Source organism: Salmo salar, chromosome 22 (genome assembly GCF_965601325.2).
Source record: "Salmo salar chromosome 22, fSalSal1, whole genome shotgun sequence".
In the NCBI taxonomy this organism is placed as follows: Eukaryota; Metazoa; Chordata; class Actinopteri; order Salmoniformes; family Salmonidae; genus Salmo; species Salmo salar.
The window spans coordinates 5,575,510-5,719,688 of NC_138312.1; the positions used below are offsets into that span (position 1 = coordinate 5,575,510).

The window sequence follows — 144,179 nt, forward strand, 5'->3', positions numbered from 1 at the left end:
GGTGGCTCTACAAGGCAGTTGGCCTAGGAACAGTGGGTTGTCATTGAAAATAAGAATGTGTTCTTAACTGACTTACCTAGTTAAATGAAGGTAAAATAAAAACAAGTAAAATAAAAGTTATGCACGCTCATGTTTGTTTGTCTATTTCTTTTTTGTTTCACAATTAAAAATATTTTGCATCTTCAAAGTGGTAGGCATGTGGTGTAAATCAAATAATACAACCCCCCCCCAAAATCTATTTTATTTCCAGGTTGTAAGGCAACAAAATAGGAAAAATGCCAAGGGGGTGAATACTTTTGCAAGCCACTGTACATGTACAAATTACCTTGACTAAACTGTACCCCAGTATATAGCCTCGTTATTGTTATTTTGTGTTACATGTTCCTTTTCTTACGTTTATTTGGTACATATTTCTTAACCAACAATGCAGTTCAAGAAGGACTTAAGGATTTGTAAGTAAGCATTTCACGGTAAGGTAATACACCTACTGTATTCAGCACATGTGACAAATAAAGTTTGATTTGATGTAAGCTTGAATGCATGATATCATACAGGCTACGATTTATTGAGATAGTAAAATATACTGCTCATCCTAGATCTGAATGAAATAATCTTATTAAATACTTTTTTATTCAAATAGCTGAATGTGCTGACAACAAAATCACACAATAATAATCAATGGAAATCCAATTTATCAACCCATGGAGGTCTGGATTTGGAGTCACACTGAAAATTAAAGTGGAAAACCACACTACAGGCTGATCCAACTTTGATGTAATGTCCTTAAAACAAGTCAAAATGAGGCTCAGTAGTGTGTGTGGCCTCCACGTGCCTGTATGACTGCCCTACAACACCTGGGCATGCTCCTGATCAGGTGGCGGATGGTCTCCTGAGGGATCTCCTCCCAGACCTGGACTAAAGCATCCGCCAACTCCTGGACAGTCTGTGGTGCAACGTGGCGTTGGTGGATGGAGTGAGACATGATGTCCCAGATGTGCTCAATTGGATTCAGGTCTGGGGAACGGGCGGGCCAGTCCATAGCATCAATGCCTTCCTCTTGCAGGAACTGCTGACACACTCCAGCCACATGAGGTCTAGCATTGTCTTGCATTAGGAGGAACCAACCGCACCAGCATATGGTCTCACAAGGGGTCTGAGGATCTCATCTCGGTACCTAATGGCAGTCAGGCTACCTCTGGCGAGCACATGGAGGGCTGTGCGGCCCCCCAAAGAAATGCCACCCCACACCATGACTGACCCACCGCCAAACCGGTCATGCTGGAGGATGTTGCAGGCAGCAGAACGTTCTCCACGGCGTCTCCAGACTCTGTCACATGTGCTCAGTGTGAACCTGCTTTCATCTGTGAAGAGCACAGGGCGCCAGTGGCGAATTTGCCAATCTTGGTGTTCTCTGGCAAATGCCAAACGTCCTGCACGGTGTTGGGCTGTAAGCACAACCCCCACCTGTGGACGTCGGGCCCTCATACCACCCTCATGGAGTCTGTTTCTGACCATTTGAGCAGACACATGCACATTTGTGGCCTGCTGGAGGTCATTTTGCAGGGCTCTGGCAGTGCTCCTCCTGCTCCTCCTTGCACAAAGGCGGAGGTAGCGGTCCTGCTGCTGGGTTGTTGTCCTCCTACGGCCTCCTCCACGTCTCCTGATGTACTGGCCTGTCTCCTGGTAGCGCCTCCATGCTCTGGACACTACGCTGACAGACGCAGCAAACCTTCTTGCCACAGCTCACATTGATGTGCCATCCTGGATGAGCTGCACTACCTGCCACTTGTGTGGGTTGTAGACTCCGTCTCATGCTACCACTAGAGTGAAAGCACCGCCAGCATTCAAAAGTGACCAAAACATCAGCCAGGAAGCATAGGAACTGAGAAGTGGTCTGTGGTCACCACCTGCAGAACCACTCCTTTATTGGGGGTGTCTTGCTAATTGCCTATAATTTCCACCTGTTGTCTATTCCATTTGCACAACAGCATGTGAAATTTATTGTCAATCAGTGTTGCTTCCTAAGTGGACAGTTTGATTTCACAGAAGTGTGATTGACTTGGAGTTACATTGTGTTGTTTAAGTGTTCCCTTTATTTTTTGAGCAGTGTAGCTTATTTTACTGACTTTTAAGGATGATTAACAGCCAGAATAGTGGCGTTGCACTGTGAAGCTTATTGTTCCATTGGAGCTGCAGTTTGTCTAATGAGTAGGCTTGGGTTGTGATTAATTCATACTATAATTCATAAACTATCACACCTGTGTATACAGTGCATTTGGAAAGTATTCAGACCCCTTGACTTTTTCCACATTTTGTTACGTACAGCATTATTCTGAAACGGATTAAATAAATAAAAAATTCTCAATCTACAGACAATACCCCATAATGACAAAGTGAAAACAGATTTTTAGAAATGTTTGCTAATGTATAAAAAAAACAAATACTTTAAGTAAATAAGTATTCCCTTTGCTATGTGACTCGAATTTGAGCTCACGTGCATCCTGTTTCCATTGGTCATCATTAAGAGGTTTCTACAACTTGATTGGAGTCCACCTGTGGTAAATTCAATTGATTGGACATGATTTGGAATGTCACAGCAAAAACCAAGCTATGAGGTCGAAGGAATTGTCCGTATAGGTCTGAGACAGGATTGTGTCAAGGCACAGATCTGGGGAAGGCTACCAAAACATTTCTGCAGCGTTGAAGGGGACCAAGAACACAGTGGCGTCCATCATTCTTAAATGGAAGACGTTTGGAACCACCAAGACACTTCCTAGAGCTGGCTGCCCAGCCAAACTGAGCAATCGGGGGAGAAGGGCCTTGGTCAGGGAGGTGACCAACAACCTGATGGTCACTCTGACAGAGCTCTAGAGTTCTTCTGTGGAGATGGGAGAACCTTCCAGAAGGACAGCCATCTTTGCAGCACTCCACCAATCAGGCCTTTATGGTAGAGTGGCCAGATGAAAGCCACTCAACAATAAAAGGCACATGACAGCCCGCTTGGAATTTACCAAAATGCACCAAAAGGACAAGATTCTATGGTCTGATGAAACCAAGATTGAAGTGTCTGGTCTGAATGCCAAGCGTCACGTCTCGAGGTAACCTGGCACCAGCCGTACGTTGAAGCATGGTGGCGGCAGTATCATGTTGTGGGATTTTTTTCAGCGTCAGGGACTGCGAGACCAGTCAGGGGTGAGGGAAAAATGAAAAGAGCAAAGTAAAGAGAGATTCTTGATGAAAACCTGCTCCAGAGCACTCAGGACCTCAGCCTGAGGTGTGGGCTCACCTTCCAACAGGACAATGACCCTAAGCACACAGCCAAGACAGCACAGGAGTGGCTTCGGGACAAGTCTCTGAATGTCCTTGAGTGGCCCAGCCAGAGCCCGGAATTGAACTTGATCGAACATCTCTGGAGAGACCTGAAAATAGCTGTGCAGCTATGCTCCCATTACAACCTGATAGAGCTTGAGAGGATCTGCAGAGAAGGGAGAAACTTCCCAAATACAGGTGTGCCAAGCTTGTAGCGTCATACCCAAGAAGACTCGAGGCTGTAATCGCTGCCAAAGGCAAAGTACTGAGTAAAGTACTGAGTAAAGGGTCTGAATACTTATGTATGTGATTTCAGTTTATTTAATTTTATACATTTGCAAACATTCTAGAAACCTGTTTTTTCTTGGTTATTATGGGGAATTGTGTGTCGATTGAGGGGAAACATTTGAATTCCTTCGGAATAAGGCTGTAATGTAACAAAATATGGGGTCTGAAAACTTTCCAAACGCACTGTATTATTAAATGACACTGAATGTTGAAGAAACATGGTTTTATGTACGTTGATAACTAATATTGAAAGGTGATATGATGCAATATATGTAGATTAGAAGGCCAAGGCTACTACATACTAATTTAAGATAAATACATTGGATACAAAACAAATACTGGCATGTGATGAAGGACAACATGTCCAATATAATATATATATATTCAATGAAATGAATACAGCATTGTAATATTATTGGTGTGTTTCTCTTTCGTTGTACGGGATTAGACATATGAACTGCCTTCATCAAATGCCGAGCCTCAAAACTAGAAGCATGTGGAGACATCAACACTTGTAATTTTTAGGCTTGGTCAAGTTGTTTACTGTAAGAGTAGAATAATTGAGCATCTACTTTTAACTACTAACACCAACCCAATGGTGCAACACAATAGGGGATGGGAAAGTAGCAAGAGAAAGTTAGCTAGGTAAACAGACTGCATGCAACTAGCTAGAAAAAAAAGACTCAACAAAATGCACAAAATGCACACTTGGCTGGCTAAAAAGACTAGATTGAACATAACACAGCTGGCAGTTTTTCATCAGATGTTGCTAAAATATCTTACCTCCAAATTAATCGGGTAAGACTGTTTTCTCCTGCCAAGCCAATGCAACGGTGATAAACACAATCAGGTGCCCACTTTAGTCCCTGAAAACAAATGGGAAAAAACTATTTGCTATACAACTTGCTATAACAAGTTCACCAATTCCTAATTTAAAATCTGTCTGGGTCTTCACAATTGACACATTGCTGAATCTATGGTTAGTTAGTTTAGTTGTTAAGAGATTAACAGACGAAAAGCAGGATGAGATCGCCTACTAGCTAGCTTTTGCATCCGACATGTTAGCTATTTAGCGCAATGAGCTGAAAAACACTAGTTACTCAACATTTGAAAGTAATTTGTTGAGCATTTTAAACTAATTTGTTATAATTTGTTTAACCTAATGTTATACTTACAATTTGCTAAGTTTTTCCTTATTCTTCTGGGAAACATTATCCCAAGTTTGGACTTCTGTCCTCCATTAAGTTAAAACAATTTACATTTTCGCTGCGCCGCAAGGTGTTATGGGCTAGCCTCCCAGGCGAAGGATGCATGGGATTAGGGCATGCCAATTTTGACATCCTGCCTAAAAATTCTGCCTCAAAAGGCAGCATCCTTATTATCACCAGCTGATGTCTTATTAAACCATCAATACATGTTAAATTCACCTGCACAGCTGATCTCAATTTTAACTATTATTGGTCATCTCATTATCGCTCCGTCTCCCCTGTTACTATTCCCCAGGTCGTTGCTGTAAATGAGAACGTGTTCTCAGTCAACTTACCTGGTAAAATAACAGATAAATAAAAAATAAAATAACAAAAAAGATGCTTGCAACCTAAGTCTTTCAAGATATGCTCGACGTCTAGTTGGTATTGCATCGCAACAACTTAATCCTTTTTGAACAGACTAAGCCAAGGGCGATTTATCTATTTGACAAGCATTCCGTACAATAGAAATTAAGTACTTCCTTGTTTATCATGCATAGCAGACACTTTAAATGTTGGTGTAGCCTACTGACTTATTATTTTATTTGTTTCCTATTTATGTTATCCAAAAGTGTCTGGTATGGTCATTTCTTATGAACATCAGGGGTAAAATAACCCTGGACTGTCCATATTTGAAATGTGTAACTAAATCAATCAAACCCATATCAACTCAGTAGGACTATATGTGCGTGCTGAATGCAGTCACCCTAACCGCTAGACCACCCCAGACCACTGTTGAACTACATTTTGAGTTCATTCATAACCTTAGGATACACTAGACACTTGTTTGTGGTAGATTAGTGGAGACCTATATCCATCTGGTCTTGATTGCATTTTATTTCACCTTTATTTATCTAGACAGTGTCTTGACATTGGCCTGTGGGTAAGGTTTATGACCCCCCCATAAATACCTTTCTCCCTTCCCCCTCTCTTTCTGACCCTTCTGAAGGACTGTTGAATAGCCTTTGTTAAATATAGAAAGTCTGGGAACATCAACCAAATGGGGAAAAGGAACCATATTTTGGTAATAAAACCAGTTGGAAATATGCTTTGGAACTTATTGAGTATGGATGTCAGTTCGGTTGTCATCTGAGACATTATGACTGATGACAGGACGACATAAACTGTACCTGGGAAAGTATAAACCCTCTAGTTATCAGTCACATGGAATTGTTATGCAATTGAAATGTTTGATATTGAAATTGTTTGTTAGGAGATTAAATGTAATTTTAGCTTCCAATTGAGAGAATTGGGTTTTCATAAGGAAAGTACCCTGCTTGATCAGTGGCCCGCCCCTGTGAAGAGACAGGGGTTATAAACGATGAAACACACCCTCCTCCCCTCGCCACTATATAAGACAATGACACAATGTAACCAGTGAGTTCCACTACGTGAGGTCTGCAGCCTCTGTGTTAAAGGGACACACATGTCAAGTACAGAACTAAGCCAATCTCGGCGTGAGCTTTGGTTGTGAATGGTATGAACTTTGAACACTTATTCACTACAGAAGTGATACTTCCTAGCCGTTGAGTTAGCAGCGGCCGCTGTAGACGTGGGCTAGGATGCAGTCACCCTAATGGACGACGGATCCAGTCTAACCCAGACGAAGATACCACAACGTATCCAATTTACCACCAGAGACATTCTTCCGAGGACAGGAAGATCTCTCTTGGCCAACCCGGCCTACTATCTACGACCACTCTACCGAAGCGCAGCTCAGAGTAAATATTTATTGCATTTTCCTTTTCCAAATGGGCGGTAATTTAGAATGCATAAGATTCTGTATTTACGATAACATAGCTGTTTCTTTGTTCCTCAGTCTTCCCGCTCTTTCATTCAAGCCCAACCCCCTTTCTTTGTGTAACAAGCCACCATGTCGGCTCCGTCCACCAGGGCCGTTTTCTGTATGACATCATTTGTATTCTGTGTATATGTAATTCTGTGTGATTAGTTAGGTTTTTAGTAAATAAATAATTAAACTCAATTTTGTATTGCTGATTCAACTTGTTAACCAGGGTTCGTGAAGATAACCAAGAATTTACAACTTTCATTATGAGACAGAAATAAGGTGAGGATTAAGATGACGGCTATCGATGTAAAATATTACTAAGTCTTAAGAGTTTATTCGGAAGTGTCACGTCCTGACCAGCAGAGGGAGGAATTGTATTATATTTGGTCAGGACGTGGCAGAGGGGTATTTGTTTCATATGGTTCGGGTTTTGTGTGTTATTTAAGGGGTGTTTGATTTATGTAGTCTGGGGTTTAAGTTTTGTTCTAGTGTTGGTTTTCTATGGTTTATCTAGTTGTTTTGTTTCTTTGTTAGCCTGTGTGGCTCCCGATCAGGAACAGCTGTATGTCGTTGTTCCTGATCGGGAGTCATATATTAGGAGTGTGTTTTTCACCTGGGGTTTGTGGGTTGTTGATTTTGCACTGCTGTATGTAAGTACATAGCCTGTAAAACTGTCGGTTTGTCGTTTTCCGTGTTCATTTTATTCTAATTAAATAGAAAGATGAGCATTCATATCCCGTCTGCGTTTTGGTCACCCATTCACCACGACAGCCGTTACAGGAAGATAACGGCTCTATAAACATTCTTCCGTGGTGTCCCGACTTTCTAGTTAATTACATTTACATGATTAGCTTAATCAAGTAATATTAATTGCAGAGAAAGGATTTTATAGAATAGCATGTCATATCACTTAATCCGGCATAGCCAAAGACACGACAACAGTTAAGAAAAAAATTCTTATTTTCAATGACGGCCTGCACCCGCCAAACTCGGGCGACGCTGGACCAATTGTGCACCGTCCTATGGGACTCCCAATCATGGCCGGTTGTGATACAGCCTTGATGCATCAGGAAAATTCTCTGTGGCAAAATAGTGATCGAGTTAAGATCCAACATCTGTATCAGTATCGACACATGCCTCAACAACCCACTTAGCAATCATTCTCTCTGCGTGGTGTTTTGGGAAACACCGTTGTGTTGGAAAGATGCATCGCTAAAACACTCAGAAGCCCAAGTTCCATTGCTAACATGAAACTGGGCACAGTATAATAAAATTGGGGATTAAACGCACAGGACAACAACTGTCCATCACTGGCAAATCCATAGTCCAAACACATTATTGCAAAACAATGAAAACATCCAAGCTTATGCACAGTAGTTTTCCCACTAACTTTCTGTACCAGTTCAGTTTTATATGCTCGTCTTGTTTCTGTAGACATAGCGATGTATGTTGAATTGTCTCACAATAACCTCACTCTTACAACCATGTTCCCCCTTATATAGACTTTAAGAGGTGAGTGGGGCTCTATGTTCAGAGAATGTCTTGTCCAGATCACTGAGCTCTTATTTGACCCTGGGTTCACAGTTGACTTGAGCTGTCTGCCTAAACACCAGGGTGCCAGGAGTTTAAATTAGACTTTCTCCTAGAGGTCACGGTGTCAGGAGCACAGACCTACTGGTTTTTCACACCATGCATGGCTACCATACGGCATGAAGTAAACAAAATGTACTCCAACAGTTACAAAACTAGGCCAAAATTACTGTTATTGTTGTCACTGGTAAGTTGTTGTTACAGTATTAGCATTGGTCATTTGGAAAAGCACCAACTGTGCCTAGAGTTAAATAGTTTTATCAAACTTTATTTAGTAATCTCAATAAATTTGAATTTATTGTATTCAACACAAAAGGCGCAAGATCATCCCAGTCCTGGCATGTGTCCCTCCTGTGCCTTCCCAGCGGTTCCTATTTCAAAGGGGGGTGGGGTCTACACTTGCACTGTCATTGCCTGTATTTTAATACCTGCATGAGCCTCCACTCCTTCATTCCATGACAGAATACCAGTTGAGACGAGGCTAAAACCTCACAGGAACACTCATTCCTCCCAGCTTGGTGACTTAGGAGAATCTTGGATACCTTTGCTTTTACTTGGACTTTTTGTGAGTCACAGCAGGCATTTTGTGTGTTTTAAAGTTGCATTTACAGCAGTAGCTTACCTGTTCCATTCCAACGGCCAAGGTTCCGTCCTACCCAGCGTAATTCCCAGGAGAGTGAGCGAATCCCCGGGTTGGTACAGGTGAGTGGGGTCCATGGAATTCGTTATCTGCAGCGATGCTGAAAATGTAATGGAGAAAGTATGTTTTTTTTTCAGTATTCACTGACTGCATATCTATAGACCAGTGTCAGTGTGTTTTGTTTTGCTACTCTATAGGCAAATAAATATTTTGGTCAACCAGGCAACATGACCCAGTAAGGAAATGCCTGTCTGATCCTTCATTAGCGGCGCTATGGGATTGTTGTTTCTGATGTTACCATCATAGGGTATAATAAGAGTTGCCAATATGCGGTCTATCCCTGAGGTGTAGCTAATTTATATACACCTATACTGCTCAGTCATATCAAAGCTATGTATGCACTACTGTGCAGTCACGGTAGTCTACACTTGAAAAGAAAAAATGCTTTTTAGTAAAACTATCACAAATATATTTACAACTTATATTGTTAGTATTAGTGTTAGGCTAGTACATTACTGTAGTAGAAATTGCAGCAGCTGGTAGCCTATTGGTTTGTGCTGGACTAGATCATGATGATGGTTATCTTTAAAGAGTTCCTTGGGATAGGATGGAATTAGTCAAATCTATATTTGCCAATCTGTGCTTATTAGGCTAATGGTTTGATGAAATGCTATTATTAAATTGCAGTTTAAAAAGTATACCATAAACAAAACGTGGCTTATACTATCATTTAGTACAATTCATTATTTAGAAACTATCAAACAGGATAATAACCAACAAATCCACATCTCCCAATTAAATTGTGTATAATGAGAATTGTGGTTAGTTTAAAAAACAAAGAATGTTTCTATGCAACCTGGTTATCAATGCAACATTGTGTATTGTAGAGTCAGTATGTTGAGGGTTCTAACTGCCTGTATGTGTGGGTGCACAGTGACTGCCTGGAGAAGAAGAGGCAGGAGAAACTGCTAACAGTAGCAAAGTCCACATCTGCTTCCAATCGAGATGGAACAAGAAGCTGCTGTGTCTTAATCTGAATATGTGCTCAAGCTGTCACTCAACTCCCTTCCAGCCACAGAGCCAGCCACAACTGTCTCTTCTCTTCACTCCCACTGAATGTGTAGCTCCCTCTCCCTCCCTCCCTCTCCCACCTCTTTCTACCCTCTTGTAGAATTTACTTAACTTGATGTGCACCAGATTCATTCATGTAGAAATGAATTGACCAAATTTTGTTTGCTCAAAGAGTTTGTCTTTTTTTTGGGGGGGGGGGGGGGGGTAGAACTCGTTAGAATAATACCGAGCATGTTTTGCAACCGTACCTTAACAACTGCTGGCTTAGGAACTGGCAGAGAAGCTCATCGGTGAGAAAGAATCCCCACAGGAAAAATACTGTAGTTGCATTACTATATTTATATACTATACACTGTGGTGTTTTTGCACAAAAACACTACAGTGAATACTGTGGTATTTACTGTTGTGTTTTTGGTGATATAACTGTAGTATTTACTGTAGTGTTTTTGCAGACATTAGTGTTTAAAGTTTTTTATTTACATTGAATTTTTTTATGATCCTTTTTTTAATGATCTTTTTTGGGCTTTCTCCTTCAAGAAACCGACCGGACAAATAGTAAAAGAGCAAATTTTCCATAACCTGTAAGTAGGTAGGACTGGGGACTGAATGGCTATGTTCAGCTCTTTTCTTTAACCTGTAGGGAACAAAATATATAGTCACAAATTGGGATGTGAGGGAGGGGAATGGGCATATGCAAATTGTGTAGTATAGCATTCTACAGTATACTACAACATTCTATAGTTAGCACTACACAATCAAGGGATAATACAATGTGTAGTATAGTATTCTACAGTATATTTCAATATTCTATAGTAAGCACTACATGATTGAGGGATACTACAGTGAGTAGTATAGTATTCTACAGTATGCTACAAAATTCTATAGTAAGCTCTGCACACGATCGAGGGATAGAACAGTGTGTAATATAGTATACTACAAAATTCTATAGTACGTACTACACATGATCGAGAGATACTAAAGAGTATAGCCTACTACAGTTTACTACATAATACTATAGAATGCTATAGTAAGCACTATAGTCTTTTTTTTTGTAAACAGTGTTATGTGGGGCAGATGAAAGCATAAAGATCCCTACTGAAATCTTCACTATACCATCCATTGTTAACTGGAAATAAAAGTTTTGAATAAAGAATTGTTTCATTTAGTAGCTAGGACAAACAACTCAGAGCTAGAACTGACACAATTAATTAATTAGGGGGGTACTTGAGTTTAAACATGATTACCTGAATACATTTTGTCTATCTGACATAGTAATTTATAATTATTATTTCTCAATTTCAATAGGTGACTCCAGGATGATGGCCTTCTAGGCAGAGTTGCAAAGAAAAAGCCATCTCTCAGACTGGCCAATAAAAATAAAATATTAAGATGGGACACAGACACTGGACAGAGGAACTCTGCCTGAAGGCCAGCATCCCGGAGTCACCTCTTCATTGTTGACGTTGAGACTGGTGTTATGCGGGTACTATTTCATGAAGCTGCCAGTTGAGGACTTGTGAAGCGTAAGCTTATCAAACTAGACACTAATGTACTTGTCCTTTTGCTCAGTTGTAATGTACTTGTCTTCTTGGGCCTCCCACTCCTCTTTCTGTTCTGGTAAGATTCAGTTTGCGCTGTTCTGTGAAGGGAGTAGTACACAGCGTTGTACAAGATCTTCAGTTTCTTGGCAATTTCTCGCATGGAATTGCCGTCATTTCTCAGAGCAAGAATGGACTGACGAGTTTCAGAAGAAAGTTCTTTGTTTCTGACCATTTTGAGCCTGTAATCGAACCCACAAATGCTGATGTTCCAGATACTCAACTAGTCTAAAGAAGGCCAGTTTTATTGCTTCTTTATTTAGCACAACAGTTTTCAGCTGTGCTAACATAATTGCAAAAGGGTTTTCTAATGATCAATTAGCCTTTTAAAATGATAAACTTGGATTAGCTAACACAACATGCCATTGGAACACAGGAGTGATGGTTGCTGAAAATAGGCCTCTGTACGCTTATGTAGATATTCCATAAAAAAATCTGCCATTTCCAGCTACAATAGTCATTTACAACATTAACAATGTCTAGACTGTATTTCTGATCAATTTTATGTTATTTTAAATAGGCAAAAAATTCGCTTTTTTTTCAAAAACAAAGGCATTTCTAAGTGACCACAAACCTTTGAACAGTAGTGTGTGTATATATATATATATATATATATATATATATATATATATATATTTTTTTTTTATATATATATTTTTTTTAAATGTGAATCACATTTTTATCAATAGGCCATAATTGATTTTGGCCCAATAGGCCTGGCATATTGCCACGTTCAAGGAGCTTTACGTTTTGATTGGCTTATTTTGCCTAAAAACCTTTAGGCCTACCTATAAAAAAAACTGCATCTCTGCCCAGCCTGGCAAGAGTGACCAAAGGGATGTTAAGCATCCCCAGTGGCTCTGCAAGTGTGGAGAGGATATTCTCCGTTGCTGGCCTGCTCTCCAGTCACCATAGCATGAGCCTGAAGCCACAGACTGGCCAAACTCGTGTTTTTAAAAATGAATTCAAAGGCACTAATAAGTCATTTTTGTGTTGAATTTGTATTGAATTCTAAGTACGTCACAGCCTATATGTGCAATTTATAGACTATAATGATTTAATACAACGAAATGTTGTATAAATGCTGAGCACTTTCCAAAAGGATTTCCAACAGCAGAACTCCGCTCACATGCTATGGTAGTGGGGCACACTGAAGCTTCTTTGTACCTGCACACAGACACATGCACAGGGTTACGGCAGGCGGCTTCTAAAACACACGTCTAGAGTTACTTCTGCACTGGGTCTGGGAGGAGAACAAGTGAGACTGATCAAGATCACAATGCATAAGGCTTTCTCTGAGCAGGATCTGGGCTCTTTGCGAGGTCCTGATCTATCTTTGTCATCACACTTAGTTCTGTTTGTATCCCTCTTTTCTGCTTTCCATCACTCTCTTGTTATCTATGAAATTAGTCTGTGGGATTTCACATACGTCTTCATATCAGAGGGATTCCTGGCTCATGTCAATTGGCATCCGTTTAATGGTTCACTAAAACTTTGCTGCCAAGTAGGCATAGCACACTCCACAGTTGTTTTTTGATGTGGTATCTGCTTACTCTCTCTGAGGAAGTTGCTTCCATTGGGCATTCACAAATTGACCAAAATGAGGCCAATGAATGACAACAACCACTTTTTCAAGGTACAACTATCTAAGTGATAACAATAAACCTCACCAGGACCCCTCTCTCAGGACCCAAGAAAATAAGTGCTTTTTGTAAATGTCCATTTCGCATAAACATGTCCCAGTAATTTGTTATTTTCCAGCGATTACTCCTGTGCTGCGTTTGAACCCCTTGCATGCGGTGATGTGAAGGATTAGTCCTGTGTGCAGCTGTCTGTTAGGATAAGACTGACTCCTGTATACCTCCGCCATCTGTTTGGAGTCAAGAGTTTTTACGGCAGAGCTGGGCAGGAATGTGCTGGTGGTAAGGTACCCATGGATGTCTCTGACATGTTTTGTTCTGTATTCTGTCATTGCAGTGCAGTGTGAAGCCTGCCTAAACCCAGACCAGCTCTGACAAGTCCAGCTCCCAGCCCAGCACCCTGAACATGAGACAGCTGTGTGTCTGTGTGTCTGTCCTGCTAGTCTTGGCCACCCTGGCTGTGGCTAGGCCAAAAGCAGGTTAGCCAATTCCAACTGTGAAGTAATAAAATTACCATGAATGCATTGTAATTCGGCACACATTCAATTGCTTCTTACCTCATAATTTTTGGTTAGATTCAATTAGAATGAGATCCGGCATTGCAAGGAAGTTAATGCAATTCATACAAAATTACTGTTTACTTGTATCCTTATGCCGTAGATAATTTCATATTCATGCAGCTTGTGATGAATTTGCAGCTGATTTTCAACTCAATTCCAATCCAGCACTGGAGCAGAAGTGCAAGTCCGGCCCAGTGGACCTGGTGTTCATTATTGACAGCTCTCGCAGTGTGCGACCCCACGAGTTTGAGACCATGCGCAAGTTCATGATCGACATCATCCACACACTGGACGTGGGATCGAACTCTACCCGGGTGGGCCTGGTGCAGTACTCCAGCCAGGTCCACAACCTCTTATCATATCATATTCTCAATTTATCTGTGTTTTTACACCTTAGCGAAGAACTACGCTTGGAAAGGGAAGATAGTTCTTGGCATGTATTTCTTATCTTGTCTTCCATTTCCAATCGTAGTTATTGTAGCTCCACAAAGTCTAGAGAACTATCACTAAAGGCTAAAAGCTTTTGCGATGCACATGATTTTTTCCTAGGGTTTAACTAAACAATTTTTTCCACTGTTAAAGACTCAGTTGTACCTAAATAAAGATAGTTAGACATGTAAACCCTGCAGATGAAGAGGTGACTGATGCTTTGTATGCTTCTATGACTCTAGGTCCAGAACGAATTCTCTCTCAAGACCCACGCAAAGCTGCAGGGCATGGTGAAAGGCATCAATGAGATCATCCCCTTGGCACAGGGCACAATGACGGGCCTGGCCATCAAGTACGTAATGAACCATGCCTTCACGGCAGCTGAGGGTGACAGACCCAAGGTGCCCAACGTAGCTGTCATTGTAACGGACGGACGGCCCCAGGACCGTGTGGCAGAAGTGGCGGCCGAGGCTCGGGACAAGGGCATCGAGATCTACACAGTAGGCGTGGCCCGGGCGGATATGACCTCACTGCGCGCCATGGCATCGCCGCCCTTCGAGGATCATGTCTTCCTGGTGGAGTCCTTTGACCTGATCCACCAGTTTGGCCTGCAGTTCCAGGACAAGCTCTGCGGTGGGTTGAGTTGATATGTAATATTATTGAATTATCATCAAACGTGTGTTCAGCGATATGTGCGATGTAAGCAATTATCAAGATACCACTCAGTTTCAATCATATTGAGAAAATCACACTTTACAGTTGCTGAAGTGTCAAGGTCACCAGTGTTCACAAAGGTAAGTATTTGTACCTGAGACTTTTAAAGCTTGTAAAATGTTTATCCGTTAATGTATCCTCAAACTCAACTCATTTTCAGCTCTCGCTATAAGTTACATCCTTGGCAGCACAATATCAAGCATTGAATTCTAATTCATTCTAATTCTAGCTTTTGGGAACTTGATCATCTTTCAAAACAGTATGAGCAAATCCTTGATATTTCCTAATGTCAATGATATGAGAGTGAAAGGTAGATTTTTTGCTCACCTGCTGGGGTTCCAGGGATGGATCTATGCCTGGAGTCTGACCATGGCTGCGAGCACCTCTGTGAGAGTTCCCCTGGCTCTTTCCACTGCCTGTGTCAGCCAGGATACACTCTCAACAAGGATGCCAAGACCTGCACAGGTAGGCTGTCCATTGGGCTAGACATGAGACAACTTAATACTTTTTTTAAATGAATGAACGATATATAATGTCAGTCAAGTGCATGCATAACTGTAGTGTATTTAATTTCATCACATCACTTGAATTTAACAGTAACTGGGCCTGGTTCTTGTATATGCCAATGGGAAATTTGTAAGAAAGGTTTAATTGTGAGCATGTAGCCATGTATCTATTCAATTTGCATTGTGGAAGTTCAGCTTTATGTCGTCTCAAATGGAAATGATCTTCACATTTCTATCACAGAATCTGTAACGATTCAGATTGAATAGAGCCCTAGGTCAAGTTAGGATTCAGCAGTTACTGATTTACCATCAACAGTGATTTTTGTCTCTTTGTATGATACAGCCATAGACCTGTGTGCTGAAGGGAAGCATGACTGTGATCAGATCTGTATCCCCTCCCCTGGAGACTTCACCTGCGGCTGCAACATTGGCTACACCCTCAACAACGACAAGAAGACATGCACAAGTTAGTGAGGCCATCATCAGGCCAAACAATACAATGCACTAAAAGCAACATAATCCATCCAAACCCATAGACCAGTGGTCACCAACCTTTTCTGAGTCAAGAACACTTTGATGAAACATTAACCAATTAAAAACAGTTATGTAGCAATGAGGTTGTGCAATAGGCCCAATACAGTATCACTGCATATTGGCTATGCTTGAATTACCCTGCCAATTTTGTTATTCTCAGACCATTTAGAAATTATATTCAAACATTTTAGGTATATACCTAAATCATATGATCACACAGGTAATAGATCATTTGTTTTATTACTTCTGAGGCACAGCTGAGTGAGCATAATAATTAATTTATAGGAACACATTGCTATACTCATTTATTGCAGCTGCAGTGCTGGTTTTAGCTATAGCCCAAAATTCTGAAAAATCAGAATGTCATTATTTATTTTTTGATTTATTATTATTACTCGTTGTTTTTTCACAAAAGTAGTGCACTGGGCCTTTAATAGTCCTGTATTAGCGGACTAATATAGCATCTGCAGTAATATATACTAATATAGCATCGGCAAAAATATTTTCCCAGCATTGAGAAACACTGAATTTGGACTTACTGCTATTAGCCCGTAGAAACGCATTGAATAACAGCTTCTTACATGGATAAACATACAGTCCCCCCAAAAGTCTAAAAGAAGTTTGTTCTGAAGTGTCATGAAACTTTTTTGTTGTTGTATATATTTAACCTCTTATTTTAGGCTCTAAACTATCTCCATATATATGCTTCCATATATTTTTTTAACTGGTACCCGGCTACCGGGGCTTGTGGGCATCCTAGAGCAAAACAACCAACATGTAAGTGTTCGTGAGAGACTCACCTTTCCACCATATTAGTGTGTAGCCCAAACGGTTCGGACGCTACAGACACTTTCGTGAGAAGACTGATTTTCGGGATGTCTCGTGGTCTGACAAACACTGCTCTAGCTCTGACACCTTTCACCGCAGATGCGGATGCAGTGGATTGAGATGCAGCCCATGCAAAATATCAGATACTGTATCTCTAGCTAAAATTGACAGATTTTTATGATGCTAATTAGATTTCCACGGGGACATCGACTCTAGGGAATTTTAAACATTAACTTACTCATAAAAACAGCAGCTCTTTGCTGTTGTTCATTGTGACTCTCTCTAGTCAACTTCGTTCGATGCTACTTTTTACAGTCTATGGCTCAAGGAAACTGTGCAGACACAGTGATCTGAGCTTTGATTGGCCAGCGGTAGGCCTATAAGTGCACTTGATTTGCTCTCAGGGCCTGCCGGGTAGGCGGAGTTCTACCTTCAGACACATGAAATGGTTAAAAACGGGAACACTTTGCCATTCCCGTGCTAGGGTTGCTGAATCAAGTGCACCTTGCTATAAGACTCTAAATTGAGCTCAGATGCATCCTGTTTCCATTGATCATCTGTGAGATGCTTCTACAACTTGATTGGAGTCCACCTGTGGTAAATTGAATTGATTGTTCATGATTTGGAAAGTCACACATCTGTCTATATGTGACCAACCGGTTCAAATCTGTCTTATGTAGAAAAAATATTTCTATATTTGATAAAATGGTATACCATACAACATTTGAGGAACAACGGGAAAGTGATTTTGCTTTGAAAATTGATAAACTTGTAAGCTCACTTTTGAGAAAAATGGACTTTGAATGTTTTGGTACTACTACTGGAGAACCCTCCTTTGTCGACACCCATTCAGCATCGTTGTCATGTCCTGACCAGCAGAGGGTGTTGTTGTGTAGTTTTGGTCAGGACGTGGCAGAGTATGTCTGTGTATGTGTGTTCTGGGTGTTGTATTTCTATGTGGGTCTGTGTGGCTCCCGATCAGGGACAGCTGGTGATCGTTGTTCCTGATTGGGAGTCATATATTTAGGAGTATGTTTGTCACTTGGGTTTGTGGGTGGTTGTGCTAACACTGCTAGTCTTTTTTGTTTGTAGTAAGCCTGTCGTGAGTTTCGTGTTTATTGTTTTCCTGTGTATACTTTGCTTTAATTTATTGTTCTTTACATTAAAAGATGAGTATCCACATTCCGCCTGCAGTTTGGTCCATTCAACACGGCTTCAACAATTATGACAATCGTTCACACCCTCTTAAGCTTTAGCCACACCGATCTCTTTAAATCAAATCAAAACAAATTATATTTGTCACATGTGTCGAATACAACAAGTGTTGTGATCTTACAGTGAAATGCTTACTTACAAGCCCTTAACCAAAAGTAAAACATGTATTAATTAAATAAATATAAAATATAAGAAAAATAACAAATTATTGAGTAACAATAAAATAATAGTAGCGAGACTATATAAATGGGGTACCGGTACTGAGTCAATGTGCGGGGGCACCGGTTAGTTAAGGTAATATGTACTTGAAGGTAGAGGTAAAGTGACTATGCATGGATAATAAACAGAGAGTAGCAGCAGCGTAAAAATGGGGGTGGTCCTGGAAGCCATTTGATTAGCTGTTCGGGTGTCACGAGCGTCGTAGTAAATGGACCAAGGCACAGCGGGTCGAGTACTCATCTTAACTTTATTAGTGAACACTTAAATAAACAAAACAAGAAACGAATGAACTAACAGTCTTGCAGGCTAAATACAGCAGTACTAAGAACAACCTCCCACAATACCCATAGCAAATACACTCCTAATTATAGGACCTTCAATCAGAGGCAACGATAACCAGCTGCCTCCAATTGAAGGCCCCAATCCCAATACATTAAACATAGAAATAAACACCCTAGAACCGACATAGAAATATACAATAGAACTTAACCAAAACCCCCGGAATACATAAATCAAACGCCCCTCTACATAAACACACACTCAAAACCATATAAAACAAATACCCCCAGACGTGACATCGGGAGTCTTATGGCTTGGGGGTAGAAGCTTTTAAGAAGCCTTTTGGACCTAGACTTGGCGCTCCGGTACCTCTTGCCGTGCGGTAGCAGAGAGAACAGTCTATGACTAGGGTGGCTGGAACCTTCGGCAAGTTTTTGGTATAGAGGTCCTGAATGGCAGGAAGTTTGGCCCCAGTGATGTACTATCCTCTGTAGTGCTTTGCAGTTGTGGCAGAGTAGTTGCAATACCAGGCGGTGATGGAACCAGTCAGGATGCTCTTGATGTTGCAGATGTAGAACTTTTTGAGGATCTGAGGACTGTTGTGGAATCTTTAATCAAAGGGAAGAGAGACTGCATATTCTTTCAAACAACACTTTATTATGAGATTTGTACAAATGGAAAATCAACTACCCACTCAGCAGTGCATAGTTGAAAAGATCAACGAACAGTGCCGGTTCAACGCTTTTATAGAGAAAATACATACAACCCCTTTCTGTATACGTTGCAGTCAGCAGATAGTGTGTAAAAGGTAATTCGTTGTCTGTCTAAACTTAAGATAGACGGTTGAGCCCTCGGGCTATTAAACTTGTGCTAACTGCATTCACAACAACAAACACTATATTGTACTCCTTTCTGCAAGGTTCCATACATGTGACTTTCTGTAGATAGTAAACCCATGGGATTTCACATGCTGCGGTTGCACCCAAATGTCTCTTAGCTGTAAGCCCAGTCTTATGACTAAGTCACACCAATACAAGTTTGTATCAGGTTAGAAAAAACACTAGCATATAACAAGAGACTATTCTTTAAGCAGTAAAACACAGGATAGCATGACTAATTATGTAATTTTCCACGACAGGACCCATGCCAAATCTTTTCAGTCTCCTGAGGGGGAATAGGCATTGTCGTACCCTCTTCACGACTGTCTTGGTGTGTTTGGACCATGATAGTTTGTTGGTGATGTGGACACCAAGGAAATTAAAGCTATCAACCTGCTCCACTACAGCCCTGTCGATGAGAATGGGGACGGGCTCGGTCCTCCTTTTCCTGTAGTCCACAATCATCTCCTTTGTCTTGATCACATTGAGGGAGAGTATGTTATCCTGGCACCACACTGCCAGGTCTATGACCTCCTCCCTATAGGCTGTCTCATCGATGTCGGTGATCGGGCCTACCACTGTTGTGTCATCGGCAAACTTAATGATGGTGTTGGAGTCGTGCTTGGCCATGCAGTCATGTGTGAACAGGGAGTACAGGAGGGGATTGAGCACACACATCTGAGGGGCCCCAGTGTTGAGGATCAGCATGGCAGATGTGTTGTTACCTACCCTTACCACCTGTGGGTGGCCCGTCAGGAAGTCCAGGATCCAGTTGTAGAGGGAGGTGTTTAGTCCCAGGGTCCTTAGCTTAGACATGAGCTTTGAGGGCTTTATGGTGTTGAACGCTGAGCTGTACTCAATGAATAGCATTATCGCGTAGGTGATCCTTTTGTCCAGATGGGAAAGTGTAGTGTGGCATGCAATAGAGATTGCATCATCTGTGGATCTTTTGGGGCGGTATGCCAATTGGAGTGGGTCTAGGGTTTATGGGATAATGGTGTTGATGTGAACCATGACCAGCCTTTCATAGCACTACATGGCTTGAAACATGGTATTGGTATTACAGACTCAGTCAGGGACAGGTTGAAAATGTCAATGAAGACACTTGCCAGTTGGTCAGCGCATGCTTAGAGTACACGTCCTAGTAATCCATCTGGCCCTACAGTGTTGTGAATGTTTACCTGTTTAAAGGTCTTACTCACATCGGCTACGGAGAGAGTGATCACACAGTCGTCCGGAACAGTTGATGCTCTCATGCATGCTTCAGTGTTGTTTGCCTCGAAGCGAGCGTATAAGTTATTTAGCTCGTCTGGTAGGCTCGTGTCACTGGGCAGTTCCCTTTGTGCTTCCTTTGTGTTCCCTCTGTGCTTCCCTTTGTAGTCTGTAACAGTTTGCAAGCCCTGCCACATCCGACGAGCTTCGTAGCTGGTGTAGCACTATTCAATCTTAGTCCTGTGTTGAAGCTTTACCTGTTTGATGGTTCGTCAGAGGGCATAACGGGATTTCTTATAAGCGTCCGGGTTAGAGTCCCGCTCCTTGAAAGCAGCAGCTCTGCCCTTTAGTTCAGTGCAGATGTTGCCTGTCATCCATGGCTTCTGGTTGGGTATGTACTTATTGTCACTGTGGGGATGACGTCGTCAATGCATTTATTGATGAAGCCAGTGACTGATGTGGTGTACTCCTCAATGCCATCGGAAGAATCCCGGAACATATTCCAGTCTGTGCTAGCAAAACAGTCCTGTAGCTTAGCATCTGTGTCATCTGACCACTTCCTTTTGAGCAAGTCACTGTTACTTCCTGCTTTAGTTTTTGCTTGTAAGCAGGAATCAGGAGGATAGAGTTATGGTCAGATTTTCCAAATGGAGGGTGAGGGAGAGCTTGTTCTACGTCTCTGTGTGTGGAGTAAAGGTGGTCTAGAGTTGTTTTTTTCTCTGGTTGCACATTTAACATGCTGGTAGAAATTAGGTAAAACGGATTTAAGTTTCCCTGCATTAACATCCCTGGCCACAAGGAGCTCCGCCTCTGGATGAGCATTTTCTTGTTTGCTTATGGCCTTATACAGCTCATTGAGTGCTGTCTTAGTGCCAGCATCGGTTTGTGGTGGTAAATAGACAACTCTGAAAAACATAGATGAAAACTCTCTTAGTAAATAGTGTAGTCTACAGCTTATCATGCCACTGATCCCGAGGGGTGTAGCGGTCTAAGGCACTGCATCTCAGTGCTAGAGGTGTCACTACAGACACTGGTTCGATTCCAGGCTGTATCACAACCGGCCGTGATTGGGAGTCCCATAGATTGGCACACTATTGGCCCAGCATCATCTGGGTTAGGGTTTGGCCGTCATTGTAAATAAGAATTTGTTCTTCACTGACTTGCCTAGTTAAATAAAGGTTAAATAAATAAAATAAAAAATATAATGAGATACTTTACCTCAGACGAGCAAAACCTTAAGACTTCCTTAATATTCGATTTTATGCAGCAGCTGTTATTTACAAATAGACTCAGACCTCCACTTCTTGTCTTACCGGAGGCAGCTGTTCTATCATTCCGAAAAAAAACCTCAGACAGCTGTATGTTATCCATGTCGGCTTCAGCCACAACTTTGTGAAACTTAAGATATTACAGTTTTTAATGTCCCATTTGTTGGAATGTCTTGATCAGAGCTCATCCATTTAGTTATCAATTGATTGCACGTTGGCTAATAGGACTGATGGTAGAGGGGGATTACTCACTCGCCATCAGATCTTTACAAGGCACCCCAACCTATGTCCCCGATATCTCGGTCTCTTCTTCATGCGAATGACGGGGATTTGGGCCTTGTCCGGTGTCTGAAGTAAATCCTTCGCATCTGACTCGTTAAATAAAAAATATTTGTCTAGTACGAGGTGAGTAATCGCTGTCCAGAAGCTCTTTTGGTCATAAGAGACGGTGGCAAAAACATTATGTACAAAATAAGTTACAAATAACGTGAAAAAACACACCCAATAGCACCATTTTTTTTTTTAACGGAAGCCATCTCCTCCGGCGCCATCATCAAGGGTAGATGCAAGCGTTCTGTACAACAACAGCAGTCAAGCACCCAAACGACCTTGCTAGCTACTTTCAATCAAAAATGAGGGAACAGCTCACTGAACATTACTCGCCCTAGCAGAGCTGGTTAGGTTATTATGTTATCCAGAGTGTTGGTGATTCCAACTGTGCTGTCAGATTGTCCGCTGACCTCACAACGGCAGTCAAGCACCCAAGCTAACTGGCTAACATTGGCTAGCTTGCTAGTTACTTCCAGACACAAATGAGAGAACACCCCACTCTGACCATTTTACTCTCCCTAGCAGAGCTGGTTAGGCTTTTTCATGTTATCTAGAATGTTGGTGACTGTAACTGTGCTGCTGGCAACAATGTAATTACGATTTTTTGCCAACGTTTACTGACCCCGGCCATATTCAGCGGGTTTTGAGCATTCGTAAATTCATTAGTTATTCTGCACTCTGGCACACTCAGACGAGAGTATTTTGTTAAGACGTGTAGCTAGCTAACAATGAGCCAAAATCCCAACTCATGACGTTACTACCCTGCATGAATCTGTAGGTAGCTAACCAACGAGGTTCAATGTTAGCTAGCTAACATTAGGCTATTACTAGACAAGCAAATGGCTCTGAGATACAAATAATAAGATCATACACGTAACGTTAGCTAGCGAGCCAGCCAGCCAACATTAGCTAGCTAACAGTACACTAACTTGAAATGAAACCCCTTTCTATCAAAATTAAAAACGTGTTATATCTGAAACTATTGCTAGATAAACTATCTTACCCGTATACATCATGGATGGAGGCATCTCCTGTAGGATACCATGGTTGCCCTTAGTTTGCAGATGTAATCCAGAGACAGTTGTTTTCTACATCTCCTTAGCTATCAAACTTGAATTCCAATGATTTCAAAACTCAGTCCTCCAGAAATTGTGGAGCATACACGTAACATTAGCTTGCGAGCCAGTCAGATAACATTAGCTAGCTAACAGTAGACTTTAACTTGACATTAGGCTCATGCAGTTTTACTATGCGATACATTTAAAGAAAGCTGTGTTAGACAGGATTACCTAGACATACTGACCAGCTGAAATAGACAGAAGCGTGCTATATGGCAGAACAATCCAAATTCAAGTTTGTTATTAAGGCACATGAAAGTTCACATATTCGAGAAGGCATTTCTGCCAAACAAAACACATTTTTTTACGCCTAGTTTCCTGAAACGGGTCACATATAAGGTCCCACAGTTGACAGTGCATGTCAAAGCAAAAAGCAAGGCATGAGGTCAAAGGAATTGTCCGTAGAGCTCCGAGACAGGATTGTGTCGAGGCACAGATCTGGGGAAGGGTACCAAAACATCTCTGCAGCATTAAAGGTGCCCAAGGACACAATGGCCTCCATCATTCTTAAATGGATGAAGTTTAGAGCCACCAAGACTCTTCCTAGAGCTAGCCCGGCCAAACTGATCAATCGGGGGAGAAGGGCCTTGGTCAGGTAGGTGACCAAGAACCCGATGGTCACTCTGTCAGAGATCTTCTGTGGAGATGGGAGAACCTTCCAGAAGGACAACCATCAATCAATGAAATGTACTTATAAAGCCCTTTTTATATCAGCCGAGGTCACAAAGTGCTGTACAGAAACCCAGCCTAAAACCCCAAACAGCAAGCAATGCAGATGTAGAAGCACGGTGGATAGGAAAAAATCCCTAGAAAGGACGGAACCTAGGAAGAAACCTAGAGAGGAACCAGGCTCTGAGGGGTAGCCAGTCCTCTTCTGGCTGTGCCGGGTGGAGATTATAAAAGAACATGGCCAAGATGTTCAAATGTTCATAGATGACCAGCAGGGTCAAATAATAATAATCACAGTGGTTGTAGAGGGTGCAACAGGTCAGCACCTCGGGAGTAAATGTCAATTGTTATTTCATAGCTGATAATTCAGAGTTAGAGACAGCAGGGGCGGTAGAGAGAGAGTCCAAAACAGCAGGTCCGGGACAAGGTAGTACATCCAGTGAACAGGTCAGGGTTCCATAGCCGCAGGTAGAACAGTTGAAACTGGAGCAGCAGCATGAATAGGTGGACTGGGGACAGCAAGGAGTCATCAGGCCAGGTAGTCCTGAGGCATGGTCCTGGGGCTCAGGTCCTTCGTGAGAAGAGAGAGAAAGAGAGAGAGAAGAGAGAGAGAGAAGGAAAAAAGAGAGAGAATTAGAGGGAGCATACTTAAATTCACACAGGACATCAGATAAGACAGGAGAAATACTCCAGATAACAGACTGACCCTAGCCTCCCAACACAAACTATTGCAGCATAAATACTGAAGGCTAAGACAGGAGGGGTCGGGAGACATTGTGACCCTGTCTGACAATACCCCGGACAGGGCCGAACAGGCAGTATATAACCCCACCCACTTTGCCAAAGCACAGCTCCCACACCACTAGTGGGATATCTTCAACCACCAACCTACTACCCTGAGACAAGGCCGAGTATAGCCCACAAAGATCTCCCCCATGGCGCGAACCCAGAGGGGGGCACCAACCTGGACAAGATGATCACGTCAGTGACGCATCCCTCCTAGGGCCAGCATGGAAGTGCACCAGTAAGCCAGTGACCCAGCCCCCCAGTAATAGGGTTAGAGGCAGAGAATCCCAGAGGAGAGAGGGGAACCGGACAGGCAGAGACAGCAAGGGCGGTTCGTCGCTCCAGTGCCTTTCCGTTCACCTTCACACCCCTTGGCAAGACTACACTCAATCATATGACCTACTGAAGAGATGAGTCTTTAACCTCTCTGGGCTAGGCGGGACGAATTCGTCCCACCTATGCAACAGCCAGTTGAATCCCGTGGAGCAAATTTTCAAATACCTTAGAAATGCTATTACTTCAATTTCTCAAACATATGACTATTTTACAGCATTTTAAAGACAAGACTCTCGTTAATCTAACCACACTGTCCGATTTCAAAAAGGCTTTACAACGAAAGCAAAACATTAGATTATGTCAGCAGAGTACCCAGCCAGAAATAATCAGACACCCATTTTTCAAGCTAGCATATAATGTCACAAAAACCCAGAAGACAGCTAAATGCAGCACTAACCTTTGATGATCTTCATCAGATGACACACCTAGGACATTATGTTATACAATACATGCATGTTTTGTTCAATCAAGTTCATATTTATATTTCAAAAACCAGCTTTTTACATTAGCATGTGACGTTCAGAACTAGCATACCCCCCGCAAACTTCCGGGGAATTTACTAACAATTTACTAAATTACTCACAATAAACGTTCACAAAAAACATAACAATTATTTTAAGAATTATAGATACAGAACTCCTTTGTGCAATCGAGGTGTCCGATTTTAAAATAGCTTTTCGGTGAAAGCACATTTTGCAATATTCTCAGTAGATAGCCCAGCCATCACGGCTAGCCATTTAGACACCCACCAAGTTTAGCCCTGACCAAAGTCAGATTTACTATTACAAAAGTTTGATTACCTTTGTTGTCTTCGTCAGAATGCACTCCCAGGACTGCTACTTCAATAACAAATGATGGTTTGGTCCAAAATAATCCATCGTTATATCCAAATAGCGGCGTTTTGTTCGTGCGTTCCAGACACTATCCGAAATGGTAAATCAGGGTCACGAGCATGGCGCAATTCGTGACAAGAAATTTCTAAATATTCCATTACCGTACTTCGAAGCATGTCAACCGCTGTTTAAAATCCATTTTTATGCCATTTTTCTCGTAAAAAAGCGATAATATTCCGACCGGGAATCTCCGTTTAGGTAAACAGAGGAAAGAAAACAAAGCATTCGGTCGACGCGGGCACGCGCCTGAGTCTCACAGTACTGTAACCAGCCACTACCCAAACGCGCTACTTTTTTTCAGCCAGAGCCTGCAAAGCCACGATTCAGCTTTTTGCCGCCTTCTGAGAGCCCATGTGAGCCGTAGGAAGTGTCACGTAACAGCAGAGATCCTTTGTAATGGATAGAGATGGCAAAGAAGGCCAAGAAATGGTCAGACATGGTACTTCCTGTACAGAATCTTCTCAGGTTTTGACCTGCCATTTGAGTTCTGTTATACTCACAGACACCATTCAAACAGTTTTAGAAACTTTGGAGTGTTTTCTATCCAAAGCCAATAATTATATGCATATTCTAGTTACTGGGCAGATTAAGTCGGGTACGTTTTTTATCCAGCCTGTGAAAATACTGCCCCCTAGCCATAACAGGTTAAAGTTAAAACATTTTTGGGTTCTAGTCAAGATTCTATCAGCCGTGTTTAGCACTAACCGAAGTTTATTTAGTGCTTTATCCAGGTAGCCGGAAAGTAGAGCTTTGCAGTAGTCTAATCTAGAAGTGACAAAAGCATGGATACATTTTTCTGCATAATTTTTAGACAGAAAGTTTCAGAGTTTTGCAATGTTACAGAGTCGGAAAAAAGCTGTCCTTGAAATATTATTGATATGTTCGTCAAAAGAGATCAGGGTCCAGAGTAACGCCGAGGTCCCTCAGTTTTATTTGAGATGACTGTACAACCGTCAACATTATTTGTCAGATCCAACAGAAGATCTCTTTGTTTCTTGGGACCTAGAACTAGCATCTCTGTTTTGTCCGAGTTTAAAAGTAAAAAATGTGCCGCCATCCACTTCCTTATGTCTGAAACATAGGCTTCCAGGGAGGGCAATTTTGGGGATTAACCATGTTTCATCGAAAGTCACAGCTGTGTATCGTCCGCATAGCAGTGAAAGTTAAAATTATGTTTCCGAATAACATCACCAACAGGTAAAATAGTGTAAACAATAGTGGTCGTAAAACGGAACCTTGAGGAACATTTGATTTGTCAGAAGACAAACCATCCACAGAGACAAACTGATATCTTTCCGACAGATAACATCTAAACCAGGCCAGAACTTATCTGCGTAGACCAATTTGGGTTTCCAATCTCTCCAAAAGAATGTGGCCTCCAGAAGAAAGCGGCACTAAGGTCTAGGAGCACTAAGGTCTATGCAGCTTGAAGATTTAGAGGCCAAGACTATTTTCATCAATGTGTCAAGAGATGTAATGTTAAAAAACTTGAGTCTCTCCCTTGATCCTAGGTCCTGGCAGAGATGTGCAGACTCAGGACAACTGAGCTTTGGAGGAATACGCAGATTTAAAGAGCAGTCCGTAATTTTCTTTCTAATGATCATGATCTTTTCGTCAAAGAAGTTCAGGAATGTATCACTGCTGAAGTGAAAGCCATGCTCTCTTGGGGAATGCTGCTTTTTAGTTAGCGTTGCGACAGTATAAAAAAATATATTTTTGATTGTTCTTATTCTCCTCAATGAAGTTGGAAAAATAGGATGATCAAACAGCAGTGAGGGCTCTTCAATACTGCACAGTACTGTCTTTCCAAGCTAGTCGGAAGACTTCCAGTTTGGTGGAGCGTCATTTCTGTTCCAATTTTCTGGAAGCTTGCTTCAGGGCACGGGTATTTTCTGTATACCAGGGAACAAGTTTCTTATGACAAATGTTTTTCGGGGTGCGACTGCATCTAGGGTATTGCGGAAGGTTAAATTGAGTTCCTCAGTTAGGTGGTTCTCTCGGGATATGTGGGACGCGTCCCACCTCGACAACAGCCAGTGATATTGCAGGGCGCCAAATTCAAACAACAGAAATCTCATAATTTAAATTCCTCAAACATACAAGTATTATACACCATTTTAAAGATAAACTTCTTGTTAATCCAACCACAGTGTCCGATTTCAAAAAGGCTTTACGGCAAAAGCAAACCATGCTATTATCTGAGGACAGCACCCCATCAAACAAACACAGATAATCAGAATTCAACCCACCAGGCACAACACAAAAGTCTGAAATAACATATAATGCATGCCTTACCTTTGAAGATCTTCTTCTGTTGGCACTCCAATATGTCCCATAAACATCACAAATGGTCCTTTTGTTTGATTAATTCCGTCGTTATATATCCAAAATGTCCATTTATTTGCCGTGTTTGATCCAGAAAAACACCGGTTCCAACTCGCGCCACATGACTACAAAATATCTCATAATTTACCTGTAATCTTTGTCCAAACATTCCAAACAACTTTCCTAAAACATCTTTAGGTATTTTTTTAACGTAAATAATCGATAAAATTTAAGACGGGATAAACAGCGTTCAATACCGGAGGAAAACGATGTGGAGCGTGCTTTCTGGTCATGCGCCTCTATCAAACAGTACACTTCCCTCGAGCGTCATTCTGAACAGCCGTACTTCTTCATTACACAAAGTAAAAACATCAACCAATTTCTAAAGACTGTTGACATCCAGTGTAAGCGATAGGAACTGCAAGCAACTGCCTTAGAAATCTAGGTTTCCAAAGAAATCTATTGAAATAAGAGTGACCTCAACAACAACAAAAAACCCTGCTTGGTTTGTCCTCTGGGTTTCGCCTGCCAAATAAGTTCTGTTATACTCACAGACATAATTCAAACAGTTTTAGAAATTTCAGAGTGTTTTCTATCCACATCTACCAATTATATGAATATCCTAGCTTCTGGGCCTGAGAAACAGGCAGTTTAATTTGGGCATGCTTTTCATCTGGACGTGAAAATACTGCCCCCTATCCCAAAGAAGTTTTAACTGATTTTTGTACTCTGATGTCCTTGGGTAGGTGGAGGGAGTCTGGAAGGGCATTTAGGAATCGTTGGCTTTTCCGAGAATTTATAGCAGGCTTTTGATGATGCTTGGTTGGGGTCTGAGCAGACTATTTGTTGCGATTGCAGACGTAATAAAATGGTGGTCCGATAGTCCAAGACAAAACTAGGTCCAGAGTATGACTGTGACAGTGAGTAGGTCCGGTTGGACAAAACCCTCTGAGTCGATGATGGCTCTGAAAGCCTTTTGGAGTGGGTCTGTGGACTTTTTCATGTGAATATTAATGTCACTAAAATATTATCTGCCATGACTACAAGATCCGATAGGAATTCAGGGAACTCAGTGAGGAATGCTGTATTCGGCCCAGGAGGCCTGTAAACAGTAGCTATAAAAAGTGATTGAGTAGGCTGCATAGATTTCATGACTAGAAGCTCAAAAGATGGAAACGTAGTCATTTTGCTATTGTAAATGTTAGCAACACCTCCGCCTTTGTGTGATGCCCAGGGGATATGGTCGCTAGCGTAACCAGGAGGAGAGGCCTCATGTAACACAGTAAATTCATCAGGTTTAAGCCATGTTTCAGTCAGGCCAATCACATCAAGATTATGATCAGTGATTAGTTAATTGACTATAACTGCCTTGGAAGTGAGGGATCTAACATTAAGTAGCCCTATTTTGAGATGTGAGATATCACAATCTTTTTCAATAATGACAAGAATGGAGGAGGTCTTTATTCCACTGAGATTGCTAAGGCGAACACCGCCATGTTTAGTTTTGCCCAACCTAGATCGAGGCACAGACACGGTCTCAATGGGGCCTGCTGCCTGGCCTGCACCCTATCTCATTGTGGAGCTAAGGGAGTTTGAGCCCTGTCTATGTTCGTAGATAAGATGAGAGCACCCCTCCAGCTAAGATGGAGGACGTCACTCCTCAGCAGGCCAGGTTTGGTCCTGTTTGTGGATGAGTCCCAGAAAGAGTGCCAATTATCTGCAAATTCTATCTTTTGGGAGGGGCAGAAAACAGTTTTCAACCAGCGATTGAGTTGTGATACTTTGCTGTAGAGCTCATCACTCCCCCTAACTGGGAGGGGGCCAGAGACAATTACTCGATCCCCACACATCTTTCTAGCTTATTTACACGCTGAAGCTATGTTGTGCTTGGTGACGTCTGACTGTTTCATCCTAACATCGTTGGTGCCGAATTGGATAACAGTATCCCTATACTCTCTACACTCGCCAGTTTTAGCCTTAGCCAGCACCATCTTCAGATTGGCCTTATCATCGGTAGCCCTGCCCCCTGGTAAACAGTGTATGATCGCTGAATGATTCTTTTTAAGTCTAATACTACGGGTAATGGAGTCGCCAGTGACTAGGGTGTTCAATTTGTCAGAGCTAATGATGGGAGGCTTCGGCGTCTCAGACCCCGTAACGGGTGGAGGAGAGACCAGAGAAGACCCGGACTCTGACTCCAACTCGTTGCTTAATGGGGAGAACCGGTTGAAAGTTTCTGTCGGCTGAATGAGTGACACCGGTTGAGCATTCCTACAGAATTTCCTTCCAGAAGCCATGAGAAAATTTTCCGGCTGCGGGGACTGTGCGAGGGATTTATACTTCTATCTGTACTTATTGGTGGCACAGACGCTGTTTCATCCTTTCCGACACTTAATAAATTACCCTTACGTCTGAAGCTGGGCTTGCAGCTCGGCAATCCTCGCCATAAGGCGATCGTTCTCCTGTATATTTTGAGTACAGCGACTACAATTAGAAGGCTTAATGTTACTACTTAGCTTCGGCTGGTGGAGGTCGTGTACAACCATGTCCAGATAAAGTGTCCAGGGTGAAAACGTTAGCAGGAACGTTAGCATCAAACCTTACAGCAGCACGAAAACAAGTCTAAGTTGCGACTGGAAATTACGTTCAATGCTTACCAGCACTCCACCAATCAGGCCTTTATGATAGAGTGGCCAGAGGGAAGCCACTCCTCAGTAAAAGGCACATGACAGCCTGCTTGGAGTTTGCCAAAAGGCACCTAAAGGACTCTCAGACCATGAGAGACAAGATTCTCTGGTTTGATGAATCCAAGATTGAACTCTTTGGCCTGAATGCCAAGTATCACATCTGGAGGAAACCTGGCACCATCCCTACGGTGAAGCATGGTGGTGGCAGCATCATGCTGTGGGGATGTTTTTCAGCGCCAGGGACTGGGAGACTAGTCAGGATCGACGAAAAGATGAACGGAGCAAAGTACAGAGAGATCCTTGATGAAAAGCTGCTCCAGAGCACTCAGGACCTCAGACTGGGCCGAAGGATCACCTTCCAACTTCCAGCACACAGCCAAGGCAATGCAGGAGTGGCTTTGGGACATGTCTCTGAATGTCCTTTAATGGCCCAGCCAAAGCCCGGTCTTGAACCCAGAGAGACCTGAAAATAGCTGTGCAGTGACACTCCCCATCCAACCTGACAGAGCTTTAGAGGATCTGCAGAGAATAATTGGACAGAACTACCCAAATACAGTGGTACCAAACTTGCAGCAAGAATATTTGAGGCTGTAATCGCTGCCAAAGATGTTTCAACAAAGTACTGAGTAAAGGGTTTGAATACTTCTGTAAATGTAATATTTAAGTTTTTATAGATTTGCAAGAAATGTAAAAGAATTACGCATATCTGTGATAAGCTGATTTGTTAGATTTGTCTTAATGACCCCTTTGAAATCTCATATTTCTGCATGAAAACAACGGTGAGGAAATATTTTTTTTAAACTGTAAAATCCACTGTAAGTATACTGTACTTTCACTCAAAAACATTATTCATTAATTTCCTCACCCTTGTTTTCATGCAGACATATGATAATCCAAAGGGATCATTAAGATAGAGCTTACAAAGCAGTCTAACATAGATATGGATATTTCTCATAAGCTTGCCAAGCAAGTCCCATAATATAAACCTTAAAGTAATATTTCCTATCGACTTAAGGGTCCCGCTTTAAATGACGTGCAGCTTATGAAGCCTTCATAAAGCCTTCATTAGCACTACATCAATGTGTGACAAATACAATCAAGAGCATTATTGAATTACTATTTAATATTATGCATTATAACTTAATTTCTATAAGCATGTAATTTTTTTGCATTTTCCTTCCTTCAGTGATCGACTACTGTTCGTTTGGGAATCACAGCTGTCAGCATGAATGTGTGGATGTACTCAATGGCTATTTCTGCCGCTGTGCTGAGGGATACATGCTCCAGGAGGATGGAAAGACCTGCCAGAGTAAGTTTCTACACACTTTAAAGGGCCATTGCAGCTGTTTTTATCTCAATATCAAATCATTTCTGTGTAACAATTAAGTACAGTACCTTACTGTGATTATTTTTAACAATTTTAATTTAAAACAAACAGCAAAGAGCAATTTCTCAAGTAAGAATTTTGCTAGGACTGTCTGGGAGTGGTCTGAGTGGGGAAAGGAAAACTGAAAACTAGCTGTTATTGGCAGAGGTTTGGAACTCTCTTATTTATCTATTAGCTAATTTATTGCCAGGTGACGTCAACAGGCAGGCCAAACCTCTATCCAACCAAAACAGGCTGAAATTTCAGGCGGTCTCACACTAAAAGGGCATTATCATTAATTTCACAGTATTATTCCAACCTCATATTGTGGAAATACATATAAATCACATTTTTGACTGCACTGGGCCTTTAAGAGAATTGAATCTTTATAAAGCCAGGAGCACGCTTAAGCTATTGAACCCAAATATTGAAGTCTATGTGAGATTAATTGACAATTTATTTTTTATATGAGTCTACACATAGGCATTTGGGTGTACAACTGTTTTATTTTACATGGGGGGGAAAATACTCTAATTTGGATGTTCGTAAAAAAGTGGTGACCATTATCTGTGTGTACTGTTACAGGTAGTCCATACGTGCCATATGTTCTGAACCAACATTAGATTAATAAACACTAGCTTAATAAGCGGTATGACCTACAGTAGTTACTCCTCTCTGCTATCCAGTTCACTTTCAATGAGTTTTCTAACTTAATAAAATACACTGGACTCAACTGGATATGGTCACTTGCCTAGTAATACTCAAGAAAGTCTCAAGATCAAACTGCTCTTTGACAGATAGGTCCCATGAACTGAAACCTTATATTTTCCCCAGGCCACATCCATGGATGACTATACCGCCGAATGTAATATCAAAGCATTTATTCATTTATTACGTCATCATACATCTGCCAAAAAAGTATATTGGTTATTTCTCCAATTGATACATCACATGCACGCATGCATACGATTATCTCCTGGTAATGCCTACTTGCCATATCAATATTTTTGTACTGTTTTGTTATTTATATGTGCCAGACGTGTCTACAATTTCAGTGGTTTGCGAAAGTATGCACCACCCCTTGTCATTTTTCCTATTTTGTTGCCTTACAACCTGGAATTAAAATAGATTTTGGGGGGGGTTGTATCATTTGATTTACACAACATGCAACCACTTTGAAAATGCGAAATATTTTTTATTGTAAAACAAACAAGAAATAAGACAAAAAAACTGAAAACTTCAGCGTGCAATACTTTGTATACCTTTTGCAGCAATTACAGCTGCAAGTCTCTTGGGGTATGTCTCAATAAGCTTGGCACATCAGGCCACTGGGATCATTGCCCATTCTTCAAGGCAAAACTGCTCCAGCTCCTTCAAGTTGAATGGGTTCCGCTGGTGTACAGCAATCTTTAACCTGTTGGGGCTACAGGTTAGCAATGAACCACGAGTCGGGATTGCTAACAAGGCTGGAAATTCAAAACATCAAAAATCAAATAATTTCAATTTCTCAAACAATCAACTATTTTACACAATTTAAAAGATAAACATCTCCTTAATCTAACCACATTGTTCGATTTTCAAAGAGGCTTTACGGCAAAAGCATAAAGTTAGATTATGTTAGGACAGTACATAGCCACAAAAGTACAAACATCCATTTTCAATTCAAGGTCAGGCGTCACCAAAAGCAGAAACCAGCTAGAATTATGCACTAACCTTTGTCAATCTCCATCAGATGACACTCCTAGGACATTATGTTATACAATACATGCATTTTTTGTTCCATCAAGTTCATATTTATATCCAAAAACAGCATTTTACAGTAGCGTGAAATTCCGATTTTTTTTCTTCTCTGAAATGCTTCCGGTGAACATAACAAAATTACTATTCGAAAACATTGGTAAATTATAATATTGTCATTCAAAGAATAATATATTATCATCTCGTAATTGCTACCGAATGGCCAGATCTCAAAATAACTTTACTGGGAAATCACATTTTGCAATAAACGGGGTGCTATGCTAAGAACAATAAGCTATGCTATACAGTTAGCATCATCTAATATCGATAATAACATTGTAAATATCCCCTTACCTTTGATTATCTCCATCAGAAGGCACTGCCAGGAATCCCAGGTCCGGAACAAATGTGGTTTCTTTTGACAAAGTTCATAATTTATGTCCAAATAACACCAAGTAGTTAGCGTTCATTATGCTCCCACAAAACGTGGTGGGGGGGGGTGTAAAATCACGCCGAAAAGCTAAAAAAACCTAGTAAATAATCTATTTACGTTCGTTCAAACATGTCAAATGTTGTTTAGCATTAATCTTTTGGTCCATTTTTAACGTTAAACATCAGTAATATTTTCACACAACCTATCCTATGTCTAGATAAACAATAATGACAAACTCACGCTTCTCAGATTTATGCGCAGGCGCAAAGAAATGAAGTGACGACATGTCAACTTCCTTGCATTCTAATTTGCTCTCTGTTTATCATAGACGCTTCAAACAACTTTATAAAGATCGTTGACATCTAGTGGAAGCCGTAGGTGTTGCGAAACGAATCCTTTCTCACTATGGTATCTATAAAACAATGACACTAAATAGTACAGTCACAAAATTCACATTTTTTTTTGATCTATTTTTCACAGGTTTTTGCCTGCAATATGAGTTTTGTTATACTTACAGACACCATTCAAACTGTTTTAGAAAATTCAGAGTGTTTTCTATCCGAATGTGTTAATAATATGCATATCCTAGCTTCTGAGTTGGTGTAGGATGCAGTTAAAAATTGGCACATATTTTTTTCAAAATTTCTCAATACTGCCCCCGAGCCCCAACAGGTTTTAAGTCATACCACAGATTCTCAATTGGATTGAGGTCTGGGCTTTGACTAGGCTATTCCCAGACATTTAAATGTTTCCCCTAAACCACTCAAATGTTGCTTTAGCAGTATGCTTAGGGTCATTGCCCTGCTGGAAGGTTAACTTCCATCCCAGTCTCAAATCTCTGGAAGACTGAAACAGGTTTCCCTCAAGAATATCCCTGTATTTAGCGCCAGCCATCATGCCTTCAATTCTGACCAGTTTCCCAGTCCCTGCCGATGGTATTCTCGGGGTGATGAGAGGTGTTGGGTTTGTGCCAGACATAATGTTTTCCTTAATGGCCAAAAAGCTCAATTTTAGTCTCATCTGACCAGAGTTCCTTCTTCCATATTTTTGGGGAGTCTCCCACATGCCTTTTGGCGAACACCAAACATGTTTGCTTATTTTATTCTTTAACCTCTCTAGGGGAGGTGGGACGAAATCGTCACACACTATTCAACAGCCAGTGAAAAATCAGAGCGCCAAATTTAAAACCACAAAATGTCATAATTCAAAGTTCTCAAACATAGGACTGACTATTTTGCACCATTTTATAGATACACTTCTCCTGAATCGAACCACGTTGTCCGATTTCCAAAAGGCTTTACAGCGAAAGCAAAACATTAGATTCTGTTAGGAGAGTACATAGACACAAATAATCACACAGCCATTTTCCAAGCAAGCATATATGCCACATAAACCCAAACCACAGCTAAATGCAGCACTAACCTTTGATGATCTTCATCAGATGACACTCCTAGGACATTATGTTATACAATACATGCATGTTTTGTTCCATCAAGTTCATATTTATATCAAAAAACAGCTTTTTACATTAGCATGTGATCTTCAGAACTAGCATACCCACCAAAAACTTCCGGTGAATTTACTAAATTACTCATGATAAACGTTGACAAAATACATAACAATTATTTTAAGAATTATAGATACAGAACTTCTTTATGCAATCGCTATGTCCGATTTTAAAATAGCTTTTCGGCGAAAGCACATTTTGCAATATTCTGAGTACATAGCTCGGCCAGCACGGCTAGCTATTTTGACATCCGCCAACTTCGTGGTCACCTAAACTCAGAATTACTATTAGGAACATTGGATTACCTTTGCTGTTCTTCGTCAGAATGCACTCCCAGGACTTCTACTTCAACAACAAATGTTGTTTTGGTTCCAAATAATCCATAGTTATGTCCAAATACCTCCGTTTTGTTCATGCGTTCAGGTCACTATCCGAAGGGTAACGCGCGAGCGCATTTCGTGACAAAAAAATTCAAAATATTCCATTACCGTACTTAGAAGCATGTCAAACGCTGTTTAAAATCAATTTTTATGCTATTTTTCTCGTAAAATAGCGATAATATTCCAACCGGGCAACGTTGTATTCATTCAAAGACTGAAAGAAAAAAAATTGAGAAGTCTCGTGAACGCGCATCTCCAGTCTCACTGTCCCCAGGCTGACCACTTACAAACTCTGCTCCTATACTTTGCCCAAAGACAGCAGACACCCCATTCCACTTTCTGGCGGCTTTAGAGAGCCAATGGAAGCCTTAGAAAGTGTCACGTTACAGCACAGATGCTGTAATTTTGATAGAGATGCAACAGAAGGACAACAAATTGTCAGACAGGGCACTTCCTGCATGGAATCTTCTCAGGTTTTGGCCTGTCATATGAGTTCTGTTATACTCACAGACACCATTCAAACAGTTTTAGAAACTTTAGTGTTTTCTATCCAAATCTACTAATTATATGCATATTCTAGTTTCTGGGCAGGAGTAGTAACCAGATTAAATCGGGTACGTTTTTTATCCGGCCGTGAAAATACTGCCCCCTATCCCAAAAAAGTTAAGCAATGGCTTTTTTAGCCACTCTTCTGTAAAACCCAGCTCTGTGGAGTGTATGGCTTAAAGTGGGCCTATGGACAGATACTCCAATCTCCGCTGTGCTGCTTTGCAGCTCCTTCATGGTTATCTTTGGTCTCTTTTATTGCCTCTATGATTAATGCCCTCCTTGCCTGGTCCCTGAGTTTTGGTGGGCGGCCCTCTTTGGCAGGTTTGTTGTGATGCAATATTCTTTCCATTTTTTAATAATGGATTTAATGGTGCTCCGTGGGATGTTCAAAATTTCGGATATTTTTTTATTACCCAACCCTGATCTGTACTTCTCCACAACTTTGTCCCTGACCTGTTTGGAGAGCTAGTTGGTCTTCATGGTGCCCCTTGCATAGTGGTGTTGCAGACTCTGGAGGCTCTCAGAACAGGGGTATATATACTGAGATGGTGACAGATCATGTGACACTTAGATTGCACACAGGTGGACTTTATTTAACTAATTACATGACTTCTGAAGGTAATTCGTTTCACCAGATCTTATTTAGGGGCTTCATAGCAAAGGGGGTAAATACATTTTTACGCACCACTTTTCCGATTTGTTATTATTTAGAATTTTTTCAAACAAGTTATTTTTTTCATTTCACTTCACCAATTTGGACTATTTTGTGTATGTCAATTACATGAAATCCAAATCAAATTAATTTAAACCACAGGTTGTAATGCAACAAAATAGGAAAAACGCCAAGGGGGATGTCACGGATGTTGAATGGAGGAGTGGACCAAAGTGCAGCGTGTGTGTCGTTCCACATTTTATTTACTCTGTGAAACTATGCAATACACAAATAAACTGAACTGACACAACAACAAACCGTGATAGTGGAGAAACATACACTGACTCAAAATTAATCTCCCACAAACCCAGATGGAAAAAAAACCCTACTTAAGTATGATCTCCAATTAGAGACAACGAGGACCAGCTGCCTCTAATTGGAGATCATCCCAAACAAACCAACATAGAAATACCAAAACTAGAACCTAACAACATAGAAATACAAGACCTAGAAAAACACCCCCTGTCACGCCCTGACCTACTCTTCCATAGAAAATAACATCTTACTATGGTCAGGACGTGACAGGGGATGAATACTTTTGCATCATTGGTATTACCAGGTCGCAGTTGTAAATGAGAACTTGTGCTCAACTAGCCTACCTGGTTAAATAAAGGTGAAATAAAATAAAATACAAATAAAAAATACAATAACTCAAACGGAAAACAGTCAGAAAGTACATTAGACTGACTGCCGGAAGATTTTTCTCAGCTCACCCTCAAATCCGCATAACGTTCAAGATGGTTAGGATGATCTGCCATTAGTAGTAAGCTGGACTGCCAGTTTGAAGTAAATGGGTATCACTTCACCTAAGGTGCACACTCGGAATAAATTAATATTAGTTATAAGCATGTATGAGTTCATACTGTTTTACAGTCAACACATGATATCTCCTGTCTTTGGCAATTTTTCAACATGACTCAAAAGATTTTACCTCAGGATCATTATGGAATGATAAGACATTTTAAGACTGTCATAACTCCTTAAATAACTGCATGATAATGCATAATGTGTGTGTACCTTAGTGAACTGTATTCTGTACATGAAACCACATCCATGCAGTAATCAGTTTCTCTGTTTTTTATGAAACACAGTGATGGACCTGTGTGGTGAGGGGAAGCATGACTGTGAGCAGATCTGTATCGCCTCGCCAGGCGTCTTCACCTGCAACTGCAACGCTGGCTACATTCTCAACAATGACAAGAAGACCTGCACAAGTTAGTGAGGCCAAACCGTACAATGTATTTAGCTGGAAGCAGATTTATCCAACAGAATATTTAAGGTGGCTGCTTGTTAAGGTTTGCGGTGATCATCACGAGCACAACAAATCTACATACTGTTCCATATTGATCAAGCCCGAGACCCGCCTTTAAAATATGAATAGTGGAAATCTGTGCTAAAATGTCAATCAATCAAAATGATTGGTAGCGATTAACTTTGACTATATATCCATAACACATTCATTACACATCTATAAGTGTTTAATGAACATGTTATAACATGTCCCAACCACATTATTAAAGATTAATTAAATAAATCCATAGCATATCTATAGCGCATTCATGTCATGCTATGCAAGAGTTCATATTTAGGCATCTTAATAGATGCAGCATTACAATGATAGAGTTATTATCATTATGGCTGTTCTGAAAAGTGTGCTTCTGCCATACCATTGTTATCATATATGCCAAAAGGCCAAATCTCATTTTGAAAATGTTGAAAATTAAGCTTACTTATACAACGGGTGTTTTGGAATTCCCATTGTTAGACCTAATGTTATAGTCTAGGGCAGCAGGTAGCCTAGCGGTTAGAGTGTTGGGCCAGTAGCCAAAAGGTTGCTGGTTTGAATACCCGAGCCGTCAAGGTGAAAAATCTGTTGCGGTGTTGCCAATTTAGCAAGTTTGTCACTATATTTAGCGAGTTTTCAGACCCCTCCAGAGACCTTTATGGGTAAAAGATTCTAGCGACAAATTCAAAATGCCATCTAGTGACTTCTGGGACAAATCAAGGAGCCAATAGCAGATCTCACTGAAAAATAGTTGGCAACACTGATCTATTGATGAGTCCTTGAGCAAGGCACTTAACCCTAATTTGCTCCAGTGGCACCGTACTACTATGGCTGACCCTGTAAGACAACACATTTCACTAGACCTATCTGGTGTATGTGATAATAAAACATCTGTTTATCCTGCCCATGATACACTAAATGCCATCCACATGGCGAGTACATTCAGAAAAAGTGCCACCATTTACGTTGTTACCAAGCAACGCACTACTCCTACTACTACTTTTACAGACCCACTGCCCAGCCATGCAATTTATAAACTTAATCACCACTGTAAAAAGCATCTAGGCATTATAATTTGCAACATCAATATTGACATTCGATCTCCACTGTGTCCAATAATAATGAACGGAACGAGACCAATGATTTATAAACAATATACACTAGATGACTGATAGGGGGCACTGTGTCCCATAGTAGGGAGTCGGAACGAGACCAATGATTTATAAACTATATACACTATATGACTGGTAGGGGGCGCTGTGTTGAAGCCACAGTGTCTCCATCTTGGCATCCCCTTACCATTTTACATTTTTTGGGGGAAGCTTTAGAAATGCATTTATTAATGTCTACATTAGTTTTTGCCATATGAGGGCGATTCGTGCAAGTTGGTGGGCCGGGGGTCTGCACCTCAAAGCCTCTACCTACATGTTGCTTATGAGTGCATTGCACACTACTTTTGGATTATAATTCGATTTTAAGGCTCGTATGATTGTCCTTTTTAATTATAAACTTCAACCAGTAAAATGGCTCTTTGGCTAGGTTTTTTGATATAGCCTATGTCAATGAGCGTTAGCATTCCAACTAACAACTGCTGCATCCCAGATAGTTATTTTGCAAAGAGCACAACCAAATATAATCTTAGAGACTGTTCAAGCAATTTATAAGTAATAAAAATGTAAATCTAGACTATGTTGAATGGGCGCAGATGGCGATGGTTTTCTTACTGCAGCCAAGAGTCGCGTGTATCTGTGTGTGACGTCAGTGTGTCGTGTACTGGAAAAGGTTCTATTAACTTCTATGGGCTAGGTGGGACGCGAGCGTCCCACCTGCGGGACACAGCCAGTGAAATATCAGGGCGGCAAATTCAAAAACAACAATGTCATAATTCAACTTTCTCAAACATACAACTATTTTACACCAAACTTCTCGTTAATCTAACCACATTGTCCGATTTCAAAAAGACTTTACAGCGAAAGCAAAACATTAGATTATGTTACGAGAGTACATAGACAAAAATAATCACACAGCCATTTTCAAAGCAAGGATATCGGCTATGAAAAAGCCAACTGACACTTACTCTTGTGTTACTGACTTGTTGCACCCTCAACAACTACTATGATTATTATTATTTGACCATGCTGGTCATTTATGAACATTTGAACATCTAGGCCATGTGCTGTTATAATCTCCACCCGGCACAGCCAGACGAGGACTCACCAACCCTCATAGCCTGGTTCCTCTCTAGGTTTCTTCCTAGGTTTTGGCCTTTCTAGGGAGTTTTTCCTAGCCACGGTGCTTCTACACCTGCATTGCTTGCTGTTTGGGGTTTTAGGCTGGTTTTCTGTACAGCACTTTGAGATATCAGCTGATGTAAGAAGGGCTATATAAATACATTTGATTGATTGATTGATTGATTGATTGATGTGTCAATAAAACCCAAAACACAGCTAAATGAAGCACTAACCTTTGACGTATCTTCATCAGATGACACTTCTAGGACATTATGTTACACAATACATGTATGTTTTGTTCGATAAAGTTCATATTTATATCCAAAAACAGCATTGTACATTGGCGCGTGATGTTCAGGAAATGTATTCCCACCAAAACGGCCGGTGAATGTGCACATCAATTTACAAAAATACTCATCATAAACGTTGACAAAATATATAACAATTATTTTAAGAATTATAGATAGACTACCCCTGGATGCAACTGCTGTGTCAGATTTTAAAATAGCTTTACGGAGAAAGCACATTTTTCAATATTCTGAGTACATAGCTCAGCCATCACGGTGAGCTATTCAGACACCCGCCAAGTTCGGAGCAACCTAAACTCAGAATTAGTATTACAAATATTCTCTTACCTTTGCTGATCTTCGTCAGAATGCACTCCCAGGACTGCTACTTCCACAAGAAATGTTGTTTTTGTTCGAAATAATCCATATTTATGTACAAATACCTCCGTTTTGTTCGTGCGTACAGATCACTTATCCAAAGGCATAACGCGCGAGCGCGGAACGAGAGACAAAAAGTCAAATGTTCCATTACCGTACTTAGAAGCATGTCAAACGCTGTTTAAAATCAATTTTTATGGTATTTTTAACGTAAAACTGTGATAATATTCCAACCGGACAATAGCATATTCATTCAAGAAGAAAAAGAAGGAACGGCGTGCTCGCGTGACTGCGCATATCCAATCCCTTTGTTGCCAGGCAGACCACTCAGTAACTGAGCTCCTATTATCTGCCCCAGTGACAGGAAAATGCTCAAACCACTTTCTGAAGGCTTTAGACAGCCAATGGAAGCCTTAGGAAGTGCAACGTCACCCCACAGACACTGTAGCTTCGATAGAGAACCAAAAGAAGAACTATAATTCTCAGACTTTCCACTTCCTGCATGGATTTTTCTCAGGTTTTTGCCTGCCATATGAGTTCTGTTATACTCACAGACACCATTCAAACAGTTTTAGAAACTTCAGAGTGTTTTCTATCCAAATCTACTAATAATATGCATATTCTAGTTTCTGGGCCAGAGTAGTAACCTGTTTAAATTGTGTATGTTTTTCATCCGGCCGTGAAAATACTGCCCCCTAGCCCAGACAGGTTAATATATTTCATTAACCATTTTTTATAATGTGGTTGGGATCTGTTGTAACACGTACAGGAAAGCTTACGGTTGTGTAATGAATGTGTTATGGATATATAGTCAAAGTAAATCGCTAGGGAGATCAAAATGTACACAATAGTTAACTGGAGGAAAATGTGGGAGGGTCATGCTTTTTCAATTTCAGTCAAGGGGAGGTTTTAGTATTTTTTTTATTTAGTCCAGGGGAGGGTTATGTAATTTGTAATCGATTAAATGTTATATTGCTCAGGGTTTGAGAATTAGTTGCTTATCATGGTATCTCATGGGTGTCCGATGATGGCCCTCATCCCTGATTTTCTGCTGGGTGTGCAATATCAAGTTCGCCTAGTGTGGTCTCAATAAAATGATCCATAACTTATACTATAGGCTATAGGCCTAGGCTATATGAAGAGCATGCTCGTAGAAGCACAGGGCAAAGTTGTATTTTTAAGAAAATGTACTTCAGTCCCAAGCTTTTTGCGCTGCTCGGATGGTGTATATGAGTGGCGGTTGGTGCCGTTTAAAATGAGGGAGGACAATTATTTATTTTTTATGAGCATGGCCTTATTTCTATTACAGCATACTGGATTTGACTGTCATTCATATTCCATTCACCCAGCTCAATTTAACATCGATAGGTTTACTACATGATACTAACATGTTCCTTATACCCAGCATGAGGTTACTACAACCTAGCCTATGAATGAAAGTTTACAACATAGGTGCACAGGTCCAACGAAATTTGAGTAATCAAGGTGACAGACATTGACACATTCAATACTGCCTTGCACAATCTTGTCTGCAGCTAGCTGATCTAGGGTGTAATCATAAGTCTAACACTTGCAAACAAGAGTTTCTATTGTTTATCCCCGTTTCGTTCAGTTTGCTTCTGTTTAATACATTATTTTCAACAAAATTGACGGAATGAATACACCCTTGATCACACACAAACACAGTTCACTGTCATAACAGCCACATACAAACTGCATGATCCCTTTGATTATTCTATGCTTCCTTCTCGCATCTAGGCGCTCTTCTCTTTTCACCTTTTCCCCTCGCTTGTGGACTTCAGTGCACAACACATCAGCTGTCTGTGACCAGGCGAAAAAACCTTTCCAACAAACCTTCATATCGTAACCGCTAAACTGCTACACACAGCCTACATCATCACCATATTAGCTAACGCTATTAGAACTAACGCGTTAGTAAACCCACTACAATCATGCAGTAAGTACAGTGCACAGTTAGCAAGCAGTTTAGCAGTTACACTGGTGGGTCCCAGTAGCAATAAATTAATAAAACTAAAAGCTTACCTTGACTTGGAAGAGTTCCAGTGTTGGATAGCCATAACCAGATAGGTAACATAGCGTACCTCTCTGTTTGAGCCGGGTGTTTGAGTAGGCTAGGCTAGCTAGCTGCATTCGCTAACTAAGTAAGTGAACGTGAAAAGATAATAGAAATATAGCTAGGTCTCTCTCTTGCTTTTCCTTCATTTTTTTGTTCAAAACTGTTAAACTATTGTCTTTCTCTTTCTTTAAGTCAACTACTCACCACATTTTATGCACAACAGTGCTAGCTAGCTGTAGCTTATGCTTTCAGTACTAGATTCATTCTCTGACCCTTAAATTGGGTGGACAACATGTCAGCCTACATCATCACCGTATTAGCTAACGCCAAGTCAACATAGCTATTAGAACTTATGCATTAGTAAACCCACTACAATCATGCAGAAAGTACAGTGCACAGTTAGCAAGCAGTTTAGCAGTTACACTGGTGGATCCCAGTAGAAATAAATTAATAAAACTAAAAGCTTACCTTGACTTGGAAGAGTTCCAGTGTTGGATAGCCATAACCAGATAGGTAACATAGCGTACCTCTCTGTTTGAGCCGGGTGTTTGAGTAGGCTAAGCTAGCAAGCTGCATTCACTAAGTGAACGTGAAAAAAAATAGAAATATAGCTAGGTCTCTCTCTTGCTTTTCCTTCATTTTTTGGTTCAAAACTGTTAAACTATTGTCTTTCTCTCTCTTTAAGTCAACTACTCACCACATTTTATGCACAGCAGTGCTAGCTAGCTGTAGCTTATGCTTTCAGTACTACATTCATTCTCTGACCCTTAAATTGGGTGGACAACATGTCAGTTCATGCTGCAGAAACTCTGATAGGTTGGAGGATGTCCTCCAGAAGTTGTCATAATTTATGTGCAAGTCTATGGAAGGGTGTGAGAATCATGAGCCTCCTAGGTTTTGTATTGAAGTCAATGTTTATTTATTTCACCTTTATTTAACCAGGTCGGCAAGTTGAGAACAAGTTCTCATTTACAATTGCATCTATATACAATGTGAGCAAATGAGGTGAGATAAGGGAGGTAAAGGCAAAAAAGGCCATGGTGGCAAAGTAAATACAATATAGCAAGTAAAACACTGGAATGGTAGATTTGCAGTGGAAGAAAGTGCAAAGTAGAAATAGAAATAATGGGGTGCAAAGGAGCAAAATAAATAAATAAATTGTACCCAGACGAGGATGGAAACTAGTTGTTCTCCGGCTACACTATGGTGCTACCCTACAGAGTGGTGTTCAGGCTACTGTAGACCATTGAAAAACAGTGTGTTTTTGTCAATTATTTGGTGATGTGAATATATTTAGTATAGTTTTATCTAAAAAGGATAATATTTCACAATTTTTTTCTTCTGAAATTCAGGATGGTCCTCCCCTTCCTCCTCTGAGGAGCCTCCACTTGTGTACAGTGCATTCGGAAAGTATTCAGACCTTTTTCCACATTTTGTTATGGTACAGCCTTATTCTAAAATTGATTAAATATATTTTTTTACTCATCAATCTACACACAATACCCCATAATGACGAAGCAAAAACAGTTTTTATTGAGTTATTGAATACAAAAAACAAACATAACTTATTTACATAAGTATTCAGACCCTTTGCTATGAGACTCTAAATTGAGCTCAGATGTAACATGTTTACATTGATCTTCCTTGGTAAATTCAATTGATTGGACATGCTTTGGAAAGGCACACACCTGTCTATATAAAGGTCCCACAGTTGATAGTGCATGTTAGGGAAAAAACCAAGCCATGAGGTCGAAGGAATTGTGTCGAGGCACAGATCTGGGGAAGGGTACCAAAAATATTCTGCAGCATTGAAGGTCACCAAGAACCCAGTGGCCTCCATCATTCTTAAATGGAAGAAGTTTGGAACCACCAAGACTCTTCCTAGAGTTGGCCACCCAGCCAAACTGAGCAATCAGGGTCACTCTAACAGAGCTCCAGAGTGCCTCTGTGGAGATAGGAGAACCTTCCAGATGGACAACCATCTCTTTAGCACTCCACCAATCAGGCTATTATGGTAGAGTGGCCAGACGGAAGCCACTCCTTAGTGAAAGGCACATGACAGCCCGCTTGGAGTTTGCCAAAAGGCACCTAAAGGACTCTCAGGCCATGAGAAACAAGATTCTCGGGTCTGATGAAACCAAGATTGAACTCTTTGGCCTGAATGCCAAGCTTCACCTCGGGAGGAAACCTGGCACCATCCCTATGGTGAAGCATGGTGGTGGCAGCATCATGCTGTGGGGATGTTTTACAGCAACAGGGACTGGGAGACTAGTCAGTATCGAGGGAAAGATGAACGGAGTAAAGTACAGAGAGATCCTTGATGAAAACCTGCTCCAGAGCGCTCAGGACCTCAAACTGGGGTGAAGGTTCACCTTCCAACAGGACAGCGACCCTAAGCACACAGGCAAGACAACGCAGGAGTGGCTTCGGGACAAGTCTCTGAATGTCCTTGAGTGGCCCAGCCAGAGCCTGGACTTGAACCCGATCTAACATCTCTGGAGACCTGAAAATAGCTGTGCAGCAACACTCCCCATCCAACCTGACAGAGCTTGAGAGGATCTGCAGAGAATAATTTGAGAAACTAGCCAAATACAGGTGTGTCAAGCTTGTAGCGTCATACCCAAGAAGACTCGAGGCCGTAATTGTTGCCAAAGGTACTTCAACAAAGTACTGAGTAAAAGGTCTGAATACTAATGTATATGTGATATTTCAGTTTATTGTATTTTTTTACAAATGTGCCAAAATTACTCAAAACCTGTTTTTGCTTTGTCATTATGGGGTATTGTGTGTAGATTCATGAGTAAAAAAACAATTCAATCCATTTTAGAATAAGGCTGTAATGTAACAAAATGTGGAAAAGGTCAATGGATCTGAATACTTTCCCGAATGCACTTTATAAAAAACAAGCCTACAATGCTTTAGGCCTACACACCGCAATGGATAGGTGTTCCAAATCATGAGCCCTACCTGTAGGTTTTCATTCCAACCCTAATCTAACACACCTGATTCTAATAATTACCTATTTTCTAAGATGGATCGGGTTAGTTACAACTGGGGTTAGAATTAAACTTTACAGTACGGTAGCACTCCCTGAACAGGGTTGGTTGCCCTGTAATGATAGGCTATTCAATAGGCTACATCTGTCGATACAAATATTTATTGAGGAAATTATACGTAAATTACTTAATTTACGTATTTTTTTGCACTCCCTCGCCTAAAAATATAGCACACCACTGCATGTAAGATCTGTGGTATGTCTGTAGCAGTGGTGTCTGTATGCTGCATGTGTTCCCCGCTGACTTCATCCATCTGAACAGATGCCAAAATGCAACCATCCCGTGCTCATTACAAACACAATAAAAGACCTTGAATGACAGCACCACTCTGTTCACCCGAAACCTTTGTGCTGCTATTTTGATTTGCCAATCTGCGCTGATCATGTTTTAGCCTTCTCCATTTACAATGTGTCATATGGGGAAGCCCAGGGGAGTCAGAGGTGAAACTCACAATAAAATAAGACAGCAGGAGATCGTTTTGCGGTGCTCAAACAAAAGTTGTTCTTTAATTAAGGTTGGAGGAACAGGGAGGGGAGAAATACAACTGAAAGGCCTCTTAGGTCATGGGTGGGTCACTCGGTGTCCGGCCTGGCGGCTCCTCGGACCGCCCAAGTGACTGCACCTCTACTTATACTAATTTGGGGTAACGAAGGACAGGTGGACCAATTCCAGGTGCCAATTGGTTGCAGCACCTGGACTGAGTAGTATTGGTGTTGAATCATCAGCCCTAGTTGGTGCCTGTAGAGCTGTCCATGGTGCTGACTCACCTTGGCCTCTCTAGCCCTCTGGAGCTGACCAAGGTCTTGCTCCTTCCTCTGTAGCTCCCTGCTGGCCCCCGGGTTGCCACACTTGGATTAGCCTAAACTGTAATTAAACTGGACTGGATTATTTTATCGCACCAGCATTGCAATCCAATGTATGTACGATTTATGCAATAAACTGAGATGTATTGCGGCGCTGTAAAAAAAAAAAAATGTTTCCCCTGCGCTACAGACGGCTAATAAAGTAAAGGGCTAGTGCACTACTTTTGTGAGAAAAATAAAATAATTGAATGTTTTTTTAATTTAAAAAAAAATATTCCGATTTTCAGGGGGTGCTGCAGCACCCTCAGCACCCCTACTTTCCGCAGCTATGCCTACTGATGTCCTGAAAACATGAGGTATTTTTTGGGGGGAGGATCCCCGTTACCTGCTGCACTCTTCCTGGGATCCAAAGCTAGCTACTGATATAATTGATTTTAATACAAATTATATGGACCTGATTATATAAAACAATATATAACAACACTTTAGTCTGCAATGCTTTACGCTGGAAACAAGCTTTAAAATTCCGGGGAAAGATTCAAATTCAAAATTCATCCTCCTATTGCAACATCTGCCTATATGCCCACACATCTTGTCTCAAGAACATTTTCTATTTTTAATACCTCAAAAAACAAGCTAGGCATACCTAATTTCAAACTAGGCCATTTTCAATGTCAGTTTCATTTGAATATGCATTTAGATCTTCATGAATAACTGTTTTGCTGGCTCTCTGAAGACATGAGCCACTGGAGAGCAGAGTGGTCAGTCCTTACAGTAAAGGGCAGGCCACCCATGTAGTACTTGAAGTTGATGGAAGCCACAACAGCCAGGAGATCCTGCCGGGTGACACAGTAGCGGCGCTCATGTTTGTCAAATGTTTTGCTGAAGTACGCCCCCACTCTCTCCCCCTCTGGCCCCACCTCTGCCAGCACCCCACCCATGCCCACATTGTTTGCGTCTGTGTCCAGGATAAAGGGCAAGGTGAGGTCAGGGGGGTCGACCACGGGGGCCTCGATCAGTGCACGTTTGAGGGTGTTGAAGGCCTCCTCACACTCCACTGTCCAAGTGAAGGCCTTGTCCTTCGGCAGCAGGCAGTTCAGGGGAGAAGCAACGCTTGAGAAGCCCCGTATCAAACCTCCTCTAGCATGAGGCCAGGCCCAGGAAGCTCTTCAGCTGATGCTGGTCGGTGGGGGTGGGCCAGTCTCAGACAGCCCCCACCTTGTCCTCCATGGTGCTCATACCCTCCTTCCCCACTCGTTGGCCCAAGAGGGACACCTCTCTCCTCATGAAGTGGCACTTCTCAGGGTGGAGCTTCAGTCCTGCGGCAGCCAAGCGCTCCAGCACACGTCGTAGCGCCACCAGGGCTGACTGGAAAGAGCTGCCATGGGCCAGGATGTCATCGAGGTATACCAGACACTGCTGTCGGGGGAAGCCATCCAGCACCCTGTCCATCAAACGCTCAAAAGTAGCTGGACTGTTGCACAGGCCGATGCACAGGACCTTGAACTGCCAGTGTCCTCGGTTAGTGGAGAATGCAGTTTTGGCTCTGGCCTCTGGGGAGAGGCGCACCTGCCAGTAGCCACTGCAGAGGTCTAGTGAGGAGAACCAGGAGGACCCCCTAACCAGGTCCAGCGACTCATCGATACGTGGTATGGGGTATGAGTCCTTCCTGGTTATCTCATTCAGCCACCTGTAGTCTGCACAGAACCTCATCTTGCCCACATTCTTAGGAACCATGGTGACTGGCACCGCCCAGGGGCTGTCTGAGGGCTCGATGAAGTCTGACCGCTGCATCTCCAACACAGCCTTGTCTGCCGCCTCCTGGCGTGCCAACGGGATACAGCGGGGACACATCTTGATGGGTCGAGCATCACCTGTGTCGATCTCATGCTGCACCAGATGAGTCTGACCCACGTCTTCCTTACTCAGCGCAAAGCTGTCTCTGAATTCAAACAGCAACTGCTACAACCATTCCTGCTGCTCGAGGTCAAGACCAACACAGTTCCTCCCCCATATCTCCTTCACTGCAGACAGTGTCCTCTCCTCTCCCATCTGGGGTAGCTGGGCTGTGGGGGCGCGGCCCAGGCTCACGGAGGGATGTGTCGTGGAGGTAGCGGGGGAATGTAACACACAGCCGTAGGTGACAGAGGGGCTGGGGAAAAGTCACAGACAGATGTGGGGGAGGGGGGCAGCCATGAGTCTCTGCTGCTTCAACTGTTGGAGTAAAGGGTAAATTGGGTTGAGTGAATGTGACATTAGGGGGGGCCACGGTGACTGCCAGCCCTCCCTGGAAGCTCAGTGTTCCCCCATTTAGGTCTAACTGGCCGCCTGTGCTCCTAACAAAGTTCAACCCCAGGATACAAGGGTCCTGCACAGCTGCACCCACACAAGATGATGCACAGACCTGCCCCCTACTGTCAGAGTCATTATTCCCTTCCCTTTCATGGGTGCCAGCTCCCCTGTGACTGTGTGGAGCTGCACAGTTGTGGGCTCACACTGAGTCCAACCTGGCACAATATCCGGCCTCACCAGGGTTACTGTGGACTCAGTGTCCACCAGGGCAGAGCAGGGCACCCCCTCCACAGTGACAGGGACATGACAAAAGTCCCCAACACAGGTCCAGCCCACCCCAACAACAGGCTCCATCAGCTTGCCCTCGTCTGCTTCTGGGGTAAGTTGAGCCTTGCTTTCCGTCTGTGCCGGTGGGCTCCTACTGAAGATGATAGTGGTTGGGCAAGAAAGCCAGGGGTCCGCACTACCCGGTCTATGCGGACCCCGAGCCGTTTCCCTGAGCTCTGGGGGACATGGGGCAATCCCGGCGCAGATGGCCTGACTGGCTACACCCCCAGCAGACCCTGGGACCAGGGTGTGTGTTTCGTGTCGCCTGTAGCGACACAGCACAAATGAGTTCAGTCATTTCAGCCACCCATGCAGGCTTTTCCGTCTCTGGGCTGCTCTGCCCCACAGCTCGCACAGTGGGTCTGTCTCCCTGCACCCCCACCAAAGCCCCAGCTGAAGCCCCAGCCCACACCAGCTCCCTCTCCAAAGCCATCTCCAAGGCTATCTGCAATGACTCAGGATGAGCCAGCTGGGTCTGTATGCTCAGCTCCATAGGAGAGAGCGCCTGTATGAACTGGTCCCGTGCTAGCTCGCTCTGCACGGAGGGAGGCATGTGAGCATATGCCCGCTGAGAGAGGCTCTCAATGTCATTAGCTAGCATCCGTAGTGGCTCTCCAGGCTGCCTGCGTCTATTACTCAGTTCGGAGCGCAGCAGCCCGGGCTGTACACACTGTCCAAAGCGCCTCCTCAGTGTTCCCACTACAGCCCCATAATCACATCTGTCCTCGGGGCTAATCAATATCAAACAGGCCAGAGCATCATCTGTGAGGCACAAAGCCAACTGCAGTGCCCTATCTTCATTCGACCACCCCCCAAAATGAGCTAACAGTTCAAACTGTTCATGAAAAGCTTCCCAATCCTGAAGCACAGTCGATGAAGCACTCATGCCCGCTTCAGCCGCCATCATTCTAATATGCTCCCTCAAGCGGCCTCTGGGCTCCGACGCCCTGGCGATCTCCTCAGCCAGATCCTCCGACATCCATGCACACGCACCTCCTTGGCCATAATCGTCCCCTACCTCCACCTTCACTTTCGGATTCCCTCGAAGCATTTCCAACCGCCGTTCTCACCTTCGTTAGCTAGCCACAGAAGTCAGCAAGCTAGCTGGCTAACTTATATCAACGTTTTTACTTCTGACACCAATGTAATGACCTGACTAGATCATAATGGAACAATTGTCCAGAAAGAGGTTTGAGTTTACGAATTTACGGTTGATTAACCCAACACCACACAGGCTACTGTTTGGCCGTAGCCCACACCAAATAAATGAAGGATACCCTATAAAACAACCGTGACCTTCTCTTGTGAAGGCCATACGTAAGAGAGAGAACAATGGCTAAACCTGGTCTCAACTTCCAATGCTCCATCCCCCTGCCCAACCCGCCTTCACGCCACTCCGCCAACCACCAGGATGCCCAGCATCAGAACATTCCAGGCATTCCAGTGATTGGCAGATAGCAGGTTGATTGGCATGTCGGACCCCGCGAACACTGGGTACTGGTAAGTACAACACAACCAACTAATAGCCTAACACATTACACACAGCTGTCTGTGCGGGTCGCTACAGTATTAAGGATCCCCATTAGCACTCTTCCTGGGGTCCAACAACATTAAGGCAGTTATAAACAATACAAATTATTACATGACATTACATTTCACAACACATTGTGTTCCCTCACGCCTTTACCACATATCTACAATACAAAATGCATGTGTATGTGTGTGTAGAGTAAATGTGTTAGTATGTGTATGCGTGTATCTGTGCCTGGGCGTGTCTCTTCACAGTCCCCGTTGTTCCATAAGGTGTATTTATATCATTTTTTAAAATCTGATTCTACTGCTTGCATAATTTACCTGATGTGGAATAGAGTTCCATGTAGTCATGGCTCTATGCAGTACTGTGTGCCTCCCATAGTCTGTTATGGATTGTGAAGAGTCTTCTGGTGGCATGTCTTGTGGGGTATGCATGGGTGTCTAAGCTGTGTGCTAGTAAGGCTAGGCGTCCCACTAGCGGGGCACCTGTCAACAACATCCGGTGAAATTGGAGGGCGCGCAGTTCAAATAAATAATCGTAATATTAAACATTTATGAACATTTATGAACAAGTATCTTATATAATTTAAAAGCTTAAATTCTTGTTCATCTAACTGCATTGTCCGATTTACAATAGGCTTTACAGCGAAAGCATACCATGCGATTGTTTGAGGATGGTGTCCCACATCAACCAATTTTTCAACCAGCACAGGCTTCATAAAATCCCAAATAGTGATTAAATAAATCACTTACTTTTGAAAATCTTCCTCTGTTTGCAATCCCAAGGGTCCCAGCTACAACATGAATGGTTGTTTTGTTAGATAAAATCCTTCTTTATATCCCAAAAAGTCTGTTTAGTTGGCGCCATCAATAGAAATCTAAAATTAGCTGATTTTCAACTGGGACTCTTTGTACAAAAACTCAAAATTCTTGCTTATTTTTGAAGAAACAAACCTGAAACAATCAACAAAGACTGTTGACATCTAGTGGAAGCCATGGGAATTGCAATCTGGGAGCTGGAATTGCATAGAACCCATAGCTTTCCATTATAAGAGCATGGGAGCTCAAAACAAAATAATTACGGTTGGTTTTCCTTTGGATTCTTCCCTGCCAAATCAATTGTGTTATAGTCTACATTATGTAAACATTTCTACAAACTTCAAAGTGTTTTCTATCCAATGCTACCAATTATATGCATATCCTGGCTTCTGGGCAGTTTCCTTTGGGCACGTCAGTCAGGCGGAAATTCAGGAAAATAGACCCTAGCCCTAAGAACAGACAGCTTGGTGCATTTATGTCAATTCTTCTCACAAATGCAAGTAGAGATGAAGTTACTCTCTCCTCGAGCTTGAGCCAGGAGAGATTGACATGTATATTATTGTTACTGCTCCGTGTACGTTTAAGGGACAGCTGTGCCCTCTTTTGTGCCACCTGACCACACGACTGGACAGTAGTCTAGGTGCAACAAAACTAGGGCCTGTAGGACCTGCCTTGTTAATAGTGTTGTTAAGTCAGAGCATCGCTTTATTATGGACAGACTTCTCCCCACCTTAGCTACTGTTGTATCAACATGTTTTGACCATGACAGTTTACAATCCAGGTTAACTCCAAGCAGTTTAGTCACCTCAACTTGCTCAATGTCCACAACATTAACATGAGGTTAATGGTTTAGACTTTGTTAAGTTTTGCAGCGATTTCACTCGCTGTAGTGTAGGAAGCATTGGAGTCAACATGGGCCAGCATCTCTGTGGAACCCTTTTGACATCTTGTAGAGTAAATGCCCCAACGAATTGAGGCTGTTCTGAAGGCAAAAGGGGTGCAACTCAATATTAGGAAGGTGTTCCTAATGTTTTGTACACTCAGTGTATATTCGGATCTGCGTATAAATGTATAATATGTTACGAATTTTCAAAACGTATGATATGTTACGAATTCTAGCTAGGTGGCTAACGTTAGCTATCTCGCTAACTTTAGCTAGGCTAGGGGTTATGGGTTAAGGTTAGGAATTATTAAGGTTAGGGGTAGGGCTGTGGCGGTTACAAAATGTATTCCGAAAGTGACTGTCAAGCAAATGACTGCCGGTCTCACGGTAATTGACTGTAATTAACATAAACACATTTAGCATCTCCTGGCTTCCACACAGCCTACACGCCACTGATGCAGACCTTTGGAACTACATTTTAAAAAGTCTAACAAATCCATGTAATATAGTCTACACCATCACAATAAATCCATTATTTATTTTAGACAGGTCTAAATAAACATGATATGAAGAAAATGTAGTCTATTTCAGAAGAACAGAACTGAGTTGTCCTTATGTTAGGTCTGGATCTGGCTATGCCAAAAGGCTGTGGGCTACATTAGTTAATTTAGCAGACAAGATTTGCTTAGAATTCCGTGGCATTATTTTATATTATTTTAAATTATGAAGAATACAATTGAACAAATCTGAATAAAAGAGAAAGGATATTTTCTCCAAACGATTTGAGGGAGTGCGCACATGCGGTTATTCTGTGTTGACCGGTTAACAAAGAAATAGTTACTCCTATATGCTTAATTTAGAGTTATTAATGTAATTTATGTTTTGATTTTTAATAAATTGTAAGGCTGCATTATGCGACTCTAATGATGATTTGAAAAAAGTGTCTTGAAAGTCATGAGTTCTTGCTTAGTTTTTTGCGCAGGCTGTACACACTTCTTCAGTCACTCATTCACAAATTGACAAGCACTTGATAATGGCCTGAATTTCACGGCGGCATCCCCTTTGTGTGGCCATAATGCACCCTTTTGCGGCCAGTGGCCATTGTGCCCTTGGCCCGGAGTGCTGCGTTCTACTCTTCTCCCTGCATATGTAGGAACTCCTTCAAGACTGTTGGAAAAGCCTTCCTCATGAAGCTGGTTGAGAGAATGCCAACATTCTGCAAGATGTCATCAAGGCAAAGGGTGGCTACTTTGAAGAATATAAAACATAAAATATATTCTGATTTGGTTACTACATCATTCCATATGTGTTATTTCATAGTTTTGATGTCTTCACTATTATTCTATAATGTAGAAAATAGTACAAATAAAGTAAAACCCTGGAATGAGTAGGTGTGTCCCAACTTTTGACTGGTACTGTATCTTAAGCCATCACTTTAGATACGGTGTACCTTTTAGTTAGAATTTTGTCAACAGACTCACTAGAATATATCAAGAGAACGGGATCAGAATATTAGGGATCAATGGAAGAAATCCATCGAAATATATGCATTCTCGTCTCCGTTTCAATTGGTAGATCTAAAAATACTCTGATCTTGTAAATGATTTAGAGTTAGACAAATATTTATGAATCATACTGATGAATAAAATACAGTGGTTTGATTCATCCTGAAAGTTGCAATATTCAGTTCTACATCCAATGGTAATGTTGGAAGATTAGTGTACATATAATTATAATATAGAGAATAGTGTACAATACAGGCTATACCGTTGTCTATTGTCTGCACTAACCATCGGGTTCAAACTGTTACGGCTTGGTCTGCGCTCTGCTCCATAATGATTTAATAAGCCTACATGTCATTTTTTAAAAATATTATCAACTGTTACTAATGATCCTACCAAGATGATCATACCAAGATGGCGTAGCAGTCAGACGTGTGTTTGTCATTGTCTTATCCCGTGTCTTATCCCGTGTACACAGTTTTTTATTTTCATATATATTTTAATCTCACTTTCATTCCACGAACTAAATATACTTTCCTGCAACCCGCCTCACCCAATGTGGTACGGATCTGCTATTTTTATTCTTTATAACTGGAACCTCCATCAGGAGCTAACTAGCTACTAGCTTTCAGTCTTTGTTAGCCACGGTTAGCGGTCTTCACCTTTAGCTTGGACACCAGCCAGCTTTAGCTCGGACAATACCTGCTAGTCTGCACAGCGTGATGTCAACCCAGAGCATATCAGACTGCTTCTCTCTACCACATCACTGGATTCCTGCCTCAAGCTCTGGACCATTACACCAGATCATCGCAGCTAGCTAGCTGCAATCGAGTGGCTACTGTTAGCTAACGCCTCTGTCCCGAAGCAAGCACCAGTTAGCCTTGAGCTAGCCTCGAGCTATGCCCATATACCAGCTAACTTCTTGGGCTACAATGCCTCTTTTGCCAATTGGCCTGGACCCTTTATAGTTGACATGGAGCCCCGCCGATCCATCACAACTGGTCTGCAGGCGTAATCGTCAGATGTGGTTACAACAGGCTTTTCCGTTGCGAGCTCGCCGAAAACCCATCTGCTAGCCCCGGCCCGCTAGCTTTCTGAATGCCGGTGCCTCCCGCTCGCCTAGCATAGTAGCGACTACCGAACGGCTCTCTGACTCATCTATTGCTGCTCATTGGACACTATGATCACTCGGCTACACAGCTGATGCCTGCTGGACAATGCACTAACGCGGTACCTCTTTTTGTTTATCTGTCAGTCCCAGCCTCGAACTCAGGTCCTGTGCATATCTAACTGACCCTCTGCCCATTCATTGCCATTTTCCAGTTGTTGTCTAAGCTCTCCCAATCAACAGCCATGATTGCTTATGCCTCTTTCTAGTGTCAATATGCCTTGTCTACTGCTGTCTCGGTTAGTACTTATTGTTTTATTTCACTGTAGAGCCCCCAGTCTCGCTCAATATGCCTTAGATAGCTCTTTTGTCCCACCCCCCACACATGCGGAGACCTCACCTGGCTTAACTGGTGCCTCCAGAGATGCAAATCTCTCTCATCGTCACTCAATGCCTAGGTTGACCTCCACTGTACACACTTCCTACCATACATTATGCCCTGAATCTATTCTACCACGCCCAGAAATCTGCTCCTTTTATTCTCTGTTCCCAGCGCACTAGACAACCAGTTCTTATAGCCATTAGCCGTACCCTTATCCTACTCCTCCTCTGTTCCTCTGGTGATTTAGAGGATAGCCCCCAGTACCACACCTATTCCCCAGGTGCTCTCATTTGTTGACTTCTGTAACCGTAAAGGCCTTGGTTTCATGCATGTTAACATCAGAAGCCTCCTTTGTTTTTTTCACTGCTTTAGCACACTCCACCAACCCTGATGTCCTAGCAGTGTTTGAATCCTGGCTTAGGAAAATAATTCTGAAATTTCCATCCCCAACTACAACATTTTCCATCAAGATAGAACTGCCAAAGGGGGCGGAGTGTCACTTCCTGACCATAGAGAGCTCGTATTTTTCTATGGTAGAGTAGGTCAGGGCATGACTGGGGGGTTTTGTCTAGTTTATTTATTTCTATGTTTGGTTCTAGTTTATTTTTCTATGTTGGGGTTTTTGTCTAGTTTACATTTTCTATGTTGTGTTCTAGGTTCTTTTTTCTATGTTGGGTTTTTGTCTAGTTTACATTTTCTATGTTGTTTTCTAGGTTGGGGTTTTTGTATGATTACCAATTAGAGGCAGCTGATCATCGTTGTCTCTAATTGGGGATCATATTTAAGTTGCTGTTTTTCCCACTAGTGTTTGTGGGAGATTATATTGAGTTTATGCATGTACCACCTCTTCGTCACGGTTTGTTGTTTTTATTTATAGTTTGTCTGTCTTGCATAGTTTCATATAGAAATGAAGATGTGGAATGATACACACGCTGCGCCTTGGTCTCTTTCATACGACATCCGTGACACGGAGTTGCAATCTTCTGCAGAGATAGCCTGCAGAGTTCTGTCATACTATCCAGGTCTGTGCCCAAACTGTTCGAGCTTCTACTTTTAAAAATCGACCTTTCTAGAAATAAGTCTCTCACTGTTGTCGCTTGTTATAGACCCCCCTCAGCCCCCAGCTGTGCCCTGGACACCATATGTGAATTGATTGCCCTCCATTTATCTTCAGAGTTCGTACTGTTATGTGACCTAAACTGGGATATGCTTAACACCCCGGCCGTCCTACAATCTAAGATAGATGCCCTCAATCTCGTAGGAATTATCAAGGAACCTATCAGGTACAACCCTAAATCCGTAAACAAGTGCACCTTCATAGATATCATTCTGACCAACTTGCCTTTTAAATACACCTCTGCTGTCTTCAACCTTCAACCTTCAACCAGGATCTCAGCGACCACTGCCTCATTGCCTGCGTCCGTAATGGGTCCGCGGTCAAACGACCACCCCTCATCACTGTCAAACGCTCCCTAAAAAACTTCAATGAGCAGGCCTTTCTAATCGACCTGGCCCGGGTATCCTGGAAGGATATTGACCTCATTCTAATAGTATTTTGTCAACGTTTATCATGAGTCATTTAGTAAATTCACCGGAAGTTTTCGGTGGGTATGCTAGTTCTGAAGATCACATGCTAATGTAAAAAGCTGTTTTTGATATAAATATGAACTTGATTGAACAAAACATGCATGTATTGTATAATATAATGTCCTAGGACTGTCATCTGATGAAGATCATCAAAGGTTAGTGCTGCATTTAGCTGTGGTTTGGGTTTATGTGACATATATGCTTGCTTGGAAAATGGCTGTGTGATTATTTGTGTCTATGTACTCTCCTAACATAGTCTAATGTTTTGCTTTCGCTGTAAAGCCTTTTTGAAATCGGACAATGTGGTTTGTTGGATCACACTTTGCCTGTAACATCCGACCTTACAACCACGGGTGACCCTACCAGTAGCTTAAGCTCCAGACGGCAACTCAGGATCTCGCTGACAAGAAGACCTGCACAAGTTTGTGAGGCCATCATCAAGCTAAACAATATAATGCATTTAGCTAGTGGCAGATTTACCCAACATCGTATTTGAGCCAGCTGCTGGGTGAGATTTTTGTTGTGATCATTACAAGTGGAACAAATCTCCATTTTGCTCTATATTAATCAATTTTGAGCTCCATCTTTGAAATTGGAATACTGGAAATCCATGCTTCAAAACAACAACAACAACGTTTTTATGTAGAAATTTTTCTGCCATTTCCTGGTTGCTAAAATTTGAATATTTTGCCTAATTTCAGATTGTGACAAAACAAGCAATGTATGTAGAGAATCATTGTACCATCTAAACCCCTGTGAAATATATTTTTAATATAACCCAAAATATTGTATTTTCAGCTGTTTGAGACTGGTGTACAAAACTGAATGTAAAAGATGTAAAAAACTAAACTTAAGAAGGGGAAGCATAGAAATAGCACACATAGAACATTTACCGGTTCTTAGACTTGCTTTCAATGAGAATGACAGAGCTATAACTCACATTTGCCCAAAAAGTTATATATTGCAGCTTTAAAGGAAGATAAATATATTTTTTGCCCCATCCTTATTACTTCTACACAACAGGATTTTATTCAAATCTCTCAGCAGAACTGAGTTCAAATAGTATGATTTCTTTCAAATACTTTTGATTGTCTGATTCAGCCTACCTGGAATGATGGATTGTACTTTTTGGACTATATCATTGCTTCCATTGCGCCGGCCAAGCTCAATCAAAAGCAACTCAAGTTACCATTATAGACATCACTGTAGGTTGAGAATGATTGTCCTCCTGTTGCTTCCTGTTTGTGGGTCTTCCGATAGCTGAAGAGGATAATCCAAGAGATGCAGATTCTGCTGCAGTGTGGCCAAGGGTATGTGATGGTGGTGGATGATTGTTAGGCCTTCTTGGAGGTAAACCTCTCCTTACATTGTCACTTGTCTTCTGCGGTGTGGCAGAGATGTTGTAAAGTGTAACTCACTTGTTGACTGTCTTCCTCCATGTGGTTCTGTCCTATGCATTGTCCTCCTAATTAGTGGTGTTGATGGGGCACTTTTTCAGGTTGGTACTTGTAGTGTTTCTTCTGTCCACCAAATTGCTTTGCGTTTAGCTGGGAGTACAGGACCTATACTGGTGAGCTGGTGATGGTAGTGGTGATGCTTTAAAAAAACACTAGAGTTAATACTTCATGTCATTTTGAATATTGAATAGCTTCCTGTGTGTTTATGTTAGGCTAATCGTTTCTTTCAGTGGCTGCAGCTCAAGCAGTTTTCCATCGATATAAAGCTTGTGCCTATTCCATAACATGGAGCTTGTGAAGCTGTGTTTTTCTACACATGACAGGATCTGAACAAGACAATCATCACGAAATTGTCTGTTAAACCCGAACCGTTTGAGCTAGCAACTCATCACTCTCACTCTCACGACATTGTTGTTTGTTTTGCTCTACAACATCCACAAGCTTTACGGCAGTTGTCTGAACTTTCTGATTCCTACGACCTAATTTCGGAAACTGACTGTCCAGACAGAACTGTTTGAGCAACAACAACATCTCAGGAACAATTAGCACTCACTTGTTTTGCTCTACGACGCACACAACCTTCAGGGGAGTCGTCATTAGGTAACCCAGTACCGGACATTTTATAAATGTGTTATTCACATGTCTATGGGCTATAACAGTAAAGGCCAATATTTTATGAAATAATTTTAAATAAATATTTTTTTTGTATACCTACAGGGGTCCTAAAATTCCAAATCAAATAGCTAAATGATCCATCCTATGACCATCTTAAAACAATTCCATATGTTAGCTTAGTAGATATTGCGAACCAAGGGCTTAGACTTACAAGGGTTTAATGTTTGCCTCCTTCAGGACACAGGCGTTGGTGCGCCTGTCTTCCCAGCTGATCCTCATGATTTGCAGAGGAATCTTTGGTGGTGCTTACTGTACGTGGTCTTGGTTTCCCCATACAGTAGGGTTGGAAGAACTACAGCTTTGTAGATGAGGACTTAAGTTGTGACCTGAATATCACCATAATCAAACACTAATTTCCCCAGTCTGGCAAATGCTCCACTGACACATCTTAGGCAGTGGTGTATTTCCACTTCTATTTTAGCTTTAGAGGAGAGAAAGCTGCCAAGGTATTGAAAGTGATCCACATTTACGGGGGTGATATTGTCAATATATATTGTTGTGTCCTGTGTTGTCTTGTCTGGTATTGCCAACACATGTTGTCTTGTCAGGTCGGGCTTGGTGTCTTTTTTATGTTTAGTGCCAGACCTAGGACTGTGTACGCCTTTGCAAAGGCATCCAGGATTCCCAGTATGTGTTCTTCCAAGTGGGCTGTACATTGGTTAGGAGAATAACTCCATTTGAGTTTGTATTGCTGACACCTTCGTTTCTAATCATGCCTCTTCAAATGTTGTGGTCCTGGCTGACCCTGGCAATACAATCCCCAAGAAGAATGATCTTCCTTAGGAATACTTGAGAGTCAAAGTTGGTATAGAAGGTCTCAAACAATAGAAGTATTTGAGGCGGCTGCTGCGTGAGATTTGTGGTGAACATTGCGAACTCAACAAATCTACATACTATCCTGTATTTATCAAGCTTAAAATACATATTTTCTGGCCTTATTGCTTGCACACAACAGGATTTTGTTGATGTTTTTTATCAAATAGTATGTATTTTCTTTGTAATATTTGTAGCGTTTGATTGAGCCTGCCAGGAGTGCCAGTTTGCACATTTGGGACTATGTCATTGGTTGAAGTGCTCCAAGCAAGCTCAATCAAAAGCAACTAAAGTATTCCTAACAATACAAATTCTATTTGAACCCAGGTCTGTGCTGTTGGTCACAATCAAATAACATTAAGTTGCCTTTAAGACACGTACTTAATCTTTAACTACCTTGGTAACCAGATGCAATTACTGGCTAGTTTTGCTACCAGCTTATCCGAACAATAGTTAGCATTTAGCAAATATTTTTCTACACCAGAAAAGGACAACTTCTAAATGTTATGTAGCAGAAACAGCCAAATATTTTTTTTAAATCAGATTTTAGTGACCTCAATGTAAGCCTCTTAGAAATTTGATAAATGTGCACTTTGTTAGTATCAGCTTTTTTGAATGGTTGCCAATAACAGTGTCATTGTGCTATCCCCCATCGTGTTCCATTGATCCCGGACATAACCTATGACACTACACACTTCTCATCCACAGTCCCTCAGTTTGTCAGTCTCTCCATGTGTGTTTGTCCTCCACAGATCTTGACCTGTGTAACACAGTGGTGCATGGCTGTGAGCACCAGTGTGTCAGCACACCAGGATCCTACTACTGCATCTGCCCTGAGGCACAGCTACTGGCGGAGGATGGCAAAGGCTGCGGAAGTAAGTATACTTCACACACCCACTGAATACAATAATGAATACCCTCTACAACTACTGTGGTTCACCAGGATGCAATGGCTCTACAACTACTACTATTCAGTTGTCCCTCTGTAGTATCTACAATATCATATCTAATGTGCTCTAGGACTAGGACTGGAATTACATAACCTACAAATAAAACCTCTTCCTAAATAAAATATTTAGCCATGTAAGTAATTGAGAAAGCTTTACAATAAGGACCTGTTAAAATGCATAATAACTGCACATTCCACAGTGTATTATTTTTGTTCGGTAGGTTACAGGTACATTATCCATTACCCATAGGCTACCACTCAAAAGTTTAAGTAATAATAGATTCAGTATAAACAGGAAAATAAAATAAAGAAGTTGGCCTCTACCCCCAACCTTTCATCTCGTTCTCCCAACTCTGCCCAGCCAACATGTCACCATTCCAGATAATGTATTTAGAAATCCCATCATTGGGTGGTTGGTAGTTGGGTTTCCCAAGGGACTCCATAGTCCAGCATAGATGACCTAAATTGTAAATACAGAAAAAATGATTTGATTGGTAATGTGTATGGAATGTTCTCAAACCATTGCTGTCCATGATATCAGCAAGGGTATGAATTCCACATTTGGACTATTGGGGGATGCAAAATACTGCTTTCCAGATCACAAGGCATTATTGTCAAATAGTGGAGCATAGCATTCCATTTTGCACCAATAGAAATTGTGTTAGCATTAATAGGACCAAAGTGTAGTTTACATTGTTAAAGGGATATATCAGTGACGACCACCTCTTCCATGTCTCTCTATACTCAGCTAGGGGGCAGAAGAATCATCTCTAAACCAAATTAGGATTGGGCGAAATGCTGCCTGGAAATACAATTTAAAGTTTGGTACGAATAGTCCTCCTACGTCTTTCCCTCTTTGTAAGTTTGTTAATTTTTACAGGGAAAAACATAAAAAAGCCTTTTCTTCATCAAGAGGTAACACTGCCAAAGGAGCTGTTGTCTCTGATGAATCCAACAGTGTTTTATGAAAGTCCAACAATCCATGCATGGTAAATGCAACAAGGGCATGTTACTGTATGAAAAGTGCCCTGATTCGCCCCGTGTCCCACCCAGCCTGCAGATCAGCCAACATTGACCTGGTCCTCCTCATCGACGGCTCCAAGAGTGTGCGTCCCCAGAACTTTGAGCTGGTCAAGCAGTTTGTCAACCAGGTGGTGGACTCCCTGGACGTGTCGGCGCACGGGACACGAGTGGGCCTAGTGCAGTACTCCAGTCGCGTGCGAACCGAGTTCTCCCTCAACATGTACCAGACGGCGGTTGACATCAAGAAGGCGGTGATGAATGTGGAGTACATGGAGAAGGGCACCATGACGGGCCTGGCTCTCAAGCATATGGTAGAGAACAGCTTCTCAGAGGCCGAGGGTGCCCGCAAGAATGTCCCTCGTGTGGGCCTGGTCTTCACTGACGGCCGCTCTCAAGACGACATCACCGAGTGGGCCAAGAAAGCCAAAGAAGCAGGTACTGTAGGTGACACACGGGCTGTAATTTATTTGCCTAATATATTATAAAGCTTCTGCAGTAATGTTTCCATAAGACCAAGAACATTAAGACCAAGAACATTAAGATATGAAATATGAAAGCCAACTACTTAAAGACAACAAATCATGTCCAAATCGACTGCCATTCACTACTTTGGTGTGTGGCTAGATGTTTCAAAAAAACAGTGCTTGCAATCAAATACAATTCAGGACTTCATCCACCACTTCAGTGAGATACTGCATTGTCCTGTGTGCCAGGTATCACTATGTATGCTGTTGGCGTTGGGAAGGCTGTGGAGGATGAGCTGCGCGAGATTGCCTCGGAGCCACACGACAAGCACTTCTTTTATACCACTGACTTCACTTTCATCAACCAAATAGCAGAGAACCTCAAGCTCAACATCTGTGCAGGTATTCTATTCTATGATCAAAGCAAATCACAACATAATCAGAACTTGTTATTTTAGAGCACCATCTAGAGTCAGGCAAAGATAATAGAGAGGATGAGGTTAAATACTTTTTACACAATAGACACCTCCTTACATTTCTTAATTTGGAGAGCTGATGAAAGTGATAGAATAAAATATAAATATGTTTTTTTCACAATGCGTGTGTATGTGGTCCCCTGTGGCTCAGTTGGTAGAGCATGCCGCTTGCAACGCCAGGTTTGTGGGTTCGATTCCCATTGGGTAGCAGGAAGGGGGAAAGAAGTATGAAAATTAATGCACTCATTGTAAGTCGCACTGGATAAGAGTGTCTGCTAAATGATGTAAATGTGTGTTTTCAGAGGAGAGCCAGGGAGAGATTGAGGTAAAAAACCCATGTGCCTGTGAGAGTCTGGTTGAGTTCCAGCAAGCCACAATGACCACTCTGGAGCAGCTGACAACAAAACATATCCTTTTATATACAGTTCCTGTTCATTTAAGGTGAACATTGTAGCTTGTCTTTTACCTGTTGTAGCATGATGATTTATATACACACTCGCAGCTGAGACAAAACTAACACACACCCAAATATTGTTCATTTATACAAGTCATGGTGCCTGTTCCTCTAGTCTATTTATTTTTATTTTGCACTTGCCACAATCTTCCCCCCACCATGTGTGGTGTGGTCCACACATGTTTGTTTTTGTCTCCACAAGCCAGAAAATTGGCTTGAACATAAAATCAACCAGTGTTTGCTGTCTCTGGTTAAATTATTATTTAGCTCTCTGGACAATATTAAACATGATTGGACATCAAAGGACATAATGAATACTCAAAACAGTCATCAATATATACTTTAATGTCCAGTTTCTTGGACACAGATTAAGCTTAGTACTTGACTAAAATGTTCTTTCAATGGAGATTCTTCATTAAGCATGCTTTTTATTCCAGGACTAGGCTTAAACTGTGTCCGGGAATCCGGCCCAAAATGAAAAGAAAGATTTGGTTAAACTCATCTGCATACATTTGTGTTGGATTCTGATCACTTTCATAAACGGTAAAAGGTAACATTCATGAAAAAACATGTTGTATCAGTTCTGAGTCAGTAAAGCATGACCATGTCTGTTCTGGTCTACATGGTAAACTATCACTTTTAACTTAAGCGTAACATACCTAATATTTCATTGGCCCCCAATTCATCACTGTGTAAAGTGGATCATTGTTTACTCAAAGGCTCTAGAAACAGATTTGTCCAAAGGACAACGTTTCAAAGACCAATTGTTTATTTTTCTTGTAAATGCTTAGGGATTAGAGGTGATGAGGAGTTACAATGGCACTTCTGTTGCAGTGGAATTCCACGTCAGTCTCCATCATGCTATTGTACTGGGTAGCACATAAGGATCTTTTGATTGACTGTGCACATGGCTACTTTTCATTGGGAGGACATCTTTTTTGTGCAGCGCCCATTATGACATTTGTGCGAGTAGATTAGATTTACTGATGGCCATTGATCCAGATATTTCAGATACTGCCTTGTTATTTTGTCCTAACATTTTACTGTTTTGTGACAACAATTACTATAACAAAATACTTTATGTAGTTTATATAAATGTGTTTTAAAACCATACAGTTGATACAGTGCCTTCGGAAAGAATTCGGCCCCTTGACTTTTTCCACATTTTGTTACGTTACAGCTTTATTCTAAAATAGATTACATTTTTTTTTAAATCATCTACACACAATACCCCATAATGACAAAGCGAAAACAGGTTTTTAGAAAATGTTGTATCGTATTTACATAAGTATTCAGACCCTTTGCTATGAGACTCAAAATTGAGCTCAAGTGCATCCTGTTTCCACTGATCATCCTTGAGATGTTTCTATAACTTCATTGGAGTCCACTTGTGGTAAATTTGATTGATTGTACATGATTTGGAAAGGCACACACCTGTCTATATAAGGTCCCACAGTTGACATTGTATATCAGAGCAAAAATCAAGCCATGAGGTTGAAGGAATTGTCCATAGAGCTTTGAGACAGTATTGTGTCCAGGCACAGATCTGGGGAAGGGTACGAAAACATTTCTGCAGCTTTGAATGTCCCCAAGATCACTGTGGCCTCCATCATTCTTAAATGGAATAAGTTTGGAACCACCACCACAAGAATCTTCCTAGAGTTGGCCGCATGGCCAAACGGAGCAATCAGGAGCGAAAGGTCTTGATCAGGGAGGTGACCAAGAACCCGATGGTCACTCTGACAGAGTTCTAGAGTTCCTCTGTGGAGATGGAAGAAACATCCAGAAGGACAACCATCTCTGCAGTACTCCACCAATCAGGCCTTTATGGTAGAGCGACCAGGCAAAAGCCACTCCTCAGTAAAATGTACATGACAGCCCACTTGGAGTTTTCCAAAAGGCACCTAAAGACTCTCAGACCATGAGAAATAAGATTCTCTGGTCTGATGAAACCAAGATTGAACTCTTTGGCCTGAATGCCAAGCGTCACGTCTGGAGGAAACTTGGCACCATCCTTACGGTGAAGCATGGTGGTGGCAGCATGATGCTGTGGGGATGTTTTTCAGTGGCAGGGACTGGGAGACTAGTCAGGATTGAGGCAAAGATGAACGGAGCAAAATACAGAGAGATCCTTGATGCTGCTCCAGAGCACTCAGGATCTCAGACAAGTGGGCAAAGGTTCCCCTTCCAACAGGACAACTACCCTAAGTACACAGCCAGGACAACGCAGGAGTGGCTTCGGGGCAAGTCTCTGAATGTTGTTGAGTGGCCCAGCCAGAGCCCGGACTTGAACCTGATCTAACATCTCTGGAGAGACCTGAAAATAGCTGTGCAGCAATGCTCCCCATCCAAGCTGACAGAGCTGAGAGGATCTGCAGAGAAGAATGGGAGAAACTCCGCAAATACAGGTGTTTCAAGCTTGTAACGTCATACCCAAGAAGACTCGAGGCTATAATCACTGCCAAAGGCGCTTCAACAAAGTACTGAGTAAAGGGTCTGAATACTTATGTGATATTTCAGATTTTTTCATATTTATAAATTAGCAAAAACGTATAAACTGTTTTTGCTTTGTCATTATGGTGTATTGTGTGTAGATTGAGTCGAAAAAATCAACAACAATTGAATCAATTTTAGAATAAGTTTGTAACCTAATAAGTCAAGTGGAATAAGTCAAGTGGTCTGAATATTTTCCAAAGGCACTGTACCTTAGGTACTTAATATATATGCATTTAAGTGATATACTGTTGGCCCAAATACGTCAGTGTCTGTAACTCAAGTTTTTGCACAGATCTTCCCATCAACATCAATGTATGATTTATGCCAAAGTCCAAGTTTAGTGCACACATTTCAAGTTAGGATTCGGACCAAAATTAATCCCATGAAAAAAGCCATATGATTCTTCTACTACAATATCATTCAATTCAGCTCAACTTCATTCGTACAGCCCATTTGACCATAAAATGGAATGATGTGTTTATTTCCTTAACCCTTTTCTACTGGCGGGGATGACTGCTCGATTGGAGGACTTGGAGAACCAGCTGCTGTCACGGAAATGAGGGGTGTCAACCATGTAACCCAAAAAAGATGTGGAGATGCATTGAGTATAGAGGACTCTTCCTGTCAATAATGTAACAGGAAAAACAAGTCCTGTCAATGTCGAATTTCCATGATGTAAATTACCCAAAACAATATTTCATGTAGAGTATCTCGTATCAGAGCATGAATGTGCACATGCACTGGAATTAAGTCATGTCAAACACATCAATAGGAACAGTTGGCACACTACTTACTGTAGACATAAGCACAGGCGACTAGAAAGTACAGCCGTTGTTTATAACTTAAATACAGTATTTTTCCATTCACACACCAGATACCAGTTTCTTTGTGCCCTATTTATACTTGATCTGTTTTATATGGTTTGTTAAATGTGATGTATTTATAGCCATTTTTTATACCGGCAGTAGATATCTGAGAAAAGAGAAATTAAGTGTTATTATTACCAGTCCTTATGATCTAGCCAAGGTCAATTCAAAGCACCAATCAGTGATTCGTAGAAAGTAATATAATACAATATTTGTAGAGGAATGAATGATAGCAGAGTCAAAAAGAGTACAAAGAATGGTTCCTGGATTTACAAAAGTGAAACCAAGCATCACACAATTACCCAGATCAAACCAAAACATTACTGTCAAGAGGATGAGATCAAGTACTGTATTAACTTGATCACATGAATTGTCTTATTGGGTAACTATGTATGAAATTGAATTAGGTAATGACTTTACTGGTATATTATGTGAAATCAAAATACCACCAAAAACAAAGCAAAGTTTATGCTCCACCTTTTTGCTATGGTTTAATTTTAAATGGAGTGAGCTTTTTACAGTTTAATTAATTTGCCCTCTCTGTTATGCATTTTACTGCATTTTTGAGGGACAGAGAGAACGTCACTGAGATATGTAACTGAACAAGAGGGCCTTTTTAGTTTCTTGTTATTCTTTGTTTAGTCTTGTATTAAACGACCACGTGATGGAAAGATTTATACCCCTATATTTGGTTACCAGTACTTTTTGTATATTTTCTAATAAACTTTTTTGTAATGTTCAAAGTCTCTCTGTATTCTGGCACAGATGGCAATAAAGACTAAATTGTTCGCTGTATTGTTTCTTCATAACTCTGAACGGAATCGTAGGATCATTGCAACCTGAGAGCAGTCACCCTGTAATTGGTCAGAGATGTGTTATGGTGTGTACCCCCAAGGGACTAAATTTACGATTGATGTGTAATGGGATTTTGCTTCATTATTGTTTTCAAACAGAGACATACTTTATGATGATGAACTTCAGTTCCTATCTCCATAGAGGGTCTAATAAGTCCCTGGGATACCTTGTGTTCTTTTCACAACAAGTGTCCCACCATGGATGACCTTTGTAAGTACCTTCTAATTAAGGCTAATGGGGGGGAGCTCCTCTTTCCATTGTCGTGTTTGCTGACTTCCAGCCAAGACTCTGGAGAATGTGAAATGCCAGATGGTCCCCCAAGCCTTGGTGAAGACATGTTAATTGTCCCAAAAGGTAGCCTGGCCTTCGACTCTCACAAGGAGCTGTGGAAGAACATAAGCAAATGCTTTTCAACAACAAACTGCCTCTAAAGTTTTCAGACTGATGTAACATTGTCAAGTGAGCACAGGAAACAGAGGAGCTCAGACAAGGATGTTTTGGCACACAGCATTGTAGCAACCTACTGGGCACACACTGGTTGAATCAACGTTGTTTCAGCGTAATTTGTCAACATATTGTGTCATGGAATCAATGTGGAAAATACATTGGATTTGAAAAAAGTAATCAACCAGTGCTGTTTTCATCTCATTTCAACCAGCAGTGTAAATATTAAAATGAAGGTAAAACTTCTACTTAAATACATTGACTTAACCTAACTGTTACATCAATGTAATATCAACATAATCATCAGATCTATGTACAGTACACATTGAAATTCTGTAGAAAATTCCACAAAGAAAGAAAGAAAATCTTTTTCATCCTATATTCAATATACAGCTGAAGTCGGAAGTTTACATACACCTTAGGCAAATACATTTAAACTCAGTTTCACAATTCCTGACATCTAATCCTAGTAAACATTCTCTGTTTTAGGTCAGTTAGGATCACCACTTTATTTTAAGAATGTGAAATGTCAGAATAAAGGTAGCGAGAATTATTTATTTCAGCTTTCATCACATTCCCAGTGGGTCAGAAGTTTACATACACTCATTTAGTATTCGGTAGCATTGCCTTTAAATTGTTTACCTTGGGTCAAACGTTTCGGGTAGCCTTCCACAAGCTTCCCACAATAACCTGGGTGAATTTTGGCCCATTCCTCCTGACTGAGCTGGTATAGCTGAGTCAGGTGTGTAGGCCTCCTTGCTTGCACAAGCATTTTCAGTTCTGCCCACACATTTTCTATGGGATTGAGGTCAGGGCTTGGTGATGGCCACTCCAATACCTTGACTTTGTTGTCCTTAAGCCATTTTGCAACAACATTGGAAGTATGCTTGGGGTCATTGTCCATTTGGAAGACCTATTTGCGACCCAGCTTTAACTTCCTGACTGATGTCTTGAGATGTTGCTTAATATATCCACATAATTTTCCATCCACATAATTTCCCTCCCTCATGATGCCATCTATTTTGTGAAGTGCACCAGTCCCTCCTGCAGCAAAGCACCCTCACAACATGATGCTGCCACCCCCGTGCATCACGGTTGGGATGGTGTTCTTCAGCTTGTAAGCCTCCCCTTTTCTCCTCCAAACATAACTATGGTCATTATGGCCAAACAGTTCTATTTTTGTTTCATCAGACCAGAGGACAAAAAGTACTATCTTTGTCCTCATGTGCAGTTACAAACTGTAGTCTGGCTTTTTATGGCAGTTTTGGAGCAGTGGCTTCTTCCTTGCTGAACAACCTTTCAGGTTATGTCAATATAGGACTCGTTTTACTGTGGATATAGATACTTTTGACCTGTTTCCTCCAGCATCTTCACAAGGTCCTTTGTTCTGGGATTGATTTGCACTTTTCGCACCAAAGTACATTCATCTCTAGGAGACAGAATGCATCTCCTTCCTGAGCGGAATGACGGCTGCGTGGTCCCATGGTGTTTATACTTGCGTACTATTGTTTGTGCAGATGAACGTTATACCTTCAGTCGTTTGGAAATTGCTCCCAAGGATGAACTAGACTTGAGGAGGTCTACAATTGTTGTCTGAGGTCTTGGCTGATTTCTTTTGATTTCCCCATGATGTCAAGTATAGAGGCACTGAGTTTGAAGGCAGGCCTTGAAATACATCCACAGCCACACCTCCAATTGACTCAAATTATGTCAATTAGCCTATCAGAAGCTTCTAAAGCCATGACATCATTTTATGGAATTTTCCAAGCTGTTTAAAGGCACAGTCAACTTAGTGTATGTAAACTTCTGAACAGGTGGGAATTGTGATACTGTGAATTATAAGTGAAATAATCTGTCTGCTGTAAACAATTGTTGGAAAAATTACTTGTGTCATGCACAAAGTAGATGTAGATGAACTATAGTTTGTTAACAAGAAATTTGTGGAGTGATTGAAAAATTAGTTTTAATGACTCCAACCTAAGTGTATGTAAACTTCTGACTTCAACGACTTCAACTATTTGGTGGTTGAAATGTTGAATTTCGTATTTGATTAGACATATTTTATTTCACCTTGTTTAAATGTTGATAGTAAAATGGTATGTTTAAATCAAATTCATTGTTTCAATTTCATGCTATCAACCTAAATAAAGATGTATATTGTAATAAAATGTGAAGCAACAGTCCAACGATTCCTGTCCGAAGATTGACTCCTACTGGTATATGAGGGGTATTGCACTTCAGTGAGAACAAGTCTACCACCCAGGGGCCTCATTTATAACCGTTGCATACATTGTACACTAAGTATCTGTTGCGCTGTTTCTGAAAAGACTGCACAAGCACAAAAATATTGAGATTTATAAACTTGGCGCCTGCCGTACATACGCATGTTTCCTTGAACAAAACTATAAACACAGCATGTTGGTTCAATGTTTCATCAGCTGAAATAAAAGATCCCTCTCTCAAATGTTGTTCACAAATTTGTTTACATCACTGTTAGTGAGCATTTATCCTTTGCCAAGATAATCCATCCATGTGACAGATGTGGCCTATCAAGAAGCTGATTAAACAGCATGATCATTACACAGGTGGACCTTGTGCTGGGGACCACAATGCCACAGATGTCTCAAGTTTTGACGGAGCGTGCAATTGGCATGCTGACTGTAGGAATGTCCACCAAAGCTGTTGCCAGAGAATTGAATGTTTATCTTTCTACTATAAGCCGCTTCCAATGTTGTTTTAGAGAATTTGGCAGTACGTCCAACCGCCCTCACAACCGCAGACCACGTTTAACCACGCTAGACCATCCACATCTGGCTTCTTCACATGCGGGATCGTCTGAGACCAGTCACCTGGACAGCTGATGAAACTGTGGGTTTACACAACCGAACAATTTCTGCACAAACTGTCAGAAACCATCTCAGGGAAGCTCATCTGCATGCTCGTCATCCTCACCAGGGTCTTGACCTGAATGCAGTTCGGTGTCGTAACCGACTTCCGTGGGCAAATGCTCACCTTTGATGGCCACTGGCACGCTGGAGAAGTGTGCTCTTCATAGATGAATCCCGGTTTCAACTGTACTGGGCAGATGGCACACAGCATGTATGGCATCGTGTGGGCGAACGGTTTGCTGATGTCAACGTGCCCCCTGGTGGCCATGGGGTTATGGTATGGGCAGGCATAAGCTACGGACAACGCGCACAATTGCATTTTATCGATGGCAATTTGAATGCACAGAGATACCGTGACCAGATCCTGAGACCCATTGTCGTGCCATTCATACACCGCCATCACCTCATGTTTCAACATGATAATGCATGGGCCCATGTCCCAAGGATCTGCATGCAATTCCTGGAAGCTGAAAATATCCCAGTTCTTCCATGGCCAGCATACTCACCAGACATGTCACCCATTGAGCATGTTTACGACAGCGTTGTCCAGTTCTCACCAATATCCAGCAACTTTGCACAGCCATTGAAGAGGAGTGTGACAACTTTCCACAGGCCACAAGCAACAGCCTGATCAACTCTATGCGATGAAGCAAATGGTGGTCACACCAAATACTGACTGGTTTTCTGATCCACACCCCTACTTTTTTTATATATATCTTCTGACCAACAGATGCATATCTGTACTCCCAGTCATGTGAAATCCATAGACTAGGGCCTAATGAATTTATTTCAATTGACTGATTTCCTTATATGAACTGTAACTCAGTAAAATCTTAGAAATTGTTGCGTGTTGCGTTTATGTTTTTGTTCAGTGTAAATCAGACCTGCTGTATAACTGTGTGCATGTGAACGAGCATTATGACTACAAACGTCAATGAAAAAGTTGAACCATGTTCTTTCGGGAGTATGAAATCATCACAGTCAGAAAAGGTGAGGAATGTATTCTGCAATGATCATGGAAATAAAATAAATAATAAGAAATAAATTCCTAATTATTTTAGGATGCAAAGATAAAATTAATATATTTTTGCTCTTCTCACTAACTGCAAATTATTGCATATTGTTATTATATTTAGCTACCTGTTTATTTGTTATGAATAAATCATCATATATTCCTCATTTTCACAAGGCTACTAGGCAACTTTTTCCTTGTTGCAATGCAAAACAATACTTCAACCACTAGAAGTTTGTGGGAGGTTAAGCACATTTTCACATCAAGTTAAGTTTTTATAAATGGCAACTTTTGCATGAAAACTGGCACATGCAGGTTTTGCAGTATATTTTGTTCATTTGCAATGCTTATAAATGAGGCCCCTGGGGCTTCATTTATAAACAGTGCATATGTACAAAATATACCACAATATGTGTATGTGCCAGTTTTCAATTCAAATATTTGTATTGCAAGCTGGTAAGTAAGTACAGTATTATGTGCAAATGGGAGATATGATGAAAAGCTTATTCATAAAAAAACTACAAACAGGAAAACATATAAACAAGAATGCAACCATTTGCCATTATTGAGAAGAGCTTTTATTTTTAGAATCTAAAATAAGCTCATCTCTCATTTAATTGGATCTAGTACCCCAGTGAATAGATAGGCTATATGTATTTCAAGTTTTGCAACTGATATTTTACATTGAAGTAGGCCTATGTGTCAAGTTTAAAGTTTTTATTGTCACATGCACAAGTACAGTGAAATGCCTTTCTTGCTTGCTCTTTCTCAACAATGCAGTAATGAATATCGGTAGTACTATAACAAATAAATAAAAAAGTTAAATAAAACAAAAACATATGAGAAATAGAACTGTATACTATAGGTACTGTAATTAACAAAAAAAATTGTAGCCTGCCCTACAATGTTTAAGAATCCGCATCCATCCGAGTCCATCATATTTAGGTGGGTATAAAACATTGTTGAATTCCAATGTTATGCTGACAGGTCCATGACAATTTCCCATTGTTTTCTCATTCAGAAAGGAAACAGTAAAAATAAAGAAAAACCCTTGTGTCAGTGTGTCCAAACTATTGACAGGTACTGTATGTCCTTCCTTAGTATAGGCTCTGAGATTAAATAGGCTAAAATGTCGCGCTCCTATCGCACGGCAATACTGTAGCCTATACCCATACTGTCAAATATTTTACATAAACTACCGGTCTATCTACTGTGCTGGCAGAATGTTTGAAACTTTAGCCTTAATTTACAATGTATCTGGAAAAGCACTATTTTCTACATTGTAGAATAATAGTGAAGACCTCAAAACCATGAAATAACACATATGGAATCATGTAGTAACCAAAAAACTGTTAACCTGTTATGGCTAGGGGGCAGTATTTTCACGGCTGGATAAAAAACGTACCCGATTTAATCTGGTTACTACTCCTGCCCAGTAACTAGAATATGCATATAATTATTGGCTTTAGATAGAAAACACTCCAAAGTTTCTAAAACTGTTTGAATGGTGTCTGTGAGTATAACAGAACTCAAATGGCAGGTCAAAACCTGAGAGATTCCTTTACAGGAAGTGGCCTGTCTGACCATTTATTGTCTTTCTTTGACATCTCATTCCATTACAAAGGATCTCTGCAGTAACGTGACACTTCCCACGGCTCCAATAGGCTCTCAGAGCCCGGGAAAAACCTGAATGTCGTCATTCCAGCCCCAGGCTGAAACACATTATCGCCTTTCTCAAGTGGCCGATCAAGGGACACTGTGGGCTTAGGCGCGTGCACTGGCCGCCCCCGTCTTTGTGATTTTTCCTCTGTTTACCGAAAAGGAGATTCCCGGTCGGAATATTATCGCTTTTTTACGAGATAAATTGCATAAAAATTGATTTTAAACAGCGGTTGACATGCTTCGAAGTACGGTAATGGAATATTTAGAATTTCTTTGTCACGAATTGCGCCATGCGCTCGACCCTGATTTACCATTTCGGATAGTTTCTGGAACGCACGAACAAAACGCCGCTATTTGGATATAACGATGGATTATTTTGGACCAAACCAACATTTGTTATTGAAGTAGCAGTCCTGGGAGTGCATTCTGACGAAGACAACAAAAGGTAATCAAACTTTTGTAATAGTAAATCTGATTTTGGTGAAGGCTAAACTTGTCGGGTGTCTAAATAGCTAGCCCGTGATGGCTGGGCTATGTACTTAGAATATTGCAAAATGTGCTTTCACCAAAAAGCTATTTTAAAATCGGACATATCGAGTGCATAGAGGAGTTCTGTATCTATAATTCTTAAAATAATTGTTATGCTTTTTGTGAACGTTTATCGTGAGTAATTTAGTAAATTGTTAGTAAATTCCCCGGAAGTTTGCGGGGGGTATGCTAGTTCTGAACGTCACATGCTAATGTAAAAAGCTGTTTTTTGATATAAATATGAACTTGATTGAACAAAACATGCATGTATTGTATAACATAATGTCCTAGGTGTGTCATCTGATGAAGATCATCAAAGGTTAGTGCTGCATTTAGCTGTCTTCTGGGTTTTTGTGACATTATATGCTAGCTTGAAAAATGGGTGTCTGATTATTTCTGGCTGGGTACTCTGCTGACATAATCTAATGTTTTGCTTTCGCTGTAAAGCCTTTTTGAAGTCGGACAGTGTGGTTAGATAAAGGAGAGTCTTGTCTTTAAAATGCTGTGAAATAGTCATATGTTTGAAAAATTGAAGTTTTTGTATTTTTGAGGAATTTGTCATTCGCACCACGCCTATCATTGTATATTGGAGCAGGTGTTCCGCTAGCGGAACGTCTAGATGTAAGAGGTTAAACAAACATATCATTTTGAAATTCTTCAAAGTAGCCACCTTTTGCCTTGATGGCTGTTTTGCTCACTCTTGGTATTCTCTCAACCAGTTTAACATGGAATGCTTTTCCAACAGTCTTGATGGATTTCCCACATATGCAGAGCACTTGTTGGCTGCTTCTCCTTCACTCTGCGGTCCACCTCATCCCAAACCATCTCAATTGGGTTGAGGACCGGTGATTCTGGAGGCCAGGTCATCTGATGCAGCACTCCATCACTCTCCTTCTTAGCCCTTACACAGCCTGGAGGTGTCATTGTCCTTCCTAAACAACAGGTGTAGACTAACAGTGGTTTCCAGCCAGGGGTACTAGGCCTATCAACAGGGGGTACTTGAGAAGACTTAAACCACTGTGCACACCATGTCATTTCAAAGTAGAAATGTGGGTAAAATTTGGTTGAGACATTGATCAATGAGATTTCAACCTTAATTCACCCACTCAAAAAGGACAACCAGAAGGTTGTTGAATACCCAGTGCACAACAAAGTTCAAATGGGAATACAATGTCAGATATTTTGTATTCACACAATAATTTAATGTGTTATCGCTGTGCTTGATATAATAGCACAACCAAATGACCTGGATTGCATTTGTGATTACATTAAAAGTACATAGTGCAGGTGAGCAATGCTGTTTGAGATTCTGCACAGACCTGTGACTTTTGCATGCTATGTTGAACATCCATGCTTTCTAATATTACATTAGATATTTATAGTTACAGTAACCTCAAAATGTGTCAATTAATAATTATTGTTACATTAGTTTGTAAGATAGCCTTAACTTTTGGCTATTTGTTGTAGTAATATTGAATTGTGTTTGGTTGACAATGCAACCAAAAATCAACATTTAAAAGCGATGAATCTAATTTTTACATTTACATTAAAGTCATTTAGCAGACGCTCTTATCCAGAGCGACTTACAAATTGGTGCATTCACCTTATGATATTCAGTGGAACAACCACTTTACAATAGTGCATCTAAATCTTTTTAGGGGGGGGGGGGGTTAGAAGCATTACTTTATCCTATCCCAGGTATTCCTTAAAGAGGTGGGGTTTCAGGTGTCTCCGGAAGGTGGTGATTGACTCCGCTGTCCTGGCGTCGTGAGGGAGCTTGTTCCACCATAGGGGTGCCAGAGCAGCGAACAGTTTTGACTGGGCTGAGCGGGAACTGTGCTTCCTCAGAGGTAGGGGGGCCAGCAGGCCAGAGGTGGATGAGCGCAGTGCCCTCGTTTGGGTGTAGGGACTGATCAGAGCCTGAAGGTACGGAGGTGTCATTCCCCTCACGGCTCCGTAGGCAAGCACCATGGTCTTGTAGCGGATGCGAGCTTCAACTGGAAGCCAATGGAGAGAGCGGAGGAGCGGGGTGATGTGAGAGAACTTGGGAAGGTTGAACACCAGATGGGCTGCGGCGTTCTGGATGAGTTGTAGGGGTTTAATGGCACAGGCAGGGAGCCCAGCCAACAGCGAGTTGCAGTAATCCAGACCGGAGATGACAAGTGCCTGGATTAGGACCTGCGTCGCTTCCTGTGTGAGGCAGGGTCGTACTGTGCGAATGTTGTAGAGCATGAACCTACAGGATCGGGTCACCGCCTTGATGTTAGTGGAGAACGACAGGGTGTTGTCCAGGATCACGCCAAGGTTCTTAGCACTCTGGGAAGAAGACACAATGGAGTTGTCAACCGTGATGGCGAGATCATGGAACGGGCAGTCTTTCCCCGGGAGGAAAAGCAGCTCCGTCTTGCCGAGGTTCAGCTTGAGGTGGTGATCCGTCATCCACACTGATATGTCTGCCAGACATGCAGAGATGCGATTCGCCACCTGGTTATCAGAAGGGGGAAAGGAGAAGATTAATTGAGTGTCGTCTGCATAGCAATGATAGGAGAGACCATGTGAGGATATGACAGAGCCAAGTGACTTGGTGTATAGCGAGAATAGGAGAGGGCCTAGAACAGAGCCCTGGGGGACACCAGTGGTGAGAGCACATGGTGCGGAGACAGATTCTTGCCACGCCACCTGGTAGGAGCGACCTGTCAGGTAGGACGCAATCCAAGCGTGGGCCGCACCGGAGATGCCCAACTCGGAGAGGGTGGAGAGGAGGATCTGGTGGTTCACAGTATCAAAGGCAGCAGATAGGTCTAGAAGGATGAGAACAGAGGAGAGAGAGTTAGCTTTAGCAGTGCGGAGAGCTTCCGTGACACAGAGAAGAGCAGTCTCAGTTGAATGACCAGTCTTGAAACCTGACTGATTTGGATCAAGAAGGTCATTCTGAGAGAGATAGCAAGAGAGCTGGCCAAGGACGGCACGTTCAAGAGTTTTGGAGAGAAAAGAAAGAAGGGATACTGGTCTGTAGTTGTTGACATCGGAGGGATCGAGTGTAGGTTTTTTCAGAAGGGGTGCAACTCTCGCTCTCTTGAAGACGGAAGGGACGTAGCCAGCGGTCAAGGATGAGTTGATGAGCGAGGTGAGGAAAGGGAGAAGGTCTCCGGAAATGGTCTGGAGAAGAGAGGATGGGATAGGGTCAAGCGGGCAGGTTGTTGGGCGGCCGGCCGTCACAAGACGTGAGATTTCATCTGGAGAGAGGGGGGAGAAAGAGGTCAAAGCACAGGGTAGGGCAGTGTGAGCAGGACCAGCGGTGTCGTTTGACTTAACCTGTTTAGGATAGGGGGCAGTATTGACACGGCTGGATAAAAAACATACCCGATTTAATCTGGTTACCACTCCTACCCAGTAACTAGAATATGCATATACTTATTACATATGGATAGAAAACACCCTACATTTTCTAAAACTGTTTGAATGGTGTCTGTGAGTATAACAGAACTCAAATGGCAGGTCAAAACCTGAGAGATTCCTTTACAGGAAGTGGCCTGTCTGACCATTTCTTGAACTTGTTTTCCATCTCTATCATTTACTAAGGATCTCTGCTCTAATGTGACACTTCCCACGTCATCCATAGGCGCTCAGAGCCCGGGAAAAAACAGAATGTCGTCATTCCAGCCCCAGGCTGAAACACATTATCGCCTTTCTCAAGTGGCCGATCAAGGGACACTGGCTTATGCGCGTGACCCCGACCGCCCCCGCCTTTGGGATTTTTTCCTCTGTTTGCCGAAAAGGAGATTCCCTGTCGGAATATTATCGCTTTTCTACGAGAAAAATGTCGTAAAAATTGATTTTAAACAGCGGTTGACATGCTTCGAAGTACGGTAATGGAATACTTAGAATTTTATTGTCACGAATTGCGCCATGCGCGCGACACTTCTTTACTATTTCGGATAGTGTCTGGAACGCACGAACAAAACGCCGCTATTCGGATATAACGATGGATTATTTTGGACCAAACCAACATTTGTTATTGAAGTAGCAGTCCTGGGTGTGTATTCTGACGAAGACAACAAAAGGTAATCAAACTTTTATAATAGTAAATATGATTATGGTGAGTGCTAAACTTGCCGGGTGTCTAAATAGCGAGCCCGTGATGCCTGGGCTATGTACTTAGAATATTGCAAAATGTGCTTTCACCAAAAAGCTATTTTAAAATCGGACATATCGAGTGCATAGAGGAGGTCTGTATCTATAATTCTTAAAATAATTGTTATGCTTTTTGTGAACGTTTATCGTGAGTAATTTAGTAAAATGTTAGCGAATTCCCCGGAAGTTTGCGGGGGGTATGCTAGTTCTGAACGTCACATGCTAATGTAAAAAGCTGGTTTTTGATATAAATATGAACTTGATTGAACAAAACATGCATGTATTGTATAACATAATGTCCTAGGGTTGTCATCTGATGAAGATCATCAAAGGTGAGTGCTGCATTTAGCTGTCTTCTGGGTTTTGGTGACATTATATGCTGGCTTGAAAAATGGGTGTCTGATTATTTCTGGCTTGGTACTCTGCTGACATAATGTAATGTTTTGCTTTCGTTGTAAAGCCTTTTTGAAATCGGACAGTGTGGTTAGATTAACGAGAGTCTTGTCTTTAAATGGCTGTACCACCAACTGAATTTTACTTAGCCCGGAGTACCCCTGAGGTACCCCCTCATGTGCATTTTATCAGTATCAAATCAAATCAAATCAAATTTATTTTTATATAGCCCTTCGTACATCAGCTGATATTCTCAAAGTGCTGTACAGAAACCCAGCCTAAAACCCCAAACAGCAAGCAAAGCATGTGAAAGAAGCACCTATGGTCTCATCCCACTGGGGACAAACATTTTGAATCAGCGTTGTTTCAATGTAATTTGTCAATGCATTGTGACGTGGAATTTATGTGGAAAATACTTTGGATTTGAAAGAATGTCATCATGGTAACCAACTTTCAACAAAGACAAACCTTCTATAAAATATGTTGACTTTTACCTTTGAAACAATGTCAGAACTTTAACGTTATATCCACTATCTCCTACTGGAGAGTTAATCTATCTGAGGCTATACATTTGGTCTCCCATCTAGGGTTTTAATCTAGCCCAGTTTTGACATATCTATTTTACTACTACCAATGTGTAGTCATGAGAATTATTAGAAACTAAATACTAAACACTGTTCAAATGAAGCCATCCCAAAATGTAGGTTTAACAGTGTAAATGAAATGTACCCATACTTTATAAGTCTTATACCATCAATGATATTATTTAGTTGAAGATGGAAGTTTACATACACTTAGGTTGGAGTCATTAAAACTCATTTTTCAACCACTCCACAAATTTCTTGTTAACAAACTATAGTTTTAGCAAGTCGGTTAGGACATCTACTTTGTGCATGACACAAGTAATTTTTACAACAATTGTTACAGACATATTATTTCACTTATAATTCACTGTATCACAATTCCAGTGGGTGAGAAGTTTACATACACAAAGTTGACTGGGCGTTTAAACAGCTTGGAAAATTCCAGAAAATTATGTCATGGCTTTAGAAGCTTCTGATAGGCTAATTTAAATGTTAATTTTTTTATTTCACCTTTATTTAACCAGGTAGGCCAGTTGAGAACAAGTTCTCATTTACAACTGCGACCTGGCCAAAATAAAGCAAAGCAGTGCGACAAAAAACAACACCGAGTTACACGTGGGATAAACAAAAGTACAGTCAATAACACAATAGAAACCTCTATATATAGTGTGTGCAAATGGAGTAAGGAGGTAAGGCAATAAATAGGCCCTAGTAGCAAAGAAATTACAATTTAGCAAATTAACACTAGAGTGATAGATGTGCAGATGATGATGTGCAAGTAGAAATACTGGTGTGCAAAAGAGCAAAGAAAAGTTAATAAAAACAATATGGGGATGAGATAGGTAGTTGGATGGGTTATTTACAGATGGGCTGTGTACAGCTGCAGCGATCAGTAAGCTGCTCAGATAGCTGATGCTTAAAGTTGGTGAGGAAGATATAAGTCTCCAACTTCAGCGATTATTGCAATTCGTTCCAGTCATTGGCAGCAGAGAACTGGAAGGAAAGGCGGCCAAATGGGGTGTTGGCTTTGGGGATGACCAGTGACATATACTTGCTGGAGCACGTGCTACGGGTGGGTGTTGCTATGGTGATCAGTGAGCTGAGATAAGGCAGAGCTTTACCTAGCAAAGACTTATAGATGACCTGGAACTACTGAGTTTGGCGACGAATATGCAGCGAGGGCCAGCCGACGAGAGCATACAGGTCGCAGTGGTTTGTGGTATATGGAGCCTTGGTGAAAGAAATTGACATCATTTGAGTCAATTGGAGGTGTACCTGTGGATGTATTTCAAGGCCTACCTTCAAACTCAGTGCCTCTTTGCTTGAGATCATTGGAAAATCATGTTATGTCTCCTAGAGATGAATGTACTTTGGTGCGAAAAGTACAAATCAATCCCAGAACAACAGCAAAGGTGAAGATGCTGGAGGAAACAGGTACAAAAGTATCTATATCCACAGTAAAACGAGTCCTATATCGACATAACCTGAAAGGCCGCTCAGCAAGGAAGAAGCCACTGCTCCAAAACCGTCATAAAAAAGCCAGACTACGGTTTGCAACTGCACATGGGGACAAAGATGGTACTTTTTGGAGAAATGTCCTCTGGTCTGATGAAACAAAAATAGAACTGTTTGGCCATAATGACCATTGTTATGTTTGGAGGAAAAAGGGGAGGCTTGCAAGCCAAAGAACACCATCCCAACCGTGATGCACGGGGGTGGCAGCATCATGTTGTGGGGGTGCTTTGCTGCAGGAGGGACTGGTGCACTTCACAAAATAGATGGCATCATGAGGGAGGGAAATTATGTGGATTTATTAAGCAACATCTAAAGACATCAGTCAGGAAGTTAAAGCTTGGTCACAAATGGGTCTTCCAAATGGACAATGACCCCAAGCATACTTCCAAAGTTGTGGCAAAATGGCTTAAGGACAACAAAGTCAAAGTATTGAAGTGGCCATCACAAAGCCCTGACCTCAATCCTATAGAAAATGTGTGGGCAGAACTGAAAAAGCGTGTGCGAGTAAGGAGGCCTACAAACCTGACTGAGTTACACCAGCTCTGTCAGGAGGAATGGGCCAAAATTCACCCAGCTTATTGTGGGAAGCTTGTGGAAGGCTACCTGAAACATTTGACACAAGTTAAACAATTTAATGGCAATGCTACCAAATACTAATTGAGTGTATGGAAACTTCTGACCCATTGGGAATGTGATGAAAGAAATAAAAGCTGAAATAAATCATTCTCTACTATATTTCTGATATTTCACATTCTTAAAATGAAGTGGTGATCCTAACTGACCTAAGACAGGGAATTGTTACTTGGATTAAATGTCAGGAATTGTGAAAAACTGAGTTTAAATGTATTTGGCTAAGGTGTATGTAAACTTCCAACTTCAACTGTATGTAGCATTTGTAAAGTCATCAACAGCTATTGTTTTAAATTCAACCCAGGGTTCAACTAAAAATAAGCAATACATATAGGCCTAGGATTTCAAGCTTTGGTTGATTTATAATGTAATCTTCAAGTTAATAATTAATATGTTTGATTCACGTCTCCATCTCAACCAAAAAGCGAAGTTAAAGAATAGGACGAAATCATATCAAACTTTAAATGCACTTTAAATAAAGTTTTATTTTATTTAGTCCTATTCTTTAACTTAGATTTTTGGTTGAGATGGAGACGTAAATCCAACATATAAATTATTAATTTGTAGACAATCTGGAATATATGCCATACTAAATCAGTGGCACAAAAGATGCATCTCCTTCAAATGTTGATATTTAGTTGCGTTGACAACCAAACACAATTCAATATTATTTTTGCAATACAGTTAAATAGCCTATTAACACCTCTTACAGCTCCTTAAGGATAGGGGGCAGTATTGACAATTTCAGAAACAATATGTGCCCATATTAAACTGCCTCCTACTGAAACTTAGAAGCTAGGATATGCATAATATTAGTAGATTTGGATAGAAAACACTCTGAAGTTTCTAAAACCGTTTGAATGGTATCCGTGAGTATAACAGAACTCATATGGCAAGCAAAAACCTGAGAGAAATCCTACCAGGAAGTGGAAATCTGGATGCATGGGCTCTCTTCAAGTCTTTTCCTATTGAGTACACAGTGATGTAGTAATAATTGTGCACTTCCTACAGCTTCCACTAGATGTCGACAGTCTTTACAAAGTTGTTTGAAGCTTCTACGATGAACAGAGCCCGAATGACAAGGACGGGAAGTTGTTGAGGCAGTGGGATGACATCACTTCTTGGGGCGCATTCACGAGCGAGGATCCTCCCGTTCCAAAGCTTTTTCAAGACACAGGAACCGTCTGGTTGAAATATTATTGAATCTTCATGTTCTGAAGGCCCTAAAGATTGATGTTTTACAATGTTTGAACGAACGTAAATACAACTTTTTTTTACTTTTCGTCGTGACATCGTCTGCGTGCTTTCTACACTTGGAGTAGCTTACTGGACGCACGAACAACAAGGAGTTATTTGGACATAAATTATGGACTTTATTGAACAAAACAACATTTGTTGTGGACCTGGGATTCCTGGAAGTGCCTTCTGATGAAGATGATCAAAGGTAAGGGAATATTTCTAATGCAATGTATGATTTTAGATGACTCCAAGATGGCGGCTATCTGTATAGCCTAGTGTATATTTCTGAGCTCAGTACTCAGATTATTGCAAAGAGTGCTTTCCTCGTGAAGCTTTTTTGAAATCTTTCATAGCGTTTGCATAAAGGAGATGTTCATCTATAATTCTTTGAATGACAGTTTAATTTTATATCAATGTTTATGACAAGTATTTTTGTAAATTGTGGCGCTGTTTCACCGGCAGTATTTGAGGGAAAATATTTTCTGAACATCACGCGCCGATGTAAAATGCTGTTTTTATATATAAATATGAACTTTATCGAACAAAAAATGCATGTATTGTGTAATGTGATGTCCTATGAGTGTCATCTGATGAAGATCGTCAAAGGTTAGTGCTGCATTTAGCTGTGTTTTGGGTATTTGTGATGCATGCTAGTTGCTAGGAAAATGGCTGTGTGGTTGTTTTTGTCGATGTACTCTCCTAACATAATCTAATGTTTTGCTTTCGCTGTAAAGCCTTTTTGAAATCGGACAACGTGGTTCGATTCAGGAGAAGTGTATCTATAAAATGGTGTAAAATAGTCGTATGTTTGAGAAACAGAAATTATTAGATTTGGTTTTAAATATGGCGCTCTGATTTTTTCGCTGGATGTTTTAAGTTGTTAACAAGTTGAAAGTTATTTTTAATTTGGCGAATTTCTTTCCTTCTTAATACGTTTGAGCCAATAAATTGTGTTGTGACAAGGTAGGGGTGGTATACAGAAGATAGCCCTATTTGGTAAAATACCAAGTCCATATTATGGAACGAAAAGCTCAAATAAGCAAAGAAAAACGATAGTCCATCATTATTTAAGACATGAAGGTCAGTCAGTGCGGAACATTTCAATAACTTTGAAAGTTTCTTCAAGTGCAGTCGCAAAAACTATCAAGTGCTATGATGAAACTTGATCTCATGAGGACCATCACAGGAAAGGAAGACCCAGTTACCTCTGCTGCAGAGGATAGATTCATTAGAGTTACCAGCCTCTGAAATTGCAGCACTTTAATTACTTGTTACTTTATCTCTTATTCATATTTTTTTTTAAACTGCATTGTTGGTTAGGGGCTCGTAAGTAAGGATTTCACTGTAAGGTTGTAGTCGGCACATATGACAAATAAGATTTGATTTGATATGAAATAAATGTTTCACAGAGTTCAAGTAACAGACACATCTCCACATCAACTGTTCAGAGGGGACTGCGTGAATCAGGCCTTCATGGTTGAATTGCTGCAAAGAAACCACTACTAAAGGAGACCAATAAGAAGAAGAGACAGACCGGTGGAAATCTGTCCTTTGGTCTGATGAGTCTAAATTTGAGATTTTTGGTTGCAAACGCCATGTCTTTGTGAGACAGAGTAGGTGAATGGATGATCTCCGCATGTGTGGTTCCCACCGTGAAGCATGGACAAGGTGGTGTGATGGTGTGGGGGTGCTTTGCTGGTGACACTGTCTGATTTATTTAGAATTCAAGGCACACTTAACCAGCATAGCTACCACAGCATTCTGCAGCGATACGCCATCCCACCTGGTTTGCGCTTAGTGGGACTATCATTTGTTTTTCAACAGGACAATGACCCAACACACCTCCAGGCTGTGTAAGGGCTATTTGACCAAGAAGGAGAATTATTGAGTGCTGCATCTGAAACAGGCCTTATCCCCTGCCCAGTCCAGGTTGTGGCGATGGCAAGACAGTTTCACAGAATGCAAGGTAGCATCTGCCACACTGTCGACTTCAGGTCCTTGGCATTACAGCCAGAAACCTAATCTACAAAATGCAAGAGAAGAAAAATAAATAAACACACTATGTTAACATATTTTCCACCCCTTATATTTTATACACTGTACATTTCTTTTTGACAGTGTCGTGTCTTTGGGCACCATTAACTGAAGACATGTTTATCAAAATAACTCCCTGTTATTATTATCACGCGATTAAACTGATTAACCTCTTGACGGTCGCCTAGGATAGGGGGCGCCACAGCGCATTTTGAAAAACATTCGTGCCCATTTTAAACGGCCTCCTACTCAAACTCAGAAGCTAGGATATGCATATAATTAATACTTGTGGATAGAAAACACCCTAAAGTTTCTAAAACTGTTTGAATGGTGTCTGTGAGCATAACAGAGCTCATATGGCAGTCAAAACCCCGAGACAGATCGAAACAGGAAGTGGAATTCTGAATTGCGAACTCAACTTCATCACGTTGCCTATTAATCACACCGTGAGCTATGGTTCATTGAGCACTTCCTATTGCTTCCACTAGATGTCCCCAGTCTTTACAAAGTGATTTGAGTCTCCTACTGTGAAAACTGACAGAATGACACGCTGTGGAACGTGGTCACACGGAGAGGGCCATCACCATTATGACGCCGGCGCCCCTGGTTACCCTCCCCTTTCGAAACGTTTTGAAACACAATGCAATCGTCCCCCTCGAATCTTATTGGAGCTCTCGTTGAAAAAGGCCCAACAGATTTATGTTATACAACGTTTGACATGTTTGAACGAACCTAAATAAGAAAAAAATGCATTTTGTTGAAAGAGTAGCCCCGCGCACGTCGGAACTTTTGGTGAAGCCTTCAGAAAGCGCTAACAAGAACAAGCTATTGGGACGTAAAGGATTAACTTTTTCGAACGAAAATACATTTGTTGTGGACCTGGGATTCCTGGAAGTGCCTAAGGATGAAGATAATCAAAGGTAAGGGATTAACGACAATAGTATACAAGACTAGATGTGATATGCGATTGTTCCAAGATGGCTAGCCTATTGCTATTGCTAGCCTATTGTTCTGAGTATCGCAACCCCTTTTATCGCAAAGTGTGATTACCCAGTAAAGTTATTTTTAAATCTGGCATTACAGATGCTTTCAAGAGATATTCATCTATAAATCTTAGAATGACAATATTACATTTAAAAAAAAATTCGAATAGTAATTTAGTAAATTGTAGCACTGTTTCACCGGATGCATTTGAGGGAAAATAGTTAGTCAACGTTACGCGCCGATGTAAAATGCTGTTTTTATATATAAATATGAACTTTATCGAACAAAAGAATGCATGTATTGTGTAACATGATGTCCTAGGAGTGTCATCTGATGAAGTTTGTAAAAGGTTAGTGCTGCATTTAGCTGTTTTTTGGTTATTTGTGATGCATGTGGTTGGTCGGAAAATGGCTATGTGGCTACTTTTACGATATACTCCTCTAACATAATCTAATGTTTTGCTTTTGCTGTAAAGCCTTTTTGAAATCGGACAACGTGGTTCGATTCAGGAGAGGTGTATCTATAAAACGATATAATTTGGAAAAAAAATTGGGGAAAAAAAATTATTACATTTTGTTATGCTAATGGCGATATGATTTTTCGCTGGATGTCCATCCCGCATACGGGACAGAGGCCGCACAGGGGTTAATCGTTGAATTGTAATTAACTAGGAGATCGTGGCACCAAGGAAAATATTCAGATTACAAAGTTATAATTTTCCTAATATAACTTTCCTATATTAAAACATTATATATTATATTATAGTATCTGACCGATTATCTTCTGGTTTAAATGGTGTATTTTACCTCGTCCAGTCTCATTCCAAACGTCGCAAATTGTTGTATCTGCACGAACCCAGTCTTTACTAAATCATCCATACATCAACTGTCTTAAATTCATTTATTTACTAAACAAAGTAATTCACAGAAAGTATACAAACAGTCATTATCGTCACAAAGAATTGGTAATGTGCCCTAGTGGGCTAAACCGGCATGGCGGCTTGATAAACCAACAAGGGGCAGGGGGGGGGGGGGTCAGCTGAGAAGACCCTACAGAGTTGATAAATATTAACAATTGATATGCTAATCCTTTGCACATGAACGCTCACTCATTTGGGAACAATTTCAATCAATATATATTTACGCTCAGTGTGTCGTCGGGATCCTTGTTGGAGAGTTTTTGTCCTGTTGGAGAGTTTTTGTCCGCATTCTCTCTCTCTCGGTTAGAATGGATCTTTCAAAGCGACATTCATTAATACCGTTATAGAATGTATGTTTCGTCGGTCTTCGCATTCGATGATATCAAATTTCTACCTGCAGACTATTAATTAATATCAAAGACTTGTTATTATTCTGTCTCGATTGTCTAATAGTTTAACCATACCGTGGTATGGTTAAAGTTCAGTAGAGGGATGCAGCGTCAAACCTATTGGCCAACTCTTCATGGAGTGGAGGCCTGGTCTGAAGAAAGTAAATCAGGGTGGGGGTTTTATACTTGAACATAGAACAGCCTGTCACATGATGCCAGGTCCTGTCTGTGTCCCTGGGGGCATGCCGATGACTGAGTTAAGCTTTTGAACAGAAATACAATTCTCTCCCATTAACCTCTATGGGCTAGGTGGGACGCTTGCGTCCCACCTACTCAACAGCCAGTGTAATCCCGTGGCGCGTTATTCAAATTCCTCAAAAATGCAAAAACTTCAATTTTTCAAACATATGACTATTTTACACCATTTTAAAGATAAGACTCTCGTTAATCTAACCACACTGTCCGATTTCAAAAAGGCTTTACAACGAAAGCAAAACATTAGATTATGTCAGCAGAGTACCCAGCCAGAAATAATCAGACACCCATTTTTCAAGCTAGCATATAATGTCACATAAACCCAAACCACAGCTAAATGTAGCACTAACCTTTGATGATCTTCATCAGATGACAACCCTAGGACATTATGTTATACAATACATGCATGTTTTGTTCAATCAAGTTCATATTTATATCAAAAACCAGCTTTTTACATTAGCATGTGACTAGCATGTGACTAGCATTCCCACCGAACACTGCCGGTGAATTTACTAAATTACTCACGATAAACGTTCACAAAAAGCATAACAATTACTTTAAGAATTATAGATACAGAACTCCTCTATGCACTCGATATGTCCGATTTTAAAATAGCTTTTCGGTGAAAGCACATTTTGCAATATTCTCAGTAGATAGCCCGGCATCACAGGGCTAGCTATTTAGACAACACAAAGTTTAGCCCTCACCAAAGTCAGATTTACTATAAGAAAAATGTTATTACCTTTGCTGTTCTTCGTCAGAATGCACTCCCAGGACTTCTACTTCAATAACAAATGTTGGTTTGGTTCAAAATAATCCATAGTTATGTTCAAATATCCTCTGTTTTGTTCGTGCGTTCAAGACACTATCCGAAGTCTAAAGAAGGGTGACGCGCCCGACGCGTTTCGTGACAAAAATGTCTAAATATTCCATTACCGTACTTCGAAGCATGTCAACCGCTGTTTAAAATCAATTTTTATGCCATTTTTCTCGTAAAAAAGCGATAATATTCCGACCGGGAATCTGTGTTTTAGTACAAAGAGAGAGAAAATAAAAACATGGGGTCGCCTCGTGCACGCGCCTCAGTCTCATTGTCCTCTGATAGACCACTTACCAAAGGCGCTAATGTTTTTCAGCCAGGGGCTGCCTCGACATCATTGAGCTTTTTCCCGGGTTCTGAGAGCCTATGGGAGCCGTAGGAAGTGTCACGTTACAGCAAAGATCCTAAGTTTTCAATAAAAAAGAGTCAAGAAGCCCAATGAATGGTCAGAGAGGGCACTTCCTGTACAGAATCTTCTCAGGTTTTTGCCTGCCATATGAGTTCTGTTATACTCACAGACACCATTCAAACAGTTTTAGAAACTTTAGGGTGTTTTCTATCCAAAGCCAATAATTATATGCATATTCTAGTTTCTGGGCAGTAGTAATAACCACATTAAATCGGGTACGTTTTTTATCCGGACGTGTAAATACTGCCCCCTAGCCCTAACAGGTTAAGGACATTACATCAAAGTTGGATCAGCCTGTAGTGTGGCTTTCCACTTTAATTTTGAGTGTGACTCCAAATCCAGACCTCCATGGGTTGATAAATTGGATTTCCATTGATTATTTTTGTGTGATTTTGTTGTCAGCACATTCAACTATGTAAAGAAAAGATTATTTCATTCATTCAGATCTAGGATGTGTTATTTTAGTGTTCCCTTTATTTTTTTGAGCAGTGTATGAATAGTCACTTCACCCTTTCCTAAATGTACAAATTACCTCAACTATCCTGTACCCCCGCACACTGACTCGGTACCGCTACCTCCTGTATATAGCCTCGCTATTGTTATATTATTGTGACAACTTTTTACGTGGCTTCCTGACAAGCTTCCTGACAAGTCTCTGAATGTCCTTGAGTGGCCAAGCCAGAGCCCGGACGTGAACCTGAATAAACATCTCTGGAGAGACCTGAAAATAGCTGTGCAGCAACTCTCCCCATCCAACCTAACAGAGCTTGAGAGGATCTGCATAGAAGAATGGGAGAAACTCCCCAAATACAGGTGTGCCATGCATGTAGCATCATACCCAAGAAGACTGGAGGCTGTAATCGCTGCCAAATGTTCTTCAGTGTACCTTCAGTGCCTTGAGAAAGTATTCACACCCCTTGACTTTTTTCAAATGTTATTGTGTTACAGTCTGAATTTAAAATTGATTAAATAGAGATTTGTTTTGCCACTGGCCTACACACAATACCCCATAATGTCAAAGTAGAATATTTTTTACCAACATTTATACAAATTTATAAAAAATTAATAGCTGAAATGTTTTGAGTCATTAAGTATTCAACCCCTTTGTTAATCTAAGCCTAAATAAGTTCTAGAGTAAGAATACAAGTCACATAATAAGTTTCAAGGACTCACTGTGTGGGCAATAATAGTGTTTGACATTATTTTTTTATGACTACCTCATCTCTGTATCCCACAAATACAATTATCTGTAAGGTCCCTCAGGGGAGCAGTGAATTTCAAACACAGATTCACTGCATGACAAAATACACTGCTTGCCTCCTCGCATATTCCATGGCAAGTGTTATTCCAAACACAGTTCAAACAACTATCTATATTTAGCCTTAATTGTTTTGCACACCTAGTTTGTTGTGCAACATTCCTAAGGTTATGCTTATCAGAGCCAATCCATGGACATGCATTATGGATTGTTTTTTCTCTACTACGTACTCAATGATGACATCAGAATCAAGTGTTTATAAGACAGCTCCTACCTGCTTGGTACCTATGCAACTAAAGTGGGATGAGGTAAGTGGACATTTCTTGGAATGAAAGACTATACACATTTTCCTTCCACAGATACTAAGGTGAGGTGAAAGGTTGTTATTTGTGCTGTGTATGTTGAACACCGATTTAATTGCAATACAATTTGTGATTCAGTGAGAAAGCCATTTCCTTAAAGAAGCTCACTTAATATCAATCTAAGCATTTATGGTCTATTCATATGTACATTCAGGTCTATACCAATCTGCTACATTATTCTGAATAACAAAGCTTTGCCTTTATGGCACAATATTAATTTTATTTCCCATAAAGAATGTGACTTTCAGCATATACACCTGCAATTAGGTACTTTTTTGGCAGCTAAATATGTAACTTAGGCTGCGTTTACACAGGCAGACCAATTCTGTTTTTTTTCCCCCAGTAATTGGTATTTTCACCAATCACATCCGAGCTGATCTGATTGGTTAAAATACCAATTGAAAAATATCAGAAATTTGGCTGCCTGTGTAAATGCAGCCATTAATTCCAAATGTAAATATGTGACTTAAAGTACCAAAAATTGTATTCAGTGATATTCTGAATGGGTTCAACCCATTATATAAACAGTGGCACAGAAGACTTAAAATGTATGATATGCATAGATTTCAATTTCATATGAATACTTAAAGGCTGAACTTTTTCCTCAATTATATGATTGTTATTAGGGCAATCTGCAGTTAAAAAGATAAAGCATTTACCCCACCACTGTTTCAGTAAACAGCTGAGGGATGTGTACTGCAATGCAGTAAAAAAACATTTGCTTTAAAATACACTGCATTACTTGGATTATTGTTTTGACTACTAATGAACTTGGCGCTTAGTGTCACTTTGCAAAATAGTTTGACATTAACAGCAACGTATTGTACCTTGCTGCAGTGAGACCTTTCGAAAAAGTAACTTGTAATGCCAAGAACTGTATTCCTTGAAGCAAGTATTCAAAGCTGTTGTATTCTTAGTCCAAAACATCTGTGTTCTTTAGGACAGGCTTGTAACGTGTACGCTAGGAGTTGGGAAGCTAGTTCAGGGAGTGACTTTTAATAAATAACAAGGAACAAAACAAAGAAACACGAGTAGCATACAGACATGAAACAACGAAACAGAAACAAATACACCTAGGGAAAGAACCAAAGGGAGTGACATACTGTATATTGTAAATGAGAACTTGTTCTCAACTTGCCTACCTGGTTAAATAAAGGTGAAATAAATACAATTTAAAAATATATATAGGGAAGGTAATCAGGCAGGTGATTGAGTCCAGGTGAGTCTGATGATGCGCATAACGATGGTGACTGGTGTGCGTAATAATGAGCAGCCTGACGACCTCAAGTGCCGGAGAGGGAGTATACGAGACAGTAACACCTCCCTGATGCACAGCTCCAGCCGCAGGATGCCGACCAGAGGAACGGTCCTGAGGACCAGGAACCTGTCGAGCCGGCTGAGGCGCGGGAGCCTGACGAGCCGGTCCCAGGCATCCTCGGTAGACTCGACAATGTACTCTTGACGGGACAAGCGGGTCTTGGAGGCATTCCCGGTTGCGACACCCGGACCCGACGTCACCTACACTCTCAAAAAAAATCCCTGATACTCTCCTTTGGTGAGCCGTTATTCTGTAACGTGTACGCTGGGAGTCAGGAAGCAAGTCCAGGGAGTGACTTTTAATAATAAACAACACAAGGAACAAAACAAGAGTCACGAATGGAACTACTGAACAGAAACAATAACGCAGAGGGAAGGAACCAAAGGGAGTGACATATATAGGGAAGGTAATCAGGCAGGTGATTGAGTCTGATGATGGGCTGATGTGCATAACGATGGTGACAAGTGTGCATAATAATGAGCAGCCTGACGACCTCGAGTGCCGGAGAGGGAGTATATGTGACAATGCGTGTGTATTGTCAACATTTATGCTCTATTGGCTGTAAAAAAAGTAAAGGGAAACTTCAAAAAAAGGACTCATACTAGTTTCCACTTCAATGTTTATTTAGCCTATGTTAGGCATAGTGATTAAAAACATCATAACATTTGTACAGTTTTGTATATAGACATGACATTTCAAACTGTTTGAGGTGACATTCTGTAGTTATTTTACTTCCACAGGTTATAAAATGTATTCAATATTTTTTTAAGGATTTTCCAATCTCATACTCCCTCTCTTTCTCTCTGTGTTCCCAGCCTAGGAACTATGAACTCATCGGCTGGTCCACTAGGAAATATGAGCTATGCCCCGCAGATATTTCAGAGAGACACGTTCACCACTGCCTTCGTGAAGAACCTGATCGTGGTGCTGGTGTGGTTCAGCCTCAGCTACATCAACAGCATCGTGGTGGCCACTTTCTTCAGGAACCGTGTGTTCTACGGGAACCCGCGCTACATCCTCTTCATCCACATGGTCATCAACGACGCCATCCAGCTCACTGTCACCACCACCCTGTTCGTGCTGAGCTACATATTCTACACCATTAACGTGTCCTTCTGCTGCTTCTTCATCCTTGTGGCTGTCTTTACCACCAGGACCTCCCCAGTCAACCTAGCTAGCATGGCCATTGAGCGCTACATCTCCATCTGCAACCCCCTCCGCCACGCTCAGATCTGCACGGCACGCCGCACCTACACCCTTATCGGCTTCATCTGGTTCATCTGTGTGGTGCCCGACATCACCGACCTTTTTGTGACCATGGCCACTGAGTCTTTGAGCTTCTTCCAAACACGCGTGTTCTGTCTGAGGCAGAACGTCTTCAAGGACCCCATTCTGACCTACAAGAGGCAAGCCTTCGACACCATCTACTTCTCCTGTGTCTTCCTCACCCTGGTTTACACCTACCTGCGGATCCTGTTCGTGGCCAGGGTTCTGTCCTCAGAGAAGCAGTCTGCCCAGCGGGCCAGGAACACCATCATGCTCCACGGAGGGCAACTCCTCATGTGCATGCTGTCCTACATCTCCCCCACCGTGGAGACTGTCTTGCATTTTATCTTACCCGGACGCATCCTGGAGATTCGCTTCGCCAATTACCTTATCGTCTATATGCTCCCCAGGTTCCTCAGCCCCATCATCTATGGCGTCCGGGACAAGGAGTTCCGGAAGTATCTGAAAAGGTATTTTGTTAGTGACCGGTGTAAGGGGATGTCGCATCGAGTCAATCATAGTGAAGAGGGAGAAAATAAAGCAGGTTAAAATAAAAAGTAGTTAGTGATACAATTTACAGTATATGATAAATGTTTAAAAATATAAAAGGAAAAGGAATTGCACTGTATAGTAAATGCATACTTTGTATGACTTTTTGTATAGGAATAGAATTATGATTTGTTATTTTCCTCTCTTTTCTAATAAATTGTTGAATAAACTAAATGCATTCATCAGAGGTACTATATCAATAAGTTTACACTAGAAACAAATAATGATTATTTGAATTGTGAAATACTGATTCAGTACTTCACTTGTTGTTTTACCATTGCCCAATGCGGAATGTAACATCTCTCAAGTTCTCTATGATAGAAAAAACATTCTATTTGACCAAGATTTTGTTCAAATAATGTAAGAAAACACATTATCTGTCACAGCTGTCGTGGAAGAGAGAATGGGACCAAAATGCAGCGGGTTGCGTGCTCAACATATTTATTATAAAAAATGCGAACACCACGGAAAAACAATAAACAAACTAACGACAGGAACAGAGACGCAGGCTCAACAAAAGCAGAGCTCTCAAACAACTACCCACAAGTGACAAACAAAACACACACCTATTTATAGGACTCCCAATCAGAGGCAACTAGAAACACCTGCCTCCAATTGAGAGTCCAGCACCCAACCTACACATAGAAAAACTACCCTAGAATATACACATAGAAATACAAACATAGACCAGTGACCAAAAACCCCGTAATACATAAATAAACTACCCTCTGCCACGTCCTGACCAAACTACAATAACAAAATATCCTCTATACTGGTCAGGACGTGACATTATCCAAAATTGCGAGTCACTTGCGATGAACAAGAAAAATTACAATCTTGAGGTAGTTTGTTAAATTCGAAAATTGCGTAGTCATTTTTGGGGGGATGTTTCACTGCTATAGATCCCACAACATAATATCTTTGGATTGTATCTAGAGAAAAGTTTGGCTCATTTAAAATAGCTTTCTCTAAACAATATACCGGTACTGTAGTTTTATAGCTTGAGAGACAATGCATATGAATGCACATACAATTGTCAGTGTGTGGATAACTACGTATAGTTACATCAGCAGCATACCACCCTGCACCCCACTGCTGGCTTGGCTCTGAAGCTAAGCAGGGTTGGTCTTGGTTGGATCCTGGATGGGATACCAGATGCTGTTAGAGGGCCAGTAGGAGGGACTCTTTCCTCTGGTCTAACAAAATATCCCAATGCCCCAGGGCAGTGATTGGGGACATTGCCCTGTGTATGGCGCCGTCTTTCAGATGGCACGTTAACCTCTATGGGCTAGGTGGGACGCTTGCGTCCCACCTACGTAACAGCCACTTGCAGCCTGTGGCGCGATTTTCAAAACCTTAAAAATCCTATTACTTCAATTTCTCAAACATATGACTATTTTACAGCTATTTAAAGACAAGACTCTCGTTAATCTAACCACACTGTCCGATTTCAAAAAGGCTTTACAACGAAAGCAAAACATTAGATTATGTCAGCAGAGTACCAAGCCAGAAATAATCAGACACCCATTTTTCAAGCCAGCATATAATGTCACCAAAACCCAGAAGACAGCTAAATGCAGCACTCACCTTTGATGATCTTCATCAGATGACAACCCTAGGACATTATGTTATACAATACATGCATGTTTTGTTCAATCAAGTTCATATTTATATCAAAAACCAGCTTTTTACATTAGCATGTGACGTTCAGAACTAGCATACCCCCCGCAAACTTCCGGGGAATTCGCTAAAATTTTACTAAATTACTCACAATAAACGTTCACAAAAAGCATAACAATTATTTTAAGAATTATAGATACAGACCTCCTCTATGCACTCGATATGTCCGATTTTAAAATAGCTTTTTGGTGAAAGCACATTTTGCAATATTCTAAGTACATAGCCCAGGCATCACGGGCTCGCTATTTAGACACCCGGCAAGTTTAGCACTCACCATAATCATATTTACTATTATAAAAGTTTGATTACCTTTTGTTGTCTTCGTCAGAATGCACACCCAGGACTGCTACTTCAATAACAAATGTTGGTTTGGTCCAAAATAATCCATCGTTATATCCGAATAGTGGCGTTTTGTTCGTGCGTTCCAGACACTATCCGAAATGGTAAAGAAGTGTCGCGCGCATGGCGCAATTCGTGACAATAAAATTCTAAATATTCCATTACCGTACTTCGAAGCATGTCAACCGCTGTTTAAAATCAATTTTTACGCCATTTTTCTCGTAGAAAAGCGCTAATATTCCGACAGGGAATCTCCTTTTCGGCAAACAGAGGAAAAAATCACAAAGGCGGGGGCGGTCGGGTCACGCGCATAAGCCCAGAGTCCCTTGATCGGCCACTTGAGAAAGGCGATAATGTGTTTCAGCCTGGGGCTGGAATGACGACATTCTGTTTTTTCCCGGGCTCTGAGCGCCTATGGACGACGTGGGAAGTGTCACGTTAGAGCAGAGATCCTTAGTAAAAGATAGAGATGGAAAAGAAGTTCAAGAAATGGTCAGACAGGCCACTTCCTGTAAAGGAATCTCTCAGGTTTTGACCTGCCATTTGAGTTCTGTTATACTCACAGACACCATTCAAACAGTTTTAGAAACTTTAGGGTGTTTTCTATCCATATGTAATACGTATATGCATATTCTAGTTACTGGGTAGGAGTGGTAACCAGATTAAATCGGGTATGTTTTTTATCCAGCCGTGTCAATACTGCCCCCTAGCCCTAACAGGTTAAACGGGTGTCCTGACTCTGTAGTCATTAATGATCCCATGGCACTTATCGTAAGAGTAGGGGTGTTAACCTCAGTGTCCTAGCTAAATTCCCAATCTGGCCCTCACACCATCATGGCCACCTAATCATCCCCAGCTTCCAATTGGCTCATTCATCCCCCTTCCTCTCCCCTGCAACTATTACCCAGGTCATTGCTGTAAATGAGAATGTTCTCAGTCAACTTACCTTGTAAAATAAGGGTTAAATTAAATGAATAACTGCATGTTGTACAGTGCCTTCAGAAAGTATTCACACCCATTGAATTTTTCCACATTTTGTTGTGTTACTTATCTACACACACAATACCCCATAATGTCAAAGTGGAATTTCATTTAACTTCTAGTTTTTTTTACAAATTAATAACTAAATGAAAAGCTGAAATGTGTGGAGTCATTAAGTATTCAACCCCCTTTTTATGACACCCCTAAATAACTTCAGGAGTAAACATTTTCTTAACAAATCACAAATTGCATGGACTCACTGTATGTGCAATAATAGGGTTCAACATGATTTTTGAATGACTACAGTGGTTCCTCCTTTAGTTGCGTCATACTATGGCACGTCATTTAATTGTCAGACATTTTCTGTTAATTCAAGTTAGTGCTGTTTTGACCACCAGAGGGGATCTCTGAGAAGCATTTAATAGTCTTCCATATTGTTATTACCAGAGACGGGGAGGGCACGCGAGAGACCGGGTTAAATTACCCGACGAGGATGAATGAGTAGGCTTGTCCTTGTCCTGAATGTGTAGGCTTGTCCTTGTAAATAAGAACTTGTTCTTAACTGATTCCATATGTGTTATTTCATAGTTTTGATGTCTTCACTATTATTCTACAATGTAGAAAATAGTAAAAATAAAGGAAAATCCTGGAATGAGTAGGTGTGCCCAAACTTTTGACTGGTACTTAATTAATTGTATTAATATTATGGTGTTTCTATTCCAAGAAAAATGAAAAACCTTCTGGGTTTCTGTTAGGATGGAACAGAAAATATGGCGCTGTACAACGTGAAGGTCGGCAATACAGTCCTGGGCTATTTAGCTAAAGAATCCCTGTGTCGTGCAGACGGGAGAGCAGGGTTCAATCCCCTGACAGGGAGGAAGGAGTAGGCTGTCCTTGTAAATAAGAATTTGTGCTTAACTGATTCCTTATGTGTTATTTCATAGTTGTGATGTCTTCACTATTATTCTACCATGTAGAAAATAGTAAAATATAGAAAAATCCTGGAATGAGTAGGTGTGTCCAAACTTTTGACTGGAACTTGCTTAATTAATTTGCAGACCGGACGGGAGACCAGGGTTCAATTCCCCGACGGGGAGGAAGAATGACGGGAATAACCAAGTCAATAAATGTTGGGTAGTTAGATAGCCTATAGTTAATATGCTGTCAAGTTTGATGTAAAACTACCAACGTTAGGTAGATAGCATATCATTTCAGCAGTATGTAAGCTATGTGGTTCGTAAGGACAGCGTAGCTAGCAAATTGTCAGCCAACATAAAGTGTAAGGTAACTTATTTGAAAAGTCATTAATTTATTACATTGAGTAGCAAGCTACCGCAAGGACGCGCTCTATCGACTCTGCAGCTTGAGCACACTTTTGGTGCACAGCCAATAGCGCGCTGGACTTCGGGCAAGAAGGTTGAGGGTTTGAAACCTGCTCCCTGCTTGTTTCATTCGAAGTCGTGCACAATTATCAGTTTATTATTTTGTTTATATTGCCCATTCATTGTCAGTTAGAGAGACAGTAGTGCATTGGGACACAAAAGCATAATCAGTGCTCTAACTCCCCCTTGGTCGTTAGGGCAAATCTGGTCTGTGATAAGACGGGGGGTTTTCACACCTAGCTCGGCTATTAGACTATTCTTTAGTAAAGGTTGAATAGTCTATTGTTCAGCTATTAGCCCCACTCCCCAACTAGCAACAAATGGATGCATTTTTGTCCAGAGCAAAACTTGTATTTTCAATCAAAAATAATTGTTCTGAAAGCAAAAACGAGGCTTGAAAGTAAAAACATTTTTTGAAATCAAATATTTTGTAATAGAGCGCAAAACTGCATTTTATTCCCCAAAAAATATTTAGAGAAAAAAAATGTATTTGAAAACAAAACTCGCAATTTTTTGAGTGTCATTTTGGCTACAACCAATACTGTTCAGCCTTTCTTTCCAACACAAAGGAAGTCATAGCAGACACCTACGAAGGACTGTGTGATGATGGCATCTCAGGTAAGCAGCACTGGGAGTTCTTCCATCCAAAAAAGCTATTTTCTTTACTTTCAGAGTGCGAGCTGTTGCACCTTCTTCACCACACTCTGTGCTTTTTTTTGTAGATATGAAAACAATAACTGAGATGTGACTATTCAATCTAAAGCAGCAGATGTCATTTTCAGGTGTGGGTGGACCATTTAAGATCATCAGTGATGTGTACGCAGAGAAACTTGAAGCTTTCCACATGCTCCAATGCTGTCCCGTCAATGTGGATAGGGGCGTGCTCCCTTGCGATATAATGAAGTCCATGATCAGCTCCTTTGTGTTGTTGACATTGAGTGAGAGGTTATTATCCTTGCACCACACTCCCATGGGCCCTCACCTCCTCTCTGTAGGCTGTCTTGTCATTGTTGGTAATCAGGCCTACTACTATTGTGTCGTCTGCAAACTTGATGATTGAGTTGGAGGCGTGCGCGGCCACGCAGTCATGGGTGAACAGGGAGTACAGGAGGGCACGCACTCTTGCTGAGCACGCACTCTTGTGGGGCCCCAGTGTTGAGGATCAGCAAAGGAAAGGTGTTGTTTCATACCTTCACCACCTGGAGGCGGCCCATCAGGAAGTCCAGGACCCAGTTCAGACCCAGGGCCCGAGCGTAATGAGTTTGGAGGGTACTATGGTGTTGAATGCTGAGCTAACAAATTCTTATTTACAATGACGGTAAGAATGTGTGCCATGCGATGCCATGCCGTGTTACCCTCAAAACGGGCGAAGAAGGTGTTTAGCTTTTCCGGAAGCAAGAAGTCGGTGTCCGTGACGTGGCTTGTTTTCTCTTTGTTGTCCATGATTGTCGGAAGACCCCGCCACATACGTCTAGTGTCTGAGCCATTGAATTGCGACTCATCTTTGTCTCTATACTGACATTTTGCCTGATTGATTGCCTTACGGAGGGAATAACTACACTGTTTGTATTCGGCCATATTCCAAGTCACCTTGCAATGGTTAAATGAGCTTTCAGTTTTGCGCGAATGCTACCATCTATCCACGGGGGAGCGCCTTGTCTGCATTTCGAAAAGCTGAGTAGCATTGTCCTAATGTTTTCTCAGTGTGAGTGCTACAGTCAATGTGTTGGTATAACTTTGGTAGCGTTTTCCTCAAATTTGCTTTGTTAAAATCCCCAGCTACAATAAATGTGGTGTTAGGATATGTAGTTTCCAGTTTGCATAAAGTCTGGTGAAGTTCTTTGAGGGCCGGTATCGGCTTGAGGGGGAATATACACAGTTGTGACTATAACCGAAGAGAATTATCTTGGGAGGTAATACCACACTCATGGTTATAATACGGTCAGCGTTTGATTCTGTATGTTATCACAATCACGCCATGAGTGGTTAAATCATGAAATATACACCCCCGCATTTTTACTTTCCATGAGAGTTCTTTATTCCTGTCTGCGCGATATACTGAGAATCCAGCTGGCTGTATGGACTCTGCCGGCTGTGTTTTGGATCAACCTCGGAAATCAGTTAAATTGCCCTGGGGGTTACGAACAAAGGATCCAATTCGGGAAAGTCGTATTCCTGGTCGTAATGTTGGTGAGTTACCGCCGCTCTGATATCCAAAAGTTAATTCCGGTTGCATGTAATAAAACAAAACAATTCCTGGGCTAATAATGTAAGAAATAACACACAAAAAAAAAACGAAATGCTGCAAAGTTGCTTAGGAGTTAGAAGCAGAGTTGACCTATCTGTTGGCGCCATCTTTCCCAATCGCCCTACATTTGTTAAACCTGACTATAACTCTATCCTCCTGTTTCCTGCGTACATGTAAAAACTCAAACGGGAAGTACCAGTGACACGCTCAATACCAAAGTTGACCGATGAAGCAGATGCTAAGCTACAGGACTGTTTTGCTAGCACAGACTTGAATATGTTCTGGGATTCAGTCGATGGCATTGAGGAGTATATCACATCAGTCACCGGCATCATTAATAAGTAAAAAGACTTAAATCATCCCCACAGCTTCCCATACATACAGTTGAAGTCCGAAGTTTACATACACTTAGGTTGGAGTCATTAAAACTCGTTTTTCAACCCCTCCACAAATTTCTTGTTAACAAACTATTGTTTTGGCAAGTTGGTAAGGACATCTACTTTGTGCATGACACAAGTAATTTTTCCAGCAATTGTTTACAGACAGATTATTTCAGTTATAATTCACTGTATCACAATTCCAGTGGGTCAGAAGTTTACATACACTAAGTTTACTGTGCCTTTAACCTGTTAGGGCTAGGGGGCAGTATTGACACAGCCGGATAAAAAACGTACCCGATTTAATCTGGTTACTACTCCTGCCCAGTAACTAGAATATCCATATAATTATTGGCTTTGGATAGAAAACACCCCAAAGTTTCTAAAACTGTTTGAATGGTGTCTGTGAGTATAACAGAACTCATATGGCAGGCCAAAACCTGAGAAGATTCCATGCAGGAAGTGGCCTGTCTGACAAATTGTGTTTCATCTTGGCTCTTTTTATTGAAGACTGAGGATCTTTGCAATAACGTGACACTTCCTACGGCTCCCATAGGCTCTCAGACCCCGGGAAAAAGCTGAACGATATCGAGGCAGGCTCTGGCTGAAACACTTTATCGCTTTTGGCAAGTGGCCGATCAGAGTACTATGGGCTTAGGCGCGTGCCCGAGTCGACCGAATGCTTTATTTTCTTTCGTCTGTTTACCTAAACACAGATTCCCGGTCGGAATATTATCGCTTTTTTATGAGAAAAATGGCATAAAAATTCATTTTAAACAGCGGTTGACATGCTTCGAAGTACAGTGATGGAATATTTAGAATTTTTTTGTCACGAATTGCACCATGCTCGTCACCCTTATTTACCCTTTCGGATAGTGTCTTGAACGCACGAACAAAACGCCGCTGTTTGGATATAACTATGGATTATTTTGAACCAAACCAACATTTGTTATTGAAGTAGAAGTCCTGGGAGTGCATTCTGACGAAGACAGCAAAGGTAATAACATTTTTCTTATAGTAAATCTGACTTTGATGAGTGCTAAACTTGCTGGGTGTCTAAATAGCTAGCCCTGTGATGCCGGGCTATCTACTGAGAATATTGCAAAATGTGCTTTCACCGAAAAGCTATTTTAAAATCGGACATATCGAGTGCATAGAGGAGTTCTGTATCTATAATTCTTAAAATAATTGTTGTGCTTTTTGTGAACGTTTATCGTGAGTAATTTAGTAAATTCACCGGCAGTGTTCGGTGGGAATGCTAGTCACATGCTAGTCACATGCTAATGTAAAAAGCTGGTTTTTGATATAAATATGAACTTGATTGAACAAAACATGCATGTACTGTATAACATAATGTCCTAGGGTTGGCACAGGGCGAACTGGGCTGTGCTGAGGAATGATGGCTGCCGTGCGTAGAGCAGGTGCAGGGTAGCCTGGACCTAAAAGACGCAATGGTGGCCAGATATGCTGAGCTGGCATACTCCTTCCTGGCTGGATGCCCACTCTAGCACGGCACTTGCGGGGGGCTGGTATCGACCGCACCGGACTGTGCGTGCGGATGGGCGAGACCGTGCGCACTTCCGCATAGCACGGTGCTCTCCACGCCAAACGCTCCCCATAATAAGCACGAGGAGTTGGCTCAGGTCTATTGCCTGACTTACCCCAACTCCCCGTGTGCCCCCCCCCCCCCCATTTTTTTGGGGGGGGCTGCCTCTCAGGCTTCCTTGCCAGCCGTGTTCCCTCATAATTTCGCCGTTGGTCCTTTTTTCCTGCTGCCTCCGCTCTTCTGATTGCCTCCACCTGTTCCCATGGGAGGCGATCCCTTCCGGCCAGGATCTCTTCCCATGTCCAGTCCAAATAGCTCTCCTTCTGCTCCTTCCTCCGCTGCTTGGTCCTTCTTTGGTGGGTGGCTCTGTAACGTTCGTCGCAAGTGGTGGACCAAAATGCAGCGGGTAAAGTGCTCATCTTCTTATTTATTATAGGAAAAACACTTAAACAAAACAAACGACGAAAACAGTCCAGTAAGGTGCACAGACTATAATTGGAACAACCACCCACAAACACAAGTGAAAACAAACACAACTAAATATGGCTTCCAATTAGAGACAACAACAACCAGCTGCCTCTAATTGGAGGTCATTGACAAAACTAACATAGAAATAGAAAAGCTAGATAAACACATAGAAATAGATAACCTAGAACATAAACCAAAAACCCGAAACACACAAAGCAAACGCCCCCTGCCACACCCTGACCAAACTACAATAACAAATAACCCCTTTTACTGGTCAGCACGTGACACAGAGTCCCTTTGAGCAGGCTCCCTGGGCATCTTTCTTTTGGTGTTTTTCAGAGTCAGTAGAAAGGCCTCTTTAGTGTCCTAAGTTTTCATAACTTAATTGCCTACCGTCTGTATGCTGTTAGTGTCTTAACGATCGTTCCACAGGTGCATGTTCATTAAGTGTTTATGGGTGGGAAACAATGTTTTAACCCTTTACAATGAAGATCTGTGAAGTTGTTTGGATTTTTACAAATTATCTTTGAAAGACAGGGTCCTGAAAAAGGGTTGTTTCTTTTTTTGCTGAGTTTATATACAGTATATATATTTAAAAAAATACAAAGCGGTGCAGCCAGTCCACAAGGTGGCGGAGCACCTCTCTTACATTCTTTGGGGAGAAAGTGAAGAGCACTAGACTACCTGCCGGTGCAGGTAGCCTAGAGCGTTGGACTAGTAACGAAAAGGTTGCAAGATCAAATCCCTGAGCTGACAAGGTAAATTTCCGTTGCTTCCTCTCCCTTTATGTTATTTACTTTTGCGCTTTGTAATTTTTTTTTATATATATACTGTATATAAACTCAGCAAAAAAAGAAACAACCCTTTTTCAAGACCCTGTCTTTCAAAGATAATTCGTAAAAATCTTAATTGTAAAGGGTTTAAGGTCGAACACTGATGTTGGGCTATTAGGCCTGGCATGGAGCCCGAATCTCGAAAAGCAGCCCAGACCATTATTCCTCCTCCACCAATCTTTACAGTTGGCACTATGCATTCGGGCAGGTAGTGTTTTCCTGGTATCCGCCAAACCCAGATTTGTCCGTCGGACTGCCAGTTGGTGAAGCGTGATTCATCACTCCAGAGAACACATTTCAACTGCTCCAGAGTCCAATTCCTGAGAGCTTTACACCACCCCAGCCGACGCTTGGCATTGCGTATGGTGATCTTAGACTTGTGTGCGGCTGCTCGGCCATGGAAACCCATTTCATGAAGCTCCAGACAAACATTTCTTGTGCTGAAGTTGCTTCCAGAGGTAGTTTGGAACTTGGTAGTGAGTGTTGCAACTGAGGACAGACAATTTTTACACGCTACGTGCTTCAGCACACGGCGGTCCCGTTGTGTGAGCTTGTGTGGCCTACCACTTCGCAGCTGAGCAGTTGTTGCTCCTAAACTTTTCCACTTCACCATAACAGCACTTACAGTAGACCGCTCTAGCAGGGTAGAAATTTGACGAACTGACTTGTTGGAAAGGTGGCATCCTATGATGGTGCCATGTTGACAGTCCCTGAGCTCTTCAGTAAAGCCATTCTACTACCAATGTTTGTCTATGGAGATTGCATGGCTGTACGCTCTGTTATATACACCTGTCAGCAACGGGTGTGGCTGAAATGGCCGAATCCACTAATTTGAAGGGGTGTCCACATACGTTTGCACATATAGTGTATGTGAATCCATTTTGCGACTTATCATAGGGCTCGCATTGCCAGTGCAGCCGTAGGCCTACAGTATGATGGAATTCCTGGCTTTATGGGCATCTGTCATCTGAATGAGAGAATAGCTAAATTCATACATTGTTTACATGTTGAGCTATACACATGACATAGACTGACCAGGTGAATCCAGGTGAAGGCTATGATCCCTTATTGATGTCACTTGTGTAATCCACTTCAATCAGTGTAGATGAAGGGGAGGAGACAGGTTAAAGAATGATTTTTAAGCCTTGAGACATGGATTGTGTGTTAAACTGTTTTATTTGTTAGATGCGCTAAATACAACAGGTGGCGTCACGTCTACTCCTGCTCCTCCCCTCCAGGGTTTGACATCCCGGTTTACTTTCCACCGGCCCTTGCTACCCATCATTACGCACACTTGCGCCTCATCAACAGGCACACCTGGACACTATCACCTTCCTGATTACTCCCCATATATATAGCACTCAGTTGTTATCCCAGCGTCTACATTACAGTAGACATTACTGTGAAATGTGTACTTACGAGCCCTTAACCAACAATGAGAGTTTTTAAAAAGTAAGAAACATTTGCTAAATAAATTAAATAAAAAATAGTAACACAATAAAATAACATTAAGGAGTGTGTATACAAGGCGTACCATTACCAAGTACGGGGTAGTCAAGGTAAGGAATGTAAATGTGTGTGTGTGTGTTGGAGTGTCAGTATAGTATGTGTGAGTGTGTGGTTAGTCCAGTGAGTGTACATTGAGCCTGTGCAAGAGAGTCAGTGCAAAGAATATGAATAAATAAGAAGAAAATAAGGCGGTCAATGCAAATAGTCTGGGTAACCATTTGATTAACTGTTCAGCAATCTTGTGGCTTGGGTGTAGAAGCTGTTAAGGCGCCTTTTGGTCTCCTTCTTGGCGTTCTGGTACCACTTGCCATGCGGAAGCAGAGAGAACAGTCTATGACTTGGGTGAATGGAGTCTTTGAACATTTTCTGGGCCTTCCTCTGACACCGCCTGGTATAGAGGTCCTGGATGGCAGGGAGCTCGGCCCCAGTGATGTACTGGGCTGTATGTACTACCCTTTCAAGCGCCTTACGGTCGGATGCCGAGCAGTTGCCATACCTAGCGGTGATGCAACCAGTCAGGATGCTCTCGATGGTGCAGCTGTAAAACCTTTTGAGGACCTGAGGTCCCATGCCAAATCTTCTCAACCTCCTGAGGGGGAGAAGGCATTTTTGTGCCCTCCTGACAACTTTGTTGGTGTGTTTTGACCATGATATGTCCCTAGTGATGTGGACACCAAGGAACTTGAAGCTCTCAACCAGCTCCACAACAGCCAAATCAATGTGAATGGAGATGTTTTCGGCCCTCCTTGTCCTGTAGTCCACGATCAGCTCCTTTGTCTTGCTCATGTTGAGGGAGAGGTTGTTGTCCTGACACCACACTGACAGGTCTCTGCCCTCCTCCCTGTAGGCTGTCTCATCGTCATTGGTGATCAGGCCTACCACCGTCGTGTCGTCGGCAAACTTAATGATGGTGTTGGAGTCGTGCGTGGCCATGCAGTCGTGGCTGAACAGGGAGTACAGGAGGGGATATGGGCACGCAACCCTGAGGGGACTCCGTGTTGAGGGTCAGCGAGGCAGATGTGTTGTTGTCTACCCTCAGCACCTGGGGGCGGCCTGTCAGGAAGTCGAGGATCCAGTAGCAGAGGGAGGTGTTCAGTCCCAGGGTCCTTAACTTAGTGATGAGCTTGGAGGGCACTATGTTGTTGAGCGATGAGCTGTAGTCAATGAACAGCATTCTCGCATATGTGTTCCTTTCGCCCAGGTGGGAAAGGTCAGTGTGGAGTGCAGTAGAGATTGCATCATCTGTGGCTCTGTTATGGTGGCATGCGAATTGGAGTTGGTCCAGGGTTTCTGGGATGATGATGTTGACGTGAGACATGACAAGAATTTCATGGCTACAGATGTGAGTGCTATGGGTGGGTAGTCATTTAGGCAGGTTACCTTGGTGTTCCTGGGCACAGGGATTATGGTGGTCTGCTTGAAACATGTAGGTATTACAGATTGGGTCATGTAGAGTTTGAAAATATCAGTGAAGACACTTGCCAGCTGGCCAGCGCATGCTCTGAGTACACATCCTGGTAATCCATCTGGCCCAGAGGCCTTGTGAATGTTAACCTGTTTAAAGGTCTTACTCACATCAGCTACAAAGAGCGTGATCACAGTCATTCAGAACACTTGGCACTCTCATGCATGTTTCAGTGTTGCTTGCCACAAAACGAGCATAGAAGGAATTTAACTCGTCTGGAGGGCTCGTGTAACTGGGCATCTCGCGGTTGGGTTTCTCTTTGTAATCTGTGATACTGTAGTTTGCAAGCCCTGCCACATCCGACGAGCATCAGATCTGGTGTGGTAGGATTCGATCTTAGTCCTTCATTGGATGGCTTAGCGGGATTTCTTACAAGTTTCCGGAGCTCTAGCCTTTAGCTTAGTGAGGATGTTGCCTTTAATCCATGGCTTCTGGTTAGGATATGTACAGTTGAAGTCAGAAGTTTACATACACCTTAGCCAAATACATTTAAACTCAGTTTTTCACAATTCCTGACATTTAATCCAAGTAAAAATTCCCTGTCTTAGGTCAGTTAGGATGACCACTTCATTTTAAGAAAGTGAAATATCAGAATAATAGTAGAGAGAATTATTTATTTCAGCTTTTATTTCTTTCATCACATTCCCAGTGAGTCAGAAGTTGACATACACTCAATTAGTATTTGGTAGCATTGCCATTAAATTATTTAACTTGGGTCAAACATTTTGGGTAGCCTTCCACAAGCTTCCCACAATAAATTGGGTGAATTTTGGCCCATTCCTCCTGACAGAGCTGGTGTAACTGAATCAGGTTCGTAGGCCTCCTTGCTCGCACATGCTTTGTCAGTTCTGCCCACAAATTTTCTACAGAATTGAGGTCAGGGCTTTGTGATGGCCACTCCAATACCTTGACTTTGTTGTCCTTAAGCCACAACTTTGGAAGTATGCTTGGGGTCATTGTCCATTTGGAAGACCCATTTGCAACCAAGCTTTATCTTCCTGACTGATGTCTTGAGACGTTGCTTCAAAATGTCAACATAATTTTACTTCCTCATGATGCCATCCATTTTGTGAAGTGCACCAGTCCCTCCTGCAGCAAAGCACCCCCACAACATGATGCTGCCACCCCCGTGCTTCACGGTTGGGATGGTGTTCTACGGCTTGCAAGCATCCCCCTTTTCCCTCCAAACATAACAATGGTCATTGTGGCCAAACAGTTCTATTTTTGTTTCATCAGACCAGAGGACGTTTCTCCAAAAAGTACAATCTTTGTCCCCATGTGCAGTTGCAAACCGTAGTCTGTCTTTTTTAAGGCGGTTTTGGAGCAGTGGCTTCTTCCTTGCTGAGCGGCCTTTCAGGTTACGTCAATATAGGACTCATTTTACTGTGGATATAGATACTTTTGTACCTGTTTCCTCCAGCATCTTCACAAGGTATTTTGCCATTGTTCTGGGATTGATTTGCACTTGTCGCACCAAGGTACTTTTATCTCTAGGAGACAGAACGCGTCTCCTTCCTGAGCGGAATGACGGCTGCGTGGTCCCATGGCTGCGTTCTATTGTTTGTACAAATGAACGTGGTACCTTCAGGCATTTGGAAATTGCTCCCAAGGATGAACCAGACTTGTGGAGGTCTACAATTGTTTTCTGAGGTCTTGGCTGATTTCTTTTGATTTTCCCATGATGTCAAGCAAAGAGGCACTGAGTTTGAAGGTAGGCCTTTCCAGGCTGTTTAAAACCTGTTCGGGATAGGGGGCAGTATTTTCACGGCCAGATAAAAAACATACCCGATTTAATCTGTTTACTACTCCTGCCCAGAAACTAGAATATGCATATAATTAGTAGATGTGGATAGAAAACACTCTAAAGTTTCTAAAACTGTTTGAATGGTGTCTGTGAGTATAACAGAACTCATATGGCAGGCCAAAACCTGAGAAGATTCCATACAGGAAGTGCCCTGTCTGACAATTAGTTCTCCTTCTAGGGCATCTCTATCAAAAGTACAGCATCTCTGCTGTAACATGACATTTTCTAAGGCTTCCATTGGCTCTCAGAAGGCGCCAGAAAGTGGAATGACGTCTCTGCAGTCTCTGGGCGAAAAACAGCAGGAGTTTTTTTGAGTGGTCAGGCAGGGAACAATGACACTGGAGTGCGCGTGTACGAGACGACTCCATGTTTTTCTTTCAGTCTATGAATGAATATAATGTCGCCCGGTTGGAATATTATTGCTATTTTACGAGAAAAATAGCATAAAAATTGATTTTTAATAGCGTTTGACATGCTTCGAAGTGCATTTTTTTTATCCGGCTGTTAAAATACTGCCCCCTATACCACAACAGGTTAATAAATAAGAAGATGAGCACTTTACCCGCTGCATTTTTTTTCCACTCCTTACGACAAACGTTACACCCTGGGTGGCAGGTAGCCTAGTGGTTGGAGCATTGAACTAGTAACCGAAAGGTTGCAAGATTGAATCCCCGAGCTGACAAGGTAAAAATCTGTCGTTCTGTCCCTGAACAAGGCAGTTATTAACCCACTGTTCCTAGGCTGTCATTGAAAATAAGAATTCGTTCTTAAATGACTTGCCTAGTTAAATAAAGGTTAAATAAAATAAATCTGTGGGAATGTGCCTTAGGCATGAGGACTGCAGATGTGGCCAGGGCAATAAATTGCAATGTCTGTACTGTGAGATGCCTAAGACAGTGCTACAGGGAGACAGGATGGACAGCTGATCATCCTCACAGTGTCAGACCATGTGAAACAACACCTGCACAGGATTGGTACATCTGAACATCACACCTGCGGGACAGGTACAGGATAGCAACAACAACTGCCTGAGTTACACCAGGAATACACAATCCCTCCATCATACACAATCCCTCCATCAGTGCTCAGACTGTCCGCAATAGGCCGAGAGAGGCTGGACTGAGGGCTTGTAGGCCTGTTGTAAGGCAGGTCCTCACCAGACATCACCGGCAACAATATTGCCTATGGGCACGGACCCACCGTTGCTGGACCAGACAGGACTGGCAAAAAGTGCTCTTCACTGACGAGTTGTGGTTTTGTCTCACCAGGGGTGATGGTCAGATTCACGTTTCTTGTCGAAGGAATGAGCGTTACACTGAGGCCTGTACACTGGACAGGGATCGATTTGGAAGTGGAGGGTCCGTCATGGTCTGGGGCGGTGTGTCACAGCATCATCGGACTGAGCTTGTTGTCACTGCAGGCAAGCTCAACGCTTTGAGTTACAGGGAAGACATCCTCCTCCCTCATGTGCTACCCTTTCTGCAGGCTCATCCTGACATGACCCTCCAGCATGACAATGCCACCAGCCATACTGCTCGTTCTGTGTGTGATTTCCTGCAAGACAGGAATGTTGGATCGGAGGGTGAGGGCTAGGGCCATTCCCCCAGAAATGTCCAGGAACTTGCAGGTGCCTTTGTGGAAGAGGGGGGGTAACATCTCACAGCAAGAACTGGCAAATCTGGTGCAGTCCATGAGGAGGAGATGCACTGCAGTACTTAATTTAGCTGGTGGCCACACCAGATACTGACTGTTACTTTTGATTTTGACCCCCTTTTGTTCAGGGACACATTGTTCCATTTCTGTTAGTTACATGTCTGTGGAACTTGTTCAGTTGATGTCTCTGTTGTTGAATCTTGTTATGTTCATACAAATATTTACACATGTTAAGTTTGCTGAAAATAAACGCAGTTGACAGTGAGAGGATGTTTCTTTTTTTGCTGAGTTTATATATTTATTATCATATAAGGCAATTTTGTGCTCTAGTTTGCAGGAAATGGCATTTACAGGTGTTCAAAAATGCTAAAATCTCTGAGTCCAAAGGGTGGCCCTGCCCACTTCCGGGACTCTCCCCTGGTCGTACTCGCAGCATCACCTTGTTAAAAAATCCTGAGGGGAACCTGTATACCCTTAGTCTATTGGGACATTCATTGGGACCTCTCTCTTCATCTGAAAACAAGCTTTCATAGATTCTGTATCTGAGGACAGATAATATCACAAAGAAACAGGCTTCATTATTAAACAAATTAGACAGCAGTGAATATTGTGTTGCTATTATGTCTCTATCCTCAAAGTTTTCATAATGTCCTCCCACAATATTATCTGCCCTATGCACTACACTCTCCCTTTACTGACAGCTGGAGCTGCAATTTCACCCTCTTCTAATGACTGTTATCTACAAATTCATTTGCAGACTGTTTTTAATTTACAATGATTGCATCAAGATACAGTAGATAGCTGATTACATTTACTTCACTTAGCTAAACAGTGTGTAAAGTTAGCTAGATAGCTAACAGCTCAGTTGACTACTGTGCCCAGCTAGCTAGCTAGCTAGCTAATAAAATGTTTTTATTATATAGAAAAATGTTTTTTTTTAAGTGTTTTTTTCTAAATTGTATTTACTTATTTGAATAGTTTCTCCCACTGCCTCCATTTTTTTGGGGTCCTTACAAAAACAAAAATCATGGGCAATCTTGACTATTTTTGGTGGTAGCATAGCACAGCCAGCATACATGTGGATGAATGGAGACAAGGAAAAAAGTGTTTGTCACCAAAGCAGTTTAGAACGTGTTGTGACGTTTGACTTACCAGCGTAATCCACTTTCAATTTCAGTAAATGTGAATCGCAGACTGTTGGCCACACATGATAACTTGAAAACCAGCACTTGAAACTAGCATAGGCAACAACTACCCGGACACAGTGTCGCACATAACACACAGCACCCCTTCTACAGGTGTGTGGGGGGGAGAGTTCGTGAAATGTAACATCCAATCCAAATTTCAACCGTTTTTCCAATACAACATTCTCCAGATCTCTAAGGGAGGCCTGACAACGATGTGATTTTGGAGGTATGGCAACGCGAGACTAGTGAAACTTCCAAGTCCATTTGCGATATTATAACAACAAAGAAGTTTCTTCAAACTACGAACACTGTTTTTTTTCCCTCAGACATCATTGCAATGGAACAGCAGACAAAAACAATAACAAAGACGCTGGGGCAAACAGTGGCACTGTTCTCCCCTTTACGGATTTCAGTTTTAAGGCCTCTAGAAGTGCAAGTGATATAACGCCAAATATTAGTTGATACGCTGTAATATCAATTGTTAATTTTTTCTTCCTAATTTTGTGGTATCCAATTGGTAGTTTACAGTCATGTACCATCGCTGCAACTCCCGTACAGACTCAGGAGAGGAGAAGGTCAAGAGCCATGCGTCCTCCGAAACACAGCCCAGCCAAGCCGCACTGCTTCTTGACACATTGCTCGCTTAACCCAGAAGCCAGCCGCACCAATGTGTCAGAGAAAACACTGTACACCTGGCGACCGTATCAGAGTGCATTGCGCATTGTGCCCGGCCTGCCACAGGAGTTGCTGGTGCTTGATGGAACAAGAACATCCCTGCCGGCCAAACCCTTCCCTAACCCGGACGATGCTGGGCCAATTGTGCGCCGCCCCATGGGTCTCCCGGTCACGGCCGGCTGCGACAGGATCTCTAGTGGCACAGCTAGCACTGCAATGCAATGCCTTTGACCACTGCGCCACTCAGGGGGCCCTGTAATATCAATTTTACCAATCCCATGTAAGTTACAGTAGAATTCTGGGCAACCCCTTTACATTATATGATCTATATGTACAGTACTTTCATTACAAAAGTCAAGTTGAACTATATATTTGCTAACCTGGGTGCCAGTGTGCTCCAGTGTGTTTCTCTTGCCAATTCCTTATAGAATTGTCATGCCAAACATTGTTTAGCTTGACAATGACAATGGAGTAGGCAAAAGCACAAACAGATCTGGGACCAGGCTATATATTTGCAGTTAAACTGACTAAACCTGTAGACAGAGCAGTAATGCTGTTGTTTAATGCCACATTACTTAGGGTTAAATGGTTTGTTCACTAATCTATTATTGAGGACTAAAGGAATAGTCCACTGAAATGTCAAATTGTGTTATGACATTCCTGATCATTAGGGAGGATAAAATACATAGAGGGATATTTTGCATGAGCAAATGGCAGTGAGTAGTGTGCAAATAAACCATAATATTTCAAATAGATGGGAAGGTTCATTATCCTATGTGAGTTTCAAATACTTCAACTCTGGACTGATCACATGAATCAGCTGCCTCATGCATCATGCAGGGTGAAATAATATTCCCCTTATAACGCACATCTTTGAAGAAAAGTTAAAATGTAATTGCAATGAGTTGTATTTTTATTTATTTTTCAGATCTGTGCTCTTTCGTGCTACAAAAATGACGCACATTATCTTCAACCTGACAATTGTCAACTGAATTGCAAAACTTGATTATATATTCTTGTGAATTAGCAGCACTACAAAGAGTTACATTTTATAATAGCATAAACTATTTATAAATAGTGTTCACACTACTACACATTATTATTTTATTTGTAAACATATATACGCATTATAACATTACAATTCATAAACTTGTATAACATTTATAATAATTTATTATCCGTTCATAAGAATTTGTGAACACGAATTAGCATTTATAATGGCTTCCCAGTATTCATTAATGTTATTATATATAGTTACCAATAATGTACTATTATTTAGGGATTTCTTGGATGGATGTTCAACCAGTAGTGCCTTTAGTTTTGATTCTTTAATGAACAATTTCACATCATGGCCTACCTTAAACCTCCACAGGATTGGTGGGTCCCCCGCGGGACGGTTGAGCTAATGTAGGCTAATGTGGTTAGCATGAGGTTGTAAGTAACAAGAACATTTCCCAGGACATTCAGTAGGCATATCTGATATTGGCAGAAAGCTTAAATTATTGTCAATCTAACTGCACTGTCCAATTTACACTAGCTATTACAGTGAAAGAATACCATGCTATTGTTTGAGGAGAGTGCACAGTTATGAACTTGAAAATGTATTAATAAACCAATTAGACACGTGGGCAGTCTTGATACAAAATTTTGAGCAGAAATGCAATAGTTCATTGGATCAGTCTAAAACTTTGCACATACACTGCTACAATCTAGTGGACAAAATCTAAATTGCAACTGGGCTGGCATAATACATTATGGCCTTTCTCTTGCATTTCAAAGATGATGGTGCAAAAAAAAATTGTCACGGTTGTCGTAGGATGAAGCGGACCAAAGTGCAGCGTGATTATCGTTCCACATATTTTATTTAACTGTGAAACTATGCAATAGATACAAAATAAACTGAATGAACAAAAACAACAAACCGTGACGAAGAGTTAACATACACTTACTCAAACTCAATCTCCCACAAACCCAGGTGGAAAAGCACCTACTTAAGTATGATCTCCAATTAGAGACAACGATGACCAGCTGCCTCTAATTGGAGATCATCCCAAACAAAACCCAACATCGAAATACAAAACTAGAACATAACATAGAAAATCTAAACTAGAAAAAAAACCTGTCACTCCCTGACCTACTCTACCATAGAAAATAACAGCTTTCTATGGTCAGGACGTGACAGAAATGCATTTTTTGTATGTTTTTTCTTTGCATTATATCTTTTACCAGATCTAATGTTTTATATTCACCGACATTAATTTAACATTTAAACATACTTCAAAGTGTTTCCTTTCAAATGGTATCAAGAATATGCATATCCTTGCTTCAGGTCCTGAGCTACAGGCAGTTAGAGTTGGGTATGTCATTTTGGACGAAAATTGAAAAAAAGGGGCGAATCCTTAAGAGGTTTTAACATATACTGCTCTCTTCTCTGAAGGTCATTGAAAGTCCCTTGATCACCATGCTTTACCATGTTGAACATTTTAGCAGCATGGGGTAAAAAAAAGAAGCTTGATACACGGTGGATATCCATGGTCTCCTGACACTTATTAATGCATGACCTCTTACATCACAACATCCTTTATCAATAACAACAAAACCCCAAATCCTTTATAAGGCAGACATGAATCTGGGATGTTTGGTCAAATGTAAGTTACACAGAAGGTAAGTGAACACAATATTTTACATGCTGATGCTTTGATGCTTCATTGCAATGCCAGTGAATAATTTGCTTTAATAGAGCAATACGTTCTGAATAGTACTACGATAGGGCAGTACTTTCTCACTATAGGGATTTGTCAGTTCACTCACTATCTTTTTAAATTATCATTATGTAATAGTTGACACATTATTTACTATGTATTTGCTATATATCAGCATTTTTACAAAATTAATGCAATTTAAGAACATTAAAAGATGAGTATGTGGATTAGCATAACATTGTACGAATTTGTTGTTTGTTGTAGAATAACTACTTTTACTTAACATGGCATAATTGGTGTGGCAATTATTTCCAGATCTGATGCTCATCTAACATTTTCAAGAATCAAGAAGACACTGAATCAGTTTAAGACAGTTTACAGAATCTTCCTAGTTGTATTGCTTTTTTGCTGTGGCCTCACATTTAACAAAGGACTGCTAAAAATCAAGGCTTCTTCTTGTGTCATTTAAGGGAAAGATACTATATATTTTTTTAAATGTTACTTTTACCAGATGAGAACAAGTTAACTTATTTACAATGACAACCAAAAATGTTGACTTACTGTAGACAAACAATGTTTGACTGCAATTTGTTTGAAATGTGCTCCAATTTCTCCATTAAGGAAATTAACTCTACAGCCAGACATGAACTTCACATCCCAGATGTCAGTTGGAGGTGGTGGCTATCCTAAAGACAGCTTTAGCATCGCCTTGACCAAGAACATTGTGGCCATGCTGGTGTGGCTGGCCCTAAGCATCATCAACGGAAGCATGGTCCACACCTTCCTCAAGCATAACTTTTTCTATGAGGACCCGCGCTACATCATGTTCATCTATATGGTCATAAATGACGCCCTGCAGCTCACCCTGGTCACGGCATTGTACGTAGTCAGCTACATTTTCTTCAAGATCCATGCTTCCGTGTGCTGCCTGCTGGTGATGACTGCCGTTTTGACCACACGCTCCACCCCTCTCATATTAGCCGGTATGGCCGTGGAGCGCTACCTGTCTATCTGTTTCCCCTTACACTACGGGCACATATGCACGGTGTCACGCACCATTGCCCTCATCGTGGTCATCCTGTTCTTAACGGTGGCCGTGCCTCTCACTGACCTCCTGATCACACTCATCAAGGAGCCCCTGGGCTTCTTTCGCACCTCCATCTTCTGCGATCACTCCCTCGTCTTCCGGGACCGCTCCATCTACTACAAGAACGCTGCGTTTGACAGCATCTATTTCTCCTTTGTGACGCTCACGCTGCTCTACACTTATTGTAAGATCATGCTAACAGCACATGCTGCCTCCACGGACCTGGTATCCATAAAGAGGGCAAGGAATACAGTGCTACTCCACGGGGTGCAGCTGCTGCTGTGCATGCTGGCCTTTGTAGTCCCCTCTCTGCAAGCAGCTCTAATCGCTCTTTTCCCACAGTTTGTCCTGGAGATCCGTTACATCTTTTTCCTGCTGGTCTACATCATCCCACGATTCCTCAGCCCCATGATCTACGGTTTCAGGGACAAGAAGTTCCGCAAGTACTGGGCCAGGTACCTGACGTGTCGTAGGAACAATATATCTAGATTGAGGCCAGCTATGAAAGTGAATCTCAAGTTCGGGTGATAGGAATATTTTGCTTGAATTCTAAGAAAATGTATAGAATATGAAGTATTGCATGTAGTGATGGGTGAAAAATGTGGGGGTCCTTGTCAGTGACATGCGGTTGTAGTCGGAAGTTTACATGCACTTAGGTTGGAGTCATTAAAACACGTTTTTCAACCACTCCACACATTTCTTGTTAACATACTATAGTTTTGGCAAGTTGGTTAGGACATCTACTTTGTGCATGACACAAGTAATTTTTCCAACAATTTTTTACAGACGGATTATTTCACTTATAATTCACAGTATCACAATTCCAGTGGGTCAGAAGTTTACATACATTAAGTTGACTGTGCCTTTAAACAGCTTGGAAAATTCCAGAAAATGATGTAATGGCTTTAGAAGCTTCTGATAGGCTAATTGATATAATTTGAATCAATTGGATGTGTACCAGTGGATGTATTTCAAGGTCTACCTTCAAACTCATTGCCTCTTTGCTTGACATCATGGGAAAATCAAAATAAATCAGCCAAGACCTTAGAAAAAAATTGTAGACCTCCACAAGTCTGGTTCATCCATGGGAGCAATTTCCAAACACCTGAAGGTACCACATTCATCTGTACAAAAAATAGTACGCAAGTATAAACACCATGGGACCACACGGACATCATACTGCTCAGGAAGAAGACGTGTTCTGTCTCCTAGAGATGAATGTACTTTGGTGCGACAAGTGCAAATCAATCCCAGAACAACAGCAAAGGACCTTGTGAAGAAGCTGGAGGAAACAGGTACAAAAGTATCTATATCCACAGTAAAACGAGTCCTATATCGACATAACCTGAAAGGCCGCTCAGCAAGGAAGATGCCACTGCTCCAAAACCACCATAAAAAAAGCCAGTCAACGGTTTGCAACTGCACATGGGGACAAAGATCGTACTTTTTGGAGAAATGTTCTCTGGTCTGATGAAACAAAAATGGAACTGTTTGGCCATTATGACCATCGTTATGTTTGGAAGAAAAGGGGGAGGCTTGCAAGTCGAAGAACACCATTCCAACCGTGAAGTACGGGGGTGGCAGCATCATGTTGTGGGGGTGATTTGCTGCAGGAGGGACTGGTGCACTTCACAAAATAGATGGCAAAATATATTGAATCAACATCTCAAGACATCAGTCAGGAAGATAAAGCTTGGTTGCAAATGGGTCTTCCAAATGGACAATGACCCCAAGCATACTTCCAAAGTTGTGGCAAAATGACTTAAGGACAACAAAGTCAAGGTATTGGAGTGGCCATCACAATGCACTGACCTCAATTCTATAGAAAATTTGTGGGCAGAACTGAAAAAGCGTGTGCGAGCAAGGAGGCCTACAAACCTGACACAGCTACACCAGCTCTGTCAGGAGGAATGGGCCAAAATTCACTCAACTTATTGTGGGAAGCTTGTGGAAGGCTACCCGAAACGTTTGACCCAAGTTTAAATTGTTTTAGGCAATGCTACCAAATACTAATTGAGTGTATGTAAACTTCTGACTCACTGAGAATGTGATGAAAGAAATAAAAGCTGAAATAAATCATTCTCTCTACTATTATTCTAACATTTCACATTTTTTAAATAAAGTAGTGATCCTAACTGACCTAAGACAGGGAATTTTTACCAGGATTAAATGTCTGGAATTGTGAATAACTGAGTTTAAATGTATTTGGCTAAGGTGTATGTAAACTTCCGACTTCAACTGTCAATGTGCCACTTCACAATACTGTATATTATGTCATACATTTTCATTATGTTTTTATACTGTAACATAATGCTGTTTGCAGGAAAAACACGTTCAATGACTCAATGACTCATTCCTACAGGGTGTAAATAAAATAAGAACTGTGTGTGTGTGTGTGTGTGTGTGTGTGCGTGTGCATAACCACTGAAATTCATAGACGGACCTATAGATCCAACAAAATCGGCATTATAACCGGAAGGAGTATATTTTTTTTAAAGGCATATGAAGAGATATTTCCTTGCATTCCAATGGACATATCAACTACCCCTGGATTCTTGAGAATGTTTACATTCATCCCCTGAGAGTGTAATACATGGCTGCACAACCCCGGTTCCCGGAGAGCTACCGTCTTGTAGATTTTCGCTTCAACCCAAATCTAGCACACCTGATTCTAATAATTTAGTTGGTTGATAAACTGAATAGAACAGGTTTGGGCAGCCCTGGTGTAGTACAACTGTGTTACCCTACCATAACCTAAAATGTAAGTTTACTACAACCTTCTTTATGTTTTCGTTGTCATTGAGTCTTTGTTTATTAATAATGTAAAGTGTCACGGTTGTCTTCGTCTTCTGACGATATAGCGAAATCGTCGTCTGAAAATGTAGACCAATACGCAGCGGATGTCGTGTTCATCTTTGAATTTAATTAATCGCTCACGTGAACACTATACAAAAACAATAAACAGTGCCATCCCCTCCCGCTCTACTGACTCCTCATTCCCCAATAGATTACATCATCTCACTTAGATGTGTCAAAATGCATCTATATAAACCAGTAGATTTGCCCTCAGAAATTTACTGGCTAGTCAGACAGGCATTGTGTGGTAAGTTTTACAGCCTTTCTCATCATGTGGACGTGTAAAATGATTACAGATGGAGACTAGGGATTTGAAAATCTCACTTGCAACTCTCCAAAACAACATAGGCAAACGGATTACTTCTTAACAACTTTAAATGGAATTATCATGAATCATTCCAATTGATGAAATATGAGATGAGATGACAACAATGACACTAATTATAATTTCTTAGTGTGTACATTAGATTAATGTGTGTTGTGCAGGTTTTAGTTGTAACCTAATAATTAATGTGACTAACCAGGTTTCCATCCAAACTTTTTATGCTAGTAAAGTCTGATAAAATTTCAAGACAGGCCTGATGGAAACATCAAATCTGTCGGTAAACTTTCCAAATGTCGACAAAACAAAATAAGTTAGATAAAGTGGGATCTTTTTGTGTCTGTAAAATAAATTATGTGAGAAATTGCAATGGAAATGCCTTTATGAGCAAATATTGATATAATAACCATCATATCAAAGTAAACTTGGAGTCACGAGACATAGTGTGGTCCTTCCACTACCACGCGGGAAAGAATGCAGTTTATTAGGCTACAGTTTAAATAAATGTTATGATGAACTCCACAAGGTGGCGAAAGTGCATGCAGTGATTGATGCTCCTTTGCAATAATTTGAGGGTCTTATTCTGGATACATGATGATCGATGCTTGGCTGCCTTAATAATCTTTGTCCATAATAATCTAATCATGTAGGCTATCCTACCCTCACCGTATATACCAGCTCCTGGCTAGAGCGCACGTGCCAAGACCAGAGTGGGTATATTTGCAATATATCGCAAAACATGGGAACAAAACCATCAGTAGAGTTGAAAATGTGATGGAAACCCATTTAACTTGTGTTCTTTATTTTTATGTGCACTATGTCACCACAAACAGCCTTTTATCCGCAACAGGTGCATTTGATGGAAACCTGTCACCAACTGGATGGAAACCTAGCTACTGACATGCATATTACAACAACTTTTCTCCTATTAGTGTTGCAATGACTTGATGACAAGCAGAAACTCAAAATGACATGTACACTATAATTCTGCACTAATACACTACTTTAAGCTAGCTAGGTGTGTTTATTTGTAGTCATAGCCAGCTCAGTCCCAAGAAAAACAGTAAGGCTCTTTGTTACCTTTTTCATTGTACAGTATATCAAGTTTAAGCTATCCCTGTAATCACATCTCTTCTTCTGGGGATTGTCTGAAACTCTGAATAATATATGTTTTTCTTTGTCAGGTACTGTCTAAGTACTTCTTAATAGTCAACGAGTAATGAACTTCACCACAGGCCGAAATCAATTCAACACTGCTTTCATGAACAACTGAATGATGAACAACAGCAGAGCAATGGATAACTTCAATGACGCTTTCATGAAAAACTTCACAACAATTGCCCTGGGTGTAATCATCAATTACATCAATGGAACCTTTGTGTATATTTTCTTCAAGAGTCATATCTTCTACAGTGACCCGAGGTATATTCTATACATTCACCTGGTGATCAACGACATGATTCTGCTGTCTTTTGCAGTGATGCTACAGTTTATAACATATGTGCTTCCATATGGCCTGAATATGTTTGTTTGCTGTATGATGCTTGTAATCATTAGCACAACCAACAGAAACAGTCCATTGAATTTAGCAGGCATGGCCATAGAGCACTACATTGCTGTCTGTAAGCCCCTGCATCATATTCAGATCTGTACAGTGTGTAGGACCTACATCCTCATCTGCCTCATCTGGAGTGTGTCAGTCATCCCTGCACTCAGTGACATCATCATTGTGCTAGCTACTAAACCATTCACAACTTTTTCCACAGGCGTTATATGGTATAACAATGCTGTTTATGGTTCCCCATATCATAAGGCCACGTCCACAGCGGTCCATATTGTTAACCTGTCATTTGTATTTCTGACATTGGTCGTTACTTATTTTAAGGTCCTTTTTGCTGCAAAAGCTGCCATAACAGACCCAGCATCGGCTCGAAAGGCTCGTAACACAATATTGTTACATGGGGTTCAGCTTCTGTTCTGCATGCTGGGGTATATCACGCCCCTAACCAATATGATTCTCTTGTCTCTCTTCCCAAATAAGCGAACAATCATTCTGTTCTCAAATTTCCTCTTCACCAATGTTTTGCCACGTCTCTTAAGCCCAGTGATTTACGGTTCAAGAGATCAGAAATTTGCCAAGTATATGAGAGTTTACTATTCATGCAAACAATAGGATATCCAGATAAAGCCCACTGAAGTTCAAGTGAATTCAAAAAAGCGGTAGGGTAAATTGTAACCTGTTCATAATCATATAATTTGCATCAGGATGGGCTGGATGTGTCAACTGTGTATTGAAGTGTTGATCTGCAGAGGACCTGCATTTTCATCACCCTCATCTGGGGTCATGACTGTGCTTGCAACCATAAAATTATCATCTAATTATAATTCTGTGTTTGCACCTTGGTCTTTGTGAGCACTAATTACTAACTAGTCTCCTCTGTTATTTTCTGTTACATACTCAATATTGTAGCGACCTTAGACCAACACCTAGCGACCTCATCAAGGGGTTTGGATCTCTTGGCGGAAGGTGTTGGGTTGACAGTCGCTGGACCTGAGTTTGAGTCCCAGTTGGGGCTACCACCTGAATTCACTACAATATTGAAATGACATTGGTAGAACACCTTGCAACCTCAAGAAGTTTGAGCATCTTGGTGTAATCTGACAACCCTCTGAATTCACGAATGTCCAGAGCGCACTCTGAGTGTACTCTGGCATTCCAGATTGAATTTACGAACACACCCCTAGAGTGTTAGTGACTGTAACTGTGCTGCTGGCAACAGTTTAATTACCTTTTTTGCAGACATTCACTGACACCGGTTATATTCAGCGGGTGTTGCTCATTTGTAAATTCATCAGTTATTCTGCGCTCTGGCACACTCAGACCAGAGTGCTCTGAAATCGGAGTAGATAACCAGAGTGAACACACCTAATATCTTGGAAATTAAGCCTGATGTTAAATACTCATTCTCATATTCAGCACAGTACAATATCTGGAGTTTCATATTCATGTGGAATATGATACAGTATAGAGTTTCTGTATACAGAAAACACTTGGGATTAATGTTGCTACATTGCAATTACTTTAGAAATCAGAGCGCACTCAAATGACTAGCTGGGTCTTAAGATGCTCTCGTTTGATAATAATTCTGGGAACATATCTATCTTCACACATATTGCACTGTAAAGATTGTACCTGCATTAGAAATACCATATTTAGGCAGGTAAGGCTGTTGGTCACCAGATGGTGGTATTGTCAAAGAAAAGCAACAGTGCCAAATTCCATTACACAAGGGCCACTATACAGTATACAGCATGTCCAGTTTCCTGGACCCAGATACATTTTACTCATGAAATAAAAACATGCTCAATAGAAAACCTCCATTGAATGTGCTTTTCAACCCAGGAATAGGCTAAATCTGGGTCCAGATAACTATACCTATAGTTTAGTATAGTATAGTATAGTATAGTATAGTAATTCAACTTATTTACAAGCACTTCGTTACACCCGCAATAACATCTGCAAAACACGTGTAAGTGACCAATGCATTTGATTTGATTTGATTTTTAATTAAATTGCTCTTATACCTGTCCGGTAAGGGTGTAATCACTTTAGTAACAACATTGTAATAACATGTTGTTAAATAGTACTTTATGAATTGCATTTTAATTGGATCGAGATATACAAATGAGTCTGTGTGTAAATGGAACACACGTTTAAAGCATGCACACAGATCTGCAGACACAGTGGCCCTCATGGACAGGGGTGTGTTTGACACCCCTCTATGCTGTGCTACTGTCAGTTACATTCCATCATCAAGACATAATAGTGTTGCTATTAAATGTTGATAATTCACAAATGAGACATAGTAAGGATTACTGGATTTCTGCATTGTCAGCGTCAAGACATTCCCCACTGGGCAGTGGGCACGGACATAAATTCAACATCTATTCCACATTTGTTCAACGTGGAAACAACCAGTGTGTGCCCAGTCTTACCACAGCATGTTGGCAAGAACATTGCATTAGATAACCTACTAATTACCAACAAATAGAATTCTTGTTTATGGCTTTATTAATAGACTATAAAATCTTTCACACAATTTAGCTTGAATTATTATAGCAATTTCAAATAATTAAGTATATCCCTTGATGATATAAATAGGCCTACAATGTTGTACCTTATCATTACCCAAACAATAAATTGAAATGGTTTAAAAAAGTAATATCGCTCAACTTGCTCTCATTGAAAATCACTCATTGAGAACTAAAGATGTATTAAATCAAGTATAGGGCCTATTTGCATGTGAAAATGTCATGCATTTGCTTCGTTGTTGTACATTTGTTGTACATGTTGGGGGTCCACTTTTTGACGGTAGGCTATGCACACATTAATAAGTATAGCGTTCATTTTCTAAAGAAATGTGTTTAAATCTTGAAGATTGTTATTTGGAATTGTATGCTCACAAAAAATAGAATTTGAAAAGATTCAATACGAACAATGGAAGTTTGAGTGATAAGTGCAGCAGGTCCAAATAAAATCATAGAAATAGACTAGGCTACTGTATGGTAATTGTGCATGACATCATACTCCGCATGAGCTAACACGTTTATTTATTTTTCACATCAAGTCTGTCTCACTGACAATTGTAACCCTTACCTTAACCAAAATTTAAAATGGTTAAGGTAACGGTTAAGGTAAGGGTTAGATAACGGTTATGGTTAGGGTTCACAGTAGGGACGTCCCAAGGATCCAGGATTTGCACTACCATACCTCAAGATATGCGCGAGGAGGCTGATGTATCCTTGGAGAGAGATGTGCGGTTACTCGTCGCGAGATAACATCCACACGGAAAGTACCGTGAAATGCAGATGAACATTCATGTGTGACCGTGGTATGCAATCACGAGCGTAAGAAAAGATGAGATACAGTACGAATGCTGTTACAGTAACAATACCTTTGCTGAAGTGGAGAAAGTGCTGAATTTAGTTATGCCAATGCCTATCAAAAGAACAAAAACTTCATAGTATAGGTAGTAGACCTAAAGCATGAGTTAAGACTGACATTTATAAAAATTCAGCCAGTGACAGCCTCTCCAATTTAACATGGGATAAACTATATTCAGTTATTTCGGGACAAAACAGAAAAGAAGAACAAAATCATCTTGAGGTGAGTTTGTCATTTTTTAGTTTTAGTTTTAACTTCCTCTTTCTATTAGTCTAGTAGCATATTTTTTGTACAAATATCGAATGATAGTCCTGTTGACAGGTCTGCATGCTCATCATATTGGTTTGTAATTAGTGTAGGGGGGGAAATGTCTAAAAGAAAAGTTATTTGATAGTTTATATTCAAATGCCACCAACAGTATGCTTTTTAGCCTATGACATCATTTTGGATTTTATAAGGCAACAAATTACATTACCTATGATGTACCTACTTCAGACTGTCTATGAATCTCTGTCTGTAAACTGACATTTCAAGTGCAGTGATTTTAAACTGAGAGCCCTCTTCTAAATTATACATCAACAATTTTTATATGCACCTGGCAATTCCCACAAGAGCCACACTTGTCATTTAATCAATGAAGTCGGATCTTAAGAGTGCACATGAATTGAATAGACCATGTGTGTGTGTCAATTTTGGACAAAGATCGCATTTGTGTTTGGCTTAATTAAAATCAAAATGGAAACAACAATATGTGTGTAACTTTCCAAGTGTATAGACTCAGCCTGTATAAAAGCTATAAGGTTGCACCAACGTGGCTTAAATAGATCTTAGATTAGACCTTAGTCAGAGATGTGTTCCACCACTTAATTTTAAACCTGGATTAGTTAATCTGAGGTTAAATCTTTGAACTATGATTAGTTACATATGTCATAATGACTTCATAGCAATATGTTCTCATTCTAATTCTAGGGAAACAAACCCCCACTGGTCACTTTGCCAGGTTGTACTTCAAGCTAAAAGATACACTTTTTGGTCAAATTAGTTATTTGGCAAGGTGACTTTTACAAACAATGTAGCCACAGAAGCTTAAATGGATAATCACACCCAAAATACAGCACATACACTGACATTTGTTCAACTTAAACCTCGTCCAGTGGCAGTTTAGCATTAATCCCTAATCTAATTTTAAATTTGATTTTAAAACAGAGCAACAAGATTAAATTTGATCTTGGTTTAAAGTCTAAATTAAAATTAAAATCAAATACAATTTTATTTGGCACATGCTTCGCAAACAACAGGTGTAGACTAACATTGAAATGCTTACTTACAGGTCCTTCCAACAATGCAGAGAGAGAGGAAATAGAGAAATCATAGAAAAGTAATACCATGTAATAATAAAAATTATAATAAATACACATTGAGTAATGACAACTTGACTATATACATGGGGTAACAGTACCGAGTCGATCGGCATTGTACAGGGATACAAGGCAATTGAGGTACAGTAGATACAGTACATTGGGAAGATATTCAGACCCCTTGTACTATTTACACATTTTGTTGCGTTACAGCCTTATTCTAAAAAGGATTAAAAAAAAAGGTAAATCATCAATATATACACAATACCCCATAATGACAAAGCAAAAACTTCTGCAAATGTATTAAAAATTAAAAACAAAAATATCTTATTTACGTACACTACCGTTCAAAAGTTGTGTCACTTAGAAATGTCCTTGTTTTTGAAAGAAAAGCAAAATAAATTGTCCATTAAAATAACATCAAATTGATCAGAAATACAGTGTAGACATTGCAAATGTTGTAAATGACTATTGTAGCTGGAAATGGCAGATTTTTTTATGGAATATCTACATAGGAGTACAGAGGCCCATTATCAGCAACCATCACTCCTGTGTTCCAATGGCACGTTGTGTTAGCAAATACAAGTTTATCATTTTAAAAGGCTAATTGATCATTAGAAACCCTTTTGCAATTATGTTAGCACAGCTGAAAACTGATGTCCTGATTAAAGAAGCAATACAACTCTTTTGCCGGAATGCTAAGCATCACGTCTGGAGGAAACCTGGCACCATCCCTACCGTGAAGCATGGTGGTGGCAGCATTATGCTATGTGGATGTTTTTCAGCGGCAGGGACTGGGAGACAAGTCAGGATCAAGGCAAAGATGAACAGATTAAAGTACAGAGAGATCCTTGATGAAAACCTGCTCCAGAGCACTCAGGACCTCAGACTGGGGCAAACGTTCACCTTCCAAGGACAACAACCCTAAGCACACAGGCAAGACAATGCAGGAGTGGCTTCGGGACAAGTCTCTGAATGTCCTTGAGTGACCCAGCAAGAGCCCGGAATTGAAGCCGATCAAACATCTCAGAAGAGACCTGAAAATAGCTGTGCATCAATGCTCCCCATGCAACCTGACAGAGCTTGAGAGGATCTGCAGAGAAGAATGGGAGAAAGTCCCCAAATACAGGTGTGCCAAGCTTGTAGCGTCATACCCAAGAAGACTCAAGGTTGTAATCGCTGCCAAAGGTGCTTGAACAAAGTACTGAGTAAAGGGTCTGAATACTTATGTTAATGTGATATTTCCATTTTTTATTGTTAATAAATTAGCAAAACTTCTAAAAACCTGTTTTTGCTTTGCAATTATGGGTGTATTGTGTGTAACGTAACAAGGGGTCTGAATACTTTCCAAATGCACTGTATGTACAGTACATATAACTAGAAATAAAGTGACTAGGCAACAGGATAGATAACAAACCGTAGCAGCAGCGTATGCGGTGAGTCAAAAAGAAATTGTGCAAAAAGGTCCAATGCAGATAGTCCGGGTAGCTGTTTGGTTAACTATTTAACTAACCACTAAGCAGTCTTATGGCTAGGGAGTAGAAGCTGTTCAGGGTCCTGTTGGTTCCAGACTTGGTGCATCGGTACCGCAGAGAGAACTGTCAATGACTTGGGTGGCTGGAGTCTTTGACATTCTTTTGGGCCTGGTATAGAGGTCCTGGATGGCAGGGATCTCTGCCCCAGTGATGTACTGGGCCGTACGCACTACCCTCTGTAGCGCTGTGCCGTCGGATATCAAGCAGTTGCCATACCAAGCGGGGATGCAGCCAGTCAAGATGGTCTCAATGGTGCAGCTGTATAACTTTTTGTGGATCTGAAGGCCCATGAAAAATCTTTTCAGCCTCCTGAGGGGAAGAAGTGTTGTCGTACCCTCTTCACAACTGTGATGGTGTGTGTGGACCATGATAGATCCTTAGTGATGTGGACAATGAGAAACTTGAAGCTCTCGACCCACTCCACTACATTCCCGTCGATGAAAATGGGGGCGTGCTCGGCCCTCCATTTCCTGTAGTCCACAATCAGTTCCTTTGTTTTGTTGAAGTTGAAGGAGAGGTTGTTGTCCTGGCACCACACTCCTCCCTATAGGCTGTCTCATCATCATCGGTAATCAGGCCTACCAACATCATGTCATCAGCAAACTCAATGATGGTGTTGGAATTACAAAGGTCAAATAATGCAACAAAATAATTTGTTTTACTATAAAAATGATGTTTCCCTGCGCTAATTTGCTGCTATTTTACACATGTTCTCATGGTCTCCCCCGCCTTGCGTGGGTGTGTGCTACACCAGTGGTTTAGTCCCAGGGTCACGATTCTCTAAGACAGAACCCAGAAGCAGACCAGGACAAGGTGAGTAAAATGAAAGTGAGTATTTATTGGTAGTCTTGATGTGTAAATTGACTAATCCAGGAGACGGAGCAGCAGCGGAGGTGAGTTGATGAGAGTAAATGGGTTGATCCAATGAAGTCACTGAATCCACTGACAAACCAGGCAAGGGAGTTGAATGTTCTGGGAGAATGACTGTAGACAGAGTAAACGGGAGTGAGTAACCAGCAACAAGTACAAAACAACAAAACTAGCTCAGGAAACATGAGGCTGATACGCTGACACAACATACTGTTCGTTGCTAACGATCCGGCAGGGAATGGATGTCAGCTCAGGGCTTAAGAAGAGGTGATGATCAGGACCAGGTGTGCAGATGGTTGATGAGATGCAGGTGCGGGTAATCAATAGATCTCCCGCCTAACTTCGTTGCCTGGCAACCAGACAGGGTGCGTTCAGGAACCTCAGACAACACTCCAAACAAAAAACAGTCAGCTCAGCCAGAAAACAGACTCAGGAAGCGGAATTCCTGACAGTACCCCCCCTCCGACGAACGCCACCAGGCGGACAACCCGGAGAGCCAGGATGGAGGCGGTAGAAGTCACTAAGGAGGGTATTGTCAAGGATTTGACGCCGAGGAATCCAACTCCTCTCCTCAGGACCATACCCCTCCCAGTCCACGAGATACTGGAAACCCGGACCCGCTGTCTGGAATCCATAATGCGGCGCACCGTGTAGACTGGACCACCTCCGATCATCCGTGGCAGAGGAGGAGGAGGCGGAGGGGGTAGCTGAGGACTGAGGTGCACAGGCTTGAGGCAGGAGACATGAAAGGTGGGGTGGACTCTGAGCGTTCTAGGCAACTTAAGTCGAACCACAACAGGATTAATCACTTTCTCCACCACAAACGGACCAATGAACTTAGGTGACAGTTTCCTTGATTCCGTCCGCAGAGGAAGATCCCATGTAGCCAACCATACCTTATCTCCAATGGCATAAGCTGGAGCTGGAATCCGGCGATGATTCGCCTGGAGCTGATAACGGTCGGAAACTCTAAGGAGAGGCTTTCTGGCCCGATGCCAGGTCCGGTGGCAACGACGAATGTGGGCCTGGACCGAGGGTAAAGCTGCCATCTGCACCTGAGTCGATAAATGCGTTAATCGCTAAACTCTGAGTCTTGTTCATGAGGGTAGCAGGGAAAAGAGGTCTAACAGAACTATTGAGAGGTTGAAACTGGCTCGCTAAAAGACCTCCCACCTTTAGCGAGCCGAGCCGTTTAACGGGCGCTGAGGACAAGTGGAGATGTAATGTCCCGATTGCTTCTCCCTCCTTCTCTCTCGGATTCTATTATCCACCCGAATAGCTAATGCTACCAGACTGTCCAGGTCCCTAGACTCAGGATAGGAGATCAACTCATCCTTGAGTTGCTCCGACAACCCCTGGTAAAAAAACCGCTTGTAGTGATTCCTCATTCCACCCACTCTCCACAGCCAATGTCCTGAATTCAATGACAAAATTGGCCACACTGCGAGCTCCTTGGCAAAGGGAGAACAACCGCTTAGCTGCGTCCTTACCTCGGACAGGGTGGTCAAAAAGTTTCCTCATCTCTGCCGTGAACTCCTGGTATGAACCCATGCAGGTGTCCTGTTGTTCCCAAATGGCTGATGCCCACTCCAGAGCTCTTCCACGCAGCAGTTCAATAACAAAGGCTATCCTAGCCTTGTCTGTGGCGTAAGAGTAGGGCTGTAAATCAAACACTAGTCCACACTGCATAAGAAACGAACGGCATCTTCCCAAATCCCCTTCGTACTTATCTGGCGTCGGAACCTTGGGCTCACGGAAGGAAACATCTCCAAAAGCAACAGGTGAGAGGGGTGAAGCAGGTGGTGGATGATCCGCCGGCAATTTGAGCTGAGCCAGGATATTCGTCAGACTAGTAGAAAAATTCTGAACCGAAAACGCGATCTCCTGTAGCGCCGTGCTGTGTTGTTCCAACATCCTACCCTGATGGGTAATGGCATGGCGAACGGAGTCCAGGTCCGCTGGGTTCATTTTTGGCCGGATCGTTCTGTCACGATTCTCTAAGACAGAACCCAGAAGCAGACCAGGACAAGGTGAGTAAAATGAAGGTGAGTATTTATTGGGAGTCTTGATGTGTAAATTGAGTAATCCAGGAGACGGAGCAGCAGCGGAGGTGAGTTGATGAGAGTAAATGGGTTGATCCAATGAAGTCACTGAATCCACCGACGGCCAGGCAAGGGAGCTGAATGTTCCGGGAGAATGACTGTAGACAGAGTAAACGGGAGTGAGTAACCAGCAACATGTACAAAACAACAAAACTAGCTCAGGAAACATGAGGCTGATACGCTGACACAACATACTGTTCGTTGCTATTTGCTATTTGATAGTATTCCGTTTTGGCATTACCAGAGAATTTAAAAGTATCTCATTGAAATACTATCCTGTGTCCTCAGATTAATGCAGATGAAGGGAGTTAGATATGCATCGTTTTTTTTCTGTATATATGAATTACAAATCAATCATGCTTCTAGTCTATTGCATAGTTACAATGTGTAATCATTGATGTCCCAGGAGCGGGAGTGGTAAACACTGTTGAAGTGTATAACTGTAATACATACATGCAGACACAGCATCATTCAAATAATGGAGTTTGATATGACTAAAAAAGATTGTCTCAGAGATTCATACCTGAACCGCACCTTTATTTGCCATGATCAGTGAATATATTCAATGTACAGGCTACAATGTGGGAATTCCATGCGTGGAAATAACTACAGTACATTTGTATATAGGACTTGCATCCTTGGCACAATAAAGTTATTATATTCTACTCTATCCATAGGCTTCATTAATTCCATTCAGACTTGAAGTTGATACAACAACTATGATAGCTGAGGTTCACAGATTGGTATGAATATTAGTTCAGAACTTAACGTTTTAGGGTCCATACACAGATCGGCTACATACTGTAGCTAGCTACACATCCATAGGCATACAGTTATTTTTATCCTCCACTACATAATAAGCAAGTAAATAGTTAGCTAGCTATGTTACTTCAGCTGCATTGCAAGGAAAGCTTTCACAATTGTACATTCAATTTGCAGTAAATGCTTTAGCTAGCTAGATTCTTTACATCCACTGTTTCACAAGACGGCAGCCTGATTTTCTGGTTTTCTCAGGAGTCCCTAAAACATTAAACAACACAAATTACAAATTCATTCTCCTAACACTAGCTAGCTGGCTAATGTTAGCTAGTCAGAAAACTTGCTAAATAGCAATTTTCGTAAATTAACTTCATGACAAAAAAATAAAACTGAATTTGTCTCTACATTAACTAACATATTACTCTCAATTGTACATGTTTTGCTTGACTCATTATGACGTTATAACAACTTACATCTGGTTCCACCATAATGTTTTGTCAGCCATCTTTGTTGATGAATGCCACAAGGCAAGGGTGGCTCGCTCAAAATTTGTCATTGGAACCACTCGATAATGATTGGTCAAATAAAAACCTTGGGACCCAAATGCATAATGAGTGCTCTAACTCCCCCTTGTGGTGGTCTGGAGCAATGAAGCCGTGACGCTGGGTACCTCTAAGTCCCGCGGTGCAAGCTCGCAACTTTTAAAGGAGGAACCAATGTAGGTGTTCCTCTTGTCCACATAGGAGAGGGCAGTGTGGAGTGTAATAGAGATTGTGTCATCTGTGGATCTGTTGGGGCGGTATGCGAATTGGAGTGGGTCCAGGGTGTCTGGGATGATGGTCTTGATGTGAGTCATGACCAGCCTTTCAAAGGATTTCATGGCTACAATGTGAGTGCTGTGGGCGACAATCATTTAGACATGTTACATTGGCGTTCTTGGGCACAGGGACTAAGGTGGTCTGTTTGTAGATATTACAGACTGGGTCAGGGAGAGGTTGAAAATGTCAATGAATAAACTTAGTTTAGTAAAAATGATTTGATTTATCTAAGGAAGGTTTAAAGTTTGGTTCAACAAGATGAATAGATAAACATTGATTTAAACCACTTTAAGATTTAATCCATGTTGGAGCAACTCACCCCTAATCTTCTCTGGTTTAGCAGCTGTGCCAATTTAACCGAATAAAACTTAATTTACTGCATAGTGCAAGAGGGCGGCAGATAGCACAGTGGTTGGAGCGTTGGACTAGTAACCGAAAGGTTGCAAGATCAAATCCCCAAGGTAACAATCTGTCGTTCTGCCCCTGAACAAGGCAATTAACCCACTGTTCCTAGGCTGTCATTGAAAATAAGAATTTGTTCTTAACTGACTTGCCTAGTTAAATAAAGGTATAAAATCAAGAGTATATGGATGGACCTAGCTGATATTGCAGTTTTGCACTAATGGATTTTTGTCATCTAAAGGCTGAATTCAGTGTTGAAATAAACTATTCTGTACAGCTATTGTCTTTAGGACTTCATGCTGGTATATCTTCATGGTACATGTGGAATAAGCCCCTTGACTTTTTCCAGATTTTGTTGTGTTACAGCCTGAATTTAAAATGAACAAAATTATTTTAAAAAATCACCTATGTACACACAATACCCCATAATGAAAAAGTGAAAACATGTTTTTAGAAATGTTTGCAAATGTATTGAAAATTAAATACAGCAATATCTCATTTACATACAGTAAGTATTCACACCACTGAGTTAAAACATGTTAGAATCACCTTTGGCAGTGATTACAGCTGTGAGTCTTTCTGGATAAGTCTACAAGAGCTTTGCACACCTGAATTGTACAACATTTGCCCATTATTCTTTTCAATATTCTTCAAGCTCTTGTTGATCATTGCTAGACAGACATTTTCAAGTATTGCCATAGATTTTCAAGCCAATTTAAGTCTAAACTGTAACTAGGCCACTCAGGAACATTCAATGTCATCTTCATAAGCAACTCCAGTGTATAAGCAAGGGCCAGTTTGGATTTGGCATCAAAACAATCAAATCACATCAACAGCAAAATGTCATTGTCAGAAAACATTACTTAGCTAGCTGGCAAGGAAGTTAGGCTAGCAAGCATTTTAGCCAAGGAGCCTAGTCTAGGACATCAAAAATGAAAAGCGTGTACTACTGTATGACAGTCATAGACTGTTTATCCAAGATGAAAAGATGGCATTGGCATTCCTCTTGTCTACAAGTAGGGTGAGTCAACATGTTTTTTCTACTTTTGTGCTTGTGCATAAATCAGTACAATGGTACATGATATTTAGCAATGTTGACTTGACTAAATCATTTTTGGTATCTTTAAGTTTGTTTCCACTGTATGAGACTAATCATATATAGCCTAGTTGATTTGATGATGTTTAAGTTGAAATGTTTTGACTTGCTGTCAGTGAATCTCACTCTCAGTGATTCTAAATCAGTCGGAAACATTCTTAAACTGTCGGAAACATTAACTTTGTAGGTCATGTAACTGTTTGTTACATGCAATATTTGTTTGGTGGACTTCACCGGACAGATGTTGCTCTCCGGTTTTGAAATTAAACAAATGTATGTATGCTTGAATTTATTCCACCACTGCGTGACTGTTGTCTTTTTGTTGTTTCGGCCTTATTGTATATCATGGTGGCGTATGAACAAATGGGTTATAGAGCCAACAACGCAATTATGACAACATAGGTTGTAATATGGATTTTCTTCCTGGCTAAGCTTCCCCAAGTCTAGGTCCAAAATGCTTCTTATCAGCTTTTACCCCCAAGCCATAAGACTGCTGAACAGCTAATCAAATGGCTACCCAGACTATTTGCATTGATCCCCCCCCCTTTTTTTTTTACGCTGCTGGTACTCGCTGTTTATTATCTATTATCTATGCATAGTCACTTTACCCCTACCTACATGTACATTTTACCTCAATTACCTCGTCTAACCTGTACCCCTGTGTAACAGTGTAGGTTCCGTCCCTCTATTCGCCCCAACCTGGCCTCGAACCAGGGAGCCTTACACACATCAACAACTGACACCCCACGAAGCATCGTTACCCATCGCGCCACAAAAGCCACGGCCCTTGCAATGCAAGGGGAAACCCTACTTCAAGTCTCAGAGCGAGCGACGTCACTGATTGAAATGCTATTAGCGCGCACCACCGCTAACTAACTAGCCATTTCACATCGGTTACACCTGCACATTGACTCAGTTATTTTATTGTTGCTCTTTTATTTTTTACTTTAGTTTATTTAGTAAATATTTTTCTTTACTGTTATTTTTCTTAAAACTGCAATGTTGTTTAAGTTATTGTAAGTAAGCATTTTTTTCACCTTTATTTAACCAGGTAGGCTAGTTGAGAACAAGTTCTCATTTGCAACTGCGACCTGGCCAAGATAAAGCAAAGCAGTTCGACACATACAACAACACAGAGTTACACATGGAATGAACAGACATACAATCAATAATACAGTAGAAAAATCTATATACAGCATACGCAAATGAGGTAGGCAAATAAATACGCCATGGTGGCAAAGTAATTACAATATAGCAATTAAACACTGGAATGGTAGGATGTGCAGAAGATGAATGTGCAAGTTGAGATACTGGGGTGCAAAGGAGCAAGATAAATAAATAAATAAATAAATACAGTATGGGGATGAGGTAGATTGGATGGGTTATTTACAGATGAGCTATGTACAGGTGCAGTGATCTGTGAGCTGCTCTGACAGCTGGTGCTTAAAGCTAGTGAGGAAGGTAAGAGTCTCCAGCTTCAGAGATTTTTGCAGTTTGTTCCAGTGATTGGCAGCAGAGAACTGGAAGGAGAGGCAGCCAAAGGAAGAATTGGCTTTGGAGGTGACCAGTGAGATATACCTGCTGGAGCATGTGCTACGGGTGGGTGCTGCTATGGTGACCAGTGAGCTGAGATAAGGCGGGGCTTTACCTGGCAGAGACTTGTAGATGACCTGGAGCCAGTGGGTTTGGCGACGAGTATGAAGCGAGGGCCAGCCATCGAGATCATACAGGTCGCAGTGGTGGGTAGTATATGGGGCTTTGGTGACAAAACGGATGGCACTGTGATAGACTGCATCCAATTTGTTGAGTAGAGTGTTGGAGGCTATTTTGTAAATGACATTGCCGAAGTCGAGGATCGGTAGGATGGTCAGTTTTACGAGGGTATGTTTGGCAGCATGAGTGAAGGATGCTTTGTTGCGAAATAGGAAGCTGATTCTAGATTTAATTTTGGATTGGAGATGTTTAATGTGAGTCTGGAAGGAGAGTTTACAGTCTAACCAGACACCTAGGTATTTGCAGTTGTCCACATATTCTAAGTCAGAACTGTCCAGAGTAGTGATGCTGGACGGGCGGGCAGGTGCGGGCAGCGATCGGTTGAAGAGCATGCATTTAGTTTTACTTGCATTTAAGAGCAGTTGAAGGCCACGGAAGGAGAGTTGTATGGCATTGAAGCTCATCTGGAGGTTAGTTAACACAGTGTCCAACGAAGGGCCAGAGGTATACATAATGGTGTCGTCTGCGTAGAAGTGGATGAAAGAATCACCAGCAGCGAGAGCGACATCATCGGCCTGAGAATTGAACCCTGTGGCACCCCCATAGAGACTGCCAGAGGTCCGGACAACAGGCTCTTCGATTTGACATACTGAACTCTATCGGAGAAGTAGTTGGTGAACCAAGCGAGGCAATCATTTGAGAAACCAAGGCTGTTGAGTCTGCCAATAAGAATGTCGAAAGCCTTGGCCAGGTCGATGAATATGGCTGCACAGTAATGTCTCTTATCGATGGCGGTTATGATATCGTTTAGGACCTTGAGCGTGGCTGAGGTGCACCCATGACCAGCTCTGAAACCAGATTGCATAGCGGAGAGGTTACGGTGAGATTCGAAATGGTTGCTAATCTGTTTGTTAACTTGGCTTTCAAAGACCTTAGAAAGGCAGGGTAGAATAGATATAGGTCTGTAGCAGTTTGGGTCTAGAGTGTCTCCCCCGATGAAGAGGGGGATGACCACGGCAGCTTTCCAATCTATGGGAATCTCAGACGATACAAAAGAGAGGTTTAACAGGCTAGTAATAGGTGTTGCAATAATTTCGACAGATCATTTTAGGGTCCAGATTGTCTAGCCCGGCTGATTTGTAGGGGTCCAGATTTTGCAGCTCTTTCAGAAAATCAGCTATCTGGATTTGGGTGAAGGAGAAGTGGGGGAAGTTTGGGCGAGTTGCTGTGGGGAGCGCAGGGCTGTTGACCGGGGTAGTGGTAGCCAGGTGGAAAGCATGGCCAGCCGTAGAATAATGCTTATTGAAATTCTCAATTATTGTGGATTTATCGGTAGTGACGGTTCCCTAGCCTCAGTGCAGTGGGCAGCTGGGAGGAGGTGCTCTTTTATTCTCCATGGACTTTACATTGTCAAGGTACGGTTGTATTCGGCGCATGTGACAAATAAAATTGGATTTGATTTTATTCAAATTTTACCCATGAACTGCTATGATCACCTATAGGTCAAAAGTATAGTCCACAGACATCACTTTCTTTTTTTTCACTGCAAAGTTACAACTCTTACTCCATCTCAGTTTAATATATCTAAAGGGGCAACTGAGTGCCCGGTCTATGACAACAAGAAAGAGTGAGATTAAAGCAAGGCCTATATGGTTCTTTGATTTGTCTGAAATGGGAAACCTAACGTGGAAAGAGGCTGTGAGAGACTAATCTGTTTATGGATCGAATCTTCATTAGATTATCACCTCTAACCTGAAGCAATTCCCACACCGTGCAATGAACTAGTATAACTGTTACTTTCCCAAATTGCATTATGTCTACCTCACCTGGGATAATCACATTGCATAAATCAAATGAGGGGCTACTTAAAAACACTGGAAAGAAAGATCCCACGTGGATAATTGGGTAATATTTGGTTGAGACGTTGATCAATGACATTACAACCTATATTCACCCACTGAAAAAGGCAGCCAAAAGTTAGTTGAATTGCCAATGTGTTATCACTATGCTTTCAACCATCTAAAAGCACAACCAAATTCCAATGGAAACACAATGTCTGATTTTTGGCTTAGTTGTCACCCAAATGTCTGTCACTGCCCTTTTAACCATTTAAAAGGACAGCAAAGTTCAAGTGGGAATATAATGTCAAATATTTTATTTATTTTTACAACAGATGAATGTGCTATCACTGTGGCCTAATGACCTGGATTGCATTAGAGATTACAGTAAATTAAAAGTACAAGGTGCAAGTGATCAATGCCATTCGAGATTCTGCACAGATTATTACAGCAATTGTGAAGATCTCCACAGACCTGTAACGACCTTCGCATGCTATTTGATTACACAAGTCTAATAATAATCTCCAAGTCTGAGCCCACCTTACACACTGAGGGGCTTAGCCCAGGTAATAACCGAGGAATAGACAATGAATTTAACAAATCACTAGCCTCTGTGATCCAGTCCATACCCGCCATCGACCCATCACAGCTTCCCTTTTACCTACCATCAAGACCAGCTCCAACCATCCAGCCATGGGATACAGTGCCTTCAGAAAGTATTCACACCCCTGGACTTTTTCAAAATGTTGTTGTGTTACAGCCTGAATTTAAAATGAATTAAATTGAGACTTTGCGTCACTGGCCTACTCAGAATAACCCATAATGTCTATGTGGAATTATGTTTTTAGACATTTTTACAAGCCTAAATAAGTTCAGGACTAAAAATGTGCTTAACAAGTCACATAATTAGTTGCATGGACTCTGTGAGCAATAATTGTGTTTAACATGATTTTGAATGACTGCCTCATCTCTGTACAATTATCTGTAAGGTCAGCAGGGCCGTCGCCAGAACGAATCCCTTGGCAATGTAACTGAAGCAAGAGCATCTGACTCTGCCATATGGACACATTGATACTCCCGAGTGGCACAGTGGTCTAAGACACTGCATCTCAGCACAAGAGGTGTTACTGCAGTACCTGGTTTGAATCCAGGCTGCATCACATTCGACCATGATTGGGAGTTCCATAGGGCGGTGCACAATTGGCCCAGCATTGTCTGGGTTTGGCCAGGGTAGGCCGTCATTGTAAATAAGAATTTGTTCTTAACTGACTTGCCTAGATAAATAAAATAAAAATACATTGGCGGCTAAAGAAATGACTGCATAGAATTCAGAGAAAGCCTATAACCCAATGCAGGAATAGGCCATGTCAACTAAGCAAAATACATATGCCTAAATCCGACCAATAAAAACAGCAGAAAATATCCTGATGAAAATGCTGGTTCTTTCAATCACATTTATCTCTCTACTCTGCCTGTCTGCCTCCCTTTCTATTTGTCTTGAATTGAGCTATTGCTAGTGAAGTACAACATTGTACCAAATCATCAACTGGGTGCTGCCTGAAATGGCTGTCAATAGCGAACTTTCAACATTGTATCAACTAGCCTATTCTGGGACCTCAGAATTTCCGGTGCCCTCAGAATTAAAATTAATGTAACCAAATGACGGGGGATTAATGGAACATTTACTAGGTCTACTGGTGACATACTAGTACCAGTCAAAAGATTGGACACACCTACTCATTCAAGGGTTTTTCTTTCATTTTTACTGTTTTCTATATTGTAGAAAAGGCATCAAAATGCCAAGAGTATGCAAAGCTGTCATCAAGGCAAAGGGTGGTTACTTTGAAGAACCTAAAACACAGTTGAAGTCGGCAGTTTACATACACTAAGTTGACTATGCCTTTAAACCGCTTGGAAAATTCCAGAAAATGATGTCATGGCTTTACAGGCTTCTGATAGGCTAATTGACATAATTTGAGGCAATTGGAGGTGTACCTGTGGATGTATTTCAAGGCCTACCTTCAAACTCAGTGCCTCTTTGCTTGACATCAAGGGAAAATCAAAAGAAATCAGCCAAGACCTCAGAAAAAAATTGTAGACCTCCACAAGTCTGGTTCATTCTTGGGAGCAATTTCGCAATGCCTGAAGGTACCACGTTCATCTGTACAAACAATAGTAAGCAAGTTTAAACACCATGGGACCACACAGCTGTCATACCGCTCAGGAAGGCGTTTTGTCTCTTAGAGCAGGGGCGAAAATCTGATATCAACTTTGGAGGGGACAATTACATGAAATTTTCTCAAGAGCAATTCCTGAGGGGGACACCAAAAGTAGTGCTGTAACACATAGCCTACATTGTAATATGGTAAATGTATATTGAGGAACCAAAGAAATAAGCTGTTTGCCGTACTCCTAACTACCGGTACCCAAAACTACACAACTAATCAAACCTTTAACAAATCTTAGTTCAGTCACCAGTTTAAGTTGAGAGTGGGGGTATCCATGGCATTTTCCAATTATGTTCCTATTTTACAGGTCAAAAAAATGGAGAACCTTTCATAATGTTGCCAAACAAAGACTCAACAAACTTACCTGAGACTCCCTGTCTCTGCCAGTCTGTCCCTGCATATCTGTCCCCAACTCTGCTGTCTGTGTGCCATCTGTTCCCTGCTCTGCCTAATGACATCATTGTGAAACATTTCCATTAGAATTTCATTTCTTTCTTATGAACATTTTATCAACTAGTCTTTGAGATATTAGGCTACTAGGGTTCTTACTATGCGTTTTGGTGTATTGAAAAATACTCTGATGTCCGTCTTTTATTTTTCTGCCATTTTTCTACCTGGCTGGCTGGCTGGCTACACACAGGTTATTTACAGTAGGAGATGGGCTTCTATCATCTTCAATCATTCTATTTGGGCTTCGATCTAAAAGGTAGCTAGCAAATGTGAAACGGATTAAAATGACAAGAGTTGACAGCTGTATGAGTTCACCATTTACACAACATATGCTGCAACCTTTTGTAATTTTAATAGTTTGTTTCATATTGGCTGGCTTCCAACAATAGCTGAATTTGCAAAGCTAGCGAGCACCAATTCAGTTTCAGTGGTGTTTGCTATAATCTTTGCTACCCGGGTTAAATAAAGGTGAAATAAAATAAATAAATAAAAGTTCACTTGCGACAATTTAGCTTTTGCAACGAGACCATTAAATATATTTAAGACAATGGTAGAAGAGAGTGTAATTCTGTTCAGTTTGTATTTCGGTTTATCGCTAACCTTATCACAGGGACTTTGAAGCACTAACTTACATCATCTGCATGCTGATTCCATCTTTGACGACGCCACATAAATGGAATAGGTACTAGCTAGCTTAATAGTTAATATTTGCGCGCTAGCTCTGCATATTCAGCTAGTGTGTGTGCGCGATTGACTGGATTAACCTCACGTCAGTTACGTAGCAAGCTAAGGAACTGGCAGTGGATCAAACCATTGTGAGGCAAAGGGTGGGGGGGTTGCAATCTTTTGAAACTTAAAAACGCGCTATTAAGTGTCTATAATCAGCACAATTGCTTTCATTGCGTATTATTATTAATATTATTTAAATTACATAGTTATGTTTCAGTGATATATTGGGGGGGACAAATCATATTTTCCCAGGATGGGGGGGTCGTGTGCCCCCGTCCCCCCCGGGATTTCCGCCCCTGTCTTAGAGGTGAACATACTTTGATGAGAAAAGTGCAAATCAATCCCAGAACAACAGCAAAGGACCTTGTGAAGATGCTGGAGGACACAGGTACACAAGTATCACAAAATAGATGGCATCATGAGGAAGTAAAATTATATGGATATATTCAAGCAACATCTCAAGACATCAGTCAGGAAGTTAAAGCTTGGTCACAAATGGGTCTTCCAAATGGACAATGACCCCAAACATACTTCCAAAGTTTTGGCAAAATGGCTTAAGGACAATAAAGTCAAGGTATTGTAGTGGCCATCACAAAGGCCTGACATCAATCCCATAGAAAATTTGTAGGCAGAACTGAAAAAGCGTGTGCAAGTAAGGAGGCCTGCAAACCTGACTCAGTTACATCAGCTCTGTCAGGAGGAATGGGCCAGAATTCACCCAACTTATTGTGGGAAACTTGTGGAAGGCTACCCAAAACATTTGACCCAAGTGAAACAATTTAAAGGCAATGCTACCAAATACTAACTGAGTGTATGTAAACTTCTGACCCACTGGGAATGTGATGAAAGAAATAAAAGCTGAAATAAATCATTCTCTCTACTATTATTCTGACATTTCACATTCTTAAAATAAAGTGGCGATCCTAACTGACCTAAGACAGGGAATTTTTACCAGGATTAAATGTCAGGAATTGTGAAAAACTGAATTTAAATGTATTTGGCTAAGGTGTATGTAAACTTCCGACTTCAACTGTATATTCTGATTTGTTTAACACTTTCTTGGTTACTATATGATACCATATGTGTTATTTCATAGCTTTGATGTCTTCACTATTATTCTACAATGTAGAAAAGAGTAAAAGTAAAGAAAAACCCTTGATTGAGTAGGCGTGTCCAAACTTTTGACTGTTACTGTATGCAATGGAGAATTGATCAAAAAAATAAACAATCAAAGGGCAAACAATTCACATAATGAAATAATGAATGCGCAAGAGTTGGCAGGAGACCGCTGAGCACATTCTGGAGAGCTGAGTGCATGCATTCTCGAAAGAGACATGCCAGACACCCCTCCCCTCCTTCTTGTTGCAACATTTTAAATTTCACTCAAGACATTTTCTTTACACATATTTTTTTCTATGCTTTTCATTGACAGCTACAACTCAATTAGCTAAAAACATGTTTTCACTTTGTCATTATGGGGTATTTTGTGTAGATTGGAGAGAAAAATTCAGGCTGTAACACAACAAAATGTGGAATAAGTCCAGGGGTATGAATACTTTCTGAAGGCACTGTATGTATGAGAAGTTGGTTAAGGTAAAATAAAAAAATAAAAAGCAACAAGCCCAGACGGATTACCTGGCAGGCTCATTAAAGAGTTTGCTTATGAGCTAAGTGGACCCATGGCCGTTATCCTAAACACTTCCCTCGACCGAAGTGTGGTCGCAAAGGAGTGGAAAGCTGCTACTATGGTGCCCCTCCCCAAGACGTGTCCACCCAGTCTTATCAAAATCAGACCGATCTCCCTTACCTTCTTTCTATGCAAGGCAGCCGCATCATCTCCCAGTGGGCAGTAGGATACATCCTTCCCCAAATCGATGACAATCAATTTGGCTGGATCAAGGGTCGTTCCACCACTCACTGCCTCTTGGACCTTACCAATGAGCTGTACAAGCACTCCGATAAGCCTGGCTTCATCTGTTCACAGGTCACCCCTGACTTTAGCAAGGCCTTTTAAAGAGTCTGCCACAATGTGTCCATCACTAGACTCCTAGACATGGGGCATCGAACATCACTAGTCAGGTGGATCCCTGACTTCCTATCTAACAGGCACCAGGCAGTGAAGTACCTTGGCTCCATGTCGGACAGTGTCATGTGGCCTCCCGCAGGGAATATTGCTTGGCCCCCTGATATTTATTGCATATATCAACATTGCAGCAAGCGACGCAGCAGTGGAAGTTTATGGATGACCTTAACTTAGTAGAGGTGCAACCCCAAACTGCACCCTCTTCAATTCAACAAGATCTGTCCGACCTAGAGTCATAGTCCAGAGACACCATTCTCCACCCGTAGAAATGCATACTACTTCACACCTACCACCACTGCACATCAATAACTCAGAGCTCCTGAGAGTTGAAGCCATAGGCATAGACATCCTCATCCAGGCAGACCTCTGTTGGACAGTACAGGTGGATGTGATCTTCAAGAAGGCCAGGCAATGGCGAAATATACTGTAGCTCCGTCCCACAGGAGGACATGGTGATGATGTACACCAGATACATACGGCCAATGACAATATGCACCGCCAGTGTGGCACTCTGGTTTAACCAGCAAACAGCGGGACAGGGTTGAGGGCGGTGCGCATCATAAACTCTTTAAAAAAAGGTGCTATCTAGAACCTAAAAGGGTTCTTCCTTAGCACATACGGTTATTTATTATTTAACTAGGCAAGCCAGCTAAGAACAAATTCTTATTTACAATGACAGCCTAGGAACAGTGGGTTAACTGCCTTGTTCAGGGGCAAAATGACAGGTTTTTACCTTGTCAGCTCAGGGATTTAATCTAGCAACCTCTCGGTTACTGGCCCAAAACTCTAACCACTAGGCTACCTGCAGTCCAAGAAGATATGTATGTTAAAGTTTTTATTGTTTTTATTGTGTTGATGATTTTCTTTTGCAAAGTGTATTTGTGTGAATTGTGTCAAATAATTCCGCATCAGCTGCTGTACTTTGTAATGTCGAATTTGAAATAAACCATTCTATAAGAACACATTTTGTCACGACTTCTACCGAAGTCGATGCCTCTCCTTGTTCGGGCGGTGCTCGGCGGTCGACGTCACCGGTCTTCTAGCCATCATTCATCCATTTTTCATTTTCCATTGGTTTTGTCTTGTCTTCCTACACACCTGGTTCCAATCCCATTCATTACATGTTGTGTATTTAACCCTCTGTTTCCCCTCATGTCCTTGTCAGAGATTGTTTGTTTTCATGCTCGTGAATTATGTATTGGTGCATGACGGGTTCTTGTACCCACTTTTATTTATTATGTACTTTGGTTTTGGAGTTTTATTTTACGTTATTAAACTACTCCATTTATACCAAGTTCGATTCTCCTGCGCCTGACTTCCCTGCTACCTATACACACGACATTGACACATTTATAGTTACAGTAATCTCAAAATGTGCCAATGGATGTGTTACTCATTTTAATGTTACATTAGTTTGTAAGATAGACTTAGCTTTGGACTATTTATTGTATTTCAAAAGTAAAATTGAATTGTTTTAAATTGATAAAGTATGGTTACATTTTATTTTCTCTGTTAAACCTACCCTTTGTAATTACTTAAATAGCAACAGTGAATCTATTTAGCTTTTAAGTGATCACTCAACAATCAATCTCATAATAGCACATTGGTAATAATCAGTGACAAATATCAAAGCTAAACCAGGCTCGGCTTGTTTAAAACCCTGGACGGGCGACCAAAGGGTAGCTGAAGATGGATCAATTCTCATGTAAGAGGTGCTGTCCAGCCTTATTGTTTTTTTTCTTCTGATAGCGGATAGAAAGTTGAAGATCTGACATTGTTTTAAAGGTCGAAATTGAACATACTTTATAGAAGGTTTGTCTATGTTTA

At 41.3% G+C, this 144,179-nt stretch overlaps 3 protein-coding genes, 1 non-coding gene and 1 pseudogene across 6 annotated transcripts; 4 read left to right on the forward strand and 1 right to left on the reverse strand.

Moving 5' to 3' along the window:
* The first annotated feature begins 8,649 nt into the window (after positions 1-8,649).
* Positions 8,650-68,653, forward strand: matn4 (matrilin 4). 3 transcript variants are annotated; one of them, XM_082967346.1, is made up of 13 exons: positions 8,651-8,925; positions 13,510-13,651; positions 13,871-14,073; positions 14,404-14,794; positions 15,218-15,340; positions 15,725-15,847; positions 32,145-32,267; positions 38,734-38,856; positions 61,890-62,012; positions 63,140-63,544; positions 63,823-63,975; positions 64,352-64,454; positions 67,499-68,653. In XM_082967346.1, exons 2-13 carry the CDS (start codon positions 13,579-13,581, stop codon positions 67,557-67,559), a joined length of 2,004 nt encoding a protein of 667 aa, XP_082823472.1. In that variant the 5' UTR covers positions 8,651-8,925; positions 13,510-13,578; the 3' UTR covers positions 67,560-68,653. The 3 variants fall into 3 exon arrangements, with proteins under 3 accessions (XP_082823474.1, XP_082823472.1, XP_082823473.1); XM_082967347.1 differs by having other exon boundaries at positions 13,898-14,073; XM_082967348.1 differs by lacking the exons at positions 15,218-15,340; positions 15,725-15,847 and having other exon boundaries at positions 8,650-8,925.
* LOC123729731 (U7 small nuclear RNA) lies at positions 10,453-10,507 on the reverse strand. Its single transcript, XR_006761439.2, has one exon. It is a non-coding gene; the product is annotated as a U7 small nuclear RNA (small nuclear RNA).
* A 24,663-nt stretch (positions 68,654-93,316) lies between the features above and the next one.
* Positions 93,317-94,312, forward strand: or90a1 (odorant receptor, family 90, subfamily A, member 1). The gene has a single exon (XM_014165831.3). It carries the CDS (start codon positions 93,323-93,325, stop codon positions 94,310-94,312), a length of 990 nt encoding a protein of 329 aa, XP_014021306.3. The 5' UTR covers positions 93,317-93,322.
* Positions 94,313-115,652: 21,340 nt separating this feature from the next.
* On the forward strand, positions 115,653-116,776 carry LOC106582597 (odorant receptor 131-2). Its single transcript, XM_014165832.3, has one exon. It carries the CDS (start codon positions 115,805-115,807, stop codon positions 116,774-116,776), a length of 972 nt encoding a protein of 323 aa, XP_014021307.1. The 5' UTR covers positions 115,653-115,804.
* A 3,911-nt stretch (positions 116,777-120,687) lies between these two features.
* LOC106582609 (odorant receptor 131-2-like) lies at positions 120,688-121,599 on the forward strand (annotated as a pseudogene).
* The last annotated feature ends 22,580 nt before the right edge of the window (positions 121,600-144,179 follow it).

What these genes read in the sequence shown, in the direction of transcription:
- or90a1 (XM_014165831.3), top strand. Translation starts at nt 93,323, where the DNA reads ATGAACTCATCGGCTGGTCCACTAGGAAATATGAGCTATGCCCCGCAG.
- matn4 (XM_082967346.1), top strand. Translation starts at nt 13,579, where the DNA reads ATGAGACAGCTGTGTGTCTGTGTGTCTGTCCTGCTAGTCTTGGCCACC. An exon ending in CGACAAGAAGACATGCACAA is followed by an intron (nt 15,848 to 32,144) that starts GTTAGTGAGGCC and finishes TCCTTCCTTCAG; the next exon opens with TGATCGACTACTGTTCGTTT. An exon ending in GGATGGAAAGACCTGCCAGA is followed by an intron (nt 32,268 to 38,733) that starts GTAAGTTTCTAC and finishes TATGAAACACAG; the next exon opens with TGATGGACCTGTGTGGTGAG.
- LOC106582597 (XM_014165832.3), top strand. Translation starts at nt 115,805, where the DNA reads ATGAACTTCACATCCCAGATGTCAGTTGGAGGTGGTGGCTATCCTAAA.